Source organism: Drosophila suzukii, chromosome 3, assembly GCF_043229965.1.
Source record: "Drosophila suzukii chromosome 3, CBGP_Dsuzu_IsoJpt1.0, whole genome shotgun sequence".
Classification (NCBI taxonomy): Eukaryota; Metazoa; Arthropoda; class Insecta; order Diptera; family Drosophilidae; genus Drosophila; species Drosophila suzukii.
Genome location: NC_092082.1, coordinates 10,606,331 through 10,739,633, shown reverse-complemented (window position 1 = coordinate 10,739,633; position 133,303 = coordinate 10,606,331). Strand labels below are relative to the sequence as shown.

The window sequence follows — 133,303 nt, the reverse complement described above, 5'->3', positions numbered from 1 at the left end:
TTGATAGTGGTCAGCGATTGTTATGGTCGTTGTCCATATAATCTGATTAAGTGGACTAAGCGGTTCCCGATTGAGTGTTAGCCATACCTCTAGCCATGTTTGCAAACTGAATAGCCTCTCCCTTTAACCTTTATCAAATAATGCTGTCTATATAAATGGGATTGCAAGAGGTTATATTATAAATATTCATTTTAATTCTCTAAAAATGATACAAAATATTTTCCAATAAATTTTAGTGTAATACTCATACATAGAACACATTTTTTCTATGGGAAAAACTACAACAGCTTGAAAGTTTACATATAATTGAATGTAGTACTATAAAGAAATGATAATACAGGGTTGCCTAACATCTTGTTCATCATTAGAACTTTCATTTCATTTGGCACAAACAAATATTATGAAATTCATTTAATATTTCCCGGAACCCGTACTTTAGCAACCTCAAAATTCCCTAAAAATAAATCAGAGTGTGTCATGGTTGTCTAATCTCCTCTACGTTTCGCTATGGTAAACCGCCTACTTAATAGCTGGCAAGTTCGAACAGGTGCCTAAGCTCCGTGGGGCCATGTGAAGCGCCGTCAATCTTATCGGTGTCGCACTGTCGGCGAACTAAAAGCATAAGCCCCCAGACTTTGGCATTCGGGTGCGCGTGCCAGAGGAAAATGCCATTGGATTGGGGGCTGGCTGAGAAGCTGAGGGGCCGAGAAGCTGGGGCCTGACCCATTGCATTGCAAGTGGAAAATTTTCATGGTTTACATCAACGATTCGAGGCCCGCCAATGAGAAGTGTCAACATGTGCTCGTCTGATTAGCACCGCCAAAGTCATCGCGGTTTTGGGGACGTCAAACGTCGGCCAGGTGCCAGTCGCCAGTCGCGGTCCCAGTCCCAGTCGAAGCCCCACTCGGAGGTTTGGCCCCGGGGAATTCACGCCCACTCCCACTCCCAGTCCCAGCCACAGACCCACTCCCGAAACACCCTCTACTCCGCCGGAAATTAGCACTCATCTCCGTAGGCACGCTGGTTTCACGGAGAAAAATGTCGGATAACTTTGTTTATAAGAAAACACTAGGGAACTAAGTAAAAATATTACTAATTCTTAGTTATCTTTAAAAATGTATTCATTTTAGCCATTGCTGAACCTTAAAATATATGATACAATAAAAATTTACATAAGCAAAGCTTATATTTTCTATAGGCATTTTTGAAGAACACCACTACAAAAATCGGCACACTTTATATTATTTAGTTCAAGAGGGATAGCCCTCGATATCTAATGTACCTACTGAATAAATGCTTAGAATTTATTAGGGAGCATTCCATACGGAACTTGGAATATAAAACAGAATAAGTGCTTTATTGCATTTAATTCAGATTGCCAGACTCGATATCAGAATGAAGCGGGGATGATTACAGATTTATTTTATATCCGATTACCATTCATATTATTCCAAGTTACCGAGAGATTATCAAAACCGATACTATTTTTTTCCGTGTTCCTTGTATCCAAATACTTTTAATATTATACCGAGCTAACCGGAGATTACTAAGTGTGATAATATTTTTTTCGGTGTTCCTTGTAGAGTGTGGATTTGTTTTGGTACCTAGGGGGAATCATTTGCCATTCGGCGCGGCTGTTACCAGTTTTCTGTTTTCTGTTATTCTGATATCTGCTATTGTTGTGTTGACTTGGCACATTTTTGTTGTGATTTATTTGCGCGGTGTTTTTTGATTGAAATCACCAAACAACAGAGCATTGACGTTGACGCAACTGTGGGAATATTCCACTGCAGCGTGCGCGGCTGTGTTTGCTTAAAATTGCCCCTCTGCCACCATGATATAAACCACCTCCTCGCCTCCAAAAAATAAAATACCCCTCATTTGCACCGCCCCCACTGGAAAGCACACGCCTTCTGCCCCAAAAAGTGTTAATGGATCAACAGTTTTGTGTTAGTTTTTAATGGGGTGAAGTGGTGAATGGGGGATTCATTTTTTTTGGCAGCCCCACCCCCTTTTCATTTTGCACACCACCCCATCGAAATTGATTGATTGCCCCGCTAATCAGGCGGGCTAAGTGAGCTTTTGTCCCGTGCCCGTCGGTGTGCGGCTCCAAATTTGCACCGACGGTCGTCACTTTTCCGCGAATTGTTTGTTGACTCGACCATTTGGAGCGTGCGAAAGCGGAGACTGTTTGCTGGGATTACTGGACCACTCAGTCGCAGAAGCCTGGTCATATCACGTCTCGTCCCCTGGGATGTACATACATACCCGCTCTTAAACCATCATGGGCATTACGCCATGTGACGCCGATCGCGTTGCTCCAAACGTGACTTCCTTCGCGTTTCGCTTTCATCAATAACGGGTACTTGAACTTCGGCAAATGAGTTGACAATGACATTATCATTAGCAGTTTATTGGGTCGATATATTATATGATATTACATCAATGAATCACCTAAGGGCCGACATTCAAAGGCATATGGTAATCTATTGATAGAGTCATAAACCATAAAGGACTTTGGATCATGTATAGTAAACTCATTAGTTTGTTTATAGAATAATCAACAACTTTTATTTTTATTACTCTTCTAAATGGTACTTTTCCATTAAATGAAGTTAAATATTTTTTTATACCCTCCCCTTTTTTTTTTGGCTATAAATACGTTGCCGATTATCTTTCAAGTGGGTCTCGCTCCTCTTTTTTCAAAAGCATGTGCCGTGACATCGTCCTCAGTTCATTAATTATATCACGAGAGCACGTGGCTTACATTTTCGCAATCAATATCAATTTTGGGAAACGCCAGACCAGACGGGGAAAATCCACCAGCTATTTTGGGGAAACATCCGCTTTGAAGTGGTCCGCCTTAAAAATAGTCATAGTTAAGAGAAGGTTTAACTAACGGCTAGGGGTGCTTAATTCTAACCATCTGCATTAGCGGGTCACTTGAGCTGCCTTCGGGGCATTTAAAAGTTAACGATGGTTAAGTTCAAATGGGGTTCACCGCCACAAGTGCTCGATAAACTGGAGCGCAAGTGAACCAACGGATGAGTAATGGAATTCCCATCATGCAAAGTCCGCAATGTCCGAAGCTGATGGAACCTCTTGATAAGGTGACTTTGACAAATGAAATTATTTGGTGAATGAATGGGGGTACTATAAACCAGTCCGGAAACGAGCTACTGGCTTCGTTTTATTAGATCTATATAAAGGCAGGGGTGTTCGAACCATGTTTTTTTTAGATCATTTAAAGTACAATAAATATCTGGTGAAAATAAGTAGTCCCTCTGTGTTTTTTTAGAAAGATCTCGAAGTTCTGCGTACATCCAGTATTGATAAGATAAACATTCTGTTAAAGCATGAAATCATCCCATTATGACATATTCCCCTCAAGTAACATCAATCTAGTCATGTTCCACCCTCTGAAGCTTAGATTCTTATAATGACTCACAGATTGACCTAAAAATGTGATGAAATTCCACCATTTGGCGTTCAAGTGTCTGTCTGATAGGGGAAAAATGCCGGTGATAGCGATCTGACATTGACATTGCCGTCCAACCTCTACATTTGTAGCCCACTCAATTGGAATTCTTATAAGGGCCTCGGCTGTTCTAGTAGAATACGTATATTGAGCCCGATGACATCGCCAGAGTGCCTGAGCTGTTTTTCGTAGCAAAGATTAATTGGCTAGACCGAGGCACCACTGTCGAATAATTGGGGAAATACCCGATATTAACCTGCCTTGGCCCCTGGGGGATGAGTTTTAGGTGCATATCTAATGTGTGCGAATAAATTGTGACGCATTAGAGAGATAATACACCGATCTGAGGAGCTGACCAGTCCGACGATTTCGGGCAATCAATCAAAATCGAATATAGAATCGGCGGCTGGCCGGAAATGACCCACTCGCCGAGTGCCACGTACTAACTAACGATGTCTCTAAATGCTTATTAGCACTCGAAATTAGCGACTCGCCAAATAAAAAGACGAAAACCCGAAAATATGAAAACCCCTCTATATAAGTATTCGTGTCTCTGTGACGTCGCCGACTTGTGACTGAATTTCGTAGTTCCAGTCTCTTGATGTGGGGTATATATTATATATATAGGTGTATCTGGTAAACTGTAAATCTGGTAAATCATGCAATCGCACAGATACATTAGAGAAGCACGCGCCGTTCAACTGAACGTGTGGCCAATGGATCTCTGGACCTCATATATTTACTAGAGTGTGGAAAGTTTCTGGCTGGATTATTTGGGCTGGAAGTTGACACAGCATGATAATGAATGCAATACCAATCGATTATCACGTCGCTGCCTAACGCAAGGCGGTTAGCGAATTCTTAATGACTAGCACACGGCGTGAAGGATTAGGTTTTTCTCGGGAAGCTATAGGCTAAAGTATAGCTCCAGATTCCGATTCAGACTGAGATTTATAATCCCTGCCTGACAACAGCGGTGATCACGCGACTCGAGCTCTCTCGATGATTATGCAAGTTTTCGCAATGCCAACAGCAAGATGCGTCAGACCGCCAATCTCTAATGTCTGATGTCTGATGTCTGCTGGTTGGCTTAGGGGTAATTAGCACCGCTAAATCACAGACTACTGACCACTGATCACCCTGTCCCCTTGATCACTTGATCACCTTCGCCGGCTCCTCTGTTTTAGCCAGTCCAGTCTGGTCTAGGTGTTAAGTGCGCCGCAGAGCCGTCAATTGCGTCAGGATTGCTGGGATTACCGGTGTAATCCCCTAGGGTCTTAAGCCTTTGGGCGCCTTTTTTGTTAGACAGGATTAGGCAATACTCTCAACTACAGGTACAACAAATAACAAGTTTCATAAGTTTGACCAACTCGGGTGACTGGTTCCATACGGAAACCAAATACGATTGTCTGTGGTCGCGATAAGTTTCTTCTGAAGACCTATCTTGTAACGGAACGGAAATGTAATGGAAGATTACTTTCCTAGAATGCAAAAGGAAAGAGTTCAGGGCGATTTCTTGGAATTAAGGTTGCTTTTATCAGAAAATAATGTAAACGTAATGTTTCGCATTAGTAATATTACAATTCTTTGTAAATAATTAAGCTTATCAGCTTTTCTTTTGTATATAAAAGGTTTAAAAAAACCATACTTAAAAAACATTTTTTATATTACATTTAATACAAAGTTTCCGAAATGTATTTATTGATCTGATACCCTTTTATAATAAAAGTCTTATTCTGATTGTACAAACTTGGTTCTAACCAAATTCAACAGATGAATACTTTGGCAAAATCGAAATGTATATAAATGAAGATATCTGTTTTTCAACCTCCAAGCCCTTGTGAATATAAAAGATAACTTAAAATAAAAAGCTTCATTTGGTAAGGGTTACGAATCCCTTAAAAAATCGTAAAGATATTTGGAAATAGAGACCGCGCGACCCAAGATCATGGGGAATTCTTCGTTTTATCTTATTACCAACCCCATTGCCTTCGACTGGCTCGACAAACATCGAAGCACGCATATTCATAAATATAAATCCCACCCTCAGCATTCTGGGTGTATCGACATAATTTGGCCTTGAGCGGTTCAAGTTCGGCGGCGTCACTCGCACAGAGAAAAACAAAGCGGCGAAATGGAAACAACACAATCGAGCACTCAAACAAAGCTGTTTCGCTTTTGAATATTGAAGCTGCAATCTGGCACCCCCTCAACCCACAAAAAGCAAAAAAAAATAACACCCGCACATTGGATGGGATCGGATCCAGTCACAGTCGCAGTTTTTGGTTCCAGTCCCATTCACAGTCCCCTAAGTTCCGTTCCCAGATAGCGCAGTTCAAAACTGAATTTACTTTGTTTTACTTTTGTTTTTTCTCATTTTATTTCGTTTATTTTTTGTACTGTCAAAGTTCCGGCTGAGCGCCAGACATGGAACCGCACATGCCAGAGCTTCAAGTGATGTTTTTTTGCTGCATACGCTTATGTGTACAATGAACGCGCCTTGTGGGTTGGGTTGGGTTTGGTCGCATTTAGTGACTTTATTGCGCATACGCCGCGTGAGCCATTGGAATTGCTATTTACTGTTTCGTCTCTGGTTGCCTTGTTTTGATCTGCCACTGGCGCACACCCCACAAAAACCCGATCCACGATCCACGATCGGCAACCAAGTGGGTCATTGGACGAGCCAAAATATTGCGCTTGCACGATTATATCGACCTTGGCCGACCTTGAACGTCGTTAAAAACATTGTTAGCTTAGCTCGTTCAATTGCCAATAACAAAATCAAGAGCGGTCGTAAAAGAAAACGTTATTACCAATTGTTTGCGCTGTTGTGATTGGCCCTACAGTTGGTCTAGGGCAATTATAAGAAAGGAATTGGAAATAGTTCCACATAGTTCCATAATACCACACTATCATTAACAATTTTAAATTGGTTTATTTTAGTAGTTTCATGTTCTTTTAAAAAAATATATAATAGTAAGTGTTCCTTAAAAACATTATATTTTCGCTAATAGATCTATTTATTAAAACCATCATATTTTCAACATAATTTAAATAACATATTATCAAAACACCTTGGCAGAAAGGCAAGAAAATGCCTATAAAAATAAATTTAGAACCTATTAAGTGTTGTTTTTAGATCTGCCTTTCTTATTGTCTGAAAAGCATGGTACTAAAGAACCAAAAGGAATGGTGGTATTTATCTTAAAAACAACTTAAGTGACCTCGCATGCTATCCAGAAGACAGATTCTTGGAACCGGTAATATTTAAAAGAATCTCATATTTTTTTAAGACCATCCTAATTTATATTCAATTTAATCATCATGAAACAATCACGCCACTATAATTTGACTACCGAAATATAAGCTCGACTCCATTTGGATATTTCCATATATAATAATAGTAATTAATATGAAGCCAGTGTACGGTCGCAGCCAATTATAAATCAACAAATGATACCCCAACCAGTCGTTAGCTTTCCCCTTGTCTATCTGTCGATATTGTCGCTTTTTTTGTTCTCTGTTGTTGTTATGATTTGGCCTTACTATGCTAGGGCTACTGTATAATTCCCGGCCGCAAAAAAAAAACCGAATAACCGAAAATAAACAAAATATTCAGACAAATAAGCGAACAAACAAGCTGCTTCTAGTTATTTGCGACTGATTTATGGGGAATTCCAGGTGCGTCAGCTCGAGTGGTTCTGTGGGTCGTAACTCTGGCACTGACACCGAATTGGGAGTCCAACTGTCGAAGTCAGTTTCCCCTGAAAAAAATAAAAAATGTTTTATAAAATGTAAATAGCTCGCAAGGTAACAAATAAAGCAAGCACGAGATAAACCCGAAAAAGTCTTGCGGAGGGGGATTAGTATGACTTAGACTTTGTCCTTTAGGGGGTAAATGTTTTCCAGAAAATTATAAAAATAAGTTTATAACTTCTTCTCTTTAATCTTTGTTGCTACAGGCTATCAGCTAGCCTGGACTCTAGCCAAAAATTCTGTTTTGCTTTTTAAAATGCAGCTTTTATAGTTGTTTTATTGTGGTGTGAGTTATGGTGCTAACCTTTATTTCTTTACTTATAAATCTTTTTTTTTTGTCCACCAGCGAAATTCCAAGCAAGGTGACTTTTTCCGCCGTCTGCTTATTTCTGGGTGCGAATTTGAAATGCAAATTTGTTGCCATCGGACTCTAGGCCCCGATCATAAGGCTCACAGATCTTGGCTTATATGCGAGTATGTGGATTTCTAGTATTTTCTGTGCACATAAAAATAAAAGGTATTAATTAACAATAAAAATAACTTGACTGGAGGCACGCTTTGGCGTTATTTCATCGGCCCCGGGGCACAAATGAGTAACAAATGAGACAAAGCTGCCAAAAAATCACAAAAACCTCAAGAAAGCAACCGTCCAATGGGAACAACAATGCCATCGATCTTCAAACCGAAACTCTTTTGTTATTTGTTATATTTTTGGCACTGTTTATTTATTTATAAAGCAGTCACAGTCGCAGTCACATTTGTTTTTCTTATGGGCACAATCAATCTATGGCGCGAAAGCCAAAAATAAATCGATCGCTAAGACTTTACCGCAAACTTAGCGCCTTGGGCTCAGGCGGAGATATCGTGGCCCGACTTTATGACGCAAGTATCACGTCTGGACACTGGATATCCAATAATTAATATCCAGTAGCCAGCTGCCGGTGGAGTTAATCCGACCGATCTGACCGATCCGTTGCTAAAAAGTCGTGAGAAGGGCCACCACTGTTGACAATTCACACCCATGGACCGTCTAGAGCGGAAGATTTTTTGTTGGATTCCTACGCCATGGAAAACTACAGAGAGTTTCTTAGACCCCAGACCCCAATTTGCTATCATTAGATAGACTCGCTCCAGCATATTTACAGGCTTTTACGACTTTTAACACCTGATAACATTTGATTTAGATGTCACAATTAGCAGATGACAAAAATTTCCATATCAGTGTGAATCTCTCTGTCTGGATTGTCAGAAGGTATTTTTGATGTTCGTTCCGCTTCGTCTCAGAGGTTGGCCTATTTTTAGAAAGGCCACGTGCAGCTTGATATCCCATAATGACATTCTAATCATTTTGAATAAGAGGCTAGGAATTGACAGGGCTTTCAGGAGTAACTAACAGAATGGCAAGGTTTAGAAAGAAGTAACTCATTAAATGCATTGAATAAGTATATATACTTACACAAATATTTAGTTTGATTTACAAGCAAAGCATTTCCTGAGATTATTGGTTTAACAATTAGTCAGTAGACCATCACATTCAAATGATTCGTATGAAGTGGCAGAACTTTGATAAGCCTATTAAACAGTTCCGCATAAACAACGCTCCTTATAAGGTCACGCGAATGGGCACTATCGATTGGTAATTGATAGGGTTGTATCGTGGTAATATTTTAATTTTAGCTATCACATTCAGCACCCTCCGTATGGCAACATAGCAAGTATCACCATCCGGAAATGAGTCGAGCCCCGAAAAAACTAAACTTGTATGGTGTCACGCGATTAGATCCGCACTTCGAACGGATATTAGATGGGTGGGTGTCTGATTTGCCAGACGAAATCATGCTGATTGCATGCATCGTACGATCTGTTGGCTGATTCCACCTCGGGTTCCTTGAGTTCCGGCAACCGGCGGCTGACGTCAAAGTCTTTAATCGAAAGTCGAGGCAGTATGACCCACATACAAACATTGAAAGCACAAGTGTTGGCCTAGCCCTTAGTAGCTGACTAAAGTCGGCCCGGGAACCCAGATAAGGCCCCAAAAGAACGCGGATCCCATGCACCGCACCACGTACTCCTTGACGGGGTGTAGAAATACACAGGGAAAAATTGTGTGTTCTTTGAAAGATTACAAATTTTAGGAGTATACGTTTTCTATTAAGGGTTTCTAAAGTAGGGTTTCTTCTCATTTCTTTAATAAACTTTCTACAAAAAACAAAAGGTCTTCGTAATTTAAAAGAACTTAAACGAATAACATCTCTATATGTTCAGAAAACTTGCTTTGGAAAGGGTTTTTTATATAATACTTTATAGATAAGTTTCCTAGCTTTATATATTATAATAGATTTATAGTACCATGTTTCCTTATAAAATATTTGATTGGTTGGTAGAAAATAACCCCTTTCCTTAAATGGTAAAATCTTAAGCAACACATGTTTTTTTTTCAGTGCTTTTGCCGAAGGCGTCTACGTGCGCTGCAGTGCGGAGCACGAGCCGACAGTCGTTAATTTCACCATTCGCCTCCGCGCACAGTGATAAGCCGCCCGCATGGTACAGCACATGTGAGTGAATATTTATATATATATAGTCGTATATGACTGATTGTCTGCCGAGGCCCAAGACGTCGGTCGTCGTAAACAGCTTATCAGGTCGGCGAGGCGATGTGGTTACCCGTCGAAACCGCTGGAACGGCGACCAGATCGAGAACCTGTCACAGACAGGGGCCGAGACACCGGCGGCCACATGCAATAATCACCCGGTGGAGCAAAGTACACCGGCCGACCGACGTCATCGTGGAACGCTGACGCAACGACCTTGTCGAACGGCCCACCTCCCGGCGATCCCACGACCCACCCACCTTGATGACGCCAGCCCAATGTCCAACCTGCCGCCGGTGAGTCATCAGTCGGCAGTGACTCCCATTTGGTTTAATTCGATGACTGGCAATCTTGCGGATCATATAGTGCAGGATGTTGGACGACTTAGCTTTTCTCGGAATCTTGAAATCCCACTGAGCAATGCAGTAAATTTGATGGGGAATGCAAGGCGGAACTGGCTGGGATTACGATTGGACTTTAGTACGGAACTAAGGTGGGCTTACAATATTATTTTCCCAAATAATAACGCCTAGACTATCTATGAACACTATATATTATTCAAAAACATAATAAGTCGTATTAGTCTTTTATACATGGTACCTTAGTAATCCAACTACCATAACGTCAACTTGTTGTTATTATTATTAATATCTTATTGTCCCTTGTCTAGGTTATTTTAAACAAAATCTTACGTGCTTACAATTTTTAAGTATTCAAAAAAGTTAACAGACAGCTATAAGAAACCACCATATCATTAACATACGAATCCTAACCGACTTAAGTGATTTGTTTTTGATGGATTTGAAAGATACAAAATTGAAACATCGCTAAACTTTCAATACCAAGCCTCAGACAAACTGAGAATCAGCTTATCGATCATTAGTTCTCTTTTATTTTTAGAAAAACCCTTCTTTATATAACATGATCATCCGACCCGTTGCCTCTTTCAACAGATTTTGGCCAGACATGCCCTGGGGCCTTATATCTACGGCCAAAACACAGACACCACACACATTGAAAGCCAAGATTTTTTAGATGATGCTTTTTCCAGTCGGGCTAAGGTGGTTATTTTTTACTGTGGCTTTGTCTTTGGCGCCGTCTAGCTCAAAAATGTCTAAAAATGTCATTAATTAGAATTTGCAGCGTGTCAGGTCTGTGCCATCCGTCGTCGCTTGCCTGGCTGTTTGGCATTAAAATGTTATATTCACCAAAAGGCCAAAAAGACCAAAAAGGGGGACCAGACCGCATTGAAATGTTTCTGGAATTCCCCCGCCGCAAAAAAGAAAGCAATCGCCGAGAGTCCGCCACAAGAAAAATTAGCCAACGAGCGCGTGTTTGCCAAAAGCCAAGAGAGTTAAAAATAATCATAAATAAAGGTAGGGAAATAAAGCAAACGGCGTCGAGACGAAAACCAGTCGGAGATGCCGTTGGAGAATCCAGTGTTGGGTCGATGGGGCCAGTGGCTCGGGGTCCGGACGGGCCCCACTCTAAGCCACTGAGCCACTGAACCGCCGAGCCACTCTGAACCACACGCGCCGCGCTTTTGTCATAGCCCGTCATAGTCCACGCGACTGCAGCTGAATTCACACGCTTCATTGTGGCTTATTATTTTTTTATTCCACCTTTTTGATTCCATTTGATTGTATTCCGCTTCGTGGAATTCGCGGCGACATTCCCAGCACACTCCGTATATGGTATATAGTATACACAGACATGTGGATATGGATAATGGCCCACAGTCGGGCTTGTCTATTGGAAACGCGAATCGGGTCTAGTTACCTAGGCGAGATTTGCATCTCAAATGAGGGATCTGCAAATTTGAACACCTCTGGCGATCCAGATTGCGATCAGATCTAGTTTCGCATTTCCATTGTTAATTCACTAACTTTGGAATATTTCAATGGAATTTATTGCGTTATGCCTTTTCATAAAATTGACACTTTTAATGGCAAATTATATTACCAACATAACATAGTTTTGAATTAAAAGGGAATTATAATATAGAATTTTGTAGAAGAAAAATATATCGTAGGGTAGAACCTATACTCATTACTTTTAAAAATGATAACTTTTCATTTCATTTACATATATTAGTTGTATTTATAAGTTGGTGTAAGATTGATGTACAAAATTACCTAATTGATAGTTATTGGTTGCCAATTTATTCATCGATTGTTATCTATAATATTATTTGCAATCTGTTTAATAAGTTTACTAGTGCAAGTTAGGCAGCAGAGTTATCATTCTATTTTATAGAGGTGAATATCCACTGTAGGTAATTGCTACTTTCCGACATTTAATTTGCGGCTGACGTTCTGTCAATTAGCTCAATGGAATGGGCCAGAGCCTGTGTGTGGGCGTTTGATTGATGTTACAAACGCCGCCACCGTGCGATACTCAAATATGATAATGCAGGCGACCCACCAACTCACAAACAGGTGTCACTGGCAGGGGATTGGTATTGCGAATGGAATGGGATCGGAAGGGGATATGGCAGCCAGCCCCTTTGGAAGTCCAGTCGTGCTGGTATTCCCCCCACTGAATTGCCTGCAAAAGCAGATAAAAGGCCCCATAAATCAAGAGTATGTAAATAGTTTAACGCGTGTGTGTTCTACTTTATTTGTTCATTAAAGCTTATGAGCTTTGCTTTTGTTACACAAAAAAATCTATACTCATACTATATATACAAAATTTATTTTAATCAATAAAGGAATATAACCATCTATTTTTAACAGTCCATCATAAATGTTTAGCTATTTTTAAGCATGTTTTAATTTTGTCTCATTATTGAGCATTATTGCAGATCTATTTTTCTGTGTGCTTATAGAGTGAATTAAACTTCGATAAGCAGAAATCGAAACTCGCTTGGGTTCTAAACTCTTGATTTCTTGGAAGAGATCCATCGGAGCTGCGAATCGTGGCACGTTTTGGTAATTATGGCTCAGTGCACACTGACTGCCAAAAGTCCACAACGTCGAGCGTCTTTGTTTACCCTCTTTCAGTGTTTCGCAAACGCGTGCTATGTATGATCTGCGTGTCTCTACAAATCTTAAGTATCAACACTTTTTTTGTTGCTTTTTTGCGAACCAAGTTGTCAAATGGTCAGTGCAGAAGCTTGCGTAAGAAGCCCCTCATTTTTTTTTGGTAGTAGAATTGCTTCCTTCTGCTCTGTATTTTTTTTCGGCTTAAATGAGCGCGTGTAATCGTCACGCTTCGGTCTTTTTTCTTTTGGCATGGTTTTACGTAAAGGTATTATTGAACCCAAAACGTTTAAAAACTCGTGAAATGTGAAGAGGCATTTTCAGTTGGGGATAGCCGTATTATGACGAATTTCCAAGCACTTACCTGCGAATTTCTTTCGCGCATTAAAAATCGAGTTTGTTTTAACAATATGAACACTTGAAATAAGTTTTAAGGTAACCAATTATAGCATTATATTATTCTAAACAGTTATGTGTTCTAATTACTTAACAATTTTTATTCATCGCACTATTACGAGTGCTATTATTTCATTGATTTGTATTTCGTAATATCATCTGTAACGTTAAGGCTTTGTTTATGACATTAGATAATCGAATAGGTAATAGAATATATAATCGTATAAATAAAATTAAAATTGTTATTATACATACAACGTTTTAGTAGTTTAACTTTGACTCAGAACAGAAACTCACACCAAAATTATGCAATGCCACAAGCATTTATAAAGACCAACAAATAGGTCAATAGTCATATATGTTTATGTTATGTTATGTTTCAGGTTTCTGCCTTTGACGCCCGACGTAGGGTGACGCCTCCCTTTTTAATTGCAGATCAGTAACTTCTCAAGTCACAACAAATGAAAGCAAAAGGAAAATAAAAAAAAATGCACAATGTCAACTGAACTGGAATTCCGATCCAAAGTCAATGCAATGCTTATGTAACCCCCATAAAGACACTTTAACCCGCGTATTACGCAAGCGAACCGAAAATAAAGAAAGGGGAGCAAAAATAAAATATTTATGCTGGAAAAGGGAAATGTTTTGGGAGAAATTGCACAACGCTGTGACCTAGTGAGGTGCTCCAATAATAAAGGGTATTATCTCGACACGCGCCAGCTCCATAAAATCTGATTGGGATTTTCTCGCGGCTCGTGCATTTAAATACTTGAGTACTTTTTATTATTTGCTACTAATAAAAAAATGCATAATATCTGTGTTTTTAAATTGTGAAAAGTGTAAAATGTTTTATTACAACTTTACAAAATCAAACATTTATAGATATATTAAAGAAATTTGGAAAAAACATTACAAAATCAAACATTTTTAGATATGTTAAAGAAATTTTGGAACAATGCATTATGTCTTTAATCTTTTAAGACCCCCTATACCTAAGGGATACTTCACTCATCACACTGATAATTCCGGGTAATGCCGAAACAGACTTATCCAGTGTGGTCAGTGGCGACGGCACCAGAAGTTGGGATTACGCCGGAAAACGAGGGGCTATAGCCGGACGATCTGGCATGGCGACAGAGCAAGAGTCATCAACGGGTGGAAAAATAACAAAAGCTCATGAGCAAACAACAAACAACGCGACGACGGAAACGGAGGCCGCTTCGTTGGTGAGGGGAGGGGGAGCTGAGGGGGAGCGGGTGAGCGGAGCGGGCCAGAGCAATGAAACCGCGCTAAGATTGTGCGGCACGTGCCGCTGCCGGCGTCAACGGCAAATGGGGGCCAATGGAGAGCGAGCGAGCTGGCGATAGATTGCCGAGCGTTTTTAAGCGAGCGACGTGCAATTGATCGCGAAAGCGCTTCGCACGCCCCACCACCCATCGCCTCCCCCCGCCAATCACCCCAATCAACAATCGATTGTTCTGCCACCTCCCCCATTTTTTATTTGGAGGAGGTGGGGTAGTGGGTGCCTGGGGGTTAATGGAGCATGATGGCGTTTCCAATTTGAATGCGGAGCCACCGGGCGGTGCACAAATTATCACGAGTTACTCCCACTGGCAAACAGCGGCGATAGCTTCGGCAAACAACGAACATTTGGCAAATGTACTTGGGCTTATATTGAATTATTGCTGGCTAACGTGACAGCTTAAATGTACTCGGCTTGGCACCCTCTTAAAATCATACTCATTTCACTTTATTTAATATACAAATGTTTTTTTTAAATTTTTTAATAACAATAAACTGATTACTGATATTATAATCAAGAAAAAACCAATAAATATCAAAATTCTTTTAGGCTTATCATTTCTAAAAATACCCAAAAACAAGTACTTAATAGCAATGATTTATTTAGAGACTCTTTTATAGATTATTGTTCATAACTCCAAGAAAAACCATAAATTCATAGATATTTAGTAATATAATAATTGTTAATTTTGCTTTTCATATTTTTTAAACAAAACTGACGCCTAGTAATTCATTTAGTTCTATTTCTACAAAACATGTAATATCTAGTATTAAAAGAAAAAAAACTCCCCAATATATGTATTATCATCTAAGTTGAATAGTTATATCTCTGCTTCAGTTAATCTACTTGATTGTAAGCATAAATATGAATGAGAACGTAAATTGGTTGGACAATGTGAATTTAATTAGGTGTTTTAGTATTTTCCGAAATTAATTTAGGCCCCTCGTGAATATCTTAGAGCTCGATGAATACCGCAGAATTAATTGGTCGAAGTTCGCGGCCGAGTGTGTATTCAAAATAGATCGGCCCACCCAAGGAAATACATTCTTGGGTAATTAGAAAGTTCAAATCTATAAAAATGCCTCGGTTAATTTGCAGCTTAGTGAATGGTCAATAGGCTGTTCGCTGGATGATGATATCAGGGGGTTTTCGGGCGGAGTTTTTCAACTTGGAAGCACGCCAAGCCATCGCCATCTCATCACACAGACATATCATGGGCTCTGGCAGTACCGGCTCCAAGTCTAAAGTGCTCGGGCTTTGCTGACGCACGAGATGATTATCAGAGGGCGATGATGTTGGGGGAGGGGGCTGGTCCCCGAGAGAGGGCGGTGATCGGTGATCGGTCCGCCGGCAATCAGCAACACGAGCCACAGCCCCAATTGAGCGTGCTTGCTGCTCGTGCTAGCAACTCGTGCCGACCAGAAAACAACGCCGATCGATCAGTCAGTCGGTCATTTAGTCACTCAGTCATTCAGTCACTCTGTCATTTGATCAGTCGGGCACCGAATTCGTTATGGTAATCATCATTAAAGCGAAACGACGTACTCGTGCCAGACTTGCCTTATTTTAGCCAAAGGTCAAGCGCCCGACTTGGGGTTTCAAAAAAAAAACAGAACCAGGGGATATCTATTGAAAACTAGGGAAAGCATTTCCGTTTAGCAGGAATTAATCAGAGTTACACTGGAAAGACAAGTACCTCCCGTTGATCTTTGGATACATAGCTCGATCTGAATCTCGATCTCTGCCAACCGACAGGTTTCGCTCTCCATCTGACTAATCATCGGGTTCGAGTTCTCGGAACCCGCCACTTAAGATTTGTCACCGGCAACGACTTCCTGAAGACCAGATGCCAAGGGTCTGTTTTGCTGCCTGTTTTCGAGGGCTTCTTACAGAAGGCGGAACTGCCTTGGGGGCTTATCTATCGCCAGACATTAGTGCCACCCGCGGGGCGCATCGAGGTCAACCGCTCAATTGACTTGATAAGCAACTCGAGTGGTGGGGCTCTTAAGTTCTTGGGTCTTGGTCTTAACTTTTGGAATGGGTATGGGGTCGACCATCCAAGAAACCGAGCCAGTACCTATTGGCTTTATGACATTCAACTGCCTAATTAGCGACCGTACTCCAGTTGTTTACTTAGACGCCGCACTAGATGCGATTAGATTAAGTCGAATGCCCTCATGATTGATGGTTTATTTTTAGTAGCTCGCGGATTATTAATATTCATTTATTGTGACTCCTGGACTTCTCGAGTGCCGTGTGTGTAATCAGCGTTGCAGAGTGAGCACTTTTTTGTTTGTTTTTTTAGAATTTATGGCAGACACTTTTCTGCGCCGGACTTTGACACACTTGTGTTCTGTGGGCCTTCGGCTATCTGGGTCTTTGGGTCTACACAGCTGCCGCAGTATTATCGATGAGGGTATCGCCGCCTGGTATCTATTTAGTACTTTTTACTAACTAGAAGCGATTCTAAGTATCTGCGATACCATGTGACCCACCACGTGACTAGCGGCACACAAAGGCGAGTTTTTGTCAAGTGCAACGATCAATTGCAGAAGGTGTAATTAAGGTCGTTGAGGAAGGTTCAATCAGCTGGTCAATGGATGATTGTATAGCCTTAGCTTATTTCGCTCACTACTTTAATAAAACATTTTTATTAATATGGACGGCAATTTAAAACTTTAATGAATTGTCTATGTCAAATACTACCCTCTTTTTTGTAGGTCCTAAATATATTTCTTTATTAGGATGTTATGAAATAGTCAACGTACTTAGTTAGTAGTAACAAAGCACAAACCCTTTTTAGCTGAAGAAGTACAAAAAATATTTAAATAAAATTGTAAAAATATTAACAATTAGGATCATTACTTATGTTTTAGAATAAAAGCTACCTAAAATATGTTGGATTCCTATTTTCTTTTAATAGCAATTTCATTAGTTAGAACAACTTCTCGCTGCAGAACTGGGATCACTTCGGAGTGATTTCATTTCTAGATATATCAAAGCTCTTATCACTAGGGTCTTTATCTGGAAATCCTTCTAGTCGATGACTTCTGCAGACCCAGCTGGTCACCCTATTGACACACCACCCCCGCCCACCTCGAATACCGCTGTTTATCTTTGGCAGTCGAGCCCACTTGAGTGCTAGGGCCGTTCTGTGGCAGCGAGTCAATAACACTTGGGAAATTGACCAAGTCCCCCTAAGTTCTTATCACAAGGAGCGTGACTGTTCCCCCTAGCGACCCCCCCTGTCCGCCGTCTTATCATGAGATCCAAAACCCGTGCTCTCCACGGTTATATATGGTATATTATTTTTGCTTTTTACGAAATGGGGGGGAACGTCAACCGGCCTTATCGGGCGTATACATAGAGATAGGTGAGCATACACGTAAATAGATTATATCTAGGTAGCTGGCAGGGGCATGACTTTTTGCGTGTGCCATGACGAATGCGCCTCATAGCGGACTCTCTACTCTCCGCTAAATAATGCTATTTTTACACCGACAACGACCATATATACCATATATACCGTATGCCGTAGCCGTATACCGTACACCCACCGCCCATCGGGGGGGAAGCAATGAACTGCGAGTTGTTGAAAAAATTTTCCATGAATCGTTGTAGTTTTTGTTTTTTTTTTCTTTCGACCCGGGTCTGTGTTGTTTGCCTGTGCAACATGTATGTACGAATACATAGTCGTAGAGCCGCTTTTATCAATAATTATTTTGTTGTGCTCGCCGCGAGTTGTGTCGAGTGGTTTTTCTTATCACCACCTGACGCCCCGGTGGGAGGTGTTTTGGAGTGAGGGGATTGAGGGGCCCCAGCGTTTCGGGGGCGCTGTGTAACTGGGGTTGGGATGTCGGGCTGGTCGTGTGACACAGACACACAATCACGTAGGCACAGTCGTCTGAGCCCGGGCTGGGCGCTATAATTAGACGGTCTCAGTCAATATTAGACGTGCAAGGCTGGCACGATCGCCCGATCGATGGATTGATTGGAGTATCTACACAGGGGAAAATAACTGTGTTGATCTATAGTAAAGTTCTATTATAGTAAAGTAGTTCCCAAGAAAAATGTTCAAGATCAGGTATTCAAAAGTAATAATATCTCTAGCTTGATCACTACTTAATATATAACCTACTTATCAATATTATTTGGTAAACTAATTGATGTTCTTTTCATTATCGAAATATAAGTATATATTTTATATATTAACATTATAAATATCATAAAATATTACTGGGGTTTACTTTAAAATTATAAAAACCTCTTTAGATTGAAGTATTTAAATTTGGTACATGATAGATATATATGTACAACTTTTAGTGTTTTATTTTTACCAATTTATACACTAAGTACCTTCAACGTTTTAATGATATTGCTAATTGTTATATCCGAGCACGTATATCCATCTAACTGCCGATCGACTGTTGCCATGTAAACCATTACCTAAGCCACTCGACCGATCGACTGATCGCATCCGAAGGGCTTGGCCTATCTGCTAATTGATTGACGCAGTAACTATGGGGCCAAACTTTATGACCAACTGAGGCCGTAGGGGAGTCGTATCTACCATACCCGAACCGATTGTCAAGGGGTCCAAGTCTTATCGGTGGCTCTTCGAGTGGTGGAAAATTTGAGCTCACCTGGTGGCCATTTTCTCCAGGCGGCCAGCAGGTTTCGGCTGTGCCGTGAAATCGATGGGCAAATTAATGCATTGCAGCAGCGGCCATTACTCAAAAATGACTCTATCTATATCCATCCCGTTCGCTCCGAAACTAATTAAAGTTGCAAGGCACTGGCATTGGCATCGGGAGCAGCTGCGGCACTTGGGTGTTAACTTGCTTAACGTGCATCAAGTCGCATGCAATTATGAGATGCAAAAGGGTTCGGTCTTGCAGCCTCTCGACATCCCAGTGCTTCGATTCGCTGCAAATGCAAATCGCAGTTGCCGGGCCCCGACTACCCAAGTAGCCCTTGTCTTGTCTCGATCCCGAGCCTCTGTGTAATTGAACAATTTTCTCCACCGGTCTGAGATCGAGACAAAGGCCCAAGCCCAGGTCCTCTGAGCTGCAGCAATGGCGGTGCAAGTCACAGTGGTTAGGATAACTTGAAAACCTTAACTGATTATCTCCAAGATCTACCAATGAATGTTTGTTACTATTATTTGTAATACCTGAATTCCATTTATCAACAAGGTTATTAATGTAAAAGCTAAAAAAAAGATACCTTTTGATGTCCTTTAAAAAACATATACTTAAAAAGCTCCAAAATATTTCAAATATGTTCAAGTTATTCCAAAGATTTATTTTTATAATTAGTTTAGTGAAGAATATTAGGTACCCATTTATAAATATGAAAAGGGAATTTACTTCTTTTTTTTATTTTCAAGAAACAATTTAGCCTACCCTAACCTTTTGTTGGTTTTTAGTCTTTAATATATACAATAACTGAAAAATGCGAACTTTCTGGTTAAAAAACCCACAGTTGTGCCCAGGGTCGTCTTGAGAGTCGAGTAAGTGGCTGGACTCAGTGTTTATTTGGGTCCAACCGGCTCTCTGGCCAAAAACAACAACAGGAGCCGCCGCACACGACGCTGACAACAACTAAAACAACGGCCAAGATGGTGCAGGGCAAACAAAGGCGTTGGCCATAACAACTCAATACACAAGGCAGGGATCGCTGAGATGGGATCGTTGGGATGAGGATCGCAGGGCGGTGCCGAGATGAGATCCCCAGACTTTAAAAGGGCAACTCATCCGCTGCCAGAGTCTGGCAATGGCAATTTATGTAAATATCCGTACAGCCTTGATTTCCATGTAAATTCAATGGGTACTGGGCCCTGGGATCGGGCAGGTGCGAACTACTTTCAAACTACCGATCGGGGCAATCAGTGGGCAAACAAATGCGAAGTCGTATTTGCCCTACTGTTTGTGCAGTCGGATATGGCAGCTAATTAGCCGGGTGCAGGTTCTAATGCGGCCAGCCGGGCCCACGGTGCGTATGAGTAATGTCACACCCAGTGCTCGCGCGCAAATATTGACAGCGTTTTGCTTTTCGCGCCGACTCGAGTTCAGCGTCGAACGTCAACGACTCTTGAACAAGCCAGCGGATCTGTATCTGTCAGCTCTCCAGGCTTATTTTCCCTACTTTTTCTTTTCTTTTCTTGTTTTTTTTTTTTTTGCACAGGGCAAACAAGAAAGTGACTTGCAAATATTGACAGATCGACCGATATGAAGGGTGCAAACTGAATTTCAATGAAAAGCAAAGCAGCTAGGAAATGCGGGCAATTGGTATACATATAGGCATATAGAATATATTTACCGAAGTAGACTCCACCTTAACCCCACCTGCCCATCTGCTGACGCAAATGCGGCTGTGGCAAATGCGGCTGTGCGAAAATAAAAAACAAAAAACTTCAACGGCAGTAATAATCACAAGGCATTTGATAATGACGCGTGCTGTACGCCGCCCCTTTCTCACCGCCACGCCCCCCGCCACTCTCCGGTTCGTTCCTTTCCTTTGATAAAAGTGTTTAACATTCATTAAGATTATTAATAAAAGGCCGCGCCAGCCAAACGAGTTTCAAATAATTCTTTTCTTTTGTCGCGCTCAATGTATCTTTTGAAAAAGGAATATTTCTTTACCCAGATTTTTTGCATTAATGTATTTCTTTTCACGCGACATTCCCCATAAACCAGAAACTTTTGCTGTCTAATTTTTCAACTGGTTCTCGCTGCCGCATTTTAATATGTGCCAGACATCCACACATATATCCTCATTTTAATTTGAGAATCAGTTTTTTGACAGAGTTTTTTCCCCCTCGAAATATTTTTGGGTGGAGTTGATGAATTAAATTTATGGGGCTCGCTTTGAACTGTTGAATTACGGAATATATGTAGTCTTTAGAAGTGAGATCTTATATATGAGAACAAATATTTTGTGTTTTATTAATCTGCATATAAACAACTTGTATTCTAACGAATTGAATGAGTAAAATCGACAAGAGTTTGGTATTTGTGGCTTAGTAACGATGACTTGGAGAAATTCTTGAGGGGGTTTTTATGTTAGCTTTGTGCAGAAACCCCCATAAAATTCAAATGAGTGGAGTCATTATTTTTCCAAGAGAAAAGCACAGAGAAAATTAATTCCCGCTCAAGTATCAGAAACGTTTAACAATAAAATGTAGGCCAACAAAGTCTGAATCAACTTTGCAAACATGGGAATTTTTCCAGCCAGACTTACAAATATTTTTCGAAGCGCCACAGGAACTTGAATTTTTGGCTTATAAATATGTATGAGACTGGTCTAAAATATGTCTATGTTTTCGAAGAGGAAGCACTACCCAGAATAAACTATTCAGAATCTTCGCCTTATAAATATCGCATGGCTACCCTGGCGGCATAAATATTTGCGAGGAATTAGCATAGAGCAGACGACTAACCCCGACTTGGTGCCAGATGTGGGGACAACGTCGCGAGACTTTTCTAATTCCATTTTAATTGTTGTGATGGTCCATTCGTTTGACGTCAATGGTATTATAGAAACAAATACAGATACCAAACACCAGCAAAAACAACTGTGACAGCCTGATGATCCGAAACTGGTTCGATCTCCACGACTTTTTCAACGGTAGCCGGAGGAATGTCGGAGCTGTCGGTGGAGCCATGAAAGCCGTGACATCTGAGCACGCCGGAGATAATATATTCCTACCATACGATATCTACATATTCGTACTTTCCAGAATTTTCAATCTGTTTATCTATGTGCATCTATGAATCTGCCATCTAAATTCGGAAGAATCGCACTCGATTGGCCCATAGATTTATCTCGGGCAATATTATTTTGCCCTTAAGGAAATTTCCATGGCATTTCAAATTTTATTTGTTTGTTTGTTTCGTTGGATCGCTTGTTGGCTTTGTTCGTTTCGCACAACAAATCAACTGAATTTCGCTTTGTCTATTGATAGCACGAAGCAAAAATACTCTTACTTTGCCAACTAGGAAATTTCCCCAGGTATAAAAACATTATTGTTAAAACAATAACATCAATTTATAGAAATTCATTAACTCAAACTACTATCTCCTGCAAAAAACAGTAATAGCATAACATATGTTGTGCTTGGTTTTTTATTACAAATGACTTATTTAAGATTCGACTTCGGCTAGCAACCCAAAATACGAATTATGATTTTTATTAAAAATGAAAAGAATTGTAAACTTTGATTAGTATTTACTTAAAGTCTTGAAACTAGATAATATATTTCTAAGCTTATCAAGAACCTATATAAATATTTAAAACTCTGTAACAATAGGCCTTTATCTTTTTTATATCTGTAAAGAAGCCAGTATACATCATCGAGAACTTTCTTAAGTACAATTTTTGCTGACGTGTCATATATAATCTGTGAAGAATGAGATTATAGAACTTTAACAAAAAACATATTCAAAGATTAAGCCTAGCGCGATGGGGTAAAAGGCAACCGAAGCCCCCGAATCGAGTGAAATAAGACCCAATAAATCAAAGCACTACGAATTCCATCTGGGCCTCTATCTGGCGGCCCGTCGACCCCTTCCAGGTCAGAGTATTTAGAGCACTTTCGATGGGCCCCCTGTTTTGGGTCTGTTTCCCTGCCTTATCGCCGCGCTGATTGGTCTCTATAAAAAGCCTCGCTGCTGTTGTGCCAGTTTGTTTTCGCCCGACGGCCTTATCGCCGGTGCGTCTATCATTATCAAGCGATGACTGGCCGAGTCCATATACCATACCACACATATGTATTACTTGAACATTTCTTGTTATTGTCACGCGACCTTCAGCGGTATCACGTGTTTCAGGCGATCGCGTCGTGATCACGATCGTCCACACAAAGTCGGCCGAGTTTCGCCTTTGGGGGGGAGTACCAGGAGTACTGGGGAGTGAGGGGTGGCGGTTAGACGCCCCATTGTGGGTGTTAAATCTTTGATAAAGCCAATTTATGACATCAAATGGGTCTCTTTGTGGGTCTGTGTGAGTGTGTTGATTGCTTAGCAACGCGCCGCTGATAATAATGACGTTCGGGAAGATGTGCGTTGAAAATCTTCCGTAGCTTTTTGTTCGAAAACGTGACCGGGGACGGAAGAAAGATCGGGGTGGTTGGAAAGCTTCCATGAGTGTGGAAAAATTTTCGACTCATACACGCCGGGGGCCACTTGTGAAAAGTCGGCTCCATTAACACCCGTTTCCCAGCCCCATCGCCAAACCAACCGACCGACCAACCAACCGACTGACTATCTTCGTGTCATAAAGTGTCCGCACAAATTCTAATTTGTGTCATCGTAAATAGCGTCAAGTTATCAATTAAGCTATTGATTTATGGTTGTCGTAAATCGAAAACAATAACACTCCTGTCCTGGTGTTCCAAGAGTCTGGTTATGACAGCCCCTTAATAGCGTTTCCATTGCCAAATCGTTGGATAGCGGAGATCGGGGTACACGGGCATCCAGGGTTCGGTGGCACCTTCAATTAAGGCTGCCACACCAAATAACCGGGCGTTACGTGCTCTCACTCTGGGGTCGGTTATCCTTAAAGGGTTTTTAATTAAATTTTACAAGTCCCGTGGTGGCAACGGAGGCGGCGGTGTCGGCAGCGTACCTTTTTAATTGAAATGTGTTAAAATTACTTTGAAAGTGTGAAGTCGCTGCACGTTCGCCGGTCTTCAAGGAGGATCTCTCCTCTTCCGCTGTACGTTGTGTTTTTCGCAATTTACGTTGTCAATTTTAACGCCCCGAAATATAAGTTTAAACAACCTCCCCAACTCCCGGGTTCCCTTAGTTTCCATTAACCATTTTTCTGTTTTTCACTTTTCGCTGGGTGTGAAGTGGTGTTGATAACTCTGAGGGTCGCTTAACGGTAAATGGCCTCTTTAATTGTTATTGCTTATGACGTCGGTAGATGGAAGAGGTCCCCTGTATCAGATATAAGGCCTTCGAAACGGTTTTTCTCAAGGTCTCTGATACCGATTGATGTCACTGTTTGTTCATGTCGCTTCTAAGATCGATTAAATCGTATATATATCATAGAAAATACAATCTTATCAGACAAGGAAGATTTTTCAATAGATAACCTCTGACATTGAAATTGTACACAAGGTTGTCATGTGTGTCATCGAAATCCCTTACTCAAGATATAAAAATACTTTTCTTGAGTATAAATAGTATTTTGTATATGTCTTCGCTGTCAAGGCTGTATATTTTTCCGTTTTGTGAATACGTTTATTTTCAACCTCTTATTTATATTTACTGTCTTCACTCCCTTTTATACATTTCTCCCAAAAAATTCCACTCGGCAGTAAACTCCCCTAGACTTTGCTATTTTAGTAAAGCGAACAAACAAATTCGCTGAATGCGTACGGAGGCCAAGACACGACAATAGACTAACAATATCATGCATAAATAAAAAATATATGCATAAAAGTCAAGCCGACAGAATAACCCAAATAAAAACAAGTCACAAACGAGAAAAATGATTACGAAAATTTCCCAAAGTAAAACGCGAAATGGAATATGGAATGCGCGAGTCCAACCAAATGGAGCAATATACTAGTGGGGGAAATTCCGCAATTACTTTGATGCCACGCGCAGCCACGAGGCCGGAATTATCATAGGGAAAAGCTGATATACGATAAACACGGCCATAAAGTCGGCACTATTTGGTAATAGATAAATGCCACCGCCACCAGGTGCTCGATAAACTTGACCCAGTTCTAAGTTTCCAAGCGGCGATAAGACCCAAAGACAGTGGGGGTCATAAATAAAGCAGGCTGAAGGGATCAAAAACTGGGGGGGGGGGGGGAATCGATCGCGTGCAGCCACAGGTCCAGATCCCGATTCAGATCCAGAGGTAGAGGTACATAGCTCCACCTCGGTGGGCCGTCACTTACGTGAGCTTTCGTTTTGAGCCGCAGCTCATTTCCATATTTCGACCAGCTGCATGGACCATGGACCTCCATCCTCGACTCCGGACTCCTGGTCCACTGGTCCTCGTGTGAGGCGACCGCCAACAGTCACGACCCCACAGGGTCTCACAGTGCGGACCCAAGACTACACAGAGAAAAATCAATATCAACGGGGTATTTTCTGTAAAAGGGATAAACAACGATGGTTATTACAGCCCATAAATTGCTTTATTATAGTTAATCAATCATACAGTCATCGGGTTAAATTAATAAAATTATTTTATTGATTTTAGTAATAAATGACAAAACTTTTTATACAGGTCTTTGTTCATATAATTATAATGTAAGCAATACTTAATATTTACTCTTTAGGATTTAAAAAATTATAAATTCTTCTAGATTGCTTAGAATATGAGTAAATTTACAATATGTGTAGCTTAAAATCCCTTAATTAATTTTTTTTTGTACATATATTTTTAAGGAGATCTATATATTTTTAAGGGTTTTATTGTTTCCAGTACATTTAGGGCCCATTCATGTGCCGCATTGTGGCAGTTGCAGTCTGAGGCCGCTCACTCAATTACTATAATTTGCCTGCATGCCCGGCGAGTGGAGAGTAGAGAGTAGACGTCTTCTGGCTACTGATTGAATTTCAAATTGCTCAATTTTTGGGCGCAGATTTGCGGTTGGCCTGCCTTCCAGTCTTTCAGCCTTCCAGCCATCCAACCATCTAGACCCCCCAACTCCAATCGACGGTTGAAGTTCCAGTTGCGGACTCATCGCCAGCGTCGCCGGCAAAAGCGAAATTATGTTATTCCAGCGATAAACTGTTTGTTCCTGCGGCATCCGCATCCGACTCCCAAGACCCCGGGATCCAAATCTGAATGTGAATGGAGGGACCACCATGTGTGTGGCACCACTCGCCATCGAGATCGAGATTTTGGACGCTCTGAGGCGGGTAATTAAACAGGTCCCGAAAAACAAACAAACTGATTCAGTTATCTCCGAGAAAAGGTTTAAGAAATTTTTTATTTGCCCTTAAGATAAAGAGTATTACAACTAAACCAAGATCAGCTTATAATAGTTCCTAACAGGGAATAAATATTTAAAAAATTTTTTGTATGTCCAGTATTCTTATAGATGAACCTCAACGCGCTTTATACAGTGACCAAAACTCGCAATTGTTTTCAAGTCCAATTGAAACGCACCCCCTTTTTCCGGCTTAATTTGTTTATGATGATTGAATGATATTTCCAAAATCTTATCGGAATCTGAGTGGAGAATAATAAAGTCTAAAAGGGGATTTTTTACAGCTAAATTATGATGAAGCGAGCTTTTTGACGCCTTTGAAAAATGTTTGTTTTTTGGTTAATGATATCAAAGCATTAAAGTGCTCACGTACTCGAGATTAAAGGTGAGTAAAGTACGAAATTAGTAGTCACTTTTATAGATGATTTATATAAAAAATCTACCGATGAAATATATCCATAAATTATCACTAAGCCCCCGTTGCATTTCAATAAACGTGTGGAGTAATAAAAGTTTTTTCAGAGCATTAAGGCTTCGGCTCTTCAAAAAGTGCTCTTAATCTTTCCCTGATTCGATTGGGGCGCCGGATGTTATTAATTAATGCCAAAAGGCAGGGTCTGCGATTGCGGCTCTGGGATATCTGGCAGTCGGCGTTATGTGGAATGTATAGTACTTGTTAGAGGCGGCGGCCGCCGAAACTAATCAGCTAACAAGCCGCTCACGCCGCAGCCTCGCCAAAAAACAAAGACGAGGGCCCCGGACTTTATAAAGTTGTTCGTTACGCATGCGCATCGCTTTTTTGCAGCCACTTTTTTTGGGATGTTACTGGCTTTTTCTTAGGTTTTTTTTGTTTTTTTTTTTGCATTTTGGCGACGGCGTCATCTCGTCATCCGCGCGGTTTGTCGGCGATTTTGCTTTGACGCGGTTTTTCCATTCATTTGCATACATTTTCCTTTGCACATGGCAGCCAGACGTGGTCATATCGCCTGGATCCCCGTCAGCAATGTTGCGAAATAACTCTGGACACACGCTCGGGGCCCCAACGGAGGGCCTTTTTGGCCGGAGAGGGTCGGAATCCGGCCCTTTGAAGCCCGCCAAGCTCGTAAATGCCAAACCGCAAGTGCATTTGTAGCGATTTTCACAAGTCGTAGCTAATTTCTGTTGGTTTCTCGCTTGGCTTCGCTCCATTCATTATCATCCGCCGCCGTTTCGGATTCTGCATTTTGGCGGTGGAATATTTCTGCTGTGTGGGAATGACCATCGACTTGGAATGCCGCAACTTTGTTGGGTTTTTGGGGCTCGGGTATCGATACTGTTGAGAAAAAACCAATTGGCAATAATAAAAATTCAAAATCTGAGGAGCAGAAATTGAAACATTAACATGCAGTTCAATCAAGGTAAGTAAACCTCTAAATTGTTGGTTTATGGGCCTTTAATTAACAAAAGTGTGTTATTTATTAATCTTAAAGTTGACAATTGTCTGAACTAGATGGATTTAAATATTTTTGTAGTGCAAAATTTTATTTATAAGAACATTGTATTGCTTATTTTTATATAAGCAAGCTTAAAAATTAACAAACATTTTTACAATTATAATATAACTCTGACAAATCAACACAAGTCTCATTAAACAGCTTAATGACTCTGCATCAAATATATAACAACATAACAAGTAAATAAAAACCATATCTAAACTGTGGACATTTTAACAGGCTCATCAATATTCATTGGTCATACTTCGGGAGAACTGGAGACCTTAAAGCCGAATTAGCCATTGACCACATACACGATCTAGGTGGCACAAGTTTTATGTGTTCCGATTTGGGCGATTTGCGGCTTTGGGCCACCAAATTTGTGGCGCGTACGTCCTTCACGCTTGGCTGTCATTTGGGCACTCGTACTCGCCGGCACTCAGTCGTGGCCAAAACAAACACTCAGGCACTCGGAGCTCGTGTTAAGTGCGGTAAATAAACGAGGCTTACTTGGCTCAGGAATTTCGTTTTTATTACGATGTGGGTATCATGACGCTGGGATGCAATGGGATGGGGTCTAAAACCTAGTCACTGACCACTAAGCCAACGATCTCAGGGTCTTTTACATTTACAGAAATGAATAACATATATGACACGCAAGACTAGAAACGAAACCCTCAAGGGGAAGATAGTCCTACATATAGGTAAGTAAAATAAAAAGTAATACCATGAGTGAGGCAACATTTTTCATTGAGAGATGTCCCGAGAAATTCTAAATATTGAAATAAATTCTGAAAATTGTAGCATACTTTTTGGGGGCAGCTTTACAAACAATCTATTTAAAGAGTTTAAAATTATAAAAGGATACAGAATCCATAATGTTGAAAATTAAGAGTTTTAATGATTATTAGCAAATCAATTATACAGTTCTGCAATCTGCAGTAATGTCAATAAAATATAATGCATAGATCATAAAAATTGTTACCAATATATTGTCATTTAATGTATTACCATTACTGGCACACCCACTTAGAAAATGGGGAGATTGATTAAACCAATTATACAAAAACCTGGCCTTCATCTTTTTCAAAGTTCGCTCAAATTGCCAACCATTTAATAAATTAAAGCTTACAAATTGCAGAACCCCATTCAATCGTTCAAGTGCCTTCAGTTCTCACCGAGGGCAGGTCCCAGAGGTTGAATGATTGATGATAGAGTGCGCTCTCGTCTACGGCTTCATGCTTCTTAGGCGTGCCAAGTCAGTCAGATCGTGTAGCCCGAGATCCATATCATTAGCAACTCCAGCTCAAGCTCTAGCTCCATCTCCATCTCCATCTCCATCTAAACCTCCGTTTCCATTTCCATTTCCAGATCGCGGGTCTTACGTAAGCCCTAGCCGGCAGTCAGTTCGCTTTCAGTGCCGAAAGTACAAGTTAAGTACATACATCGTGCCACTATTAACGCTCCACTGACAGCCGCAAAACACGCATCGGACACATACAAATCGGCAGAATGAAAAATCGACAGCATTAAAAGTGTGAGCGAGTGAGCGAAATGCTAAAACGCTTGCCACCGCTGCAATATTGTGGAAAACTGGGTGGAAAATAGGGAGGGGCAGTCGGGTGAGGTGGGAAATCGGAGTCAGGAACGAAAAGGCAACTAGCGTAGAGGAGCGGCGAGGCAGCGATGCGATTTGATGGATATTAAAATGACCGTAAAAAGGAATTAAGGTCTGTCAGACTTGCCGCTCGCAGCACAGCGAGTTGCAACCGAGTGAATATGCCGTGGCGGCAAATGGCAAACAAAAAAGTCCGAAAGCCCCGATTCAGATGCACAGGCCATATCGAGAAGATTTTTACATATTAACCGAACAAATATGCCATCAGAAGACCCTCGAAAAAAAACTGCATTCGCAGAGTCGGCAAACTTTCAAAAGCATCCCCGCAACGCCAAACAAACAAATCAAGCGCATGCCACTGCGATTTTTTTGGGTGGAATCTGGGGATCCCTCTTTATAGAGCGGGCCTTGAATGAATGCGGGCCTCGCAGACCGCAGAACTTAATTAGTGTCATGTTGCACTCAAGCCGAAACAAACGGAAATCGGCAGGACGCCACTGTCGGATGCCGAAATTCTGAAATGCTGATGCTGCTTCCACACAATTTGTTCAAGTGCCAGAATACCCGTCTTTCAGGGACCAGGGATGGATAGCAATAGTATAATTTATAATCATAACCTTACCAATTATTTTTTTTAATTCACACATAAAATAAACTTCATTTTTATACGCTTATTGTACATAGCTATCCACGTTATAGCAAATTGTTTATCATTACTTTTTTGAAATCAATCAAGTTGTCCCATTTTGACATTCCATTTTATTTGTTAACTTCTTGGTAATCTTGGTAAGCTGAACTTATAATTAGGAAATTAAATAATTTGGATCACTTTGTATATTAAAAATAATTAAAATTGATTACATATCTTCCAGCTTTACCTTCGCAACTTTGTCCGCGCTTAAGAAAATATTTTAAAATTGAACATGAAAATGGTTTAAAATTTTGACCCTCGTTAAGTAGAAACATTTTAATGTAGATTATTCAAGAAATAAACAATACATTCATAGAGGTATCCCACTTCCAAATCGGAATCAAAAAACTCATGTTATGGAGTCTAGAAGTGCAGTTTTTGGTCCCCATTCTGACAGCCATTGGAATTACGGAAAAATTGAACATGAACATGGGTCAAAATTTGGACCCACGTTAAAGATAATAATTATAATGTGGATTATTAGAGAATTCAATTACTAATTCATAGAGGTATCCCACGTCGAAATCTGAATCAAATTACTCAAGTTATGGAGTCTAGTAGTGCAGTTTTGGGTCCCCTTTCTGACAGCATTGGAATTACGGAAAAATCAAACATGAAAATGGGACAAAATTTGGACCCTCGTTAAAGATAATAATTTAAATGTGGATTATTAGAGAATTCAACTACAAATTCATAGAGGTATCCCACGTCGAAATCGGGATCAAATTACTCAAGTTATGGAGTCTAGAAGTGCAGTTTTGGGTCCCCATTCTGACAGCCATTGGAATTACGGAAAAATCGAACATAAAAATGGGTCAAAATTTGGACCCTCGTTAAGGATAATAATTTGAAAGTGGATTATTAGAGAATTCAACTACTAATTCATAGAGGTATCCCACGTCGAAATTGGAACCACATTACTCAAGTTATGGAGTCTAGAAGTGCATTTTTGGGTCCCCTTTCTGACAGCCATTGGAATTACGGAAAAATCGAACATAAAAATGTGTTAAAATTTGGACCCTCGTTAAAAGTAATAATTTGAATGTGGATTATTAAGGAATTTAACTACAAATTCATAGAGGTATTCCACGTTGTAATCGGAATCAAATTACTCAAGTTATGAAGTCTAGAAGTGCAGTTTTGGGTTCCCTTTCTGACAGCCATTGGAATTACGGAAAAATCGAACATGAAAATGGGTTAAAATTTGGACCCTCGTTAAAGATAATAATTTGAATGTGGATTATTAGAGAATTCAACTACTAATTCATAGTGGTATCCCACGTCGAAATTGGAACCACATTACTCAAGTTATGGAGTCTAGAAGTGCATTTTTGGGTCCCCTTTCTGACAGCCATTGGAATTACGGAAAAATCGAACATGAAAATGGGTCAAAATTTGGACCCTCGTTAAAGAAAATAATTTGAATGTGGATTATTAAGGAATTTAACTACAAATTCATAGAGGTATTCCACGTTGAAATCGGAATCAAATTACTCAAGTTATGGAGTCTAGAAGTGCATTTTTGGGTCCCCTTTCTGACAGCCATTGGAATTACGGAAAAATCGAACATGAAAATGGGTCAAAATTGGGACCCTCGTTAAAGATAATAATTTGAATGTGGATTATTAAGGAATTTAACTACAAATTCATAGAGGTATTCCACGTTGAAATCGGAATCAAATTACTCAAGTTATGGAGTCTAGAAGTGCATTTTTGGGTCCCCTTTCTGACAGCCATTGGAATTACGGAAAAATCGAACATAAAAATGTGTTAAAATTTGGACCCTCGTTAAAAGTAATAATTTGAATGTGGATTATTAGAGAATTCAACCACAAATTCATAGAGGTATCCCACGTCGAAATCGGAATCAAATTACTCAAGTTATGAAGTCTAGAAGTGCAGTTTTGGGTCCCCTTTCTGACAGCCATTGGAATTACGGAAAAATCGAACATAAAAATGTGTTAAAATTTGGACCCTCGTTAAAAATAATAATTTGAATGTGGATTATTAAGGAATTTAACTACAAATTCATAGAGGTATTCCACGTTGAAATCGGAATCAAATTACTCAAGTTATAAAGTCTAGAAGTGCAGTTTTGGGTCCCCTTTCTGACAGCCATTGGAATTACGGAAAAATCGAACATGAAAATGGGCTAAAATTTTGACCCTCGTTAAAAATAGTAACTTGAATGTGGATTATTTATTAATTATTTTTTTTTAGGAAATTTTTCATTACGTTTTTGAAATAAAAAATATGCTGTAAGACAAAAATAAATTTTTTTTTGTTATAAAAAAATTATAAATAAAAATGATGTTAGAGCCCTACCCCTCTTGACCATTTCGTGTTGTACTCCTGATACTCTTATCTCGTACCTAATGTGTTGAATTGGAAGTGTATTATAATATTGACAACCCTCATGGGTCCAGTCTCTGACTTAAATGACTTAATCACTTTAAATCCTTTCCAGCCCTGATGGTAATTCAGATCTCTTGCACAACCTCGTGACGTTTAGTTCGTTATTTTGGACCTTTTTCGAGACATCATCGTGGACAATGTCTTGCCGTAGGAATGGAAAGGCCAATTTGACTGATGAGCGACCCACACAGCGCCGCGATGTCGGATGATTATGTGTGAGCCAAGATAGCCATCATCTCGCTCGCTCTTGGCCAACGTGTGAAGTCCATCAATCGTGCACAGTATCTGTATCTGCAAGTGTATCTGTATCTCAGCCTGCGTATCTGTATCTGTATCTGTATCTGGCGTGCGACCTGCTCGGTACCTCATCCCTCTAAGTTACCGCGACCACCTGGGTGGGCATGAGATTCGTTTTCAGTTTTACGTTTGATGTCTTTTCTGCACGGAGAGAAATATTATATAAACATAATATATCATATATCACGAAGTAAAAAAATCAAAACAATTAATTAATATCAAATCAAAATACCTATAGTGTGACTCCGTCTTAAGAAATTCCAGAATTGCGTAGACTTTTTGCTGTCTTAACAAATAATAGACTTTATAGCGCCCCCTTTAGATTTATAGTAATAAGAATAAAATCTGACTTAATGTTACATTTTTGTAATAATTTTTCTCAGTGTACGAGTGAAGAACTCACACGTCGCTGCGGTGGCATTAATCATGCGAATGGCCAAAGGATCTGGGCAACATAAAAAGCGAACCACAGCCCCCAATTAGCCAGCTCCAAGAGGCGATTAGCCAAGGCCTAGGACTCTCGGTGTGTGTGGTCCTTTTTGGGGCAGCAGCTGAAATCGGGATTCTGAAGGTTTGGCCTTAAACTTTTTTTTTTGGCGAGCTTAGTCAATTTCGGCGAATGGCTGTCTATAATTACTGAGGCATTAAGCCCGTTTCCATGGCTTGGTTTTCGGTTGCGCCTCGCTAGCCGGCCTCCTTTATGCTGGGCTGGCTGCCTTGCCCACGCGTGCGCTACCGAATGGAGCACCGCCACCCCCCACCCGGCACCCCTGAACCGCTGCCGCACCACCCCCGCCACACACCCCTCGAGCCACCCGGCACACACGACTAATTTTCCAATTGGAAAATCATGTGCTTTACATATGAAAAGGCCGCTGCGCGTGTCGCTCGGCCAACCATGTGAGTGAGTCGATGTGAATACACTCGAATGTGCGATACGAGTATTCCAGTGAATATACTATACTATATACATTCACGAAAAAACGCAATTATATCGGTCGGTTGCATTTCGATACATTTGGTTGCCTTACGCCGCACACGACTGACCGCGCATGTTTTTTTCGACTGGCGGCACAGCCGAAAAGGGGCCGGAGGTAGGGCTTATAGATCGGAGTCAACACACCGACCAAGCCTCGTTTCAAAACTTAAATTATAGAAAACCAAAAGTGTGACCGCTGCACAAACACAAGTAGAACTTGGGACAGGGGTGTGGAAAGATTTCATGAGAGGGTTCTTAAGGGATATTTGGAATAATACTAATAGGAAGATCGGAAAAAAAGATCAAACGATCTCAGTTCACTATAATCTTATCAATACAACTTAGGTATCATAAAAAAAGATTTTCAAATTTTATAGTGTCAATAAATATTAAAAAAGATTTTAAGAATTATTATACTTTGATCACAAAGTTCCTTTAAAAATCAATTTAAAAATTAAAATTATGTTCTTATCTTTGTGGATTTTTAATACTTTAAAATATTTAACCTTACGAGGTGACATATATTTCTCTTGAAAAATAAAATACATTTATAAATAGTTTCCTAGAACCGATGTAAGCTTATCAATAAAAATCCCCCACTTACAACGCCACTGACCATCCAGCTATTATGTATATTTTAGCCGGCGCTTTGGACAACTGAACGTAGCCTCGTCTTGACTACCCCCTTTCGGCCCTGTTTCAGTGATTAATTTGCCAAAGGCAAAATACTTTGATAGCAGTAGCGTGCCGCAACGCTGAGTCCATGCCATAAGCTCAGTTTTGGCCCAGAACCACCTCAGCACCCCCTTTGGAAGTCCGTCCTTCGCGTTTAAGTGAATTTGTTGCGCATTTGCATTTAGATGATGGAGGCCGCACTTGTTTATGGCCAACACTTGTCTCGTAGAATGTGGTCGGCCACTTTCGATGATGTTGAGTCGGGAGAATAATTAAATGGCAGACTATTATATCACTATCATATATTATAAGTATTTTTGGAAGTCATATTGGATACATTTTTCTGAATAATCCTTTACGCAATTATTTGGTATATAGGCCAGAAATCAATTACTCTGGCGTGCAGGGTTCACCCCTAAGCTTTCAGAAATTCTGGTTCCCTGCCAAAAGTAGCAATTATCCAGCTGCAGCAACTTTCTTTTTCATTGCGGATAATACCAACCTTGAAATGTCTAAATTTACCACACTGGACAGTCCCCCATCGTGCACAAAGTATGGGGGGCAGAACAGAAATTCCTTTAACCACGCTCATTTTGGTAGCACCCCAAACGCCGGCGCAACAAATTATTGCGTTTAAAAATAATTTCCTTTAAAAATAAACTTAATGAAACAGCGCGTGATGTGCAATTGACACGAAGAGCTCCCAAGAGCTGGGATCCCAGGCTTACGGAATGGATATGTACACACAGGGGCAATGCAAACAATTTGCCCCACAGATTCCATCGGCTACTGGCTGCACGCACTGAATCCCAACCTGAAACTAAAACTGAATCTGAATCTGGAGTTTTGAGCTTGAAGCTTGAAACCCGGGGGAATGGGTGAGTCAGTAAACCCATAATTATCCATGAGTTCCCGGCGTCGTGTCATGAGAAAAAACGTTTATGGCACGGCAAAAGCTCCAATTTGCCATGCTGATTTCGCAGCTGCCGCTGGTGGGTCCCCTTCGGATCGGTGGGCATTATAATTAATCAAGAAATGTATGCACAGAAATCAAAAATAATCATCAATGCCTCAATGCCCGAGGTGTGGTGAGAAAGTATTGCAGTTGTTGAAAGCGATTGCCCAGAGCCAGCCAATTCTCGGTGATGACAGCCAACTCCGAGCGTCAAGTGTCCGCCATTATCACCATCATCATCATCATCGGCAACATCCACATCCACATTCACGGCATCGTGATAGCCCAAACAACAAGGCGCAACAATTTGGCATTACATGGAAATTGCACTCGATATTAGCTGAAAGGGAACCCAGACCCAGACCCTTACCCATTCCATCCCATCCGGCAACCCGAACCCGATTCCAAAGATGGGCTGGCTTTGGTTTCGTTGGGCAGGTCCTCTTGTCTCGCACCATTTAATTAGATGCCGCGTCAACAAGGTGCTAAATGGGCTGCCATTATGCTGCTGCCAAAGAGTTGGGCCGCGTGGGCTGGACGGATGCACCACACAGAGAGAAAATATCATTAGGAACCGGGGAACTAAAAAAAGAATTGCAACTTTAAAACAGCCTACTTTATGTAGGAGATCTTTCTCAAGATAGTTTATAAGCCAAATGTGTATAACTAAGATAATGGAAATAAAATTTTCAAAACTCCCTATTGCTTGTAATGTTTTTACGCCTGACCATAATGAATAAAGTACTATAGTAACTTTCACGTTAAAAATGATAATTTATTTATCAGAACAGATAAAACAATACATAATTTGTTTTCAGAAAATGTTTTTTTAATATTTTAAAAAGGAATAAACATTTATACTATTATAAAGTTTTTATAAATTAAACAAGATTTTGAAAAAATATATAATATTTAGGTCCCTAAGGTTTTGTAGCATCTATAAAATTCGTGTAGCTCTCTTATATATCTCAATAAATTTTTAAAGGTAACCCTATGTTCGTATATAACTTATTTGGTGCTCAAGACGATTCTATATAAATCAAGAAGTATCTAACGCATTTCCGCGAGGTTTTCTCTCAGTACACCGAGGCTGCTCCTGTTACCGAAAAAATGAAAGCTAACCGGGCTGCAACCAGCTGTCGGAGGAGCTGCCCCACCCGGGGGCATGCGTTGCTCTCCTTGTTCGATGTGGTCACCTCGTTGACTCGGCTGGCTGTCCATATGTCCCCCTGTCCACCTGTCCGGTTGTCCAGTTGTCCGGCAGTGCTGATTATGCAGAGGTGATAATTGCAGTGTCCGGCGCGTCAAGATTTATTTTTTGAGCTTTAACGATGTGTTAAAATAAATTGCATATGTGGCCGGCGAGCGGCCGCTTGGCACTCTCTCTTCTCGCGCAGTTCTGGCAGCCCGTGAAAACCCACAAAACGTCGCGCCTGTGTACATAAAAATTTAATGGGCGCCTGCTGCATCTTCCGAGGTACATATACCCATAGGTATAACCCATCGGACCTGCCCACCCCACTTTATTGCGCCCCACGATGTAATTGCGAGCGGGGTTATTAAAATATCAGACTGTACTGGGAGGGGGAGGCGTGTGCCCGCCCATAAATCGCATAAAGACTTTCTAAAAATCGCAGATTTATTGCCCAGTCAAGTTCAACTTCATTTATTTTTTGCACATTTTTTTTTTGGTCAACTAACGGTCGGCGATGCGATCGTAATTCAATATACCGCCTCGTCTAACCTCAAAAATGTCTGTCTGCCTTCCAGTGAATTCTGCCTCACCTCTGGCCCAAAAAATATTTCTGAATTTGTGGTAATCGGATCCGTTCGAGGATATCGTATGTATTTTTTGCGACTTGCCTGTTGCGTTTTTCTGCCTAATCAGTCGTGAATAATTTGCAGCTACTGTGTACGCCCCGGCATTTCTCTTGAGGATCGGAGGGGCACTCCTTCCGCTTGGCTAAAGCGTGTCTGCAACATATGGCTCCCTCCGACTCCCTGCAGCCTGTCGTCCACAGCTGTAAAAAGTCTGGCTCTGGCTGCACTTTGCATTTCTCGTACACTTTTTTGCGCCTTCTGTTCTTTTTTCGGGAGTAGCACGTGCTTCAATGCACATGACACCGAATCAGAGTCAGATTTTTGGGACCAGGCGTCTGGACAGGAAGTGGAGGAGTCAGGTGGAGGAGGAGAGAAGTTATGAAAAGTCTTAAAACTATGAAAGTCTTAATTCAATTCTGGGGTTTCTAAAAAATAGATGATGGTACATATATGTATATGTAACTATACCTAAGGAAAACCAATTAGAACGGCAATTGGTTACTTGTAAATGCATTGCTATTACACTTTATGACATCAATTTTAAGGTACTTCTAAATTAGGTCCTTCTATTATAAAAATTTCTCACTATGTATACAAATTTACAGTATAAAGCCAAGGAAATTAGGAGCCAGTTTATTTGGCAGAAGAAAAATATTATTATAATAATATTTACCAATAATTTAAAAACAATTATGTAACCTGTTTTGTTATCAAATAAAAAATATTTCTTCAGAAGTTCTTATCTCGGTGAGCCCCGTAGCTTTGTAAGTAGTATTATGTCTTTATATTTCTCACTCATAATAATTCTTCGGAATCCTAAGCTTCGAATGATTTCAACATAGTAAAGAAAATCCCAAGGAGGAAGTGGGGAACATTCACAATCCAGGGTTAAACCCAGTCACATTCTCCAGATTAGGCAAGCCCATTGAGCACTCATAATGCCCCGACCCGTCTTTGTTTTAATCGCACTTTTCCTCGAAATTCGCAGCTTTGTCCATCATCAATCCGCTGCGAATGCCACCAACGAAGCTGGCCAGTTGACCACGACCACTTCCAACCTCGATGGCAGCTGCCAGCAGAGGATGAGGATGAGGATGGGGACCAGGATCGCGGCCAGGGACATCCGCCCAGCTCACTTCCCCAAAAAATTCGGCAAATCATAAAAGCTCCCGATTCTTAGAAATTAGCCAGCCTAGAAACTCTATCTAGTCAGAGGAGCCGAGGGCAGGCGAGCTCATTGATTTTCGAGGCGGCTTTTTGATCTTCGGCCGGCGGAGCGGATCGATGGATTGATGGACTGCCCAAGCTCATCGACAGCTGCTTCACCTGGTACGCCAAAGGTCTCAAATCGCGAAAAAGGTTTGAAAGCTTGCGCATGCGCCAAACGTTTGCTCAGCGATCTAATGATAATCCCCGTTTCTGGGACAGTTGGCCAAAAACAAGACGTTGCCTGGAACTGGATGGCAACAGCCAAGTAGTTGAAGGCGGGCTGAGTTCGTATAAATCTAAAACAAACACGAGTTCCACCAGCTGTCTAAATACCTTTTCCAGAATATCGTCTTCGACTGTGATCATCACAAAAAATACAGCTGTTGACATGCAAACTTGAAAGACGAGAACTGTAGCTGCTGATTTAAAAGATAACTAAGATCAACTAATTTTAAAGGGCTTTAACTTACGAAATTTAATTTAACTATTTATGAAAAAATTTGTTCGCCACTAACCAAAATTTATATTAACCGCTCATGGGGACTTTTCAAAAAAATCTTTGGCGACAAACGCTGTTAAAGTATTTAAATGCCGAATGGCAAAAAACTGGAAAGTATAAGCGATATGTACTGCTTTCAATGATTCTTAAGATATTGAGTTAAAAGCAGCGGATTTTTTAAAAATAGTATCATCATTAAATTTCAAAATTGAATGTAAAATCTAGCAATATCATTTTACATAGCAATTATTTTTACATTAAAAGATTGGGGCGCCACTTTAATATTTTGTTTGAAAACGGAACTAACCATCTCTAAATATCGACTGCAAGATATCGATAAGATTATCGAGATCTCATCTAAGATTCAAATTTGAATTTGAATGTTGGCGGTATGTGTTTTAAACAGATAAGCAATTTGCAGAAACTTTCTCCATTTACTGAATAAAGTAGTCTGATAAAAATAATGATCTAGCCAAAGTAGGGGTACTTCGTTTGAGGTTTAAAAAAATATTCGTTCTTTTGTATTACAAATCATTTGAAATGAAAATTTTCTTGATAACCCGTATTTTTTATTTTTTAAGCCTTCACTGAACCTGTAAAATCAGTATCAGGGATTATAAATGCACACTTCTTGCTCCGATGTTTTTATAAATCGTTCGATACATGATTCTTATTCAAATACCTACCGACAAATTAACGCTAAAAAGTATAAAAATTTCCATAAGCTAAAATTAAGCGGGAACAATGGAAGGAAGCAAATGGGTAAAGGGTATATAACAATGCACGGATTTATACTCTAACAGCGATATATAGGCATGGCATATATACGATATGGAGGTTTTTAAGCGGTAAAATAAATATCAATATGTTGTCTTGTGTTCCGCATTCGTTCGTTTAGGACTTCAATGTTTTCCCGTTCTGGGGGCTTTGTACCCACTTCATAGCAGACGAGCCAGCCAGTCGGTGAGGGGATTCAGTTCATGATCCTTGGCGGAGGCCTCCACAAACTGGATATTCTGTGCGATGTGTGAGAATTCGAAATCGCGACCAAGCTTGCCCAATGTGATGGGTTTGTTGGCATCGTCGTCGCCAACGGACTGCAGTTTACGGCTCCTGGTATCGCGCACTGTGTGAAGTTCCTTTTCCAGCAGGGTTTTGATGACTTGGGCGCTCTTGGCGGTGGTTAGATCCTGTTTGTTGCAAAGGACTAACACGGAGCAGGGCTGGGTGGCACTGTCTGATAGAATAGTGTAGAGGAAACTAGAAAAAAAAGGAGATTAACATGGGATCCAGGTGATATAAGAACTCAAAACTCACTCAGCCACATCACGGATGTCCTTTTGAGCCGTAACCGAGTCCACCACAAAGACTATGCCCTTGGCACGATGTTTGTATAGCTCCAAGCACTTGTCGCGCACCCTGTAGTGGCCGGGAATGTCCACCAGCCTGACGGATGCGTTGCCCACCTGGTAGTCACCCACATTCTCCTTGATTGATGTAAAAGTGACCGGGAACTTGCCATGGAGCAGCTGCATGAAGATGGCACTCTTGCCGGATTCACTGAGGCCGGTGAGCAGGAAGTCCTTGCGGCCGGTTGAGCGTCTTCGCAGGATCACAAAGATGGCTACGGGTGAAGAGGGATTTCAGGTTTCAGGTGAGACTCCCGGGGACAAAAGGCCAATACCACCACGTGGCGTACTCACCAACTGCAATGAAGCCCAGCAAAAGGGCCACCAAAATGGGACCCGTGTCGATCTCGCCCAGCTTAATTTGCTTCCGCTCCCGGGCATTCTCATTTAGTTTGTCCATTTTAAGCTAACAAAAACACCAAACAATCCGGACGGGAAAATGACACGCATTCATGTACGCCGACCGCTTTACAACACTGTTTCAAAGAGCAGTGCTAGAAAGTCTTTCTAAGCCGCGCAATTTAAAAACACACTTTTGTGAAAATACATATATATCATGTGTTTACGTAGTTTACAAAAAATTGGGCCTTTACATTAGAATGTTAATGCGTGTGATGAAGCCTAGCAAACCATAACAAAGTACATAGTTTCGAGCGCCTTCTAACAGCTAAACTAAATGGAGGGATTAAGTCCAGATTGAATCACGCCCGGCGGTTTTTCACCAGACCATAGATGAGGCGGAATGTCAGATTACAGGAGAAGGCCCAGGCGGGCACTGAAATCGCATTGGCCACGCCGGTGGGAAAGCTGAGCAGGCCGGTGAAAGGGGCCAGGCTAATTCCCTCGTCGATGATCATCACGGGAGTGCCACGATTCCGGATGCTGACTATGACTGTGATCAGCGAGAGCAGCACCTTGGAGCCGTAGAACACGGCGGTGTCGATGCCCATCCGCATTAGGTTCTCCACTCCGCGGGCGGACTTCAGTTTGGCCTCCGCCTCCGTCACTTTGCGCTCGGCGCGCATGATTTTAATAGTCCTGGCGTACTCCCCCGAGTGCTCCGCATTGCGCACCACCTCCAGTTCCTCGCGGGCGGCGTCCACCTCCGTCTGCAACTGCCGTACTTCCCCGGAGTTCCTGGCGCCCCACAATCGTGACACCTTGAGCTGCGGTGCAGGGTAACTTTTAGCAACGGATTTGGCGCTTCCTGGCGGTACTCACGTAGTTCCTTATGAAGTCTGGCAGGATTGTGTTCAGCAGGCTGAGCAGAGCGATGAGGGCAAACAGCGTCATTGATTTAAGTCAGTTTTGTGACCAAGTTGGGGAATTTTGCTACCAGTCTGTGGTTAATCGTGTTAACAATAATAAAAAAACAAATTGAGTGCTGGAAAATGGCTGAGAGAAAGTCAGCTGATTAACTGTGGACAGTGGCGTAGAAGGGATTATGGTTTAATTCCCCAGCGGGGTTTGTACGTTATTATAGTCTCACTGGGTCTTATTAATTGTTAATAGATATTAACTTTTTAATAATATTCGTTTCAATTTAAAGTAAAATAGGCTCTATTACTAGGCTATTTATCCCCTTAAAGAATAGTTCAATATATTTTAGCTACTCCCATGTCTCCACACTGCAAACAAGTTGACAGAGCCACATTGGCCAGTGTTGGGCAACGCCTACAGTTCGCAGCTGTGCCGGCAAAACAAAACACATCTGCTCGAAGTTTCTTGAATTTTCCACGGGTTTTAGGATTCCGCAAGTTACCGATGAGCCACCACGACCATGGAAGATAGAAACGAAGAGGTGAGAGAGTGCCTTATGAAGATAACATAAGTAACCCTGGATTCTCCACAGATTGAACCATGCCGGAGCATCGGGCCACACGAACTGGACGTGGTGAAGAGCCAGGCGGTGATAAAGTTGTCACCCGTGCAGCTGCCTGCCCACTTTAAGCGGCTGGAGTGCAACACAAACCTAAATCTGCCGCCCCTCAACTGGCTGACCACCTCGCACAGCAGTCATGGATTGCATCAGGCCCTGTACCAGAGTGCCGGATTTGCCAGTTTCCGACTGGGCCAGATGTTTCCCGACTGCGTGGGCGAGGTGGATGTGGTCAGTGATGCCGAGAACATCAAGCAGCTGCTGAAGCTGCCCTACAGCGCCCAGAGTGCCATCAGCATGGTGGTGCACAAGGTTGGCAACACGCTGCTTCTGGACGAGTTTGATATACAGAAGTATCTGCTGCGAAAGGCTGACGACGATTGGAAGTGGCTAAGATCCTTCATCCTGGAGCACATCCTGACCTACGGCGACACACAGCACAACTACTGCCTGAAGGAGCGTTCCCGCGAGGCCCTGCAAACCAAGAATCTGCTGTCAAAGTTTCTGTATCATAGTCTCAAACAGACTGGCGAAGAGTTGGACTACGATGCGCCTATTACACCCACTCAGTTGTCCAGCAGGCAACAGGGACTACCCATCACTGGTCCAGTTCTTCCAGAACCCAAGATAGAGGAGAATGTGCCGGATCCGAAGTCCAGCCATGCCTTCAATAGGAACGTGGTCTGGACCTTTGAGGATATACGCATGCTCATTGGCACAGATATGCCAATTTTTGGAGGCCCCAACAGGCCGTGCATCAGCCTGCGCTTGAGGGATGCTGCCCAGCCCATAAACGTGCTTACTGGTATCGATTATTGGTTGGACAACCTCATGTGCAATGTTCCCGAGGTGGTGATGTGCTATCATCTGGACGGCATTGTGCAGAAGTACGAGATCATCAAGACTGAGGACCTGCCATACCTCGAAAACTCACAATTCTCGCCTCAGGTGGTTCGCAACGTGGCCCAGAACATTTTGGCTTTTCTCAAGGCCAATGCCACCAAGGCAGGTCACACCTACTGGCTGTTTAAGGGTCGCAACGATGACGTAGTCAAGTTGTATGATCTTACTACTTTATGCCAGAGTCAGGCAGCTGAGAAGTCAGAAGGTGATCCTCCCCAGCAGCAGGTCAATCCCTTTACCGTCCCGGTGGGAATGCTGCTCTATTCTGTCGCTCGAAACATGAAAAACACACTGCCGCACATCAGTCCAAAAGCAGCGGGCAACATTCGGGCCCTGCTAGACAACTGCATTAAGCTACTGCCCAAGGAGCAATATCCCCAGATCGTTAGTTCCTCGCACTATATACTCTCGGATCTTCATGTGCCCGCTGGCATAGATCCCAAGGCGCCCAAGTTTGAGGAAGTGGACTCCGACGATCAATCGCTCTATGACGACGATGAAGAAGAGGACGAAGAGGACTACGAAGATGATATCCTGGACTATCCAAGCGAGAAGAGCTACCAAAGCAGCGAGCAGGGCGGTGGCAGGGCCAATGTGGCTGTGCGTCATATTTGTGATGCTCTCAGAGACTTTAAATCCCATGCCAAGAAGGCCAAGCCGGCTCCACTCTTAGCCACAACTGCTGAGCGGTGTAGCATCTCTTTGGAGCACATCAGTGCTGGTCTCTCTTGCCTACAATACTTCAACGGAAGTCAGGAGGAGAAGCTCAAGGAGTCGGAAACGAATGCCAAACAGGAAGAAAAGCAACGCATCCTGCATGAAGAGCAGAATCCCAATATGGCCAAACCTTTTAATGCCATCCCACTGCCCTATGAGCAGCTTAAACTTAGTCAGCAGCCGGCGCAGGTTGTGAAGAAGCCGAACTCCAAGGCCAAACGGAGCAAGTCCAAGGAACTAGCTACCACTGTTAAGTCAAAGTCCGCAAATGCCAGCAATCGGCAGATGAGTGCCAAGTTCAACACACAGAACTTTGGCTCCTGGAACGTACACTTAAAGCTTCTGCTGCTGGAGAAGGCCTGCTTGACATTTGCAACTCTAGCGGAGCACTATTATGAATCCCGCAGCTATGGGTCCACGTTGCGCTCTATCGAGCTGGCCTGCCGATGCCAACAGGTGCTCAACAAGTACATGGCCAATGTGGTTTCTCAGCACAGTTGTTTGCTAGGCCGGGCTGGTGACTGCCTCTTCCAGATGTCAAAGCATTGGGCAGCCATTGAAGAGTATGTACAGCAGTACGAGGAGCAGGATGCATCGATGGGCGTTATTGGCGAAGAGTTGGCCCAGGAGTTGGAAGGAGAGGAGGAGGAACTGCCCTCCTTGGCACCCGCCAATAACTTGGAGCAGGTGATGCTGCACAGCTGCAAGTGCTACGAACAGGCATTGGAATATGCCCAGAAAGCAGAGAGCAATGAACTACTTCGGCGTTTGGGAAATGTGCGAAACGAGTTGGGACTCAAGTATATGTACTGGGCTCAAGGTAGGAAGCCGTACTGCACTGTTAAGAACATCAATAAATTAATCTTGAATGCTTATTCCAGAGGAATACAGCGAGTTGATAAAGAAGAAGTATGACACCAAGGTTGCTGGAGATGCACAAGCAGACGACAGCCCAAGTGCAGATCCTTCCGAGCCGCTGTATGTCAAACTCACAGTCAATTCTTACGATTGCCTGCGACGGGGCATAGAAGCCTTCACTGCCGTAGAAGATAATGTTAACCTGGCTTTTCTATATTGCAATATGGGTCGGTTTATGCGACTGCGCGCCCATCTTACCATGCCCAATGAAAGGTAAACAGTGCATTCACATCCTTTATTATGTACTTAATATGGATATTTTTTATTCAGCGCCATTACCTTAGACAGCCAAAAGGCCTTTTATAGCGAGGCATTCAACTATTACGAGAAGGCCAAAGACTGCTTGGATACTCGTAAAGCGAATGCCGAACTGTGGGACCTTGTCCACTGGGAACTATCCACTGCCACTTTTACGTTAGCCAAACAACTTCAGGACTACAGTGCAGCAGACAAATCAAGCCTGGTTGATGCCTCCAAGGAGGTGCTGGAATTGCTTCAGAAATCTTTGCGACTTTGCGATGTGGAGCACGCTGGAGCCCGCCAAGTACTCTACAGTTTTCGATCAGGACTGATACACAAAAGGTTGGATAAGGATATGGGCTTCAAAACAATCTATATTAATAATTCTTGAGTTTTCCAGGATTGCCTCCTTCCATTACTCGCAGCTGCGTTCAATCGGCTGTTGTGATTTTTCTCAGCTGCCCAAGTCTACTTTACAACTTTGCAAGTATCACTATGAGAAGGCTACGCAAATATTAGAGGGTCTCAAGGAAGTGGGTGACCTGCTGACAGTGCAGCTGGAGCGGATTTCCCTGCACGAATTTCTGGCTGAACGTGAGTTGGCAAAGATAAGAATGATGAACTTTGGATACTTATATTTTCCCTATTTTCCCACAGTTTCCACCCACACTGCTCAGAAGATCAAGCAAATGCAAGCGGCTTTGGAAATTTGTTTACAGTGTCAACTCATATTTGCCCACGTCATCGATACTAACAGTGGCCAAGTGGCCGATGACGAATTCGCCGGCCATTTGACGCTTTTTGAGAGCCGTTTGCAAAACGCTCTGAAGACGCTTACGAAGCTCACGCTGACCGGCAAGGATCCCAAACAGTTGTCAAAGCTGTACAAGCGCATGTATATGGAAACCTTGACTGGGAAACATGGTCTAGGGGCCCAGCAATCGCCGACAGCTTGCTTAAAGCATTTGCACATGCTGCTCGCCCGGCTGCGGGCCATGTGCGACACCCAGCTGGCTCGCGACTAGCCGTACGTGTCTTCTGATAGGTTTAACCCCAGAACCCACAACCGTTCGAATTGTATGCATTGCTCTTCGCTTGTTTATTGATGTCTCATCTTAACCCCGCCGCCCGCAGCCGCATTCATCGCTGTCCAAGTGATCTGCTCCCATCTGCACAGCAGCCAGTACCAGCAGCACAGCCAAGTTCAGGATCTGCAGACAGATGTAAACGTTAATGTAGCCATCGCGATGAACCCATAATCAGCATATCTCACCTTGCAGCACAGACTACTCATTTTGTAAGCGTTTGGAGCCAGTGTTTCTGAGCTGGTCTTCGGCAGCTCGGCTCTTATAAAGTCTGAGGGCCCTGGCCCAAACGTGTCGTTTATCTAGATTAGACTCAGTTAAATATCTTGTTCAACAAGCTAGCTATATCGGACTTGTGATGGATGTTCAGATCCGTCAATCTTGGCTTGAGGTTTCAGCCAACTCACTTTTGCATTACATGGCGAATGCTGTTACTATTTAATATTTATCGTGTCGTTTGCTAGTTTCAGTTCCCAGTCTTATAATAACATTTTTACTTAAATCCTAAGAGCAAAGCAACTAGCTTAAAGACCAATAAAGCAATCTTAAAGAGAAAATGCATCCGGAGAAAGATCGTTTTCATTCGTCTTCTGGCTGCTGGGGCCCTGAGCCTGTCCTACATCTAAATAATTCATTATTCATTATAAATCGTTTGCGCCCGCCCATAAGCCATTCACAATTTGTGTAGCGTAGCGCCACTTGAATATTATTAAAAGCTTAGCGCGGCAATTTGAAAAGTCGAACGGTTAAGTGTTTATAATTTTATTGTAATTTTATCTCAATTTTTTTTGCTTTTGTATATAAATTCTACCAACGCAGCAGAAAGTACAGGCCATTGCCTTGGGTTCAGTGTGTCACTGAAAATCGGTGTCAAGCTCTTGGCACCGTGGGGCAAATTGGCTCGAATGGTGGTCGAAACTATGTGGATATGGAGCACGAAGAGTCATGCTCTGGGAATCTTACGTAATGGGGTCTCGTCTCCGGTAGACGATGGCGTAAGCACAGACGCCTGCTATCTGGACCGGGGGCCGAATTGAGAGCCAGCTTTTTGGCCAGAGTGGATTTGTGCCTAGCTGCACGTCTCCGGCGGCGTCTCCAGATTGCCGGACAAAGAGCCGAGACCTGGAGCTGCGTCTCCGGGAACGGGAACCCCGAGAGCCAAAACTTGCATCATATTCGTCACGTAAGCGTTTGCCGTCTGCCTGGATCTGGTATAAAAACAAAACAGTTCGCCAGAATAAGACATTAGTTACCTTCGCACCGATCAACTAACCAACTCAGCCTCAGAATGATGAAGTTCATGGTGAGTTATTATTTCTAATAATGTTTCTATCAAATGAGTAGAACATTCCGTTTTATCCTGGAGATATAATATCATTAAACTTTAAAACTAATTAATATTTTTCTTTGATCCCTTAGTGCATCTGCCTCTGCGCCATCGCCGCTGTGTCGGCCAACTCCTATGGACGTCCCCGTGGTGGATACGGTGGCGCCCCAGTGGGTGGCTATGCCTACCAGGTGCAGCCCGCTCTGACCGTTAAGGCCATCGTTCCCTCGTACGGCGGTGGATATGGCGCACCCCAGGGAGGATATGGAGGTGCCTACGAGGCGGCTCCCCTGGCCCCGGCCTATAGCGGTGCTGATGTTGGACCTTCGTACTCCGGCTCCGGCTACGGTGGTGCCCCGCCAGTCGATGCCCAAGCCATTGCCCTGGCCAAGCTCGCCCTGGCCGCGCCCAGTGCCGGAGGTCCTCTGCTCTGGAAGGAGGCTCCCCGCCACGTCCAGCCCGTGTACCCACCCGTCAGCCACGCACCCCAGGAGTACGGACGCAGCGAGAAGGTCAGGGGCGGTTCCGCAGCGGCTGCTGCCAGTTCCGTGGCTGCCGGCCAGAAGGCTTACAAGAGGCCCAGCTACTAAGTCGCAAAACCATGAACAGTGAATCAGAAACCTACCTATCCATAAGGAACTAGGCCATAATAATAAACGGCAAACATCGAGACTTAAATTTTTTAGTGTATTTTTACTCTTAATGGGGCTTGAACTTGTGGTCAAGAGCTTGGCTCTGCAAATCTTAGTTGAATCGGCACTGACTTAAGTTTTATGCAATGCCATATGATACTTTGAGCCAGCAAAAATTTATTGGTCTGCGAATTAAATGAAAAAGTCGGCATCAGACTTGATGAAAGTTTTGCTTTAAGATTGAAGTGGAAAAACTACTTTAATAGAACCCATATAACGCTTATAATATAGTGAATACATTTTTAATTAAGGTACGTACACTTTTGTGTTTGCCTTAAGATTTGACGAATATTAAAATAATAACAACTAATAATGGTTAAACTCGTACGCTTATTGTAATGGTTATATTCAAAATTAGTTGGTTAGGTCTTAATTTGTTTTTATAATAGTTTATAATAGGCCTGTTAAAATATTTTTAAGGGAAACCCGGTTTAAACCAGTTCTAGAAGAATTCGAGTCACAATTTTCCGGGCACATCCGCCCCGTAAGCCATTACCCCCAAGAACGTGAAAAACAGAAGTTTCATTACAACAAATTTTGGAGAATATTTAAAATGGACGCGTTCGTGGGTCCCAATTGAGAGAGTCGCGTTTTTGTGGAACTATCAAGACCCAAACTCAACTCAAGTCCGGTTAAATGGCACATCGCGTAACCAAGCGATGTTATAATGGCCAGACAACGAGTATATGGAAGTACATAAATCAAATGTGAGTATATTCCAAGCCGGGGTAGTTATGAAATATGGCTTCTGGACTGAAACAGAGCAATTTGTGTATATAGGTCACGTAAATATCCAGGCTAATTTTTGTGTATAAAAGCGGGGCTTTCTGGTCAGTAAATCATAGTTTGATTGATTACCCCAAACCAACAAAACTAAGCACTCACCATGAAGTACCTGGTAAGTTGTGGGAACCCATCCAAAGGAAGTGGCAGCCAGCTAATCCTTGGGATTTCTCCATTCTTCCCCTAGATCGTCTTTGTTACCTTCGCCCTGTTCGCCTACATCAACGCTAGCCCAGTGTACGGCAACCGAGGAGGATATGGTGGTGCCTATGGTGGAATTCCGCGAGTCGTCTACGAGGAGGTTCCCTCTTACGCTCCCCGTGGATACGGCAGCTATCCTCGCAGCCTGGTATCGGAGGGTAATGGTGGCAGTGCCGCCGCTGCCGCCGCCGCCGCCGCCGCTGCTGTGAATCCCGGAAGCTACCGCCAGTACGCCGTTCCCTCCTACGAGATCGACGGTGGACGCGGCATCGAGTTGGGACGTGGCTACGGACGCGTAGGATACTAATTCCCGCTTCCCCGGCACCGAATCGAACTATCGACCCCTTGCTGAAAGTCTCGAGTGGCTGTCCCAGCGAAACTCTGAGAATCGACCAATAAAAACAACCTGAACGCAATGGAAAATATCGAACCAAAATCCATGCTGTCTTTTTTATTGTGACATACTTTTTAGCGCAGTGGGGCTAAAGACTGTGTTGGGGTAATATTATACCAGACACCTGAGCTGAGCTTTGAAGTCGGGTTGAAACAATAATATTAAAATGGATAACTCTCTTAGGCAATTCAACTATTGAAAACAAGTTGTGACTTGAGCCCAAGTAATGGATATGTTTTGTAATGTTCTATAATTGTAATTGGAAATATTACTTTTAATATCGTCAAAGTAATAATACAATATTTAAGGAAAAATTAAGATACACTTTAAATTAAATTTTTTAGTAAAAGACCTTTTAAAGGTATAATATCTTTAAAGGTACGCTTCGTTTGTGAGAATATTATTTCATGCATAAGTTAAGATCAATTATAAAAAGCAATACTTTTTGAAAGGCACGTTGGATCAACCCGCTATCCCCCTAAACCGTCTGCGTTTACTCACGCACCCATAATCCAGCATTATTTTCGGTTCCCGTTGGACCATCAGCATCTGCCACCCCCAACGAAGGTCGACCGCCGAATGTCGGTGATACGAACAACCTGCTCAAGCCCAAGCGAGTTGAGCGTGGAGCCCCGATATCTGGCTAGGAAAAGCTAGAAATCCACAGAAAGTTCCCCAACAAGCTGGCCGAGAAGAGACGGCGAAGCCAGCTCTTGAGCCGTGATAAATTTCTGGGCGAGATCACGTTTCGAGTGCAACAATATTTTTGCTTATATAAAGAAGTGTGCTTGGCCATTTAATATGTTAATTCTGCCAACTGTGCCAAAACCCATACATCATAGCCATGAACAAGTTTGCTGTAAGTATTGATGGTGTCCCTGAAGAGTGTTTCCATTTCCACATCCATTTTCCGAACCAAGGCTAATTGCGGAATATTCCTTATTTTTTAGACTTTCGCAGTCATCTTCTGCGCCTGCATCGTGGGCAGCTGTTATGCCAGCTACGGTGGCCAGCAGAGCTACGTACCCCGAAGCTCCTATGGTCAGGATAGCCCCGCTGTGTCGGTTGCCAGTTCGTCGGCTGCTGCCGGTAGCCAGGGTCAGCAGAGGGGTTATGAGCGCCCCGTGGAGATTATTGCCGGACCCCGTGCCAGCTATGCCCCCGAGATCCTGCGTCCCGTCCAGATAAGCGGAGGATATGGTGGAGAGCGTCGTGCATACGGCAATGGTGGAAACTACCGTCGCGCTGGCTATGGACCCCGCTGGACCGTCCAGCCCGCCGGAGCCACACTCCTCTATCCCGGCCAGAACAACTACAAGGCCTACGTTTCGCCCCCGGAGTACAGCAAGGTGATCCTGCCCATCCGCCCTGCCGCTCCCGTGGCCAAGCTCTTCATCCCCGAGAACCAGTATGGCAACCAGTACGGCAGCCAGTACGCTGCTCCTGCACCCCGCAGCAGCGGCTACTAGGCGCATACTTGATCTTGAGCCTGCCAACCGGGCGGATACTTGATCTCCGCCTGATCAGTGTACATAATAAACCAGAGGAAAGAAAATCATAATATTTTTGACTTGTTTTTTGGGGCGAATTAGTTCTTATATCTAAAGAAAACAAATTTTCGGCAGCTGCAGCAGCTGTTCAGAGCGGTTGGTGGAAAAAATTCATTTGATTGCAGCTCCCATCGGGAATGTGTTTGAGTGGCTTGGCGGAAACGTGCTCCGGATTTGCTTGCCCCGGATTTGCACTCGCAAATCACTCACCCCAATGGCAGAACCATAAACATTCAATTACCTATTGTGCCAGTCAGTCAATAATCTTGTGGCTGGAAAGCGCCACAGTTGAGTTCGCCGATTCGATTTTCTTGCTGGTAAGCAAACACATCTGCTGAGTTGTTTGCGGCCGAACTCTTGGCCAAGAGCTTCAATGCTGCTGGCCATCGCTTGACATTCGAGTCGAGCGGTGAATCACGGCAAGAATTCTTGGCCCGAGTGCGGCACAGTTCTTGGGAAAAGTTTGCATTAAAATTGGATCACTGGGTAGCGGCGTTTTAAAGAAGAATATTTCGATGGAAATTGCTTATCAAGAAAAAAAGAAATTTCAAAGCAAGTTTAACCTATTTTACAAATTAATTGTATTCTTATTAGAAATCACAGAAATTTAATAATTAAATTATAATTAACTTTCTAATTTTATGGTTAGTTTGTTTTACTTATCTGGTAAAAATATAATGTTGTAATATTTAGTTAGACTAAAAGACTTATAACAATCTACTTGTTACTATTAAAGAACTTTATTTAATTAAATATATATATATTCAAATGGAAAAATGATCTTACCTCAAATTGCAAACGTTACCAAATATTGTTTCCAACTATAGTTCTGAGTAAATATCAATATACATTTTACGCTAAATAAGAAATGATATATGGGTAGGTGTTTTATATTTAATTAAGTACATGGAAATTCTGGTTGTTAGGATGTGCCCGTATCCTGAACAATATAAGCCTTTATAATCCCTTCAAAGAACTGAGATCTTGATTCATAGCCCACTAAGAACCATCTTTAACCCAGGTAACGAATGAATTTCGTACAGCCCAGCGACTTGGCCCTTTCAGGTTCCGGTTCATGTTCATTGATCACTGGCTTAACCCCATTCGGCCCGATTTCCGATGCGTGCATGGGCCGGATCGCAATGGAGTACGGCCAAAGCCCCGATACCGCACACACCAGAAGCGAACGGAGCGTGCCGAGCAGGGGGAAGTTGCTATCAATGGAGCAGCTTCTCGGGGTTCCCGGGGCTCTTGGGGTCTCTTGCACCACCGCAATTTGGCGCGCAATTTCAATGAGCATAGAAATTGGAGACGATCCCGGGGCCTTATCGCCCTGGGAGAGAGACGGAGGGGTTGGGAGATGCTGGCGCTGGTGGCCCCCCGAAAGTGACTGGTCATCGAGCTGGTTTGGTCACGTCTGGTGAGCTCACAAATCGCGGAGCAGCTCAAATGGTGTTGCTATAAAAGCAATTTGGACACACGCTCTGGTTAATTAGTTTTCGAAACGGTCCGTTCCTCGCACCACTGCCAAATACCCAAAATGTCCGCCACTCTGCGCCTTCTCTGCCTGATGGCCTGCTGCGTTGCTTTGACCGTTGCCAATCGGCCACAATACGGTGGATCCGGATACGGATCTCCCAGCTACGTAGATGTGGTCAAGGCAGCCGAGACCGCCGAGGCCCAGGCCTCCGCCCTGACCAACGCCGCCGGAGCAGCTGCATCTGCTGCCAAGCTGAACGGTGCCGACTGGAATGCCCTCAACCAATATGGATGGGAGCAGGGCAGGCCGCTTCTGGTTAAGCCCGTCGGACAGCCTCTGGAGAACCTCTACGCCGCCGCCCTGCCACCGCGCTCTTTCGTGGCCGAGATCGATCCAGGTGGGTTAATACCTGATCACTTATGGGGGTTTTAAATGGATTACATTGGTTTCCTAACATCAAAATGAAAAATCCATAAAATAACCCTATTAAATTAGTTAGATCATAAAATTACATCATAATACCTTAGATAACCCATACTTACTGTTCCCTATATCTCTACGTTTCAGTCTTCAAGAAGAGCCACTACGGCGGAGCTTACGGCGAAAAGGCGCTTCTGAACACGGAATCCAAATTGGGTGTGGTTGCCATCTAAGGGCTTGGATTGTATAGCTCCAAAACTTTTGGACCAAAAGTCTTAATAAATAGTGATAGCTTAAAGCGAAATACACGGTTGAAAATTCATTTTATTGGTTGGGAAACCAGTGTTTGGGCTGAAGAGGAAAGTATAATAATTCTGAATATAAATCATGGAGTTTATGACACGAGCTTGATATTAAATGATCGTTTTTGATGCGAAAACCTGATAGTATAAATGAAGAACAGTATTCTTATTTCAAAGAAAAATACTCATTTACCAACTTATAACAGCTTAGTGAACTTAATCATTTCCGACATCTCTTTTAATCCCATCTGGAAATCTAATTTCTCATTTAATCCCTGTTACGCAGCTCACTCCCCATTAGTAAAATTGATCTTCACTTATAATTTCTTATTTGTTATTATTATGAATAGAATTTCATTTTTATTGCAAGATACAAAGTAAAAAATGTGAAATTTGCTCAGTTTTGTTGATGTTGATTTAATGTAAAATTCAAATTCGTTACGAGCACACAGAAATTTACCTACTAAACATAAAGTGAACTAAAAACAAATAGTAGAAGCGGTTGTAACTCGGTTAACTCGATGCTGCGGTGGCGTGCTTAGTGGGATCTTGGTGACGATTATCATTTCCATTTCGTGTTTTGGTATTATATTAATTTTCAAATGGGCTCCATCAAACGTTATTGTTCAGCCAACTCTCTTGTTCTCTCTCTTCTCTACGCATAAGTATATCGTATGTGGTATATATCTCTATCGCTAGCAAAACTCTGCCAAGTTTTCGTTGATTTGTTTTTATTTTGTTTTTAGGTATTTCAGGTTCATTATTTTAATTAAATTACATGAACTTCAAAATAGTATTATTATTATAAAGATAGGATGTGTAGTGTTATGTATTTATAGTGTGTAGCCTATACGAGCCCCCGCCGAAGTCCACTGGGTTCTTGATCGCTGCCACGGCGTTGGGGATTGACAAAAAAATTTAAATTATAAAAACTTTCTCACGCAATTCTCGTTCTGTTCCTGCACTCTGAACTCTCCACCTGATGATCTTCTTCGGTTCGGTTCCGTTCGGTTTGGTTTGGTTCGCGTTTGATAATGAAATGATATCGGTGCGGAGCGTTGCGTGGCGCTCTATTCGGTGATCGTCCTTGTGGTCTCCTGGATGTACACCTGGGATCCGGGCACCGTCGAGGTGGTCACGAACGTGCGGTGCTTGGCGCGGATGATGTTCAGGCTGGACTCGGCGGTATCGGCACGGTCCTCGGCAGCCTCCAGCTCGCGCTGGAAGCGGCGCACACGGGTGGTGGTCTGCTGGGAAACACCCTCCTGCTCGGACAGCTGGCGGCGGTAGATGTTAATCTTGGCAGTGGACTTGTCCAGCGCATCCTGCAGCAGGATGATGTTCTTCTGGTCCTCCTCGCACTGGACGATGACCTCCTTGACGGTGCGCTCCTTCTTGCGCAGGATCTTGATGGTCTCGGCGTGGCGGCGCTTCTCCTCCTCCAGCTCCAACTCCAGATCGCGGATGCGGGCCTCCAGCTTGCTGATGATGCGCTTGCTGCCGGCAACGGCGTTCAGCTCGACCTCCTCCAAGCGGATGGACAAGTTCTGGAGGAGGGATTAGGGATAAGGTTATGTAGATTCAATGTATTATAATCATAAATATTAATCAGTAATGGTTTAAAAAAAAAGTATTACACAAAATAATATATTACAGACACTGTAACTTAGAGGAACGATACCATTGTCTATTATTATCATTATAATTTTTCCTAAGAAATTTAAGCCACAAAATAATATATTGGGGATAGTACCATTGAATAATACATTGTCTTAAATTTGATCTTTAATATAAGAGAAATCTGAACCCCCTCAAATCAAGATTGTTAAAGGTTTCTGTTTTACACCTGATAATAAAGATGATACCATGATCTCTACCCCTTGTTATATCAAAAATTAACGAATGTCTCTAACTTTGAGTAACGTTATTATCTTAACATTGATCTTGATGATAGTCATTATAGTCTCCCAATGGATTTTTCGGATGATTTGTTAATAATATATTATGGTCTAATGATAACTTATTTTCTTAAAATCTGATCCCATCTCTGACTGTGTAGACTGATAATAATTTTAACTGATAACTAAAATACTGATAATAATGATAGTCCCTTAATCTTTTTTTCTTCTAAAACCAAAAACCCACCTTGACTTCGACTTCCAAGGACTTCTTGATGGTCTCCAGCTTAACGATGCGCTCCTGCTCCTCATGCACCTGCTCGACGACGTGCTTGAGCTCCACCGACACCTTCTGGTAGCGCTCGTCGCTGATGCGCAGCTCCTTGGACACCTCCTCGTAGTCGGAGGCCACCACAGAGAGCTCCTGCTCCAGCTTGGACTTGATGGAGACGAGGTTGACGTTGACGGTGGTCAGCTCGTTGATGCGGGAGGCGGCCTCCTCGTACTGGAGCTCCACGGTGCGCTTGGCACGGTTGGCGCTGTCCAGGTGGGAGCGGACCTCCTCCAGCTCTCCATTCAGACCGGCCAGACGACGCTGGGCGACGGCGTACTGGTCCAAAGTGGCCTGCAGCTGGCGCTGGACATCCTCGTAGTGGGCCTGCAGTTCGGTCAGCTGCAGAGACTGCTTCTTGATCACCTTCTGCAGATCGATGTTGGTCTTGTTGGCCACATCCAGGGACATCTCCAGCTCGGTGATCTGGATCTGCAGCTTCTTCTTGATGCGGGTCACCTCGGTCTTCAGCCGGGTCTCCGCCTCGATGACGCGGGCATTGAGCTGCTCGATCTCGATCGAGGTCTGCTTGCTAAAGGTTCATAGATTGACATTAGAATTCGGGTTAGAATTATCCCAATAGAGCGGTTATTGATATCAAGAAGTAGCCCCTTTAGAAAAGCACCAGTTTACCTCTCAATGACCCTCCGATGTTTCGCTTTGCTGGCTCTATTTTTGGCCCCAATGGCTGACCCACAATTTGCGCATTTTTCGCACCACTCAGCACCACTCAACCACTCAACTCAGGTGCTCTGGCATTGTCAAAAATGTTTCATTGTTTCGCTGGCCGCTGCATTCGCGAATTTCTGTGTATTTTTACGCATGATAAAGACATCGAACTTGTCACAAATAGCTTGGGTTTACATGCCAAACTATTTCGCGAAAAGAGTTCCTTTTCCCCTCCCTTAAATTTTATTTTGTTTTTGGGGTAAGTGCATCATGCGTCTATTCTTGGGCGTAGGTGCTTTTGATGCCAACTAAATTTGAGAAGTGTTTGTATTTCTGATACCCTACCTGATTCACTTTCTAATTTCATTCTAAGAACAGGTAACATTTTTTTTTAATTACTGACTATGTAGTTATATTTTGGTTCGGTAATTATAGCAGCAGTATAACTCAGTACAGCATATTTACTGCATTGTACTGAATTTTTTAAGTAACCCTATCATAATAAATTTATAAATCTTATAATGTATATTTTACCTTTTGAGAAATTACATTATATATTTTTTAAATGACTATCGGAACTTTTCTGCCCAGTAATATCATAAAAAAATGCTAACGAGATTGACATTTTTAGCCAAAATATTCTAAATCCGATGATCTTTTAGTTAAGTTGAATACTATGTTTTCTTAGAAAAGCCCATGTGTTGGTTACTTAATCTGAAAATCGTGTGTGTGCTCATCGCTGTCGCTTTGCCAAGGTATTTGGTATGTCTTAGCTAGAAAACTTAAGTATTCCCATTTAGATTTTAATTTTTCCCTGCCATTGTTTTCAATGTTTACGCAAAAATATTCGCTGGGTCTTATGTTGTTTTTTTTCGCCGCCTTTTCTTCTGATTGTTTTTGCTGTCATGCGCATCAGTTTTCTTCGGATGAAAATAAAATGAATTTCGAACTTGAAGGACAAACCCACAACAATAGTTGGTCTGACCATCTACGCGCAAATCGGATTGACAGCCTCAAAATTCCTGAGGTGGGGGTGCGAAATATGATAGGTTGCGTTAAAAGTCGCTATTTCAAGGGAAAGTGAAGAATAAATTAGGTGTTGGACTACCTGGACTTTAAGCTATACTATTAAAGGAAATATAACAAAATCTATTGTTAAGTACTATCACTTTCACTAAGATGGAGCAAAAAGTAACTCTGTCTCAGACTTCTGGGATTAATAAAGCTCAGAATTCCTAATTTTTCTATACCTTACAAAAAGATCTAAAATTTTTCTTCAGAAACCTCCTACAAAGTTTATAATTAATTGCCGAATTGCTGGCGATTTTCTGCAATTAGCCGTGGTCAAATATGCCGCGCATAATTCCGCATAAATAATTTACAGAAGACTGCCCAACAGACACAATAAAAGAAGCGGCCAACATAGTGAAACAAAACAAGACCGCAGTTCGCGAAAACTCTTGAAACAAAAATACATTTTGTGCCAGACGAGGAAAGACAAATAGACAAATTGAAATGGCAAATTGCTGGGTCGGGGGAGGAGACTCTAGGATGCGCAGACAAAAAATTGAGCTGCAATTCAAAAATGTTCGCATTTATTCAAATTGCCCGGATGGGAACGGAACTACACAGAGAAACAGAACGATCCACTTGATATGATCTGAATATGGATCTTTAATATTATCGAGATGAAAATATTGATGCACTTTGTATCTTTAAATAAAAAACTCTTTGGTGAAATAAAATATTACCAAAAATATGAAATTTCAAAAATCATATATTTGATTTTCAAAAGGATTTCCTATCTCGTTTGGTACTTTTTAAAACCAAGTGATAAACACATTAGGTCGTCATAAAATATTAAAAAGTTCCTCTGTTTGAAATCTAATATATCGAATGAAGATGAAAGCGAAGGGGGAATTGGGACAGGCATTGGGATAGGGTTAGGGACCTCCGACCTAGTGCTGCCAATACACGTAGGTATAGTCCTTGAGCTTGGGATGGGTGCGCATGACCTTGCGACAGATCCAGCACTTATCCTCTATACCGCACCTGCTATCCGCGTAGAACTCGACCGTCCGCTGATTAAGGGTCGACAGCTGGCGCTTCACATTGTGGAGCGATGAGGAGACACGGTGGTCCAGTTTGTCCACCAGCCGGTCGTCCATTAGCTCGATGTGGAGCGCATGGGCGCGCAATTGCCCATCGAGGGGGGAGGAGGATCGCGAACGGGCCCGCGAAACGGCCCGACTCGAACGGACAAGGGTTTGGGAGATATAGTCCTCCTCCTCCTTCTTGGCCGTCTTGATGTTCCTCTCGGATTCGGAGAGCAGCGCCTGGGCAATGGCACTGGCGGACTTGCCGCGAATCGAGCGCTTAAAATCGTCCGACATTTGATCGACCTCGTTATCCAATTCAATCTTACGGATGCGCTGCAATATCTTTAGGGTGTCGCGTTTGATCAGATCCTCGAGCTCCTCCTGACGGCGGCGGCGGCGCTGGCGCGATCTTTCGACAACTGTGTCCGGTTCAAGGTGCTTGGCCACTCGCGTTGCGTCGACCAACTTTTGTACACTGAACGGCGAGCGTTTCTGGGCCCGAAAGCTAAGCAATATCTCGTCGGCCCGAGCGGCGCAGGTGCGCGACAAACGGACGATCTCGTCGGCGTTATATTGTCGCACCGCATTCGAGGGGCGGTACTGCTTGAGGCCCCTTTCGCTGACCCACGGCAGGTGGGGTTTCTTCACCTCCAGACCCTTGGCCTTGGCATCCAGATAGTCCAGCATGGGCTGGTAGAAGTTCATGGTGTACCCATAGTTATCCTCATAGGTGGTGGTCGCCGGACGAAAGCGGGAGGGTCTTTGTTTTAGGGCTAAAGCCATGATTCTTCGGGACTAGGAAGGGTATTTTTCAGGGGTGGGGGGAGGTGTATGGTCTTCTAATGGGTATGTGGTGACTTTTCTTAAGAGTACTCTAATTAAAGCTACAACTGTGGCCGCCTCTGTGTCGCCTTGTCGCCTCGGTAGCCTATGTAGCCTCTGTAGCTTCGGGTCTCTTGGGTTCTCCTCGGTTGGCAGCAGTAGCAGTTGCTGCTGCTTTGCAAATAATTCTTTTTTTTCAAATTTGTCGAAAATCTATAAAAAGATTGCATTTCGTTCGTTCAGCTGTTGGCATCGGGCAAGGTATGAGCATAATGACGACAATAACATCATCATTATCATCATCATTTGTTGGCAGTCAATGTGCGGCTATGATTGATTCATTTTGGCAAGGAGCTCAGAGACAATGTCATAATAGCCAGGCATTTTATGCAATAGTCGTGGAAGATACAAAAGATCTAGGGAAAGTTATCAACAAAAGAGCTCAAAAGATCTATGAAGGAAATTGGAGGTTTACTTTAATTTAAAATACAATCTTAGGATGGCTTGTGATTTATCTCATCAATTCTTATAAAATTTTTCAAAATATATTAAATTGAAATAACAATCGTACAAGATAATCCATAGTTCAATGATCACTGTAGAAATGCTTACTCACTTCTATCGAGTGCCAAAAACATTTCACAATATCACTGAATCACAGGAAAAGTCTTTAAAACTTGATTTTATTCGAGATTAGTTTAAAGACAACAGTAATTATAGCACTAATTTTAAGAAACCAAATATCATAAATCTTTGCCAGATCTTAGATCTTTTCAATCACTACCAAGCACTGACCACCAACTGGAATTATATATCTTATCATGCCGCAAACGTACCTCTTGCTCAAGAGCCACTCTTGAAGTCGAAAGTTTCCTCAATGAGATCTTTCGGTTTTCAATAACGAACCCACTTTGATTGTGTAATAGCAGCAACTGCGCAATTTTCTGCGGGAAATTCAATAGGGTTTTTATAAGAAATCCATATAATTTCGAAAACCATATGAAAGGAAACCCACTTCTCGAGCTGAGCCTGTGAACCTTCTGTGGGGACAGGATCTTTCGCCTGGCTTCTGAATAGAAAACTAATGCCGTTGCTTTGTGTGCGACTAAAGAACTCGAACTGATTGCTAATTGCTAAATGGGTCAGTTCACTATCAATTGTGTTGGCAGTGAAAAGCGATTGCGAATCAATCGAATGATTTCCCCTGAGGGCCTTGAGGGGTGTTTATTTCTTTTGGGGACTTCCGCTTTGGCAGGGGAAGCGACAACTTATCGATGGACCTTCGTCTGTTGTCGCTGTCAATTGAGAGGCAGGGGCGTGGGGCTACTTCCAAATGATAGGGGTTTACTGATCATTCACTTACCGAATGGCCTCAATCTCCTCATCCTTCTCAGCCAGACGACGCTCGGCGTCGTGGCGGTACTGGTTGAAGTCGGCGGCCAGGCGCTGACCACGCTGCTCCTCAGCCTTGCGGCCCTGGAAAAAATATAAAAAAATATATTTTAGTTTTGGGAAGAAATTGAAAGGATTTTCTTCGGAACTTACAGCCTCGGCTTCCTTGTAGGCAGCGGTAAGCTCATCACGCTCGTTCTCCAGACGACGCAGCTCCAATTCCAGCTCGTGCAGGCGGCGGTTCAGTTCGTTAATGGCACCCTTGGCCTCATGGAGATCATCTGGGGGTTTTGAGATTAATACAGATTTATAAGTATTGTAAAGATAATATTAACGTTTTTAGTATTTCAAGGACCAATTTTTCAATTTCATGGTAAGGTTCTAGTTTGCTATATTTTAAAGAATGTTAACCTGAAGTTAAATTGTTCGGAAAGACAAATCCACTTTGTCATTAGGGTGGTTTACACGATTCATTCGGATAAAACCTAACATGATATTGAGAAACTAATTTTTTACGAAGCAACAATTTAACCCAATTACAAAAGGATAACCTGGCATTGAGAAATCGGCCTTTAGTACATTTAGAGTGCCTCAACAAATAGGATCAGTTAACCCACCTCCCAGTTTCTTGTTCTCGCGGACCAGCTGGTTGTTGTTGTCCTTGACCTTGTCCAGTTCGTGGACGGTGCGGACGAGGTCGGCGTGCTTGTTCTTCAGGTCGCGCTGGCTGGTCTCGTACAGGATGATGGTCTCATCCAGACGGCTCTTCAGCTCCACATTGTGCTTCTCGAGGGTGTTGACCGACTTGGTCAGCTCCCGGCAGCTGTTGTTGGACTTCTCCAGATCGATGATGAGTACCTCAACCTCGCTGGCCAGGCGCGTCTTCATCTTCTCCAGATTGTTGACCTTGACGATGAGGGACTCGATGTGCTCCTCCAGCTCGGTGATGCGCACCTGGTACTTGCGACGGATCTCCTCGACCTCCTCGGCGCGGGCGGCCACCTCGGCGCTCCACTTGTTCTGCCAAGAGGCGGCATCGGCATTGGCCTTGACCAACTGACGTTCCAAGTCGATGCGGGCCTCGGACTCCTCCTCGAGTTGACTACGAATCGAGTCCAATTCGATCTCAACCTGATGCAGGGAGGATTCGAGCAGCGAGCGACGACGGTCCTCGTCCTCCAAGCGGCGACGGGCATCCTCCAGCTGGGAGATAACCTGGCTCTTGGAGAATGAGACCGTGTCGAGCTGGACCTTCAGATCTTGGACGTCCTTGGTCAGTTCAATGTTCTCCTGCGAGAGGCGGGATCGGTGGGAGCTGATGTCGATCACGGTGCGGTTGAGCTCCTCGATCTTCACGTTCAGCTCGGAGATCGAGACCTCCAGCTTGGAGATGTGCTTCTCGGACACGATCTTCTCCTTGTTGTAGGACTCGATCTGGGAGAGCAGCTCGTAGACTTCGGTCTGGAATTTAGCCTTGTCCTTCTCGGCTCTGCAAGCATTCGTTTAAAGAGAGGTGGAGAGGTTTCTCCAGTTTAGTTTTTGGGGGTCTTTGATCAAGTTCCCGATACTTAGGCATGGTTTTGTGAGATCGGCCGGGCTGTGAATCGCTAGCAAGCTTGGGTGGATCTGCGAGCTTTCGGCCACCGTTCGAAGGTCTATCGATCGATGGTCGAAAGCTCAGCAGGCCAAGGGTTAATATCATGTTTGGTCTGCCTGGAAGCAAGCTTGAGAATCGATTGGTAAAATAATAATAGTGCATAGGCTGATGCGCAAATAAAGGATATGTAATGAGAATCAATCTAATCATAGGAAGGTTTCGATAGAACCGATAGATAATATGTGTTAAATCGATATAATCGATAAATACGGTAACTTTTGCGTTTAAAGGAATACAACATTTAATTCATAAAAATAGGATTGAAAATGTTAGCGTTTATGATAAATATTATTGTAACATATGATCATGCTAAGAAAAAGAAAATCCTATCTGATCGACAAGTACTTTTGACCTGAGTTCCAGAATAGATCAGATAAATCCCATTACATATCGCTTTGATCATTGATCGAATTTTCCATGTGCAATCCGTGGCATTTGCCAACTTTTCCACCTGTCGGGGGCCAAAATCGGTGCAACCGACCTTTTCCACCCACCAGCTGAAAAGCCAGAAAACGTATCGGATTTCCATAATACTCGATGGGTCGGAGCGGGACAGCAACAAAAACAATCAACACATTTTGTATATGATTCAATCAAAGACATATTTGGGTTGGGGCGTTGGTGCGAGCGAGAGGCAGCGATGCAGGGAGTCGGTGGGAGCGGAACGGCAACACAGCAACAAAGAGCCTCTCTGCTCAAGAATGTGGATGAAAATTTCAAAATTTCTATAAATAAATTTCCGCTCAGAAAGAAAATATGGTATGGGTGGGCATAACATATGGAAGAAAGTTTCGCCAACGAGAGCTTTTCGGGCAAAGCTTTTTTCGAGAGAGCGGGATAGCTGCTTGATCTTCCGACCATCTTTGTCTTGAAACGGAAGTGCGCAAACTCGGGCGCACCTATCTTAAAGGTGGAAATGGAAATCTTATGGATTGCCTAGGATCCTAAGTTTGAACTTGATTTAAGAGATCGATGGCTTAGAAACATAGTGGGTTTTGAATACTACATAAATAATCCTACCTACGCGAGTAGATCTTCTAGGATAGCCTTGAATTGGCAGTGATTTCAACATTCCTGGGAATTTATTTTTGGAAATCGCTCGATTCGATTTGGAAATATGAGAGGCGGCCAGCAACCGAAAGTTTCTCGAATTTTGCCTATACGTATTGCTTTTCGGCCACAATTTGTGTCAATAGAACTTGCAAGCCATGCAGGTTTATGTTTTCTTTTAATTTTTTTTTTTATTTTTTCGGTCTGCCATTTCGCATGTCATGGCATTTTGATGAATTGTTTATGATCTGCTTCGATTTCTTTGGTTTTTGGGTCAGCGGGGCAGCGCAAGGTTAGCCGTTGTATTGTTGTGTTACTGCACGAAATCTTGAGACATTGAAATGTCCGCGGGCGCCAGCTGACGCCACTTGATCATCATCATTGGGGGTAAATATGACATGACAGCTCGGGATGGAGATGTTTATGTTTTGGATATGATTTCTGGGTCAATGGTTTGGGGGCGTGGATGTTGGTATGCCTACCTAGCCTTGTTTTTCGTTAGGATTTCAACCTGTTCCTGGAAATCCGTGATAATTTCGTTGTGCTTTTTCTTCAAAAGCAAAGTGGTCTCCTCCGACTCAAGATGAACATCCTCAAGCAGCTTGCGCAGCTTCAGCAGCTCAGCGTCGCGCTTGCGGTTGGCTTCAAACTGGGGATTGGTAGATAATATATATATGCATGGTTATATCTCTAAGATACCACATAGTACTCACTTGATGTTCAGCACCACCCTCGGCCTCCTCAAGACGCTCGGACATCTGGATGACCTGAACGCTGAGATCGGCTTTCTCGCGCTCAATCTGGAATTTTCATAGAAAAAATCCAACATTAGTTAAAAATTCGCTTAGGGACTTTTGTATGTTCTTAAACAAACTATAAATAACCTGCGCTAGCTATGCTTTGTGGCTACTCAAACAGCCCATAATAAAAATTATAAATCACATTAATCAGTCAAAAATAATTATGCACATGCAACACCTAAAATAACAATGGCATCTTGCCAAGAAATCTTCCACGCAGAGGTGTAGCCATAGTCCGATTGCATCCACGATATATGCGTATATATCTTTTGTGGGCGGCCGCACACGGCTTTCCTATATTGCATTTCCAAAAAGGCATTCGAACATTTTTTCGCTCGATCAGAAACATTTTTTGTTCGGTCTTTCGGAATCTAAACATTTGCGAATTCGCCTTTTGTCGACGACCTCGTTTTTGGGCAATTTTGGGAATTGCAATTAAATGGTATTTTATGATATCTATGTGCTAGATTTCTGGTATTTGACGATGTCAGAAGAAATCGAACTGAAATACCTTTGCGTGTTTTTTTCGAGGATATATTTGCTTGATAAATCTGTTTTAAATCTCCTCCCCAAAAATATTTTAAAACATTTATGTTTATCATAATACCTAGGCGAACATGTGTTTGTCTATTCATTTGGCATAACAAAAAGTTGCCTATTGCCACAAAGGCCACGTAAGTACGGCCGTAAATCCATTTGCGCCATATGTATCTTGTAGATACATGTTTTTTTGCCGCCTATATGCATATGTGGATATGTAGAAAATGTGCCAGGCGGTGTGTGAAGGCTTTTAATGTGCATGAAAATTATTTAATTTTCCCACAGACACACACAGCCACAGGTCCACAGATAAATGGGAAGATTTCCCCCAGTGAGCGAGCGAATTTTCCCTCGCCGAGAGTTTCCTCTCTGCCACTGATGATGATGGCTTTTCGGCTTGGCTACTTTATTTTCCTTTCTTCTCTGCTCATATTTTTTGGTTGTTTTCAAGTTAATCATTCGCTTCTCTGTATTGAATGTCGTGCGCTAATTTTAGCCATTTTGTTCCATATATCGAGTGTGAGTGTGTGTTGGGGGGCGTATCTGTGTGCGAGTGCGTGCTAATCCATAAGGCAAAAGTAATTAAATGGTATTTCCAACAAAATATAAAGAACATTCTTGGCCAGCCCATTCCATTCCGGCAAGAGCTCTCCGCATTTTCTAAATTTGTAACGCCCCAAGATCGCCAAGAGGATCGCGCTGAATGAAGTGCACTTTCGGCCTGCGAATTTCCCACTTTTCTTGGGCTTTTCACTCTGTCTTTGCGGCGGCCGCTGTCTTTGCAAAGTCAGGCGAAAAATCATTTATCAATGCTCCGCGAGAAGAAAAAAAAGTACGGCTAGCGAAAGCGATTGAAGTTCAATGCACATCATTATCATTTACTTTCACACTTTCGGAACTTTGCGAAGGGTAGTTTATTCTTAGACTTGCATTTGTTTGCTGCCTTTTCTATTGGTTCTATCGGTTCTGCTACTTCTGTCTATTTTGATTTTATTTTGGTTTTCCACATATTTTTGCTGTTTTTAGGGTGACATTTGCGAAGCCAGGAAAGTGAAAATTGTTTTCCCTGGCGCTTTGACGTCCATTGCGTCTCAAGGAATGCAGGTTGATCTTTTCTTACTTCCTCAGATATGTCATATCTGCTAAGCTAATTTCATCAGAAAAATAAAATTCTTAAATTTATTGCAAAACAAATCTTAATTATATAGATCTATTTATATTATATATAGGATCTGATTCACTTAAAGGGTTTCATTTTGGAAGAAAAAATCTAAGAAAAATCTAATCTAAATCAAATTCTAAGATGTAACAATATATAAAACTTTATATATAGGTAAATTTAATGGATTACTCACCCTTTGACGCAACTCACGTTCAACTTCAAGATCATCTTGGAGCAAACGGATCTTGTCCTGCAAGAAAATGGTGGATACATATTTATTTAGTGTACTCTTTTAGGGGCTCATTATTTCATATTATTTGATTGAGATTTTCATTAAAACACTATTAGCACAGCATTGATTTCTTCACAAATTTTTCTTCGATGTTTTCGTATATATGTGTATCGCTCGGAGGTGGCCATTACATAATTTTTAGCAATGCATATGTATATACAGACACGTATAGATACATATAGACATCTAGAATTTTGCTTCACCGAATTTCTATATTTCCACACACAAGAACGCGGCGAGAACTTAACACACCAATATATATCTACGGTATATATGTGCATTTGATATAGAGTGTAGATGAATTTTTCGGGTTTTTTAGTTTGTTTTTCTTATTTTTTCTTGATTATTTTTGATTCTTTTTCAGTCTCTACACAGACACCGAAATAAGAGAGAGAAATTCTCGTAGTTTTTTGAAGAAATTTGGCGCACACGCATTTCGTTCGTATATTCCCTGGTCGGAATTCCAACGGCTTGAGAGGTTAGAAATGGGCGGTACTACTAGAGTGGGACTTGAATCCAGCGATTCCCGACTCCTATACCGACTCCCTTCACCGATCCCGATCCGAATCCTTACCTCCAAGCGGGAGAGCGAGCTCAGGTCCTGGATGTATTCGATGTTCACATCGGCGCCACCGGGTCCGGTGGACGTGGCCCGGTAGGAGTATTTCGAGGAGCGGACAGCCTGCGATGACGACATGTTGCTAGGTCAGATTTTCGATTCTGGTACTGTAAATTAGTTTGCGATCGGTTCGCGTATCTAATATTATGATTTGTATTTCCTCTCAAGCGAAAATCTCTACAGCACCGCACGCAGTTTTGTAGTTGTCACCGAGTCACCGAGAAAATTCGTAATAAACGTCGGAGTAAGGCTGGTGATCTACTGAACAAGAGATCCCGTTGTCGTTCGAATAAAGAGTATTTCGTTGGTTTGGCCGCTGGTCGCTGGTGAATTCGTCTATTTCAACGATTTCTTCGGCTCCCTTCGGCGATATTCGTGTGTGCCATCGGCTCTCCTCCGATCCGAGTGGGATATATCTCGAGATATATAGATATATCCACCCGGTGAGTGGGACTTCGAGTGACTTTTCACGCGGACCGTGTTGTTGTGTTAATTGCTCAGTTGTGTGGAAAATTCTTTGATTTTTCATTTTGGCCGCCGCTTGTGTGAACGCATTTTCACGCTAGTTTGGCTAAGAGCTTGCCCCCTACGAAAATAAACTCAAAAACACGAAGTACGCCAGCTTTTCTTTTCTTTTGCTTACCTGTAATTAGCCTGTGTCATTTGTGCGTTTCATTTTGTGTATCTAGCGTCTGGCCAAAATGTATCTACACATAAATTTTCCCGATTCTCCCTCGTACATATATGTCATGTTGAAATATTTGGCAACTTCTGCAGATCATAAGGTTCATAATTTATATTTATTGGCTAATTTTGTTGGTTCAGGGGCCTCGGCAATATCTTTTTGTTTGCTTGTACTGTACTGCCAAATCTGTGTTCCAGCGCGTAGCCCCTTGATAATGGGGTGTATTATTCCCCCAATTTTAGAACTTTAGGGGCCGAACCTACTAACTCCTATGATAACGTCCAAATAACGTGACATGGTATAGGAACCATTTTTTAGTTATACTAGCTAACTTAAAATGTTGGTATTTGCTTTTATTCGAAAACCAAAATCATTTAAGGGTAACCCATATTCATTTTATTAGGATGCAAAGATGATAACCTTTTCAAACTTATTTTAAAATAATATATCTTTTTTGTGGTGTTCGGCGAATAAATGTTGGCTTTGCTATTTCTCTGATTGATTTTATATTTGTTGAATAACATTGAACAGAGCTGTATGCAATCCCTAGCCAATTATAGGGCCCACAGATATATGCTATGCAGATCTCGATGGCATTACAACATTTTTAAGCCTGCTGAAAAATCATAAAAGTGTCAAAAATTTCTATGATATGCTTTTAAAATTATTCGCTAACAGCCAATTAGGATTACAGCAATGTTTTCTAAAAATACTTGACTTTTGGCATCGAAACGTGTATTTCGCCAGCATAAATAAATAAGCGTAGAGAGCGAAAAAAAAGTGTACGAAATAAACAAAAATATACAATTTTGAGTGAATCCTTGGCCATGTGGACAAAAGTCTGCTCAACCACAGACAATGCGTTGTCATCTAACAATTGTTGTTCAATGGTCACGTAGATGACTGTCTAAGAATACATATATTTTGGCAACTGACGAGATGCTCCATGTGCCCATAGTAAATGTATATTTTGTAAATAAGTTTGTTACATTTAGAGTGGGATTTTGGCTCAGTTGTCCAAAGGAGCCAAAGCTTTTTGAGTGAAAATTTTCGTTTTCGAGCGGTCTCCTCCACCTGTGCTCCACACACAAACACACTCGCCTCACTATACTTAAAAATGATTTTTCGCTTATTTTTAGCAACCGAATTTCATGTTATTTCTGCCTTTCTTTTCGGCTTGCTCATAATCGTGTTCATTTTCCACACACATTTCACCTGAGGCTAACACACACACACATCCAGAGGTCTAGATGGGCTAACCATCCTTATATATAAGAGCAGTTTTTTGCTCCGTTCGCATCGGTATCTTGTAGATACTTAGCTCTGCCTGGCCATAACTTTATTTATTTTATGCATCCACCCATACAATGTTGCCGCTACTCTCTGAACATATATATATATAAGTGCGCGCCAGGCAGCCGTAGAATAATATTTAACATTTTGTGTGTTTGCCACATTTTGGAATGTGTAATAATTTAAAAATAACCTGGCGAATATGTAGCAAGCCGTTCGCCGATAAATAAGTCGGACAAAAATAGAACCAAGCCAGACAACGACACCTTTAGTCAAGTCAAAAAAAAACCCCCATTCTCATCACGATTTGGGTTCGGAATGGGCAAATCTCCGCTGATGCCTGCTTGCCAGGTGTCTGTGTGAGTTTTCCGGCCCATTGCCCATCATTTTACAGCTGCACTGAGGTCAGTGATGGGGACAGGATCCCAGTTCCCAGTTCCCCCAACCCCATTGCCATTCCCACTCTGAATCCCATTTTTCCTACCTCCACCTCAAGACAGAAATCACTCAGCGTCCGTTGGGTGTCTTCTGTTTCTTTCATGTTTCGTGTGCCAGCTATACAAAATTAGGTCAAAATTGTTATGATCACAGATACACACGCACACATCGCGGGGCCCGCTGCTATGCAGTTATATATAGATCGACTTCAGCTTTATAGAGTGTGTGCGCCTACTTGACGAGCAGCCACTTTCTGCAAGATACTCCTCTTTGGCCTTTCCCAGGAGTGGAGTGGCTGCCGGATGGGCTCAAGTGGGCGCCATCGGCGGCTCCAACTTCTAGGTGGGTGGTGGTGAAAATTCCCAGCCATCACTGGTCATAAATAGATCCCTAATGCATTCGAAGCGAAAGAACAAAGGCAGTTCCCTGGAAAAGCGACCACTTTGCTTCCCGGTTCTGGGGTTTTCGCGAATTTTCCACTTTCCTTCTCGCCACTTGGCGTTGACAACTTCCAATCATCTGGCTGATGAATCACAAACGCTGCCCTCATAATGTCAATAGCCATTGTATGACCAGTGGAAATGTGCCGTTGACAAATCTGGGATTTTGCATGTCCCGATCCCGATGGCACCCACTATCCGTTGGCCTTATAGCCATATAGCTTCGACATCGGGCTGTGACGTGGCGCACATATCTGACTCATTCGGATGAAAAATACGGCAAACATGCTAAGATATATTCTGTACAAGATATATGGGCTGGTGGGTGCACGAAGGCGTGAAATATTCTATAATATTCAGAGCCGATCTAGAGCAAGAGTTGTGCTCAAAAAGGTATAATGAATTGCTTGTACAATATCAATATTAACTAAATAAATAAAAACACCGCTCTCCTTGAGTTATACAGAAGAATTTCAGGAAGAACGTAATCTGTTTATGAATAGATTCTGCATTTATAAATAGACAGCCAAAATAAAACTACTACTACCAATACTTAAGACTATATTATTGTATCCACACGTTTACTCTTTCCCTTGCATGTTGATCTTACCAACGAAATGGGCTGTTGACAGATATATTCCATGGCAGAGTTTCATTAACGTGTCAGCCTAATAAAACGGTGATTTTATGGCCATCAGTACAACTTCATAAACAATAATATTTTTAAAAATATTTTATACCTTTCTAAAGTTAAATAATTTCCCTGCGCCTTAAAGAGTATTTAATATTCGCTGGTCAAGTTTTTTTATTTTTGTCTTACCGATTAATCATCAAAAATATTTGCAGATCGTGATGCTAAATGCAATAGAAATTTAATTATTGTCGCCGGTGAAAAAATTACATTTGACGTTTTTAATTAAATTTAAATGTTTGTGTGAGTTTTGCGCTAAATATTTGTCGTGTTTAATGTAAATGATCTTAACAGCGTTGTCATCGGACATTTGTATATATGGATTCTTAATGAATAAGTATACATAATGAACAGATATATGTATATACACATATATTTCCGGAATTATTTTTGATTGTTTACAAGTTTCTGATTCAGGGGTATTTTATTTAGTTTTGTTATGAATAAAAGTCATTGAAAGCTGGATTATTATTATGAGGTGAAGGATGCAGAGTAAACCGTTGACACCACCACCGCCCCGTATGATCTGGGGATAGGCAAAATGTTTTTGACCAAAGTCGATATCCAAACTATTCAAATAAAAGGTATCACTTATAAATGACCAAGCCCAAGAATGGCTTCTCTACACTTACAAAAACCTAGGAGCGGTTGGAGATCTGTAGCGTTCCAGTTCGGTACCATCTTTGCTGCTTTTGGAGGTGCTGCGTTCTGCACGGGTCTCAGATTCCTAGATCTACAATGATGTGCAAAATTATAAAATTAGTTAACTTTTTAAGTAAGATGGAATCAAATTCAAAAACTCACCGTGGCTCTGAAATGATGTTGTCTATCTTCATATCAGTTTTTCTAAGCTAACTTTAACACCATATATCTTTTTTCTTCTTTTTTTTATATTATCCATTCTCGTTCTTATCTGTTCCTACACTTTTATCAAGCTCAAAAATGCCATATTTTTGAATCAAGGCGCCATTTGTTCTTCCACTTTGAGAATATGAGTCATATTTTTCCTAGTCTGGTAACACCAACCTCGACTTTCTCTTTCGGTCTGGCAACGCTTGATTCTTTTAATTTCTGACAAATTTTAAAATATGGTTTGTGTCTTTACTATATCAGCATAGAACAGAGCTGCTGTAACAGAGCCCTGTTGTTAGCAGACTCTTTAAGCGGGGACAACTTCCCTTAAAGCCAAAGGCTCATTCATAGATGGCGGCTTAACATAAGCTCAACATATAGGAGGCGCCATTCTATTTTGTAACGTAAGTCTATGTAGATATTTTGTATTTTATAAGAGCAGTAAATAGTATGGACACAAACCATATTTTAAAATTTCTCAAAGAATCACTGAAATGTTAAGATGTATCAAAATCTAACAGCACTGTTAAAATGTATCAAAATCTAACAGAAATGTTAAGATTTTGCTTAAGAACGAGAATGGATAAAAAAAATAGGAATAAAAAAAGGGGGAGATGGTCGCAACAATTTTAAAAGGATAAATGGAAAATTTGATTCGCAAAACAGGACCCAATCTTAGGCAATTTGAAATAGTTAAGGACACCTAATTAATCGATACCATTACAACATAACAAAACTGTTTTTATTCAAACTATGTAGATATTTAAATTAAACCAAGGTTTTTCAGTTCAAAAAGAACTCAATGAGGTTGGTCAGCCGACGCATGCTGACGTAGTTGACCAGGACAGCGTACGCATAGCAGGTATAGATGTAGGCCCACCATTGGAAGTGGTAGGGTTCCTTGGATCCTCCTCCTCCTCGAAGACGTCCGAAGGACATGTAACCATTTCCCTGGAGGATGTGGGCGTGGTGCCGCTCGCTGAGAAGGCGGCGGAATACCGCTCCGCTCAGGTAGACGACGGTCAGCAGGAGAATGAGGCGTCGGAGGTGCACCAGCACAAGGGCCATTGTTATGATTTTCGGCGATCTGCAGAAGTCAACTTAATTTTTAATCACTAATTAAACAACATTAATGCGCCCACACCCTAGGTACTTTCCCTGGTGATCCCGATTTCACAATTAAATATTTACTCCAGCTCTTTTCAATTTATTTTCGCAATAAGCGATCTTTTTGCGTTCCACCTTGTCGTTTTGTTTTCGTCGCATTTTTCGCTTGTCTCTGTGGTGGATTTATATATAGAAATTGGGAAGATATTTTAGCTGGCAACACTTGCCAAAAGTTTTGTAAACTATTTTTGAAAAGGTGTATCTAAAGAGCTTTTTTCTAATTGGCGGGTGAAAATTTTAAATTTGTTTGGATTAGTTTGAATTTGTTTTGCAACAAATTCCAAGCAATTCTTATAGACATTGTCAGTGCTTGCCAAATCGAATTATAAACCACTTCAAATGAAGCAAGAAAAGGCTCTTCAGCTAGCTATCGGCGCTTCTGACATAAGCTACCTCTAAGTACTACGATAAAAAATATCAACAAAAATCAACAGGCTGCATCCGAATAAGATAGATCGGATCAGGGGCGGACTTATAAAGGGGGTTTTAAGAAAAGATACTTGAAAAGAAATATTTTTTTTTTAAATTTAGTTATTTAAGTTTGGCAGGTATTTAATAATTGCTTACAGCATATCTATTTAATAATATAAAACTCCTCTTAGCCATTGCCCCTGCCTCTGCGTATACGCAATGCGTATACGTAATATTCCCATGAAAGAACCATAGAGAAATACTTGAGACCCAGACACACACTTCTAGCAACAGCTCCATGCAAGGCAACCTTGAAACGGCGATCAAATCCTCAGTCCACTGGGCTATGAGCAGCCCAAACAACAATACATCCCCCACATATTTGACGGAAAAAAGCAAACAAATCCGCTTGAAGATTGCAACACGCAGTGAGGTTGGTTAAGAACAACAGCAAAAGGCCGCGGCAAAATACAATATTTAAATTAAATATTAGCACACCAAAACGGAGCAGATCGCTGCCTGGAAAATGGGGAAAATGTGAGAAGAATGTGTGGCAATAGCCATCCATCTACAGTCGAGCGGAAAATGAGATGTAAATAAAAAAGAAAATTAACAAAAGCATAAACCAAAATCTATTAACTGCAAATAGGAGCTTTTTGTATTTAGCTGTGACATGGCAACTTAAATCTGAAGAAGTCAAAATATGTTTAATGTACCATGGCCATATAAATATAAACACATTTTTATATATACTTTTATGAACTGGCTAAGCAAACCACCTGTGAAAACTAAATTCCAAGAGAGCAATATGTTAAAAAGAAGGCGTTTGATAATTAGCTAAAAAAATGTTTATCTAGGTTAAAACGTAATGAAGAACACATTTAAAAATATTCCAACGATAACAATTAATTTTATAATGTTTGCTGTAAGCATTAGCATCTTTTATCTGGGGAGCTACTTCATGGGACCTTTCCCCCAAAAGTCTCTGACCACAAATCAATTTTCTCGGCTTTTATTGTATTTAATGTGCACGCAAACAAATCGCATCTGCTCGAAGCGCCGCCCCCATCCCAGATCCCTGATCCCCGGGTCCCGGGATTCCCCCCAATTTCGAATGCCTCCCCCTAGTAACATCACCTCTGTTCGTTTTATTGACTAGAGTTTGCATCTTTTCATTGCATAATCTGTCGCTGAGGGCACGCCCCCAAAACGGCCGCAGACACACTCGTAAATTACAATTTGAAAATTGTACGAAATGATTGAAAGGCCCAGAGATCGGCCACTGGGATGCGGATGAAGATGGAGCAGCGTTCGGCGAAGAGATCGCATCCCATAGGAGCCCTGGGCAAGCACTAAGAAAAAATCGTATTATCAAATGAATACTGTAACATTTTATCTTATAGAATAAATTCAATAATATAACTTCCTTCTTGACATTAAAAATATACATATATGCTTAAAAGACTGCCTTACTGTTTATGGTATGGGTACCATTTATAAGATCTTTTCATTGGTAAGGATGGATATTTTTTTAAATGGTTTAAAATTGAATTGCTTTTGCTTTCACTAGTATTTCCATATTTTTTTCTCTGCAGATGAGTGGCGTGGGGCAGCATGATTGACCGACTGCGTGGTGCACCTCGCCGTTGCTCCCGGGGATTGCCGGGTCTGACTTTTATGGCTGTCGGTGTATTTCTTTTTATTGCCTGCCCAAAATCCGTTTCTAGTTTTCCACCGCCGTTCCTCTTGATTTGTTTGCATTCGGCATTTGGTTTTTGGGGTTTCGGGTTTTTCAGTTTTCAGTTTTTTCTGGGTTGCGTTGGCGTCTCTGCCGGCAGCACGCACTGGGAAAATATTTGTGGAAAGCATGCGAAATGCACGCCTGTTGAGGATCTTTTATATTTTTTAATGCAGCGCTGAAAGCTATTTGTATCTGTCGGTCAGATTGGGTTAAGACGCCGCCCCTGCGTGTCTTTCGTCAAAGTGTCGAGCCACTTTGCCGGGGGCTATTAGCCCATTGAAGCCGATGCCTTTGGCTATTTTCCTCTCCCTTTTTTTTCCCTGGTAATTTAGTATCTCTATCTGATTTATGGCGCAGGCAGCGCTAGCATTCCATTTCCCTCGCATGCTTTTTGGCATTTTGCGCATATTTAGTTTAAATGTTTTTACTAAAGCCAACGAGTGCCAGTTTTATTTCGTATTTAGACGTCATCTTTTTAGCCGCACGTTTCCGGTGACTGCCGGCAGCAGTGGCAACTGCAAAAGTGGCACAAAGATTTTTATTTTTAAAACCAGAACAAATATGCGATATGTGACGTTGTCTTCTGCATGATATCTGTGATAGTTTCCTCGGGTATTCTGTGATACACAAATGAACCAAATAATGCCTGGGGGCAGAGGGTAAGTAAGTTGGTAAGTAAGGGGAATCCATGCTATTAGGGAAAATAAATCAGGGGAATAAAGAAAAATTAATGAATATAAAAAGAATGGAGCAAGTTCTGAAAAATATTTCAAGTATACTATGAATCATTGATGTAATATTATAAAATAACTACGGTAATAACCGATTATAATATATTATTACTGACTAATTTATTACAACAGTAAAATAAAATTTGATAAAACAAAATAAATTCAATTTTTAATATATTTTGTAAAAAGCTTAAGTTAATCAAAATTCTTAAAGAGTAATAAATATCCCCCTAAACTCAAAGTTTCTTGGACTACTTTTACAGACTATTAACTTTTCATTTCACCAACCATCTAGTGTATGCACTCAAATCGGCACATAAATCTAGCCAAACATTGTCTGAGGGAATTTATATGTTTAGTTGAGCCAAATTGTAATTTTCCCTTTTCTTCGTAGTGAAAAGTATAATCTGAGGGGACACCTCATCAGGTTGTAGACCCCCGTCAACTGTTGGCCTCCCTTTCGCTGTCTTTCATTCATGGGAACATGACAGACTGCATCTGTATCTGTAGGTGACAATTATCGTTTGCATCATACATACTTTTTTAAGTCTTTTTCTGGATACCCCAATACATGTTCCCTCCCCTTCCATTCCGCGCCCACTCATCGATTAGTCACCAATGACAAAAATATTTCAATTAAATTATTCGACTAAAAATAGAGGGAAATAACATATCTGAGATGGAATGAAGCAGCCCAAATAGATGCAAAATACTTTCGAGTTGCATTTTATGAGCATTACAAGAATTTTTACGCATTTCCTTACATTGCGGTAGTTGAAATCAAGAAGCTGGCACATATAGCCAGCCGGCTGGCCGATTTCTGTCAGATATATGCGGACCAGATACACACGGGAATGGGAAAAGATGATTCGATGATGGGACGTAAAGTTAAATGCTCTTTGTTACGATTAATATTTTCTTTGTCTGTGAAAATTACATTTAGTGTACATTATATTTAAAATTATGTTCCGCCTTAAAGATCTTTTGACAAATGCTAAATTTGTAATAGGTAAGCTTGCTACTTTGCTCTCTGAAGAATTCATTTTTCAGTATTCATTAATTTTAAAATTACAAGAGACTCACTATTTATAAAACATAATCATTAGATAGTTTATTTTCTGTCCAAATGAAAGCTAGTCACAAAATATAAAGCTGTCCGCTCAAGGGAGAGATTGTCCGTTCAAGAGAGAGTTTACCAAATTCGTTTGGCAAATTGGGCGACAATCTTTCAAGGCAGTCAATTTTGATTTTTTTTTAAGTAGTATACCCTTTTTAAGGGTATGTTGAGAACTTTTATTTATTTCTCTATTGCAATTTACAAACGCAGCGATCGCTTACGGAGGAGAGCCGGCAGAATCTCCGAGAGCTTCTTCAGCGATTCTCTCGCTTGCCGAAAATACACGCACAGCAAAAGTCAGAGAGAGAGGCGGAGACTTTCCACCGCTCAGCTTTTCACGCAATTCAGTGCGAGGAAAATCTCGGCACGAAAATATTTTCACAGCGGCCAGACAGTTTTCCTTTGACAACGCGCCGAGTCGCACACGATTTTCTTCTCGGCCCCGATTCGATTTTCCTGTGGGGCTACCAAAAAATCGAGAACTGAAAACAAAAATCGCGTTTGCATGCGACAAAATCTTTCAGCGAGTGTGTGAATGTTGCTAAATTTATAAATAACAGCTTAAGTTGTGCCTGCTCCCAAAGTAAATTGAAATAAAAGCAAAAGTGATGCGTCCGCCGTCGTGAGGAAAACGTAGATGGAAAATGGGAAAATAGGAAAATAAGAAAAATATCAACGCATAAATAAAGCGCCGCGTTCGCGTCCGATTCTGTCGCATTTGCCGGCTGCATTCCCAAATAGATCGGGGCGCTATACTATACTATATAGCACTCACTGCAGTATACTACATATATATTCCCATTCCCAACCTGGCCGGTGCGTGCCGGTGGATTATGTAAAGTGGCACACGGCCGATCCCGATCTCGGAATATCGCCGAGCGCGAAAAAACAAAGGGAACGGAATGAAAGTTTACCAAAGAAATGAATAAAATGAAAATAAAATAGGGGAATACAGAGAGTGTCGTTGAGGATCCGTAGAAATTTGTCGCACGCGCGCGATTTCAGTAAGTGCATCTAATTTATTTTGCATCTATTGCAATTGAGAGGCGTTCGCCGAGTGCATCCGCCAGATACGTTTTCGTAATTGTCGTCAGTGGTTCGAGTTGCTCCGTTTCGATCTCGCGCGATTCTCTGCCGGATTGGATTACCCAGCCAGGCCCAAAATAAATTATACCTACGTGCGATTTTTGAAGGGACCACAACACATTGTGACCGAATTTTGAATCTACGTTCTACGAGGACCGCTTGCCAAAAGCAACGTAATGTCGTCCTACCGCAGTTATGTAAGTACTAGTTAATGCAGCGCCAACTATCCGTATCTGTATCTACTCACGTACTCGTACTATATAGTGTGTATCTCGATCTGTGTATCTTCGCTCTGTGTCTTTTCGCAATTCTTCGCATCCACGGATTTTGTTTATTTCTAATTTGTTGCCTTACCTCATGTACGAGTATTTGGCAGATACATATACATACATATACACAATATTAGATGGCAAATAAAATGTATCTGAAAGTTTGCTCTCGTTTGGGCGAGCTCCAGTTCCATTGATAAACAATTCCAATACAAATTTGCTCATTCTCTGGTTTTTGGTCTGGATTTTCGCTTAGTTGATTGTTCTAGTTTCCTATCCATACAAAGTGCTCAAATTATGGTTGAGGTGTGGCTACTGAATGAACGAATGGTTAAGTGTTTGAATAGCCAACAAATGCATGAATAAATGGCATTTATTTTGGTAAAGCAGGCTAAATGGCGAATTTTAAACGTATTTAATTTGATTTATGTTAGTACTTGCGTATGCACAATTGTTAAAGTATTTTTGTTTGAGATATTTGACAAATTTTATAGCATATTTCATGATTGCTACTGAATATTGGCAGTCAGTTCTTAAGATGTGTATCTTTTGATTGATTTATTATTTTTATCAGTCTAATTTAAATAGGGGTTTTTTCGTTGGTTTTTTTCCGAGGTTGCATGATAATTTATAACAACTTAATATCCAGCTTATAATCCCAATACAACCAACTAATTTTGGTTGTCATCCCCCTTCTTTTGATCGCTTTTCACCTAATCTCCTTCGTGTTCAACTCATTATATCCTTTTGTTCCCAGACATCAAGTTTATGACTTTAGCCTGACTTCTGACTCATTGGGCATAAATCAATTAAATATTTTTCGGGTCTCAGAATCAAATAAACTGATCAATTTATGGCCGGCAAACAAGAAGTTTTTACCCCTCCCCACAACTTTTTCCACTGCATCTTCGCCCGAGTCATTTCTCCAATTATATTTAGAATGTTTCTAAAAATGTTGAGAGTAAAGCAAAATGATTTCTGTTTCTTTCACGTTGACGCAGTCTTTGCTTTCTCGTTGGAGTTGGTACTTTATTGAGGATTTTTATGGCCAGGAGGAAGTTGTAAATATTTATGACACGCATAAAGTTGAAAGTTCTTCGGTGAGAGCAGCGGAGCACGCACCACCTAATTAATTAACAAAGTGTGAATATTCATGCAATTTGTTTCAAACCCAGAAAGTGGGGGATGGTATCGGGGGATCGGAAACAGGGTTGGAAAAAAAGGATCAAGCTAATATTTTATGAAAATAAATGTTGTTTCGTTATAAAAAAAACATTCAAATATTACTTGAGTAGAAGTGCAGCCTTGGGTTCCGATTCTGAATTACGGAACATCGAACATGTAAATGAGTTTAAAATTTGATTCTCGTTAAAAATAATAATTTGAATATGGATTATTAAAAACTTCGACTTCAAAATCATAGAGGTATCCCACGTCGAAATCGGAATAAAATTACTCAAGTTATGGAATCTAGAAGTGCAGTTTTGGGTCCCCATTCTGACAGCCATTGGAATTACGGTAAAATCGAACATGAAAATGGGCTAAAATTTGGACCCTTGTAAAAAATAATAATTTGAATGTGGTTTATTAGACAATTCAACCACAAATGCATAGAGGTATCCCACGTCGAAATCGGAATCAAATTACGCGAGTTAAGGAATCTAGAAGTGCAGTTTTGGGTCCCCATTCTGACAACCATTGGAATTACGGAAAAATCGAACATGAAAATGGGCTAAAATTTAGACCCTCGTTAAAAATAATAATTTGAATGTGGATTATTAGAGAATTCAACCACAAATTTATATAGGTATCCCACGTCGAAATCGGAATCAAATTACTCAAGTTATGGATTCTAGAAGTGCAGTTTTAGGTCCCCATTCTGACAGCCATTGGAATTACGGAAAATCGAACATGAAAATGGGCTAAAATTTAGACCCTCGTTAAAATTAATAATTTAAATGTGGATTATTAGAGAATTCAACCACAAATTCGTAGAGGTATCCCACGTCGAAATCGGAATCAAATTACTCAAATTATGGATTCTAGAAGTGCAGCTTTGGGTCACCATTCTGACAACCTTTGGAATTACGGAAAAATCGAACATGAAAAAGGGCTATAATTTGGACCCTCGTTAAAAATATTAATTTGAATGTGGATTATTAGAGAATTCAACCACAAATTCATAGAGGTATCCCTCGTCGAAATCGGAATCAAATTACTCAAGTTATGGAATCTAGAAGTGCAGTTTTGGGTCCCCATTCTGACAACCATTGGAGTTACGGAAAAATCGAACATGAAAATGGGCTAAAATTTAGACCCTCGTTAAAATTAATAATTTGAATGTGGATTATTAGAGAATTCAACCACAAATTCGTAGAGGTATCCCACGTCGAAATCGGAATCAAATTACTCAAGTTATGGATTCTAGAAGTGCAGCTTTGGGTCACCATTCTGACAACCTTTGGAATTACGGAAAAATCGAACATGAAAAAGGGCTAAAATTTGGACCCTCGTTAAAAATATTAATTTGAATGTGGATTATTAGAGAATTCAACCACAAATTCATAGAGGTATCCCACGTCGAAATCGGAATCAAATTACTCAAGTTATGGAATCTAGAAGTGCAGTTTTGGGTCCCCATTCTGACAACCATTGGAATTACGGAAAAATCGAACATGAAAATGGCTTAAAATTTTGACCATCGTTAAATATACAAATTTTAATAAAGATTTTTAAAGAATTTAACCACAAACTTATAGAGGTATCCCACGTCTAAATCAGGATTAAATAACTGAAGCTATGGAATTTAGAAGTGCAGTTTTGATGCAGTTTTCAGAAAAGTGTTGGAGTTTAACCATGGAGTTTAAATGCATTTAGAGCTTGCAGCCAAATAAATGTGATTCTGTTATTACTTACGATCAAGTTTTTTTTGAATCACTTATCAAAGCATATCCAAATTTTTGTAGTGTAGCAGAAAGGAAGGCGGTGCTAGGCGCTTCTCAAAAGGTTTCGAGATCAGGATTTTTTATTCAAGTTATCTGAGTCTGAGATTATCCACCCACAGTCACTCAACAACCATACAACAAACCCAACTGCCATCCAACAGCCACCCACACTCACACTTACACGGAAAGGATATTTTTGATAAAAAAACTAAGAATGCCGCGGCGTCGTCGTCCCCGTTGCAAGGTGAATCCCTCAATAGCGATAAGGAAGAAGAACCAGGAAAACACTGCCAATCGTCCGAAAGTGGAGCCGCCACGCCCACCGCCCCCTCCGGAACCGCCCAGCGAAGAGCCGCCGGAAATTGCCTCCACTTCGAGCATAGATTCTGGAATTGAGTCCGAATACAAACTCTTTCCGGAACTCTACGATCGTCAGCCGCCGGTGCCCACGTTTTCCGATATTTTTGGTCAACCATCCTACGGATTGGTGTTGCAGGGACCGGATTCGTCCACTTCTCCCAGAACGTCACATGCGGCAGGAATTCGTAGTACAGCTGATGGAAAATTTACCAATATTCCGCCGACCATGCTGAGTGATCGGTTTGGGATGATAGGACTCCTGTCTGCCATGAGAAGTACTCACACGGATCCGGGAGCCACGCAACTGGTCTTCGGCGAGGATCTGACCACCTACGGACTGGATTTGACCGCCCAGGGGGATATCTATGTGCATTTCAACGGACCTCTTACCCGCGAACCTCCCGACAGGAACTCCATGAGCTGTGCCCTCGAGCTGGGGATGCGGGCCATGCGGGATGCGATAGACAAGTATCCGGCCAAGGCTCCAAGTTGGGATCCCTTCGTGCCGGAAACCCATGACCTGGGTCTTGTGGCTGGCCTTGGACATGATGGCAGCTTGATATCCGAACCGGATAGAAAAACGGAACCACAGAACACAACTGATCAATCTGAAGATCCGAAAGCAAATCAAGGAATAGACCACGAAAGCTAACGAAATACAAATCGACGCCGGGTATAAGAAGGACTAGACCAAGTAGGTTAGCAGCTTGGCAGTTGGTTAGGTCCTTGAAGACTTGGTAAAATTGTTTATATTCGTGAATTAGTAGCCCTTCCATATGAGAACACGTTTGGCTTTAAATATAGAATCGGCTTAGGAGTATAAGTGGTTTTTGCTTGGGAAAAAGGGGCGCTCCAGTTGGCCAGTTCAGTGAATATTTATATATGTAGATGCAAAATAAGATAGTTAAAAAGTGTTTTCGTTTCTAGTATAATACAATTAATTTGTTTTTTCAAAGTTGATAGTTTAAAATTAAATTTTTAACTTTTTCTAAAATAAATATAATAATAATAAATAATAATAATAAATAGGCCCTTGATTTGGCTTAAAACTTTGTTATGTACTGTATTTTTAGGTTTTGTACATGCCTTTTTTGTTTTCCAACGTAAATGTGAACCGTTGATTTTTTTACATTTTAGTTTGGCGTACGGATTTTCGACAAATTTTACAGAGCAAACTAGAGAAACATTTAAAAATAAATCATTAGTCTGGCACGCGAATATTCAGTCGCCACTTTAAATCATCTGGGGTCACAGTCTAAATACTCTGTGAGTGGATGGCTCTCCTGGCCGTGCTTTATGGGCCGTGGCTACTGACAGACAGGCGCATTACAGCGCATCCTGCTTCGGATCCCCCCGATCCTCCTGATCCCCAGTCCCTGTACTATCCTAATTGAGACGGCATAATAACGCTGTCAGAAGTGCAGCACTTTTCTGGAAACGGCGGCGAACAAAGTACACATGGCGACTCCGTTCCAGAGAAGATCCATAGACCCATCCACACGATCATCCAGTCTCCTCCGGCTGAGTGTCTCCGTTTGCTTGTTTTGCACATTGTTGGCTATTTGTGTGTTTGGCATTCCATTTCACTGAGCGAAAACAATTAGCCGAGACTGTCTGTCTTTCTTCCGCACTCCCTCTCGCTCGCTCGCCAATTCTTCACATTGGGCGGGCGCTGGGAAATGTAATAATATTATTTTTTATTCCCGGATAGTTGTCATTTGCCGGGATTGGCGCCACTTGGAACAGGCCGTAGTTTAAGTGTTTTACATAGAGAAATTTCTCGAGGGGATTTTTAAGAGGAAATTCCACAACAATCATTTGAGTTCATAAAAGGTTAACTAAATGTTTAGTTATTTCAGAAGTTGTACTATTAAATTACTTTTTAATATTTAATGGTATATTAAAAGCGATTTCTTACCTATATATTTTACTATATATTCATAATATTAAAAACATAATCTTTAACATTATTTAAGGTCGATAGGTATACAAATGCTGGGTTCAACAGCATTTCATCTGTTCACTCAAGATAATTTGCAATAATTAGCCGAAATCGTTGGTGTTGCCAAAAATCTTTAAAACGGCGACACGAATTTTGCAACGTTAAATGGGTGTCGGATCTGCACAGATATAGTGGGTAAAGCCGTCAACCCACAGCCCCCCACGAACCACCCTGCGGTCCTCAATTGAGATAGGGCAAAGTGGTCGGGGCCCCCGCAATTTTCATTATAGCCGAGGGAAACTCAACGTGTCTCGATGGACGAGGGCAATCGTCTAATGCGCTGCGGCCGAGATTAGAAGGCAGATGTTGAAATAATCGAAATGAATCTGTTTACACGTCCAAATTAATTGAAAAGCGCGTGCAGCAGCGCCATTTAATTGAAAATGAAATAGACGCAGCAGCAGAAATCCCAAACCGAATCAGAGTAAAAATGCAATGGGCGAGTTCAAAGAGGCAGCGGTCCCAACCACAAATAGTCCATCGGGGAATCGGGGGCCCTGGGATTCTTTGGCATCCGATGGTGATGGTGATGTTGATGCTGCTGATGTGCTGAGGCTGCCGATGATGTTCCTCTGCGGCTGGCGATGACGATGATGAAATGCGTGCGAATAATTGTCGAGTGCACAGCCCATTGAGAAAATTCCCCTGGAAAATGGAGAAGGTGGTGGTGGTGGTGCACCAGGAGGGTGGTGGTGCACCAGGAGGGAAGGGGGTCAATGTGGGGCAGCACTTTGTTTTCGTCTTGTTTTGCTGGAGTCAATTGCCTTCGGACTCTTAGAGCGCCAATCAATCAAAGCCATGTGATTGCCCATCAGTTTCAATTTCTTTTGAATGAGTGCATGCAGATCTTGCCAGAAACCCCACGGATCACAATGAGCTATAAAGAAATCACTCACTCACTATTTGTTGGTGGAAATCACTGAGAGAATGAGTTTTAGTTTCAGATAAATTTAGATTTGCACAATCATCGATATCATTCATTTAAGAAATATGTTGGGGCCTATTTTAAAAGAAGGGAACCCCACTTTTCTGATGTATATTTAAATTTTTCAAAAAAATATTTGCTTTTCTGTTTTTTTAGACACCCTGGAAAACGAGCTTGGGAAGTTCCTATAAGCCTGGCAGCGCTTCGGTGCGTATCTCTAATATTTTACCAATTAACTGTCTAATTTTAATCTTTTACTTTTAGTACGGCACTTCTGGAGACTCCACATCGCGCTACACATCACTGGCCACTCCAAGCTCCTACAGACCCTCGTTTTCTGGAGGAACGTACCGCCTTAAAAGGGATCCACCACCACCAGCGACCACAACTACATCGACCGGCTATGTAAGTCGCTATGCAAAGACAGAACCCAAGGAAGCAGCTCCGACTGAGAGGAGCAGTCCCGTGAAGAGGTATACAGGTACTACTACAAGTTCCCTGGGAAAGTATGGACGATCTCGAGATCCCAGTCCGGTGGCCTTGGAGCACACAAATCGCAACAAATCCCGCGACCCGAGTCCTGTGATCGATAGCACCAGGAGTAAACTGGGATCCACATACCGTGGAGGTAACACCACCACCTCCAGTTCATCCTCCTCGGCCACCAGAAACGCCTACAACAGTCGCTATGGAGCGGCTTCTCGGATATCGGGAAATGGAAGTGCCCTATCATACTTGACCACCAGTGATTTTCATGCCAGAACTGCCAGCAGGGCCAAGGCCAGCAGGGAAAGGGAGAAGGAAAAGGAGAAGGAAAAGGAGGAGGAGGAGAAGCCCAAGGAAGTCTCCAATAGCAAGGATAAATCTCCAGAGAAAGCGGTAGAAAAACAACCAGCAAACGATGACGAAGCCAATGAATCTTTCATCACCATTTCCGTGGTGACCAGAGCCACTTCACCCACTCTGCCGGGCAGCACCACTGTTCAGAGAACCCGTCGCATTGATCCAGCTAAGACCATAGAGAAGACCATCCAAAGATCTACAAAGAGACGTGAGACAACAGACCAGGAGATTCAGTCAGATCGATTGGATGATTCCACACGATATCTTCGCTATAGCGCAGGCAGCAGCATTAGCTCGACTTATAGTCCGCATAGGGATAGGATAAGCAGTCTACGGTACAGTGCCAGTCCTTTGAACAGTTCAGGATCTGGAAAGTCCAGTTCAATGGGTGAGGGAAAACAGATTCAGGCAATCCCAGAGGTTGTATCTCCAGCTAGGACCAATGGCTCTGTGAGTTCAGCAAAATCATCAGAAGCTTTATCCCCGCCAAGGTCAAATGGATCTGTGGGTTCGGGGAAATCAAATGAGGCCCTATCTCCAGCCAGAAGTAATGGGTCTCCTAACTCATCGTCAAAGTCTCCAGAAGCCGTATCCCCGCCTAGAACAAATGGATCCTCCTCAAAGTCCACGAAGTCCAAGCTTTCACCACCAAAGGCAATACGCTTAAACTCCAGGCAATCTTCAGTGGAAAATCTGGTCAACAAACCACCTGCACCACCTAGCAAGGCGGACTCACCCACCAAGACCTGCAGTTCCAGTTCGGGAAGTTCGGCGGTCAAATGGCCCAATAAGGATTTCCGCAAGTCCTCTCTAAATGTGGGTCCTACGGATAGGCCTCGAAAATCCCGAACTCCCAGCAGTGGTGGAGAATCCGAGGATCTGCCCAATGGCAGTAGCCTAGAAAGATCTCCAAGTGCTGGGTCCGAGGGAAGTCTAGCCTCTGCTTCCTCGAAGAAATCCACCAAATTAAGCAATGGCAAGGTGCCAGGAAGTCCAAAGCCAAAGAGTCACAAATCCTGCAGTGAAACCACCACTGGCAATTCATCCTCGACCACTGCCTCCGCTTCGGACAGCGAGCAGCGGGTCAAAACTGTGAAAAAGCAGGCCAAAAAGAAGAGCACCAAAGAAGGCGGTGCAGGCAAGGTCGTCGCCGCCGCCCACAAGCCAAATAGCACCACTGAATCACCCTCCGCCGAGGTTGAAGTGGTGCCAGCGACACAGACAAGACTGAAGAAGCTATCGGCGGTATCGAATTTTTTCGCCAGCCGTCAGCAAGACGCAAATAACGAGCCGATCTTCCTCGAAAGCTCAGAGAGCTCGGGCGAACCGGAGGCTCTTTCGCTGCCCGTGATCTCGGGCATATCGGCCATCTCGAAGATCTCGAAAATCTCGGGGATCAGTCTGACTACAGATTTGCGAACGAACGAACCGCGAACGACGCCATCGAGCGAAGCGAAACCCTCACCCCCAACGAATTCCCAGAGTTCGAGCACACGGTGTCCACGAGAAAGCTCTACGGGAACGGGAACGGGAACCAGGTTACCCACCAGCACGGTTAGCACTACACAGGACACGAGTCTTACCACCACCACCGCCAGTTTAACCACCTCCGAGCAGGACGATCCCAGTTGGTGGCAGGATACCAGCTTGCAGATAAACACGGCCTCTGCTTTGGATCAAAATAATCGAGGAGAGATGCCTCCTTATAGGTTAAGACACATTGATTCTGGGGAGGAGCAGGCCTGGTGGCTGCGACAGGATGAGAACGGCGATGATGATGACACTTTAGCGGAGGAGACCCTTAATACCCTAGATGACGATGCCCAGGAGCCGAGCAAGGCCACCTGGTGGAGTCAGGAGGATCAGGAGGACTCCAGCAGTCAGGTGAAGCTGATGCCCAGGAGCAGGATAACGCCAGAGAAGGATGCCTGGTGGCTGCAGGAGGAAGAGGAGGCTCAGGAATCTCCCAGGGAGAATGGCGATCTTAACAACAACAATAGTGAACCCCATGTGGAGGTGACCCTAAGATTACCCTCGCATGGCAGCCAACGGAGCTCGAAGGGTAGTGCTTCCAAAAGTGGAGCTAATTCCAAGAGTGGTGGCTCCAATCCCTGGTGGCTATCCGGACCCGCTAGAAAGATGTTCAATGTACAGCGCGTGGAGTCCGGCGAAAGAGCCTGGTGGCAGGACGAGGCACCCGAGGAGCCACCTCCGCAGGAAAAAGAGAACGAACCACCGCCAGTGAAGCCACCCACTCCTCCACCGCGAATCATCAAGCATTGGGAGTCCGGGGAGCGAGCCTGGTGGCTGCAGGAGGATACGGAGAGCACTAAGCCTCCACCTCAGCAGCCCAGCAGTGATGATGAGGAGCAGCCAGGTGTGGTCTCCAGGGATGAAGTGGATCTGCGACTGGCACCACCACCCACACTGGCATCCCAGGAGCTGAGCACCTCCTTCAATTTCAATGCCTACTCCGAGCGTCCACCGCCCCTGGGTCAGTGTGCCAGTCCCGTGCGCTGCCCCTCGCCCTATGACAACATTCCAAGGTCGCAAGTGCAGGAGCCACCACCCCAACAACAACCCACTCCCACTTTGACCACCCTGCAGCCACGATTCTCACCGCAAAATCGGCGGGCCGGCGAAAAGCTCTTCATCTCGCGGCATCAAAACATCGACGAGTTACTGGGAGGGGCTTGTCGTCCCCTCAGTCCGCTCTTCTACGGGAACTCCAATCCCACCGAGGCTGAGTTGACCCCCTTGGCCAGCAAGAACATGTTCCTGCTCGAGGAGGTGACCCCCGACCAGGTGCGGATTCACGACAGCACTGCCCAACTACCGGTCATCCAACGAATGCAACGGTGAGTTCGGATATAGTTTTTTTTAGTCCCTATGAGTTCGGATGTGTTTTTTTTATATATCCTGATATATAATAGTCAAGGTTAATTCAAGTCGGATTTATTAATAACGCATAAAAGGTTATTTATTATCAATTTTTTTTAAGAATCTAGGAATTTGTTTACTCGTGCTATATTTTACCTTTAACTAAATATCTTTTTAATAATCGTATAAGCTTAAGTGCTTAAAATATTTGTTATGATCTTAAAAAATGCTCAGGAAACAGTTTTTTAGTAAATAGGAAAACCTAAATGTCAATGTATCTATAGTATTTTTGTCAACTTACAAGGTTAATAGTAAATAGATACTAATTCCTTCAGGTGAAATTTTTTGGCACCCACCTCTGAGAGGAATACTTAGATATAGGAAAACTCATCACAGATATAAGTTCGGGAAAATAATGACGAAGAAAAAGCTTTCAGAGAGAGCTTTTCCGTTTGTTGTGTGGTGAATTTGCTCAACATGTGGTTGTTAATCTCTGTCTTTTGATCTTGCAGCGATGTCGAGTGGTTGGAGAATGGTAGCAGCTTTTACGAGCCACCCAAACAACAACATCAACATCAACAGCAACAACGCAGGGTAAGTGTCCAACCACCCAACCACCAGCCCCTTGGAATCCCCCAATTTCAGAATAGACTGCAAGCGTTTTGGCAGCCTGCCCGACTTGTTGCGTTATATCGACTGCCGCCCACACTTTAGTTTATTTATACCGATACCCTCTGTTGGAGGAGTACATATTCCATAGGGCATTTTAGTACTCCAGGCATTACGTATTTTATTGACTGCCCTAAACATAATCATGTTAAATTATCCAAAACTTACGATTAATATAAGGAGTATATATATTTTATTGGACTTACTTAAATATTATAAATTGATAATGAAGATAGGATTATAATACTTTCCGAGCTATGTATAGGTTCTCATTCTGATTATGTTTTGACAACTCACAAAACTTTCTCTGAAAGCTACACCTTCATTTCCTATAGGAAATATATTCCCAAGATTTAATTACTCAGCGACCTCGCTTATCGGCAGATGTATTGATAAGGCCGAAGGACCCACTCCCCTCGTACCTTTCACTTATCGCAGAACTTTTGACACTCACCGCCCCGTATCGCTTACCTGCAGCTGGGCGTTCGATTTAAAGACCTGGAATGACAAAGGGCCAACCAGGGCGAGCCGAGGTGCGCACCCACACTTAATTGTGTGCGGTGGTGCGGTGGTGCAGTGGTGCAGTTATCACCTCCGGCATCGCCAGCCAGATTCGGTCTTGAGTGACAGCCCTCAAGTGGCTGTGGCAGTCGAGGGGTCGCCGGTCTGTGACTCAGCCGCGGTTCGCAGGCTCTGTGGTATTCTGAAAATAAGAAAAATCACAAACAATAAGAACTCTGTAAGCAAGTAGTCGACTAAGCGATACCTATAGTTGGTAAATTTTTAAGTGCATACGAAAAAAAATGTTACTGTTTAACTTTTGTTTCACTTAAGATCCCAAAAATACCATATGAAACATGCTTAATAAACCAATCTCCTCCAATTTAATATTATTTTGACTTAGGTAATCTTAAGTTAAAAGTGCCTATTAGAGGAATCATAGCCTGCAGTTCCCTTGATAATCATTTATTGGTTTAAAGTGCTACCCCTAGACTTCATATACCTCTGTAATACCATTGAAAACCGAGTGTAAATGCAAATACAACAAAGTGCAGCGACGTCAGAACAAAATGCGGAACAGTAAAGAGAATAAAAACATGAGCACACAAATTTTATCTTAATTACATTCAGACTGCGGTTTTGGGGCTTCCTTCCCCGGATTCGGATGGCGGATCCAGATCCAGAGTCGCGCTCCAGTTTGATGGCCAACAAAATAACAACACATATTAACACCAACAAGGTCTGGGGAACGAGAACAACTCTCGGCTAAATGGGTCATAATGCAATTAACATGGACATAAAGCCAAATCAAGGCGGAAAGAAGTCGCTGCCAGAGTGATAACTGTAAAAATATATTCGAGCGAGGGGCAAATTTCGATTGCAAATATTTGTTTATTCATCTCGCTCCTTATGTACAGAATACATTAAAGCAATTGTTGACTTTGTGCTGCCAAATGTGGTCATAAAAAGCGTTGCCGAACATTAAAAATCGAAAGTCCATTCAACTCGCCATAAAAAATTGCCTACGGAGATTCCCTAGAAAAGCTCTGTGTTCTCACCTCTGAACCCAAATGAGTCGCGAACCAAAAATAGCAAATGGCAATGATGCGTGAAACCAAAGCAAAAGCACAAGCAGAAATTACCCAAATTACATTATAAGAGACATTTAGTTTCATTTATCGCAGCTGCGAAAAAATAAACAAATGAACACATCAAAAACATTGCGACGATCTGCGGATGACTCAGGTTTACGAAGACCCCCTTCTCCTACGGATGCTGTCTTGGTTTTTTTTCAAGGCGATTGTGGTGTTTTCAACCAGAGACAACTATATTATCAGTTCTTGTACTGTTTTTATGGGGCTTACTCACTTTTAAAGCTTGAACCGTCGTTTGATAATGAGGGGGTATTGTCTAAGCGACTGGCGGGTTTTATGGGACTTGGGAAAATCCGGAGTTGTGGAGTTAGATAAAATGGGTAGGGTTTTGTTTTCGGGGAACCGAATTACCTATGTATTGTGTGATACAAATGTATTCTATCAATACCCAATCTTAAAATTTAAGAAAAAATTTTAAAAAGTACTTATAAAAGTACTTAATCACGATATGATCTCTCTAAATGTGTCTAATTAGGTATAATGTTGAGTAAAATATTTCAATAAACAATTTGCTGAGATATTTACTACTTTGATTCCTTGGCATAACCATTGGCATTTCCCACTATCGACTTGCAATTAAGTACCACGATTAGTAGGCCACCTCCCCCACCGGTTTTCCTCCCTAGGCACTTGTAAATCTGCTGCCTGCACCCAAAATTCATTGCCCGTAATCGAAACCTTGCAACCACACACCCACCGCCAAAAGTCAGCGCCCATCGAGCAGCGGGAGAGCTGCAGTGCCTGCATAAAGCCCGGCTAATGATAGGCTAACGCTCCATCAACGATAACGCCAAATTGTGGCACACGCGCTGCCCGCCGAGCTATTTTTAGGACGCATGGGGAGCACTTGCAAGTTGCATTGCGCACTGCGAGAAAAAGCCTTAAAAGAATTAAAGAAAATTAAATACCACTCAAAAATGTTGTTAAAGTACTTCTTATCCTAAACTCATTTTAACAGGACCATTTTCTCTACATCCTCTTGATAAAATGTATAGTGATTAGAAAAACATCTTCCTAACTTTCTTGAAACATTTTATTTTATTTTTCTCAAAGGAATGTTGTTTTATGTAGTTACACATTGTTTTTTGTAGTGCATGTTCAATTAGAGAGGCAAACACCTAGTACCCACAATGTTGCAGACACTTACCTGACCACACTCACACACGCGTTAAACACGCTGAAAACACGCCAAACTCACCACGCTCGCAACCTGCCCCAAGTTCCTTACGTCTTGGCGTCTTACGAGTTCCATACGTAAAACACCATACGAGATATAGTAAGATAAACCACGGTGGGCTTCATCTCGTATTTGGTTGGTAAAATAGAAATATTAAAAAAAATATATGTTTTCATCTTTTTTAATGTGGCTCCTTTCAACCACGTCAGAAGGATAGGGACCGGTAAAAATATTATTCTAACTTGGGTATGTCCTTGTATACATTTTTTTCCACTTTTACTGATGGTACTTGGGAAATTAAACTTGACAACCAGTTTTCTCATTTATGAATCCCTTGAATATATCTTTCTCTATTGTTTACCTTTAAAACCGTGTTCATATGGTTTTCAAATATTTTCATCCGCCCTGTTGTCCAGAAGCAATGTTGGTTCTGTGTTGGCCATTTTAGGGGAAGTGTCTGAACTAAGTAACATTGTACTAAAAAAATTAAAGTGTATTGTTTTCAAATACCCTGTGCAGCCCACTGTGCCTAGTCTTTTTGTACCTGAGAGTCTAGTCTTACGTAGTGGTCGCTCTCTCTCTTACGCGGTCTCTCCCTCTCTCTCTCTCTCGACCGCTTCTTCTTGCACTTTTGGCGCTGCCTTCTACTTGCTCCAACGTCTTTTTTGAGGCTTTTCAGTTGCCCTGCGAACGCGCTCAAGTTCAGTCGCTTTTTGGATTTGAAAAACCACCGGTGGAGTGGAGATACAAAACAAACTTCGCTCAGCTGCGCGCGCCGCGTTCCCCTGTGTTTGTGTTGTTGTTGTTGTGGGCAACGCTTATAATATATTTAAACTGCCTCAGTTGCTACAACAATCGGTAATTGGAAATGCTAAACAAAACCCCAGTGATTAGGCCAAACGAAAACGAAACGGCGATAATTGTGCGAAACGAATTGTGAAAGAGGCGGAAACATCGTTAATAATAAGCAGCCAACTAGCCCACATATGATTGCAATTTGCCTTAAAGATTATTGATTTTCGGCGAGTCACTGTGTCAGTGTCAATGGACAACATAATCCGATAGATTCGTCTTAATTGGGGCTCCACTGTGGGCGCCACTTCACAGCGGAGCTCGAAACACGGCTCTTTGGTTCAGTGTCAAAAGTTCTTCAGTTCGGGAAACAGCTGTCTCACCATACAATATATAGTATTGGTTCCATCTCGTTCTGTCTTGAACTTCCTTTGGTTTACTGGATAGGGACAACACCAACTCACACCTATTGAGGATCTGTCCCTGCGAGCAAGAAGAAGAGGCAGGCACATAGCAAATAGTGGTAGTAAAAATTGAAATATACAAAAAATACGAAAAAAAAGAGAGATACCAAGAGAGAGAGGGAAGCGCAAAGCCCAAAACCGGAATTGTGCAAATAAATCTCGATATAAGTCGAGGTCCCAGGCTTCTTTCTTCTGCTTTGGTTCGTTTTCCGCAAGGAAGCAAATCTACGGCGAAGATTTTGGCAAATTACGAGCTGGGAAATATTGTTTATTTTCGACCATTAACGGAAATTGCCCCCAAAGGCGATAAATGATCGTGCTTTCTTTTTCTTTCTCCATAAGTACTCTCCATAAGTACCCCGGCATTAGTAAATGCATTGCCATCTGTCACCTGGTAACCCACAAATTATTGACAGCAAATTAGTTTCATTGTAGTGCTCCACATACCAGACCCTCGACTGCCGCTCAATTAGACCTGATTGCATTATATTACACTACACTCTATATACACACTCGTAGAATCAGGCACATGACCAACTCAACTTTAACTAACCCAGCCAGCACTAAAACATACTCTAGTTCTTCTCCTTCAACGTCTGCTCTTCTGCTGTTTAGCATTTATTTGCTTTTTAATATGCAAATAAAGAATGCTATGGAATTTATTATGGCGAAACAGAATAAGTTAATTCAGTTAGCTCTATCTTCTGTGCAAAAAAAAAAAACGCTGAAATAAAATAAAAGAGCAGCTGTGCGAGGGGGTCGGCGGGGGTGAGCAAACCCCATTTCAACGCGGTTAGTGCGCTAAGTACGAAGTACAACACAAGAGCTTATATTTAGTTATAGACACAAGCATGGCAAATTACAGTCTATTGTGAAATTCTGTGGACTGATTTGGCAAAGAGACGTGCGAAAATTCGCAATGGGAAGATGGGAATTTAGAACAAAGATTAGATGTAAGATCATTTTAGTAATTGTGTTTAGTTTTCTTAAGGTAAAAATGGTGTTGTGACTTCCATTATAATATTTTTAGCAATATTGTAGCACCTTCAGTAGTATTTTTATTAAAAACATGTCTTTATTCTTATGTATTATGAACGATTCCTACTAATTCTATTTATTAAAGGCAGTTTTTATAAATAATACCAGTTTTATTATAAATATCTCCACTTTGCACTTCGTTACATTAAAAAAACTGAACCAATTATCGTATCTATTGTTCCAAAAGTGGTAGTTTCTTGCCAAAAAAACCGGTGGCATACTTGACGCACCCACTGTGCCGGGACCGTCGTAAACGTAGTTACGATTTTAATTATCTGCCGGCGTAATCTGCCAGCTCCGACGTCGACCGCCTGTTGACGTGCCAACCGCGAGACACTTCAGATTTTAGCCAGGGTTTTTCTACTCCATCTTCGGCGACTTTTCACTCTTTGCTCTGGTTTTTTTTAGCTTCTTCGCGCTGCATTCGCTAATCCAATTTTTTTAATTGTGCTGCCGCAAGAAGAAGAGAGCGAACACCATCCAGCACTTAGTCTTAAAGACAGCAACAAAAAAAAAACCATCTTAAGCAGCAGGAAAAGCCCGCCATCATACCTACATATATATATCTCACTGTCTTCCGTCTGCCTTCCTGCCATTTCTTGGGTTTATTTTTTCAAGCATTTCGCTTAGTTTATGCGTTATCTTTTAGCGCTTATCTGGCTACCGAGTTGAAGTCGTTGGCTGACTATGCAAAGTCAAGGTGAACTCAGGTGTGTTTTTCTCTTTCTTTCTCGGGGAGGGGGGGTTGGGCATCTAATTCGCCTTAACCACTGACAGCTAATTATAATTCTCAACTTAATGCCAAATTAAGTCGAGTGACGAACCGCGATTATATGATCTGTAATCGGCTTTGGCCGACAGCCATCGTTTAATTGCGTGGGAAATTCGTCTTTGGGCTTATGTAAAACTCCTATTCGACTATTATCTGGCTGTTGAAAAACTCATTCAGCTCATTAACTAACAATCAAGTTTGCAGACAAAGCGCATTAGTGAGTAATTCCCTCTTTTTTTGGCATTTTAACCCTCCATTGTACATACGAATATTTGTGATAGATGTGTGTTGTTTTGTTGGCCGATAAAACGTTGGCCAAACAACGAAAGTGTTGCTGGTGCTGCAACCGCACCCCGAAAAATGGTAAAAAGTGTTGCTTGGCTGTCGGTTTCTTTGGCTCTTGCTAAATGCTATATGCTATTGAGGTCAGTTGCTTAGTACACGCCACCAAAAGCACTCGCTAAACACACAGGCCTCCGCAGTTACATGCACATCAGCCTGGAAAATAAATAACCCATTAGCACGAAGGTCCGAGCTAAACTAAACTTTATTGATTTATTTGCCACCCTGCCTCGGTTTTTCTTCTCACTTTCATTGACATAGATTTAGCATGTATATTCTTTGAAAAGCTAGTGTTCTCTAGCATTGACATATTGCACTACAAAATATTTGCAGTCAAACTTGGCTGATGGCTCGTTTTTGGGTCAAGGGCTGCAAAAATTTCATGTTATATGAATTTTTTTTGCTTGGTCTAAGAACATAAATAATTCTAAGAAGCAACTAAAGTATGGAGAAGAGTGAAAAATGATTAAAGACCTATTACTAACACAGTGTTTACAAAGTATTAGTCTCGGGAATTTGAAATAACAAATGAAAAACCATATAACAAACCTTGTAAATAATAGAAATGTGAAATTAAGTAAAAAATGGCAAATAATATTATTTATCAAATCAAATTAAAATATTTAGAGTTGTTTTATGACTTATAATATTATCTCTCTTCCATAAATCACAGCCTTACATTTTTTAATAATTTGAGAAGTGAAAACTAGTGACTTTCCTATCGCTAGATACCATCAAACCTTCTCTTTCCATTATAAAAGCTGTCAGTTTCAGTTGCACTAAACAAACATTCCGATGTAAATCAAACACTTTATTTTCCCTTTTACTTTGAAGACCCAACTCAATTAGTTTTCGCCCCCGTACCATTTGTCCAGCTCTAATGAAGTGATAACTTTTCGTTGGGCGGGCTTATCAACGAAGTTCAACAAATTTTCAGTGATTTTTATCACAGGCTCTAACCTCTTCTCAACGGCTTTGAATGGTGCCCATAAAATCCAATACTCGGTTTCGGTTGGTGCACCCGTGTTGCATGGCACCCAAAGGGTTCATAAAATGCAAAGTGGTTTGATTGTGCGATCATAAAAAAGTTTATGGCAAGAAAAACGTCTATAAAAGCAATTAACAGAAACAAGCTGGACTCGTGTAAAGTCGTATTTTCTGCCTCTGGAGCACGGGTCTTTTGCAAGGGATCGTTTTGCCTTGAATTGATTTGCTTTGGCTTGAGGTTGCGGGGAAACAATTTGCGGTTTTGTACCTCGCAGAATGTTTATAAATAAAAAAGTGATTACAGCATCGCGTTCAGGTTATTGGGAAATATAACGACCTTGATTGTGATTGTGTTGTAAGTTGAAGAAGGCGGACCTCAGCTCTTTATACATTTCTTCCAATCAATACTATAATAAGGCGGCATTTGAAATTGCATTTCGAATCAATCAACCTCAACTTGACCTTGCCCCGTCGCCACAAACCCCATAATTTAACACTCAAACTAAGTTGGGGTCTGGAATGGCATGGCTGGCACTCCCCCGAATCGCAAGATAACCGAAAAACCATCATCAATTTATCAAGCGTGTGCAACATTTAAACGGGATGGTTGCATGAAATCTGCATAAAATTAATACGGGGCTTGTTGATTTTTCACTCCTCCTTTTCGATAAATTTATATTCGCCTGCAACGTGAGTCGTCAATGTGATTTATGCTGGAAAATGCAAGGCTCTTCGTCTCTTTTTTTTGTACCTGTCTTGGCAGATGCAATCGGCAAACAAATGAAAAAAAAACCCAAAATAAAAAATATATACGTATGTTCAAATACAAAAATTTGTGTGTAAGCAATTTATCATGGCTAAAGTGAAAACACGTCCGAAGACGAAGAAGAAGATGCCGAGATAAAGCGCATTGTTTATTAGACTATAAAATGATGGCTGAGACTCGGCTTGGCGTCGCTCATTAGGCCGAGAAATTATAAAAAAATCAAATAAAAGCCGGAGCTGTCGCTTTAATAATGTTATTCAAATGGGATGAGCTGTTGAGTGAAAAGAGCTCATAAAGAAAATTGGGCATAAGCCATGACTAAACACGTTGGGCACACAGCCTCGGCTATTTACTTTCCATTCATCATCAGCTGGGCAGAACATCAGGGCAAACATCCGTCGCACGGGGCGTATGATTAACGTTTCAGTGGGTCTTTTGGTTTTGTCATAGCATAAATCTCTGGAGCAGGGTTTTCAATTCCCCTAACCCTATCTGATCAAAATAAATTAATTAGACCATCTTACGAAACCAACCGAAATTCTTTTAACATTCCAATGCATCAGTTTTAGCTGGTGTTAAGTCAAATGTTATATCGAAAAATTCCAAATATTCATGTTGTTGGAGTCAACATAAAAATAACATAGAAATATCGAATTTTTTTTAGTGTTGACCTAAATTCGAGCAAAAAATTGTCGCAGCTGAGAGCAGAAGATGCCGAAACTGGGCCACTTACACTGTCTATCCCTCCATTCCTCTCTCCCTTTTGGCCAAAAAGTATTTTAACTTTATTATTATAATGATTGTTGCTGCCATTTGTTGTCATTTGCATTGCATAACCATCAAAATCGTGGCCAAGTTATTTCGCTGCACTCAAAATATTAGTCACGCACTCACACAGACCAGCAAATTAGTAGAGCAAATGAAAATCCACATAAAAGATATATGTATAAGCGATCTATCTGTATAAATATATCTAAAGAGTATTGTGTGTATTTCAGTCTGCAGATATTTTGTAAGAATTCATGTCGCCTGCATTTCAAAAATAACCGCAAGATGGAAATGGACCTGTGAACCGGGCCACATCGTTATATGACACATGCTAGTGTAAAGGGAACCCCGATAAGGGTGATCTATCAAAGTGACAAAATGTTCAACACGAAGATTCTGTCATTTCTTATGTCAGATCTCAGGGAAAACTCACGTTCGAGATGCATTCCTTTCAGGTAGATCAGAAGATGCCTTTGATAGCGCGTAATTTGGGGTAAGAGAGATCTCGAAACGACTTTCCCACGTAACACATAAAACACTTATCTGACCAAATGAGGCATATAAATTACAGAACAACTCACATTACATTCGTAGGAATGAGGCTTTTATCTTGGGCAGTTATCTGAAGTTTACCATTGTATTAGGCTCAATGCTAATTTCTAAGATGTTTTCGACTGAACCCCCATAGTAAGTATTAACTAGAGATATAATCGCAAGTGTTATATGTACAGGAGGCATGTCCAATTAATAAAATATAGCTTTCAACAAAGGAATTCATTTATTTAAATCTGATAATCCCAGAAATTAATTTTAAAATGTTCAAGCCTGTGAGAATGTTTTTCTAAATGATTCTTGTCTGACCCCTTTCGATAAATTTTATTCTGACACTTTCATCTTCTTTTCTTTTGTGCAGTATACATACATAATTTAAATTTCTTGTGTTTATTTTCTTTAAATCACTTTCCTCCGTTCGAATGGCTACCGTTTCGATGCATTTTCCATGCACACTCGAGCTGGGAGAATAGACCACTTCTGACTTGACCCCAATCCCAGCTTTTTTCCCAACTCTTTGCCACGGGCAATTAACATATTGACACTTACGAATGGCACGGCTCCAGATGGTAAGCTGGGAATTTTCCAAATGAACACGCCGCCAGTGATTTCCTGGTCTTAGTAGTGTCGCCTCGCCATTTCCGTTCTGTGGGTCTTATGACAATTACAGGCGTCCAAAGGCGATTTGCTGGCATTGTTATAATTAACTGTGAAGAACCACCTTCCATAATGAGTTGGCATTCTTTCGACTTCGTCTTCAGCCGGGCATCCGTTGCATACGAAATAAGTTGGGGTTCTGGCCAATGTCCAACCTAAGAATTCAATAAATCAAGCGCACACGCACATTGTACCGCGGTATGCACGTGAGCCTGTCTTCCACCGATCTATGGTATTTGGGATTGGGTAACCGTACCCCCCGATCTTGGGCTCGTTCTGGCTGTCCGTCTTTCTTTTCGTCCCTCCTAATGTGTTCCAGTGTTTTCCTCAAACATTTAACCGTTTCAAGCACAAACGTGACACAATTTTCTGTCTCTGTGCGGTTCAAACTTGTTTGGGGTCCTATTACACTGGCCTACAAGTTTCTAGAAATTTTAAAAAAATTGCACATTGTATCTGATTTAAGGTACATGTTACATGAACTTAATGTTTAGAGAATCTCTTATAGTTTGGAGGTTCTTATTATATCCCCAAAGATGATACTTTCCTTTTGAACTTACAAAATATTTTTATTGAAAATAAATTGGCTTTTAAAATAGTAAAAATAAGTCTTAGTCTTTATAAGTATTTGAAAATATAATATTATTCTGATCGGGTTTCGTGTTGATCAGTGTTTAGTTCAGGTCTGAAGTTCCAGTTTCAAATCCATTCCCAGTTTCAGTCCCTGTGCCCAGGCCAATCATCGTTGTTTGCCGTGTTTTTTTTATTGGCAGCTGAAATTATTTTTAAATGCAGCCGCTTAACAATTTTATGTGTTGCAGTCTGTTAGCCAGTCCGCCTGTCAGTCATTCAGTCATTCAGTCAAGAGGTCAAACAACTTTTCTGATGATTGCCGGGGAACCCCAACCCTTTTCCCCCTCCTTCCACAAAAGCCACGCTCAAATTATTTGTTTACTTGCTCTGGGGTCTTGGAAAACGCATTTGGATTCGTTTTCTCCAGCACTCCGTTCCTACCGTGACAAATCGTCTTGGAATGTGGAACTGTTTCCATAAGCCCATACTAGTAGCATGGGTATATATATATATTCCTTTATTTTCTTGAATTTGTGTGGCCAAATATTTGCTGTTCAGCGAGGCATAGCCACAGCCAAAGTGGGAAGCTTTTTCAGCTGGTTTCCTCTTTTTTTGCGCATTCTGCGAACCCATTGAACCTATCCGGGTTTATGTCTTTATTAAGTAAGCGATAAGTATCGCAAATGCCTGTTTGATACGTACTTCAGTGGTGACCGAAACAAGCAATCGGATTGTTCAGTTCGTTGTTGACTATCTGATAAGTTCGAAACGCTAAAAGTACAAGCTCACTTAATTAATTTGTTTGACTTCTAGTGAACTTGAACTCGATCAAGTGTCATGTGTAAAATATCTAGATGGTTGTGAAATATTTAAGTGAGTAAAATAATAGGTTTGGAGATTATAAAACGAATTCATTTTAAGTGATACGCATGTCTAACTAAATTTCTTTTTTAAGCGTTTCATATAACATCATAGAGTATCATTAGAGTATCATGTTAAAATAAATGAGTGAGTGAAATAATTTATTAAATTCGTTGAAAATGGAAATATTCGAGTTTTTTGGCTCTTAGTCAGACCAGTTCAATTAGTTTTAATTAGGAAGTCAATTTAGTGGTTCGGTTTAAAAGTGGAGATATATGTAAAGGTGATAAAACTAATAATATATTTTAAGATCGAGGCAGCTTAAAAGTTATTGGGATTGGGGTGTTTTCAAAAATTATATAATATAATCAAATAATATTGATAAATGAAGCTCCTCAAAAAAAATGTATCTTAACTTCCTTAAAGACCTGAACTGCATCAATGTCAATGCTCCTTTGGGATCATCGTGATCATCTGGCGATATTTAGTGGATCATGGGGAAATTGCCGTGGGTACGACTACTGCACAGTAGCTGTCAATTAACCGTCTTTGGGAAATTGTTAAGTTATTAGCCATCGTGGTAAGGAAAATTTGCATAATTGATGGCATAAAAAGTGAAGAAGCAGCGGCTCCTCGAGCGATTGCAACATGGGTATGGGTGATCGGGGGAATTCGAGGGGATGGTGGTGGGGGTGCAGCCAGTAAACGACCACAAGGCAGTAAAAAGTGAAAGTTCATTTAAGCAAGTCAAGGCGAGTAGAGCCAAGAAAAGAGCCAAAAAAAAAGTAAAGAGGAGACCAGCAGCGCCAGCTTAAAAGAGTTTCCTTGAGCCAGCGGGCGGGTTTCATTACCTGCCAGTTGTTACTGTAGCTGACTTTTGTTGCCTGTTTTTTTTTGTTGGGGGTGCCGCTGCTGCCAAATTGCGCGACTGACTGCAGCATTTGCATAAATTATTTACACTTTAATATGGCCAACATTGGCCGTCCGGGGCGCCATTGTCGTAATTTGTAACTAAATATGCCGCTGTTTGCCAACCAACCAGCCAGCATTTACAATGGCTCTTAGTTTTTCCATAATATTTATTTAATTTCATTAAATTTCTGCACGTCGCCGACAATGAGGAAGCCATAGACGAGCTGTGTATAAACGATTTTCGCTGATGGACGTTTAACTTTTTGACTTGGTTTGAAACCCTTTTTTGGCCAACAGGAATACGTTTTGTATGCGTGAAAGTAAAATCTTTTCTCTTGCGGCCGCAACTTCATTTTCAGTTTCAAAAACGAAACCAAAAGGCAGCCTACCACTTGACTTTCGCATGTTGAGAACAAGTTGTTGCCGGTTTGATGGTCTTATGGGTAGTTTGGTTTGGTTTTTCTGTTTTTATCTCCGCCTTTTGCCGGTTCTTTCCTGTATTTTGGCACACCTGCCTGCTGTTGATGCGAAAAAGGAAGCCTGGCAAGGTCCAGTCCCCTGGCTTTCAATTAAACCCTAACTCTTTGTTGGTAACTTCCTTTCTGGAACCCTTGGCCCAGCCCCGAAGCCCACCTGAAAACACCTCGGTTGAACGCTTAATGACTCGACTTTATTTCATCTCACATTCCGTAGAATCGGGCATTCGAACCCCGGTCTTTGGAACAGCTGTTTGCGTTTACACAATATTCTGGCCTTTTGTTTTCCCTTTGTTAACCGCTTTTATTAGCCTTTTTATGGCTTTCGTTTTGTGTTTTTTATTTTTTGTTTTTTGTATTCACTTGGAATTGCCGTTCGCCGTTGCTTCGCAATGAATTATTGCAATTAAGCGCGTTTTTTGTGGCTTTTTAAAAGCCGCCACTTTTGGCATCTGTGAAAAATGTGTTGAGTTAGTTGCTAAAATACTAAATAATTACATGTTGTATGGTACAAATTGCAAAGTAACTTATTGCCAAATGGTAGCCCCCGAGAATCTGTTAAGTGAAAAATGATCGGAATGGTATTTATTAATTGGTCGAGGGGCAAAGGAAACCTTAAAGATGAAATAGAATTAGGTACTATCTTAAGTGGCTAGCCCTCTAACATTTTCTAAAAGTCCGACGATTATACAATTAGCCTTTTCCCCTATTACAAAAATTACTATATTTTTTCGTATTTAAAAGATTGTAAAAACTGAAGTTTATCTAATGAGTAAGCTATGAATTCAACTAATTGCAAGTTAATTGTTTTTCTCTTCCGCGCACTCATTAAATACTTTCTAAAATGCGACCATCTCATCTTGTTTCAACCCATTTCCCAACGCTCTTTGGACCTCCGACGAGTTCAATGTCAGTCAGTGTGCGACAAGTGTTTGAGCCGAGTCTTCAAGACCAAGTCCAAGTCCAAGTCCGACTTCAAGAGCAACTCCGGCGGCAAACGGAGTCCATTTGAGTCACGTTATGAACAATTATGCGGTGCTTTCAGCGGTTTGGGGGGGAGAACCACGGACTTTGGCTACCGGCCACTCGAGAACCTCGTTAACAGACCCTCCCGACCATAAACATAGACCACAGAAACCCCTGCTCTCTTGCATATTTGCATAAACAGCGCACATAACGTCTGACATTTAGCGGTACCTCGGGAAATAGACATAGCGGGCCCAAGACTTCACCTTCTTGATATTTCTGGCTTGATTTCGTTTCGATTTGAGGCAGTGCCCTGCATGCTGATTTGGTTTTCGTATTAACTGACATTGAATTGAAAGTTACACAACAATCCCAAGCCAAAACAGCCATCATAACCAAGGCTTGTTTTCTGTCGTCCAACCAGAAATCCAAAGACAAATATTTACACAAATGAAGAGAAAAGCGGGCGATACAATCCGGTTCGGTATAGCAATTATGCTATCGCTATCTTTTTGGGGGGCGGGGGAAAGGGGAATGGTAGACCAGTGGGCGTGGCATGCCAACAATTTGCAATATTTAGCATAAAATTGCGCAACATGCGTGTGTACAATTATGCAACAATTTTTTTTTTCATCCGCTGTGGGGCTTGGCCCAAAGAGCCATAAAAATCAAAATTAAGGCAAATTGCAAGCAAACGAAAAGCAAAACAAATCAAAAATCCAATCCAACATGCAAAAAATCCATTTCAGTTTTTGGCTCAAGTGAAAATGTAAATAAATAATAAAGAGAGAAAATCGCGCAAAGTAAATAGACCCGAATTAAGTAAGACAAATGTGCAAAAGTGATTGAAAGCCGCGTCCAAAATGATTGTGAAAATGGAGCCAGACGAGCTGATCACGTTCCGTGTGCAGTATCTGGTGGATAGCGATCCGCTCTCGGCCTGCACCGCCTTCCCGATCCCGGTGCGGGCGCCCACCTACGCCTTCGCCACCACCATGCCGCTGGCCAATCAGCTGGGCACCATCCTGCGGCTGCTCAATGCACCCCAAAGCGTAAGATATACCATCTATACACTAACAAAAAATGGGGTATTTTAAATGGCAATTTGAATTATAAAAAAATTTTTAGATTAGGTTTATATATTACGATCATCACCGTGTTTTTATCCCCTTTATTCCCTCAACCATCCCCTCGCAACTCTAAATACTAATATTTTATATTATTAAAATTAGGAACCTTACAGTCGGATACAAAATATTTTATTTTTTTAATTCATTATACCATCCCCTCTTATTTTTTAAGAAATACAGAATCTTACAGTAGGATTATTTCTTATTAAACACTATATTTTTCCTGCTTACTTTCCTACTTATCCCGTAAGACAATGTATCTTCCACTCTTGACTTTTCGTATTAACCGGTCAACCAAATAACGTTTTAACCCCTTTCTTTTTCGGTATTAACTGGTTTAGCTTATCTTTTGGCAGCTTATCACTGACTAAATCTTTCAACCGAAAAAAAATCGTTTGTTTTGCAGAATTAGCCAAGCCATACGCATACAAATATGAAAAGGCATTAACTCTTTTACTGCGCATTTACCAGATACTTTTTGTATACATTAAAAAGTGGATAGCACTACTATCGCGATCAAGACTTGAATTTAGGTAGCTTATATGTTCTCCAAAGATTTTGAAGGTTTTGCGAAATTAAAAATGTATTTTTATGCCATGACGACAACTTTTTGGCAATCAGCAAACTACTGATACAACTTTGATTAGCTCAAACCGCTAACAGTTGGCTAAAAAAGTATGTTAACTGGCACTTTGTATTGATAAATTATTAATATAAGTAGGAGCAGTTCTTTTTCTACTTTGTATAATATTAAATGTTTCCACTATTAAAATTCGCTTAAAGCGCTTTTATACATTTTAATGCTATAATGCTAAACCGAAAGCAGAATTTAAATTTCACATATTTCACTGAGGTTTTTGCGGCTCAACACAATAATTTGCATAGCGTGTTTAGACGCATTTATCGTTCTATATCGCTTCCACATTTCCAGCAAAATAAACCAATAAAAGAATCACAAATCGTTCAACACGAGCAAAAATGAGCCATTCCCCAGGCAAAAAACACGAAAAAGTAAACAGAATCCACAATTGATTTATTTGAGAAAATTTCGCATAAAAGCCAAAGATTAAACTTTTGCCACAAAACTGAGAGGAAAAAGAACCAAAAATTGGTCAAAGGGGTTGGCAAGGGCAGGAAATAAGTCAATTGAAACGGAATAAGTTTTATTTGCGGCCGGCTGAGTGAGCGTTGAGTTGGAAAAGCCACAAGTAAAACAAATAGATGGAAAGTTTTTGGAAATCGGCAAAAATGGTAATTGGTCAATAATATAGGGGAAAAGTTTCCAGGAAATTAAAGCAAAGTGTTTAGCATGTTCTTGGCTGTGCTATATACTAGATAGTACTTTTACAATATTTTATTGTGTGCCAAGCGATTTGAACAAATGATGCATTGCAAGGCAATGAACCTTCTTCTCTTTACACTCGGAGAATCCAGCCAGAAGACAATGGCAGATGCAGCTCGGAACCGGAGGCTCTGGGATCTGACGAGGGCTTGGCTTCGGTGGGCTTAGCTGGGATCTGGCTCCACTCGATCCACTGGGGGAAGAGCTGGCCCCGGGGCCGGGCTAACTTATTGCTATCGCACAATCTGTGGCAACTAATAGGAAGTTGGAGCGAAGAACTGCATCTACTCGGGGCGCATTGTGAAAGCCAGGGCCAGCTAGTCGGCTAGCCGGCTAGTCAGCTAGCCAGCAATTATCTAAGCCTGCCATTGTTTGGGCCTGACTTTGACTAATTTGCAAAAAGGCAAAGAGCCACTAAGGAGCATCGAACAGCCCCATTCCCTGGCTGTCCTGTCATCTGTCATCCAGTCGGGAGTGGAAAGTAGGCAGTCGGGAGTTGGGAGTCGGTGGAGCCGCAAGGATACGTAAATCTTGACAAGCGGCGGCAATAAATTCTAATGAGCAAATCGCAAAAGGAAGTTCTCTACCCGGCTAACCCAGACCAGGATGTTGTCGTCGAGGCCAGATTTATGTGGCAGGCAGTTGCAGATGTGGCAGGCCGGAGGACCCAGAACAAACCAGTGGCAGCTGTAAATGCCATTTGTCCAATTAGTCAGCGAACAGAACTGGACTGCTGCCCCCCCTGCAACTTGTTAAATTTAGCGCATTACAATAGATTCATAAATTTTCGCCGCGCCGATCACTAATCTCCAATGCCAATCGTCGACGTCTTCGATGACATCAGACATCAGGCCAGTGAGCCAAACAGATTGAAAAGCAACCAAGTTAAAAATATAAATAATCATTGCCGGCCAATAAAACGATGTGAGACTCAATGAGTTTTTATGGCTCTATGGGGTATATCAGTTATGACAAAAATAAGTCACCCAAAATATGGTTTTTATAAGGTTTAGGTCACCTTAGTTTCAGTTCCTAAAATATGATATCTGATATCAAAAGACCATAGTCTATTGCTTAGAAAAATAATTTAAAATTGTATATTTTAAAGGCAGAGCATATACCATTCGACAATCCACAAGAAAGCTTAACTTTACTTTGTTTTGATTTCCATTTGAATGTTATTCTTTATGCCAATTATTTTTGTAGCTTTGCTTTTGCTTGGGGCAGCTCAGCAAAATAAAAATAAAAAACACAATTCTCATTGAATTAGATAAGCATATAGGGTGAACTTCCAATCAATTGAAACCAAACAAAGGCAGATAAAAGTATTTAGAAAAAAGCTGAAGTGAAAAGCCACAGCAATCAAATTGAAACGCTCTTGTGGTTCAGCAAATAATTGTAACAAAAAACTAATTTAATTAATTGTAGTAATCGTTTTGTGGAGGGCATTGCGTCACTTACATGTGTCATTCACACGACCGGACAATGTTTAAATTCAAAGCCAATCAAATTAGTTTAGGTCAGCTTATCCGCTTGACTGAGCCAGGAAATTTTCCACTATCCATTTTGCAATTTACCCACGTTGATCAAATATTTGAGCCAAGTTGACACTTACGCATCTCTGGCTATTTGCAAATATAATTCGCACAAGACGTCCTCTCTTCTTTGAAGTTTTTAAGTTCAATTAGCAGAGCCGTCCATCAGATTTTGCGGTCAGCTGAGGGTCAATCAACTTTGATTGATGTGAAAGCAAGAGTGTTAGTCACCTAAATAAGCACAAATAAACAAGGTCAGGCGTTTATGGGTCTATTTTGAATTATTTTTAGATTGTTAGCGACCCCTGATCCTATCAACTAAATGACACGTTGATCATTTTTTAAATAGTTATAAACTTTGGTAGATATATATAGTAAAAAATGTGTCAGGCAGTCATTATTGATTATAAATTACCTTCATTATTATATATACGTTTTATATATTTAACTGGCCAATCCAATTTAAATTCCTGTGTAGTTTGACTCCCCTTTTGGTTGTGAAAATGTGATTAATTAATGAAAATTAATTTGGAATTTGTCATGTCCATCAATATTTTATTTCAACGACATTTAGCCAGCTGTCAATAATTTGAAAATGTTTATTTCTTCTCCCCACCAAATTTGATTTTTCGCTAGATTTTGTTTTGCTTTTTTACATTTTCTCCTCGTCGAATTTTATGCTCGTCGCCTTAACTGTGTCAATAGCCACATTTATGTGTTTGGCAAAAATCACTTTGATTAAAAATCTTGTCATGCTTCAGTCAAAGAAAAAAATCAAAAAAGCCACCGATACCAAATTTGCATAGAGCTGTGAATGAATGAATGAATACGAGTGTGAGCCACGAGGAGAAATATAAATAAATCATAAAAGTGAGCCGGAATGGATTTAGTTTTGGCCAATGTTTGCTTTGATTTTAATTGCCCGTTGGCTTACATAAAGAGGCGGTTTATAAATACCGACTAAGCACGCATTTAACACATAATTTGAATGTGATTTTTCAGTTTTGTTTACCCAAATGACGGACCAACTTGGTCTAGAAAGTTTTTCCCTGCCTAAATGCTGAATCAACATGCGGAAGTTTTGACCCAAGGCGAATTTGGCACGGAAAGTCGAGAGCTCTCTTTTTGATAAGAAATCGTGACTCGCTAGACAGCGTGGTACTTTGGAAAATATTTATTATTTAGTGTCGGCGAGTCATTTACCTAGGAAATCTTGAAATGGTTTTGTCGTCATCGCTCGTGTTTATTCAGTGCAATGCAGTAAAAAATTAATCAGATAGATGATGTCGTTGAAGTGTTTATAGAAAAGTTATTTAATAGTTCTAAGAAGAGTCACTGACCAATGCCCGGTCAATAATTTAATTTAGCAAATGTTCTTGGCTGGCAGGAATCCCTCAGGACATGTGAGAAGTTTATTTTTTAAGGGTGTGTCTTGGGCAGAAGCCAGACATAAGGTACTTACCAAACCCAACCCACAACTAGCTTTTTCTGCTAATGTTGGGGCGTGTCCAATGGGGCGTATGTGTAATCCTCCACCCGGATGACGGACAGTATTTCTCCTTTTCTCCATCGTTTTGTTTACATTTTTTCACACATTAAGCAAGCGACCGTCGACACAGATAATTCCATGTTGTCCGGTAATTGTTCTGTAAATGCAGAAATAATTACTTTCAATGCGCCAATAAAACAAAAACAACGTCTGCGACCGCCGTCAATCAGCGCATTTGTGCACACGCAGCAGGAGCTTGATCAATCAGCGACTGGAAAACGGAAAACTGAAGTCTGCAGTCTACAGTCTGCAGTTTTCAGTCTGAAAGCCGAAAACCGAAAGCAGAGAAAAGTAGGTGACCAGCCGGCGACGACGCGTCATCTTGGTCTTGGCCAGCAATCAACCGGCGGCCCCAATGTGCGCCTAAACGAAATCGTCTGCGGACTTTCAATGCAGCGTCCGTCACTGCACACTGAGAAAAACGAAGGGAGCAGTTTTGTAGCATTAAAGTATCACAATCTAATTTGATTATTCATATTTAGCTTTTTATTAAAACACAGTATCCTGCTTATTTTGAAACTGTTGTCACCTTAAAAGATCGAATTTCTATTCCTGAAAATTTAAGGTTGACTTTTCTTTTTATAAAACATTTTCTTTTATGGACCTATTTCCCGACTTAAAGTACATATGTTTTAAAATGGTTCAATATAATATTTATATTGTTTAGATATTATAAAGCTTCCCACAATTTTATTATTTTTTAAAATTATAGAGAAAAGATATTAGGCTAAGAGCGAGTTATGTTAATAATTTTTTATTATAGGTCATAAAAAAATATTTTTTAAAAAATAGAACATTTTAAATATAACCACCAATTAATTGTTTCCCATAACATTGCCGAATCCCTTTTCTTTAAACTGTTATAAAACACATTACAATTTCTTTGAGTGCACCAAAACGTTCTATCATCAACCTCCCAACTGCAACTGCAGCTCAAGCTCAAGCTCAGACTCCATCGCCATCTCCAGCTCTATCAGCTTCTTTCTCTTTTCTTGAGCCAAGACCATAAACAACTTTTACTGCGTAGTGCGGTAGTGGCGAGATCGGCGTTGCCATTTACTTTTAGCCAGACTTTAATTATAATTGCCAGCGAAACTAAGCCTCTTCTCTTCCCCCTTCCCTCTTGCAGATCGATGATGCAGCCATCCAGGTGTACAAGGATGGCGACTACGGAGCCTACCTGGATCTGGAATCATCGCTGGCCGAGCAGAGCGAGGAAATCGAGGGACTCAACGTCAGGTTAGTGTGCCGGAGATAACGATTTGGGGGGGATCACCTCCAACGCCAACACCAGACACCAAAAACGCCGGCTAATGAGCTTGGACAGAAAAGAATTGTCAGCCCACACGGGGCTGGGGCACACCTGGTGCACTTCACCCACTCGCAAACATTTGTCACGGGATTTCACTTTTGCAACTCAGGCTGGTGCTGCTGCTTACCTTGAACCCAATTTCCTATTTTCGGGAACGCTGTTGACATTTTGGCTATTTTAAAGCTATTCCGGGATATTGATAGTATTCAATGCGGTTTGATTAGGGAAAAAACTAGCTTTCCCGACGCGACTTTGTCCTCGTTTAAGAAACTGTTTTTAAAAATGTTAACACCACTTGGTATCCATAAGATTATTATTAAAAATCAAAATATTTCAAAAAAATTTACAATTTTTTAACTTAACGGCTTGATTAAAGCAGGTCTTGCATTTTTAAAGAAAAATTTTAAGCTTTAGCCCAAATTATCTCTTGATTCGCCTATTACTTTAGAAACATATTTGAAAGATTATCCTTTAAAGATATAACAAAATTCAAAAATGTTTTTATGAGTAAGCACCTAAAGTAATTTAAATATTTATGAGGTTTTTAAGCAAAAGTGAAAGACTTTGATATTATTAATTATAATCGATTAAGATGTGGAGTTTGAAGCTTGATTAAGCCACTCCTTGCAATCTCTAGTTGGCCGAGGCGATCAGGAAACTCCGAGTCAGTCGATCCACTCTGGGTTATTGGGGCAGCCGATCGTGGGCTGCTGTGTCAGCCTTTCACCGAAATGCAACATATTACACATACGCCATGGCGGTCCGCCTGCATCGGCATCTCAACATCTTGGCATCGTATCGCCATCTCCGCTCGCTAATAAAGTTATTTGGCCGGGCCATAAGAAACTGTCGCTATCTGTGGCACAGGAAACCGAGTTGGCTATCTGCCTACCTGGCTGGTTACCTGCTTAGCCGCCTGCCACTCTGGCCGGCACTCACCGGGTTTTTGAAGACATTTGCATGCCACGACATTGCTACGTGCAACTTGTTGCCGCCGCAGTCTGCAGTTAATTTGCATTTAATCCGCGCACAGCCGCAGAAAAAGAAAACCAGAGACAAAATAAAAACGCTCGCCACGTCACTTTTGAGTCGTCGTTGTCGTAGCTCTGCAGTTGTTATATTTACATTTTTTGTGCTCTTTACTCATAACTGGCATGCATGTTATTTATGTATAAGTACATCTAAAAATACCCCTTAGATGAGTGGTGTTATTGGGGACTTTAAAAAAATTGGTCTAGAATCCAGTAATATTCCAACGAAATTCTTATATGAACGTTTTTGGGGACTTTTAGAAGTATGATCTAAAATCCAGAAACATTACATGAGAACAATAATAGTTTGATTACCAAGCAGTGGCTTTCAAAATTTTTCTAAAAATATAAATATAGGTCTAATATAAAATGTATTTAATTGAAATAAGACCTTTAAGAATATTATATAGCTTATATAATAATGATATGGCCTTAGGTTGAGGAAAATGACTATTTTTGGTTGACATTCGTTACAGTAAGGGTTTTAAAAGTAACTCTTAGTCGTTTCTAGTTCTCGTTTCTCCACTTCTTAGTTTTTATTTATTTTTCGCGGCCAGGAACGTGATGTCATGGCATGGGAAGGCGCTAAGGCAGCTCCACAAAACTTGGGGCACAAAGAAAAATGATGTACGCGACGGGGCACAAGTGTCAAAGTGAGGGGAGCAACAAAGATGGCCATACAAACCAGGTTCAAAGTCAATGTTCTGGAGTTGCTTAACCCTGGGCTGGCGAAATGGATGGATTTCTGGTCTATTTCTGACTTTCACTTCTTCATCTGCACCGCATCCATGATCATCAGTCATCAGTGGGGCGGGCTTGGAGTGGATCGGCCATCTAAGCCGTAAGTGCAGTCTTTGAAATTATAACGTAAATGTCGCCGCGTCTGCGCAAATTGCCGCCACTTTGCGGCGCACAATCGTCCCCACTCTATTTACGAGTGGTATGGCGCCAAAGGCAGTGGAGTGTTTTCCTTCTAGCCAGAATGGCCAGAATGGGAACTGGTAACTGGTAACTGGCAACTGGGAACCTGGCCCAGTCCGATGGCCACTAATCATGCTTATCGCATTAGTCATGGCAGCGCAAGCTCGCATGCAAATCATGCGCTTCAATTCGCATCAGAATTCCGCAGAAGGTGCCCGTCAATCTGCAGAAAGGGAGAGACACGAGTTGCGTTACCAACACAGGTGTGTCTTGGACACTCGCGGCTCAGACACTCACCTCTTGTCTATAAAGAATATATGGTATATGGTATGCGAGCCCAATGTCGGACTGCCTGACTGCCAGCCGCCCCATAGTCCATTTTCAATTATCTGCGTCGTTTGTTATTACTTTTATTATGACCAGCTGGGAACGGGGTGAGGCACCAGCGGGTAATCAATGTTCTTAGCTGGTCAATGAACCGGGCTTGGACTTGCTCGGGAGTCGGGGCGGGAGGTGCCAGCTCCCCATTGTGCCCTAATCTTTGTGTTTTGGCACTTTAGGTGGGGAAAAGTGGTTCACAGCACGGCGTTTATTATCTTCAATTTTATAGGAGTGTGAAGAGAGAAAAGCTCTTACTACTAAAAGGTCTTTAAACATGTTGTTGAGAAGAATTCGTTAATATTTAAATTACAATGAAATTTTTATAAAAATTTAAATATTATTTGACATGGTGAATATTTTCGATATTTAAATGTACAAATAGTGTAACATCTTATCCAAATATATGTGGTTTTAAGGTTTTTAGCAGCACCAAAGTACATATTATTTTTTGTAATCCTTCGGAATGGGAACAAACTGTACACTGTCAAATAAATAATATAATTATTTTTCTTTTTAACCCACAGCCGCAAGAACTCCCTGGTGGTGCGAACGCAGTTAAATGTGCGCGTGCACGCAATTATTGGTAAGAGAATGAAAATCATATTGCGCATACGCCCCGTGCAACCGACTAATTTTGAACTTGCAGAGAAACTGCTGTCCGCGGAGGGCAGTGACCTGCGGCGGGCCCTCTTCTCGCTGAAGCAGGTGTTCCAGGAGGATAAGGATCTGGTGCACGCCTTCGTGGCCCTCGGCGGCCTCAATTGTCTGGTGCGCGTGGGCAATTGTGCGGATCAAAACTATCAGAATTACATTCTGAGGGCTCTCGGTCAGGTGAGTCCTACATCAATCTATCCATAGATGGATTGCAATCATGCATTGCGAACCCTTGGCTAATTATGTCATTGGATGCGGCGGCAGGTCATGCTCTATGTGGACGGAATGAATGGCGTGATGAAGCATGAGCCGACGATGCAGTGGCTCTACTCGCTGATTGCCTCCAATTACCGATCCGTGGTGAAGACCGCCCTCAAGCTGTTGCTGGTCTTCGTGGAGTACGCCGAGTCCAACTGCTATGTGCTGGTCAGTGCAATTCACGCAGTGGACGCTTCCCAGGGCACTCTGCCCTGGTCGAATATAATGAGGTAGAGTCTACTTTTGGGATGGCTGAAAGAAGCTTTAGAAATATTATTAGAGATGTGCAGACGCAAAATATATTTTAATCCCTTTCATCAGACTGCTTAAGGACTATGATAATGCCGATGCCGAGCTGGTCATCTATGCCACTTCGCTGATCAACAAAACCCTGGCGGGCCTTAACGATCAGGACAGTTTCTACGATGAGAGCGATCTTCTAGAGCAGCAGGGCATGGAGACTGTGATCCAGCGATATATGTCCAAGCCAGGCACCGATTTGGATCTGCTCGATCAACTGCAGCTCTACGAGGCTGTGCTGAAGTGAGCTCACCAAATATTTAAATTATAATTTGAGATTACTTAAATATTTTATTATTTAGGTTTGAGGATGGTGAGTCGGATGGCCAGCGCCTACCGCAGAATTCAATGCGTAAGACGCAGCGCTATCGTCCGGGAACTAACACCACCGAAAGACGAAAATCTCGTCGCCACAGCACGGATAATAGCCCCGCCCCCCTCACAAAGGTCCTGCCCACCACTGTCCTCCGGATGACCCCCACCCAAGCCACCGTGGACGAGGACAGTTCGGGTTCCACCAACTCTACGGAATTCAGCGGAGGACTGTTCAATGAAAAGAAACGTAAGTGCTCAGATCGGAAACTCAGTAATTAAGTTAAAGGAAGTCAAAAATATATAACTTTTAATTACAACTTTTCTGTTTACCAAAGACCTAACCTTTCCGTAATCCTTTTCAGCTCGCGATGGAGCAGGCGTGACCCCGGGACTTCGGAGAAGAAGAGAGCGGGCGGAGCGGCACAAAAGCTTCCTGAAGGAGCAACAGGAGGCGGCGGCCAACGGGATCTTTGCCGCCCTGGAGCAGCGGGAAGGACTGGGTAAGTTGTGGAACAAAATCCCTAACCAAAACAAGCTGCTTTTGACTTGAGCGACTAACTAACTTGTGATTCTCTCTCCCACCGAAACGCTAATCACTGTGTGTATTATTGTCCCGCTGTTCACCCGCTGATCATGCTAACCACAACCAAAAAACAAAATACCATTCATGCCATAAACAGGGCAAATTGTAACCGCCATACCCGCCACCATCCAAGTTGGCGACAGTCCGCCCGAGTCGCTGCAACACGAGTTGCCGCCGTGCAACAACATCAGTGGCATCGGCAACCTTAGCAACATTAGCAACAACAATGTGAGCAACCTCAGCTGCAATGACACGCCCAACAACAGTCTCCTGCTGATGAGTCCTAGCAAACAATTGCTCACCGGCAGCCACAGCATCTCTATTATAAACAACAGCTTCGATAAGGCGAGCAACAATAACCAGAGCGAGTTCCTAACGAAGAAGAACCTATTTCGGGAACGCAATTCAACTGTGATCAATGGTATTATGAAGAATATCCAGCAAACCGATAGTGCCTATAAGAAGTACGAGAATGAGGCGAATCGGCTGAACAACTACTACAGTCAGTCGCCGAAGCATCAGATCCATCAGAACCATCAGATCAATCAGATCCATCAGCCCATTCAGCCCACGCCGGAGGTGCTTTTGAGTCCCAAGAAAACGCTGAATGCCTCTGGGTTTGACTTTACGCCCGCTCCCCTGAGTTCCACCCCGGTTAAATGTGATGTCCAGCCGGAGGCGGAGCCACTGCGTCCGGTTGGGAAACCAGAGACAGCCCCACCACCGCCTCCTCCACCACCACCGCCGCCACCACCGCCTCCCGGGTGGTGGCACGCCCCCATCTACAACAGCCCGCCAGCTGCAGCTCCTCCAGCTCGAACCTTAACCAATACTAACCCAGAGCTGCTGCCGCATCCTGTGGATCCTTCAGGTGGGTCTCGATCTCAACCTTAACCTTAACCCCCATCTGTCTCACCTGTGTGTTGCATACTTGCGAGCGCCGCCAAAACATCCTCATTGCATTGCGCACCTGCCGCTGCATACTTTCGAGGGCTGAGAACTTATAGATAGGGGCTTAACTTTATGATCGTTCTATATGTCACAGATATGGACAGTGAGGATAAGCAGCTGCTGCTGCAGCTGAAGCGGGATCACACCGTCAAGGATCTCACCCAGAAGCTGAGCAACCTGCCTATGAGTCCCACGCAGGATCCCGCGAATCGAGCCCTCGTTGGCGACATGTCCGGCCTCATCTCGAAGGCCAAAGAAGGTCTGGCCAAGAGCAAGAGCAAGGGAGAGATATCCAGGTGAGATCAATTGTAAAAAATGTATGATCAAATATGAAACAGGGGAAGTTTCTATAGTCTGACTTACATTTTTGTAGCTCGCATAATGCTTAGCCAATAGTTTCTTTCTTTAATAATGCTTAGCTTAGGATCATATAACTCAAACAACTCAATTTTATATGATAGCATATAATAAATCAATTAACCCTATAGGTATTGACAATGCTTTACAATATCCACGAAAGTACCAATCAATCTTTATAAGAAGTTCAAGAACCTTTGGCTTAAGTGCCCTAATATCAGATTAGATCAATTGATTGTTACTGACTTTTAATAACTTTCAAGCTCTTTACTTACTAGATTACAAGTAAACGATAGGGTTTCCTAGAATCATCGTTTTCTTTAAAGGGTTTATGACTAAGATTTACGAGAATATATGGCGCCAATAGCTAAAGATAAGAGTTCGGACTAAGCCACATACGATTAGCGGTGTCATGCTTTCTGGTCATTTAATAGGAAGTGGCCCAGGGCTTTCAACCATAATCCCAAAACCAATAAGATAGAACAAATATCATTTAAAAAGACAATCGTTTAGTTCACAGGTGGTCAAGATTTATTAGGGTATGGCACAGAGTCGTTACCGATAGCTTATCCGTAGATGGGGTTGTACTTCTCGTACAGGGCGATGTAGGCGGCCTTGGCGTCATCGACGGACACTCCCTTGCGGCTCAGCCAGGCATCGTACTTGGCAGCTCCCTCGGCATCGGCGGGCTTCTCGATGGTGATGTCGCCCTCGTGGATCTGCTTGTACAGACCGTAGAACTCCAGGTACACCTCCGTTGGGGGCTTCTTGCTGAAGGCCTTGGTCTTCTCGAGGATTGCGTTGAACTGCAGATTACAGGGAAAGTTAGAGAGATTGTTCTATATCCAGATCCTAACGACCATCAACTTACATCAGCCATGTTGCTTGGGTTATGCTTGACAAATGTGACTTGTCCCTCTCAGTGCACCGCCTTTATACTGGCCGGAAATCGGGGAATTATAGTGAACAACACTTATCTGTGTTTTAGAAATCGATAACAGTTACCAATGCAGGCCGAGTCCATTGTGCAAACTTGCTAGATTAGATTTATGTGGGAGTTTCATAAGAGTTCAGGTTTTTGCCCAGTCTGCAAAGAGCCCCAAAATTCATGGTCTTATCACTGTCATCGTACGCTGCTTTCTCGGATCTCTAGAAAGTTGTGTGCCCCACCCCTTGTCGCCTGATTTCTGATTTCTTATCGTACCTATACATTGTATATAGTGCTGCTAGGCGTGAGTCTGTCAAAGATAAGGTCGGACTAATCATTTATGGGACCCCTTAAGACGTTGTTGATATGGAGAAAGAAAGAATGATAAAAGCTATAGTAGCGATGACATAAACTTTTTATGATTTTCAGATCTTCTAGTGTAGATCAGGAGCTGAAGAAGTCTGAGCCCAAGAAGTCGGAGAACGAACTTCACTGGGAGGAGCTGGTAAGGAATATGACCAGGCCTTTGAATCTCTGCGATTTGGACTTTACGGATCTGAGGGATGATGACGAGAAGGATGTGTTGGCACCTCGAAGTCTGGGTGCTGGCATACCCCCTCCTCCACCACCCCAGGGAGGGGCCATTGCCCCACCGCCCATGATGCCCCCCAGCTTGGCACCTCCGCCCATGTATGGATATGGTGGCAGTCTTACCAACAGTGTTAACTCGCTGAATGGATCCATAAATGGGGAACTGGTCAATGGGAATAACACCATCAAAAAGAACAAGAAGACGGTTAGTTAGGATCATACCATATCATATCATATGTTATTGTTACATTTTTGATCAATCTACAGGTCAAGCTCTTCTGGAAGGAAGTGCGCGAGGACATGATACCGCAGGTGGTGGGCAAAACGATTTGGGACGAGTTGCCCGATGCCAATGTCGACACCCAGAAGCTCGAACATCTCTTTGAGTCCCGAGCCAAAGACTTGATGACCAAGGTTCGTATCTTGACCATACCCTATATACCCCTTATTTCCCCCAATTGGTCAAAGGTTCTCGAAATTCAACGACTCTAGACGATAAGTGTGATTAAATTAGTCATAGGCTCTTCTATAAGTGTATGTTGCGTTAACAAAATGCGAATGATTTTTGTATTCTTCTTTCCCCTCTATTTATGGATATCTTATATAATTCTTAATACCTAAATGTCGAACGGTCTGTTTGCGGATATATCTACATAAATGTTGTGCTAAACTCAAAACCAATATGCAAATAATTCTCAAATATTCAAATGTTTTCCAATGTCTCTAGGAGGTGAGTGCCAATCGAAATGTTTTTAAATTTGTTTGTCTCTTTGTCTCTCTATTACTTTCTATATTTATATATATATCTCACCATAACTCACGATCTGTTGCCCATATTGTTTTGCGTTTTGGTGTTGGTTATTATCACTATTTCTCTACACTTTTTCACACCCACAACGTACACTCGAAGAAACGTTCAGAACAGCACAGAAACTCCTTTCCAATTCCGCACTTTGCACTTTGCACACTCCACACTCTCGTTTTTTCTCTTTGCACCACTGTGTTTTTATCTCTGACCGATCGCCGCCTGATCGAAAGGTATTAACTTTCACTCGCTGACCTTGCAGAAACAACAAGAGCTGAACAAGAGCAAAGAGATCATCGTGCTCGACCACAAGCGCTCCAATGCCATCAACATTGCGATCACCAAGCTGCCTCCTCCGAGGGCCATCAAGACGGCCATCCTCAAGATGGACGCCACTGTGGTCACGCGGGAGGGGATCGACAAGCTGCTAAATATGCTGCCCACCGACGAAGAGAGGGGCAAGATCCAGGAGGCCCAGCTGTCCAATCCGGAGTTGCCCCTGGGCAGTGCCGAGCAGTTCCTGCTGACCCTGGCCTCCATTTCGGAGCTGGAGGCGCGCCTGAAGCTCTGGGCCTTCCGTCTAGACTTTGACAACAGCGAGGTATAGCTATCAATCTAGAAAATAATTCTATAAATATTTATCTTTCCCTATGAACCCACAGAAAGAGATTGCGGAACCCCTGATGGACCTCAAGCAAGGCATTGAGATCCTTCGTCAGAACCGCACCTTCCGCAGCATCCTCTCCACGCTGCTGTCCGTGGGCATCTTCCTGAATGGAGCTCCCGTCAAGGGATTCCAGATCGAGTATCTGGCGAAGGTGCCAGAGGTCAAGGACACGGTGCACAAGCACTCGCTGCTGCACCACCTCTGTCACATGGTCATGGAGTCAAGCAGCGATACTAGTGATCTCTACTCCGAGATTGGACCCATCACACGAGCCTCCAAGGCGGACTTCACGGATTTGGCCCACAATCTCAATCAGTTGGAGGCGGAGTGTAAGGCTTGTTGGGATCGTCTGAAACTGATTGCCAAACACGATTGCCCACAGCCGTTGAAGCAAAAACTGGTGGATTTCCTGGCCGATTGTGCGGAACGCATCATTATCCTGCAGATCGTCCATCGGCGGGTGATGAACCGCTACCGGAAGTTCCTTCTGTGGCTCGGGATGCCGCAGCACAGTGTGGCGGAGTCGAGGCCCAATGAGTTCAGCAGGACCCTCTCCGAATTCGCCCTGGAGTACCGCACCACCCGGGAACGGGTGCTCCAGCAGCTGGAGAAGAAGGCCAACCACCGCGAGCGGAACAAGACGCGTGGCAAGCTGATCATCGACATGGCCAAGTTCAAGACCAAAGATGACGTGGCCGATGACGAGCTGAAGTGAGTTTGAGTTTGAGTTTGAGTACTGTGTTCTTATCATAACACTTGAAAAGATCTATCTACTAAAATTAAGCAGGAAAGCTTGTCGCTGTTGAAGTGACCCGAATTTCCGGGAATAGTATGTGATATTATGTGGTTATAAATGTTCATAAAATGATTTACAATTGTATGATAAGAAGTTGTTTATCAGGGCTGTAAAGGGTTCCGCAGTCTTTTGGCCTTAAAAATATAATTTGAACATTTCGAGTATTATGATAATACATAATATGATAGGAATGACGAATATATTTGTAGTCAAAAGTTTATCTATGATATTTAGAATAATTTAATTTATAATTTTAGAAAACTGCTGGACACATCCAGTGCCGACCAGGCCGATGGCACTCTAACTTGGCGAAGAAGACGGGCGGAGCAGCTCCGTTCGCCGATTGCCCGCCAGAGTGAGGAGCAGTTCACCGACGGGGATGATGAGATCTTGGAATCCCTGGTTAAAACCGCCACCAAGGCCCCCGGAACAAGGACAACGCCCAGGGAACGGAAGCGGACGCGACATGCGGATCGCAAATCATGTAAGTTGACCGCTTTCACAAGTCACACAATCCAGATCCACGTCCAAAACTCCGACAGTGAGAATACGTTTTAATGAAAAGGTGTTGGTCTATATCTTTTCGAATCACAAACAGCGCGCTATGTCTATAACCTCTAGCTGGATACTCCCAACCAGAAACAAACTACACCACCAGCAATTCCAATGAGAAACTATATATATTTATAACTCCCACACAAAATTCCAAATTCACACAAAATTCTCTGCAGTTTTGTCGCCCCATTTACAACATAATATTCCCAATTTCGCAGCTTTTTTATCCCCTTAGTTTTGCCAAGCTTACGAATCTGTTGCCTTTATTGGGTTTTAATTTTTTCCATTTCGTTCTTTTACCATTAACGCACCAATCCAACAAACCAATAAAAAAAATCAAATAAAACCGAACCCAACAAATCTGAAATATTGACTATCGAAGTGAAGCGCAGCCGCACGCGCGAAGGATTCACAGTTGAAAGAGCACCATCGCCGTAGAAACCGTTACTGTTAACCGAATCCGTAACCGTTACCAAAAGAACAGCCAACTGTTTTTTAGGTTTTACCTTTTTTGGTTAGTGAATTGAATTGTGTTGAGTTTTACACCGTTTTCTTACTTTCTTTCCTTGTTTAAATCCTTTGGCTGAAACTTGTATTCAGCTTTGTTTTTGAACTCTTGTATTTTGTTCTATATATGACCTGGTTAAACAACCAATTTGTAAATATGAAATGCATTTGCATGTGGCTTAACGGTTTTTCAAAAATACAGGCAACTAACCCGCATGCCCTATAAACCTAACATTGAATGACAGCCTACGCCTAACTAAATCCAATTATATAATATTTTTATCTGTATCAATAATATTTTGTATCAATGTTTTACAGTACGTCGCACGCTGAAAAACGGTCTGACCGAGGAGGAGAAACAGCATGTGGCTGCCTTAATACAAACCTATTAGGACTAGCAGATTACTATCGTAGATACCCGCATCACATCCGAGATACTCCCATCCCCAGTGACGTCACAAGTCGGGCACTACGCGCACAGACTGAAATTGGCGATCTCAGGCGAGCAAGCGAACCCAGAAAACCCTCTTTATAACGACAACGTGCGCATCATCAGTACTTGTTTTATCTTATTTTTTTTTGCCACGGCAGCAATGAGTATCAACTGCAACTGCAACGAAAATGTCCTTAAACAAAAGCGTTTTTCATCGTGTTTTTCTGTTATTTAATTTTTTGTTTTTGCTTCAGCTAAGTATTATTAATTAAACGTAATTCAATAAACCTGTATTAGTAGTTGGAAACGATTTTAAGAAATTTCGATGTCCCTAGCCACGTCATTAAAATTTGTACCAAAATACGACACGAATTGTGCTTTCTAAATTAAATTAAATCTTAAAGTTATGTCTAACTTAATTACGAAAATCAATAAATAAAACATATTTATTACATACAAAAAGAGTGCGCGTTTTTCTTGCGACTTTTGCAGCGCCGATCACAATTTCCCAGCGATTTTAGTCGCGCGGTTCATGTCTTGGGTGTTTTTGGTTAAAGAGTATTGCATACTTTGTGGATGTCCGCTAAAAACCATTTGTGCATGGCTGCTGAACATAATCAAGGCAAAAGCCCCGATTGTCTATATCATTGGGCGCCTCTACTCCATCCGTGTGGAAATACAGCCGGAAAGGACGAACGCTGGCTGTAAGGATATTTTTCAAAGTATTAAACAATGCCAGGGACTCCAAATAATAATACATTAAACACCAAATAAAACCTTATATCATTGAACCAATTGTATAATAATTGTTAAATTGATGGATAGTAATGATTCATTTTACATGTCTGCAAAGTTTTTAAATATTGCTTTAAATATATACAAATATATTTTTAAAGCAGTATTTTATATAAGGTTTATATTACAGTTTCCAGGACTGAAACTTATCAATTCGTTTCAAAAATTGATACATTTTTTGATCTTAGCAAAAATGATTATTTTTAAAATTAAACCTTGATGCTTAAATATTATTTTTTATAGTACATCACTATTTTAAAAAGTTTTATCAAGTTTTGAAAAAGTGTTTTGATTGGGGGATATTATAATGATTAAACGGGAAATTTAGCAGTCTTTCAAGGAAACGAGTTTTAACTTATCTATAGCAATTTAGAGTTAAATGAACTTAGCTTGATACTTACACTGCACTGTTTTGGCCAGCATGCCAGCTTCTGCGCTGAAGGTCCCCCCACAAACGCGATCCTCGCATCCTGGCAGCGGAGGAATTCTGTCCGCCGACCTTATACACCCAATCAGCAGCCAATCGCTGACACAACCGTTGGGATTGGGCGGCATTGAACCGCCACCACCCACCATAGTGGGCACCGGATTGTTAGAATTTCCCGAGAGGGTAAACGCCCTTGATCGGTTGTTCTCCAGATCCGGACAGGCGTTGTACTGAATTCCGCAGAAGTTGCGCTCGTTCCGGATGCAGATGCTGTAGTCCTGGTTGGACAGCTGCCTTCCACCAATCGTGTTGTAGTTGAAGCTGCGCACGCGCCCACTGATAGCCGTGTAGTACTGCAGGCAGCCCTGATCCGCGCGACTGATGCTGCCGCAGTGGATCTGGGTGACGCGGATGCGCCACAGACGTGGGAAACTGGCGCTGGTGATGACCGATAAAACAATCGGGTTGCTCTGGCCAAGACCCGCGTCAATGTACACTGCGAAAACAGAAGGTTGGCATTGAGAAGCCAGACGCTACGCATTTGTTTACCCTGATAATCGTAAAGTGTGTGGTCATTGGGTTTAGTAGTTGTACACTTGTTTTGGGGGTGCTAGTTTGTATTAAACATAAGTAAATATTTTTGGCTGTGAATTAAAGCATGTGCACGAATTTTACAAGGTCTTGTAGCTTTAAAAACTTTCTTTACTTCATTTAAATAAACTTCGATTAATTAAAATGTCTACGTAAAAATTACATATGGAAGTCATTAAGAGCTATAGGTATAAAATTTAAATGACTTTGTTTTTAATTGCTATGACTATGGGGCTTATATAATAATATTAAGCCACAAATAAACGGGAAATTATTTCTTGATAACTGCAAAACTGATAAATTTAATATTTTAATAAGAAATTTATAAAGAAAATTCGAATTCTATTGAAATCGTACTTTAAAGGGAAATATAAATTATAAAGAATTTTAAAAATCGGTTCACATCAGCTGATTTATTTATCACAACTACTTTCTCTTAATAGTTATAGAAATATCTCATTTGCATAACCTTATTAATATATCTTGGTAAACTCACTGTGATCTCCCGTCGAACTGCCACAAATGGTGGGCGTGGGACTGCCGCCGGATATCAGCAGCTGATCCTGGTTGCACAGGTGATTGGCTGCCTCTGGAGGTGCTATCGAAAACATATCCAAGTCCAGACGCAGCTGGCAAATATCCGGATGGAGTTTTTGGACAGTTACCTGACAGCTTCCGGTGCCATCGTAGACATCCGGATGATTGGGATTCACAAAGTAGGTGGAGTTCTCGCGTATCACACCGCCGCAGGTCTGAAGAACTGAACGAGTGGATTAGGTAAAACATTTCCCCCTGCTGCCCACACTCAGGTGAGAACTCACAGATGCAGCAGACGCCATAGCCACCGCCACAGGGACCAGCTGGAATGCCATTCCTCAGCACACAGTCCTTGCTGGGAATGCAATTTCCCTGTTCGCCCGAGGGCGCTGAACAGCTGCCAGGACCGATGGGAACCAGGGCAAAGATGGGCAAAACTGGTAAGGAATTACACGAAATTTAATTTAATTTTTTTTTGTTGGTGACACTGCTTAAAGTTCTGCGGAACCCACATTTGGACTCCCGCCAACGGGGAGTGGGAGTTAGCCACTTGCTGCCGAAGAGCATGTCCCGCCAACTGTTCGAGGGCGTTTGTTTGTGCACCTTACAGGTGGCCAGGACCAAAAGGCAGGCGACCACAGTGAGTTGCAGGTGCAACATGGTTAATAATAATCCACTGGAAAATCGCAGATCGGTTGTCGGCAGATCCGCTCGCGTTGATTTGTGACTTTGTTATGAAAGCCAGCGATGGCGGGGGCAACAATTTATTTCTTTCGGCGCGACAAAAAGTTTAATGACCGCAATTTGTTCAACGCTTTTCGCTTTTTAGTTTTAGTCAAACCCAGCTGAGTTTAGCTGAATATTAATTACAATAACAAAACGCAACAGTCACAACAATTAGATGCGCCACAATCACCGAAATGCCGGGGGCTTTTCGATGGTTTGGATGGCTTTGGATGGTTTTGGATGGCTTCCATGGGAGGTGGTCCCATCTCTGTGCTCTCGCTTTTCACTGTTTGTTTCCTGTTGCGAATTTGTTTTCCACACCTTTGGGCGCCCAATTAAATGTGGAGCAACTCCACAGCAGTCCAAAAATCGGAGCATGAAAGTGCAGAACAATTTGTTTACGGCTTCAAAGCTATTATAAGCAAATGTTATTGTATATAACAATTTTACACCACTTTGACGTCATTGCTTCATATGTTTAATTTGATTACGCATTGCGGAACCCCAACGCAACTGGGTCAATGTCAATTAAATTGCTTAATTCAATTAGATAATATTTTAAATAAATGAACGTATTTTTACTGACTTACCTCACAGCTTGTTTTTCTGTTTTGTGGCTAAGGAACTGACCTTCGCAACAGAATTTGCGATGCTTTTGTCCCTGACAACCCGAGATGGCCAAAACAATGATAAGCTTTTAGCTGAGGGGTGGTAAAAGTGGTTTATGGTAGGAATTCTTGAGAATTATTTTGGATTTTTATTAAGTTATTTACAAATAATAAATAAGACTTATGCATAACATAACTTTAAAGGCCAATAAAAAAGTTTATAATTTTCGTGAAATATTTAAAATGTGAATATTTACATTTGTATTACGGCTGCTTTCTGATCCTTCAGTTTGCCACACCATAGCTCTAAATGACTCAAAAAATTTAACTAAATTAAATTAAATTTTAAAAGATTTCTATAAAATAAAATATTAGCGTGAGCCAAACTACTTAGTAAAATATGTACATATGTACTTAAATGCTGCAGATAAGAATTTAAAGATAAGAAAAATAATACGTTATCCCAACTCTTTGACTTCTACAAATGCTCAGTTATTTTTTGAAGGAAAACATATTTTATTAGTTGGAACTAACTAAAAAACCACTTTTTTGTTACATTTTAAATTATAAAAATCAGTATTTATTTAGAAGATACATTTTTTAAGAACAAGTGAAAGCCTATTATGCTAGAGGAGTTGTCCTGTCGCATTCAATAGAATCTCCCGCCTCGCAGAGGTCCACGCAGTATTTGCCAGAGTTGATCGAGCAGATCTTGTTGTCCTTGCAGTAGGTGACCTGGCTCAGCAGACTGGTGCCATTGCACTGCTGGAAGGTGGTGCGGCTGGTGCAGACGAACATGGTGGTGCCATCGCAGCTGGGGCAGGATCCATCCGCAGCGGTGTCCGAGCAGGAGGCATCGTACAAACCCTCGTCCATGCAGATGATGCTCAGGTTGGTGCACACCTGTCCAGTGGGACACTGTGCCACCTGGTTGGGAGCCACATTGTCGCCACAGAACCTGTAGTGCGTTTCATTCAGGCAGGCCACATTGTTCGTCTGGCAGCTATCGCACACTCCTAGGACCACAACTGCCATGGAGCTTAGGGCCGCAAAGAGGAACTAAGAATGGAAAATGGCTATTAAGATTTGTCTCCAAACGAATTCCACATGGCTTACCAGATTTCTCAGGATCTGGGATTGTTGCATTATGCTGTTTTTGACTGTGGCTAACTGACTAACTAAAACAACCAGCCAGTACTTGCCTTTTATAAGAACAGACAGCAGATAGCTTTAGCTATTTACACTCAGGATTAGGAATGCTAAAAGGCTAAAAATATATGATACTATTTGTAAAGAGTGACTCCCGTGCTACTCGAAGATTACCTTACTAGGAAGAGTAGCTTTATGGCCACGCTCGGCATTGAAAGATAAATGTTATGGCCCCGAGACCATCGTAAAGATATGACCCCATCCCGGGGTTTATAAAGCTGGGAGGTAGTTCCTTTTGGGAATTAATCGTAGACCTAAAATGAAAGTGTTCATGCTGATCGTAGTGCTGGTGGCTCTTTTGAGTCCAACTATTGTAAATGCCTCATGTGGAACGTGCACGGATTCGCACAGTTGCATCGGAGAATCGGTCTTCCAGATATGCTACGATGGTAAGATGTCATATTTCAACTTTGAAGATCTGAAAACTAATGGATAGTGCTCATCAGGTGTCCGGGATCAGACCGTTAACTATACTTGTCCTGATGATAGACCCATTTGCACGGTGTATGATATTATTTGCCTGGCTAATGGAACGGATACTCAACGTGCCTGTGGGGATGTCTCGAGCTGCGATGTTTGCACCGCAACCGCCAACTTTGCCTGTACTTCTCTGACTACATTTGCTGTTTGCAATAATGGAGTAGTCTCCGGAAACGATCTCTCATGTGCCAGCGATTATGTCTGCAGTGTGGCAGGTGCCGCCAGCGGAAGTCCTTGTATTTCCCGATGCAATTCGACTGAATCAGATATCTGCGATCGGGTTTTGGAAACCGATGATGTTGTGAGCACCACTGCTTCAACTGGAACTACTGCAAGTTCTACTTCCGCGGTAACCACTGAGTCTTCTACTACTGCTAGTGATAACTCCACTGGGTCTTCTTCCGTAACTTCCTCGGAAACCTCATCGGATACCACTACGGAGAGCACAGTTACTACCGAAAGCACTGGAACCACTCCAGTCTTCAACGAAATCGTCTATTGCCAAGGAATCAGCTCAACGGGACGCTATCCCATAACCAATGATACAGTTTGTACCAGGTGAATACCAAATTCATCCTCATCTTTATAGCTTCAAATACTAATTGCTTCTGATTATTCCAGCTATATCTACTGTGTTCAGAGGAGTGGCAACTGGACGGGATTGCTCTACAATTGCACCGCGCAGAAACCTTATTTCGATGCTGATATCTACAACTGTAATACTGTTAAGCCAGCATATGCGGGATGTACCAATTTAGTCTAAATCAATGTTATATACTATTTTTTATTACTAATACCACGTTTTAATTTAATAAAAGAAATAAAAACTCGGACCAATATTTTAAGAACAATAATAGTTAGATTTATTTTTAAACTTCAAAGTACAATAGTTATTTCTGTGTATAACTAAATATGATTTACACTTCTAAAGGTGACTCCCTGTCGCACTGAATGCCGGTCCTTAGCGCTTCACAGCGGTCCACACAGAAATTCTTACCACTTATGGCACAGTAGGTATTATCCTTACACTTGTTTACTTGGCTGGTGATTTTATCTCCGTTGCACATTTGAAAGGTAGTGCGGCTGGTGCAGACGAAGATGGCAATTCCATCGCAGGAGGGGCAAGTTACGTCGGCATCCGAAGGGCAGGAAGGTGCTGTCGATCCTCTGGGCATGCAGATCTTCTGGAGACCGGTGCAGATCTGGCCATCGGGACACGACATCACCTGATTTGGAGCAACACTTTCCATGCATAGACTAAAGTGGGTCTCATTCAAACACTTTACATTCGTTGATTGACACTGATCGCATGATGTCTTACCAAGGACGAAAACTACCGCGGAGGATGCAATCACAATGAAACACTATGGAAAAACTTTTAATTAAAAATGGATCCTTTTGGACTGGGAAAGTAAGTTACCAAACTTCTCAGGAACCAAAAGTACTTCATAATGGAGGCTCTGACAATTTTAAACACACTAACTACGATAACTATCATGCGCCTTTTTAAGTAAGTGCATTATGCAAATAGTTGCCGTGGCTTTTATGGGGTCATATTACTAAATATATGACCATAATTATGCAGTATCTGCTAAGTGCACTAAATGACATCACACTTTTTCCTCTAAAATATAATGGTATATTTGATTGTGAAAAAAATAGTTGTGTTCCTGAAAGCGACAGAAGCAGTTCATTTCAGAAGCTCAATTTAAAGTCTTTTAACTCCACGCGGTCATTAACCTGGGGAAAAATATTTATTTAATTAGCAGATATTTTTTGTTCATTTATGCCCTAACAGCAAATCGCAATATTAAGATTCAAAGAAATATTAACCTATTAGTAAGAACTTTCTTTGCGCGAGCCGTTTCACCTATTTAGAGCCTGGTAATTAAGAGGTTTTCAACTTTTGCTCACTGTCCGCACCCACATATCAATCAGAACCACTAGAAACATTCCCATCATAAGAATCATGAGAGCACATAAAACCGCAATCATGTGGAAAGCCAAGGCAAATAAAACAATTAGCAGAGAAAAGTAAAGAGTAGATAAACATTGGAGACTAGACATAGCAGACCAGACAAATGGCTATAATAAGCCAGCTTTTAGTACCACTAGAACCTTGACAGTGAGCAGAAGCAGTTCGGGAAACCAAATATGTCGGACGTGAAGGAAAATTTAGTCAAAGGACTAGTGGTGGTAATAAAATTTAACGCAGTTTTATTATCAAATATAGTCAAAGAAAATTCTCCCAGGTGGTTCTGGCATTTATGGTGGTTCAAACCGTTTCCGATTGCAATGTCTGTCAATCAAATCAAGTGGCCTGTGTCAACTCCTCATCCTTTTATTTATGTTTTGGAGGTAAGTTTGAGAATAGACCTTTTGAAATATTAAAAATCCTTCCCTGATGATCCCTCAGATGAAACCCCTCATCGTGATCAGCTGTACCATTGCCTAGATGGCTTCGACTGCACCAATCTCACTGCGATTTGTGTTCAAAAGAGCAGCCAACGTCCTCCAAGTTGCGGGGATACCTCGCAATGTGGCCAATGCAATGCCAATCGGAATTATCTATTCGCCTGCCAGAGTCGTGGAATTTTCCAGATGTGCTATGGGGCCACCAGACCCACGGGAAAATTCGGCTACTGCCCCTCAGGAACCGTTTGCGATGCCACCAGCACTTCGATCTGTGTTCCCGAGGTCGAGGGTCAAACCCTGACTTGTGATTTAAATGATGAGCTGGTAGACACCACCACGGCAGCACCAGTAACCACCACTGAAAGCACCACTAACAGCACCACTGGAAGCACCACTAACAGCACCACTGGAAGCACCACTGGAAGCACCACTGAGAGCACCAGTGAAACCACAGTAGTCAGTAGTACCACTGAATCAACCACAACAGTGAGCCCTCTTACTACAGATCAGATGTGCACGCAGAAAAATGCCACTGGGCTTTTCACCATCATACCCGAGGATCCCTATTGTCAGCGGTGCGTAAAATGCGTACAATTTTCCACATTACTCGTTATATCTTAAACCTTATCTTTACAGCTACATTAGTTGCTATTTTAAGAGCAACGTTCTTATCAAATCAGCTGAATACAACTGTCCTTCGGATTCCTATTTCGTTTCCGAGACTCAGAGTTGCGCCTACGACAATCCAGGCAACTGTCTTTTAAGCTGAACTCCCCTGTATTAATAAATTTTTAAATACTCTTTAGTAAAAGATGTATATTTTAATCTAGAGCAACTCCCTTGAGGGTTAAACTGGCCACGGTGGTGGAGCAGGTTGATGGTATAGTGGTGACGCAGGTCTTGGCGGCACTGTCGTAGTAGAGGCTTCCGGGACAGGTGTACAAACTGCCGTACCAGGAGCCACCGTTTAGGAAACATTCGATGTACTGGTGACACGTGGTGCTGACAACCGTACCCACCGGATAGTATCCCGCGGATTGCATCGCCTGGCAATATGCCTGTGGATTACTTGTCGTGGGAGCAACAGTCGTCGTGGCTGGGGTGGGGGCGCTGGTAGAGCAGGTGGACGGGATGCTGACCACACACATCGAGGAGGAACTGTTGAAGTACATGGATCCCGGGCAGGTATAGGTCTCTCCCACCCAACTTCCGCTGACCAGGGTGCAGTAGATGTACTGGCGACAGGTCGTATCCGTGTTATAGCCAACCGCATATCTTCCCTGCGACTGAACTGCCGCACAGTAAGTGGCTGCGTCGCTCGTGGAAGGTGTCGCTGCCGTGGTGGAGGTGGTGGTGCTGCTGGTCGTGGTGGTTGTGTCATCGGCATAGGAACAGGTCGCCATCACCTGGTGGGATGTGCATAGTTATTATTTATTTTTAAGCTAAGAAAAAATATTATATTCCGTCTCTGAACTTAAGCAAAGACCTTTAAAAAGGTTATTTAATTTGTTTTTATGTGTCTATGAAATGTCTATACTATGAAATCCTGATAAATATCTTGAACTTGCACATAAGTAAAGTAAAGTTAAGTTAAGTTAAAGCCAGATTAAATGTGTTTGCTTAAAAACACACATATATTCATCATCACAATAATTTATGTGAACTGCTTCTTTAAGAAAATGTTATACCAACTAAACAAAGTGCTTTCCTTACATCAGGCAATGGTTTTGATATCTAAGTGAATATAATTTCTTGATAGTTTAATTTCCTTTCTGACGTGTCATAGCTTCCTGATGCACCTGCTCCCTTTTAAACATCCGCCTTCCCCACGGAGGACACAAGACCAAAACTTTGAGAAAAGGCAAACTTACCCCATCCGCTGGCAGACCGCATATCTGGGTGTCGTTGATGTTGCACACATAGCCGGAGGCACAGGTTCCGATCGAGTCCTGGACGGAGTCGGTGCCCAGGCAGAGGGCGAAGCTCTGGGTTCCGGTGCAGGCGAAAGTGTTTGTGGCATCGCACTTGTTGCACTCCTGGCAGTCCGCCGACTGGCTGCTGGATGCCTCCTCCTGGCAGAGCACCCCGCTCGATCCGCTGACGCAGACATAGCCGCTGGGGCAGTCGGCGGGCGTGGCCGTGGACAGGACGTCCACCTGGCAGGCCTGCATCTGGGTCGAGGAGTAGCAGGTCAGGTTGTTGACGGTGTTGCAGACGTTGCAGGTGCCGCGGGTCGAGGACACCAGACAGCCGACGAGAAGGAGCACCGGGATAAGTGGCAAACAAATACGGTTGGTCGACATTTCTGGCTCCAATTGTTTTTCAACTGATGTCTGTGGCTAGCAGACAGAGGGCTTAAATAGAGCGCCGTTTTTTTGGCAGCTATTTTCAGAGCATGCAGACTGCTCTTAATCCGCTAAAACCTTGGGGCTACTGCCCCAATTTAGATAAGCTCATAGGGTTTTTATGGGGGTTGAAAAGGTTAGCATACTTTTCGGCGCCTGTCAATTTCCCAGTGATGGGAGAAAAATAAAAAGTCAACCCATTTAGTTGAATTGTTCTTTAATTCAGGACGTCTTTAAATTTAAGGTATTTAAATAAGGAATTATTTTAATGTAATTATTATTTTTGCATCATAAATCATAAGTATTTTTATAATTTCCTAAAAATATATTTAATTTGTTCATTATAAATTCTAAAAAAAACACCTAAGAATCTTACAACTTTTCAATGGCAATGAAAAAAAGATGTGACTACTTATTTTGTTATACAAATAGCTTAATCTTAACTCGCTTTCTGGATAAGGTTGATACTTAAAGTTGCATCTAGATTGTTCATAGTTCCAGTTGCTCTCGAAGATGCTGCGCCAGCTAATCTGCTTGGGAATTTTGCTGGCCATCCTAGTGGTATTTGGCCAATCCGAGTGCAATGTCTGCTCTATGGAAAGTAAAGCAGCCTGCGTTTCGAACAATCAGTACCAAAACTGCACGGCGGATAATATTCCGAGTGGACCAATCTACACCTGCCCAAATAATACCAACTGTACTGGATCGACGGGGGGCTGCACTTCTAATCCGGCTTTAGTCTCCTGCAATGATTGCAACAAGTGTGATGGGACGAACGTATACGTCTGTACAGGTCCCAGCACTTACGGGCTTTGCGATGGTTTTAATATAGTTGCAAACATCGTGTACCCCTGTTTGACTGGGGAGGTGTGTGTTGCCGACTTCGGGAGCCGTTGTGCACCCTCCTTTAATGGTACAGGAGCCACTTGTTCTTATTATAATGCAACCAATGTAATCGGGGACCTTTGCACTCTGAAAGCTACTACAGGTCGCTATCCACATCCTAATGATTCCAGCTGCCTCAGGTGAGTTATTTAATCACTTTTTATTTCATTTTTCAAACATTTCTTACTTTAGATATATATATTGCTTCCGTAAGAACTCAACCTGGACTGGAAATACCTGGCCGTGCCCTTCATCAAAACCTTATTTTAGTGAAATCTCTTTTACTTGCGTCAAGACGAAACCATCGACTTGTGCATAAATTATTTCCCGAGAGAGAAAGAGAACATTTCTTTGATCAATAAAATTCTGTTTGGTTTTCTTTTTTTATTTTATCAAAATAAGAAATGCATCTTCAGTTATCATTTCGATTTGACCCTGTGAATCATCTAAAAACACATGATAAATGTTTGAGTGGCAGGTAATTAAAAGGTAATGACTAGATAAAAACTACAGTTGTATGAACCAAAGTCAAATATTCAGTTAGTTTAAAACAAAACAGCTCGGAATAAAAAAAGACTCTCGTTTCAAAGAACGTTAAAAAAAATATGTACCCCAAATCATTAATAAAATTTTTAAAAACATGCCTGCTTTTTTGTTTATTATAAATGGTCTATCAATTCTAAAAGGCATTCTAAAATATAATATGTCTCTATATTCATTCGACAAATCGACCTAAATTCGCATGCGAGCTTTTAATCCCCTTGCAGTTATAACTCTGTGTTGGAAGTTCTAGTTTCTGCCAGAGATAAGATAGCTACGAGAGCATAAAGACACCTACGTGACACCAATAGCTCCAGTTTCTGATAAAGATGCTGCGCTTTCTGATCTTGCTGACAACCGGAGTTCTGGTCGGAATCTATATTCTCGGTACCCAGGCGGACTGCAATGTGTGTTCCTCCGAGAGCAATGTGGCCTGTGTTTCAAATACTTCCTTTCAATTTTGCTCGACAAGCGCACTGCCTTTTGGCCCAGTTTACACCTGTCCCACGGGATATTATTGTACTGCAAATGAGGTTACTTGTAATACAAATGTTGCCCTTAGAGCCTGTGTGGGTTGTGGCACCTGTAACAGTAATAACTCCTTTGCCTGCCTCACTGCAAGGACATTTGCCTTGTGCCTGGGGACAACCACCCCCTCCCAGATCGTAGGAAGTTGTGGATTGAGTTACGTTTGCGATTACAACAATCCGAATATTTGCGGCAATGTATCGCTGGGGTCCCAGGCCACTTGTCCGGGAGATACTACTGGAACTGGATTGGATCCTACAGGAATGACACCCACCACCTACTGTTCCCTCGTCCAGCAGCGCGGAAGATTTCCCTATGGCATTGATCTTAACACCACCTGTAGGCAGTAAGTACTTTTTGTTATCTATACACTTTTTACAACTTTGTAATACATTTTTAATTTTTAGATACATATATTGTTTCCTGAATGCCACTAATTGGAGGGGAGGTCTCTACTACTGTCCTGGGCAAACATATTTCGATAGCTCAACGATGTACTGTGGCACCGAAGTGCCGGCCAGATGCACTTATGGAGTAGCCACTTTGACACTCAGTAGTCCATAGATATTGTGACATTTAACATGAATAGTCAAATTAATCTTAACAGCCTTGTTCTAATTTAATGTAACAGAAAATAGTTCCAAGTCAAATTAAATGAATACATTAACAACCTTTTCTTATGGGACAATTTACATTTATCACTCAATTTATTTAAATTGAAAGCCGATTATGGGCAATAGAAAAGTTCAGCCTTACTTAAAATTTTCACTTTAATATATGTAGGAGGTCTCAGCCTTACTTAACTTTAATTGCTTTTAAATAGGCCCTAATTTCAAGAGATTGTCAAACAGATTAATTTAGATATTGCACTTGGATAAGATAAACCAGACCTGATAAGTTTGCTTCCAGGGATTCTTTTAATTCAGTGTCATTTAAAAATGCTCAGTTTACTGATCTTTCTGGGAATTGTAGTCCTCGGCTGCCAAGCGGACTGCAATGTGTGCTCGGCGTCCTCTGGAGTGGCCTGTGGGTCACTGAGAGAGTTCCGATTCTGTTCCTCCGCAGCCGTACCCATTGGATCTGTGTTCTCCTGTCCCAAGGGATACTACTGTACGGCCAACTCCATTACTTGTAGCAAAAATTCAACATTTGCCGCATGTACAGGATGCAATAGATGTAGTTTAGACCATCGATTTGCCTGTACTAGTCGAAATACTTATTCCTTGTGCCTGGAAAACGAAACGCCAATTTCATCGATTTGCGGGACTTGTTTTGGGGATTACGTTT

At 41.9% G+C, this 133,303-nt stretch overlaps 22 protein-coding genes and 3 long non-coding RNA genes across 34 annotated transcripts; 13 read left to right on the top strand and 12 right to left on the bottom strand.

The window, feature by feature from the left end:
• Positions 1-6,471: 6,471 nt before the first annotated feature.
• LOC136116959 (uncharacterized) lies at positions 6,472-8,622 on the bottom strand. Its single transcript, XR_010654092.2, has 3 exons — positions 7,867-8,622; positions 7,539-7,730; positions 6,472-7,242 (listed from the first exon to the last, which is right to left on the bottom strand). It is a non-coding gene; the product is annotated as an uncharacterized lncRNA (long non-coding RNA).
• Positions 8,623-9,623: 1,001 nt separating this feature from the next.
• Positions 9,624-12,509, top strand: LOC139353061 (uncharacterized). 2 transcript variants are annotated; one of them, XM_070996256.1, is made up of 2 exons: positions 9,624-10,318; positions 12,101-12,509. In XM_070996256.1, exons 1-2 carry the CDS (start codon positions 9,822-9,824, stop codon positions 12,102-12,104), a joined length of 501 nt encoding a protein of 166 aa, XP_070852357.1. In that variant the 5' UTR covers positions 9,624-9,821; the 3' UTR covers positions 12,105-12,509. The 2 variants fall into 2 exon arrangements, with proteins under 2 accessions (XP_070852357.1, XP_070852358.1); XM_070996257.1 differs by lacking the exon at positions 12,101-12,509 and having other exon boundaries at positions 9,632-10,121; positions 10,197-10,415.
• A 27,133-nt stretch (positions 12,510-39,642) lies between these two features.
• Positions 39,643-40,968, bottom strand: SrpRbeta (signal recognition particle receptor beta). Its single transcript, XM_017079005.4, has 3 exons — positions 40,799-40,968; positions 40,413-40,719; positions 39,643-40,355 (listed from the first exon to the last, which is right to left on the bottom strand). The coding sequence occupies exons 1-3, from the start codon at positions 40,902-40,904 to the stop codon at positions 40,034-40,036; spliced, it is 735 nt and encodes a 244-aa protein (XP_016934494.2). The 5' UTR covers positions 40,905-40,968; the 3' UTR covers positions 39,643-40,033.
• Positions 40,969-41,037: 69 nt separating this feature from the next.
• LOC108013256 (guided entry of tail-anchored proteins factor 1) lies at positions 41,038-41,886 on the bottom strand. Its single transcript, XM_017079006.4, has 2 exons — positions 41,726-41,886; positions 41,038-41,670 (listed from the first exon to the last, which is right to left on the bottom strand). The coding sequence occupies exons 1-2, from the start codon at positions 41,795-41,797 to the stop codon at positions 41,206-41,208; spliced, it is 537 nt and encodes a 178-aa protein (XP_016934495.1). The 5' UTR covers positions 41,798-41,886; the 3' UTR covers positions 41,038-41,205.
• Positions 41,887-42,147: 261 nt separating this feature from the next.
• Positions 42,148-46,817, top strand: LOC108013254 (erythroid differentiation-related factor 1). The gene is made up of 6 exons (XM_017079004.4): positions 42,148-42,305; positions 42,357-44,823; positions 44,885-45,134; positions 45,192-45,503; positions 45,562-45,755; positions 45,819-46,817. Exons 1-6 carry the CDS (start codon positions 42,285-42,287, stop codon positions 46,184-46,186), a joined length of 3,612 nt encoding a protein of 1,203 aa, XP_016934493.2. The 5' UTR covers positions 42,148-42,284; the 3' UTR covers positions 46,187-46,817.
• LOC108013258 (uncharacterized) lies at positions 46,237-46,575 on the bottom strand. The gene is made up of 2 exons (XM_017079009.4): positions 46,435-46,575; positions 46,237-46,372 (listed from the first exon to the last, which is right to left on the bottom strand). Exons 1-2 carry the CDS (start codon positions 46,453-46,455, stop codon positions 46,277-46,279), a joined length of 117 nt encoding a protein of 38 aa, XP_016934498.1. The 5' UTR covers positions 46,456-46,575; the 3' UTR covers positions 46,237-46,276.
• A 572-nt stretch (positions 46,818-47,389) lies between the features above and the next one.
• On the top strand, positions 47,390-48,251 carry Cp18 (Chorion protein 18). Its single transcript, XM_017079008.4, has 2 exons — positions 47,390-47,549; positions 47,666-48,251. The coding sequence occupies exons 1-2, from the start codon at positions 47,535-47,537 to the stop codon at positions 48,161-48,163; spliced, it is 513 nt and encodes a 170-aa protein (XP_016934497.2). The 5' UTR covers positions 47,390-47,534; the 3' UTR covers positions 48,164-48,251.
• Positions 48,252-49,021: 770 nt separating this feature from the next.
• On the top strand, positions 49,022-49,685 carry Cp15 (Chorion protein 15). Its single transcript, XM_017078104.4, has 2 exons — positions 49,022-49,163; positions 49,236-49,685. The coding sequence occupies exons 1-2, from the start codon at positions 49,152-49,154 to the stop codon at positions 49,554-49,556; spliced, it is 333 nt and encodes a 110-aa protein (XP_016933593.2). The 5' UTR covers positions 49,022-49,151; the 3' UTR covers positions 49,557-49,685.
• Positions 49,686-50,343: 658 nt separating this feature from the next.
• Cp19 (Chorion protein 19) lies at positions 50,344-51,204 on the top strand. Its single transcript, XM_017078075.4, has 2 exons — positions 50,344-50,502; positions 50,594-51,204. Exons 1-2 carry the CDS (start codon positions 50,488-50,490, stop codon positions 51,110-51,112), a joined length of 534 nt encoding a protein of 177 aa, XP_016933564.2. The 5' UTR covers positions 50,344-50,487; the 3' UTR covers positions 51,113-51,204.
• A 1,472-nt stretch (positions 51,205-52,676) lies between these two features.
• Cp16 (Chorion protein 16) lies at positions 52,677-53,397 on the top strand. Its single transcript, XM_017078091.4, has 2 exons — positions 52,677-53,070; positions 53,241-53,397. Exons 1-2 carry the CDS (start codon positions 52,734-52,736, stop codon positions 53,324-53,326), a joined length of 423 nt encoding a protein of 140 aa, XP_016933580.2. The 5' UTR covers positions 52,677-52,733; the 3' UTR covers positions 53,327-53,397.
• Positions 53,398-53,787: 390 nt separating this feature from the next.
• Prm (Paramyosin) lies at positions 53,788-66,956 on the bottom strand. Of its 2 annotated transcripts, XM_017078841.4 has the most exons (9): positions 66,682-66,956; positions 66,009-66,065; positions 64,027-64,113; positions 63,796-63,962; positions 61,224-62,095; positions 60,760-60,887; positions 60,578-60,690; positions 55,541-56,156; positions 53,788-54,942 (listed from the first exon to the last, which is right to left on the bottom strand). In XM_017078841.4, the coding sequence occupies exons 1-9, from the start codon at positions 66,802-66,804 to the stop codon at positions 54,466-54,468; spliced, it is 2,640 nt and encodes an 879-aa protein (XP_016934330.2). In that variant the 5' UTR covers positions 66,805-66,956; the 3' UTR covers positions 53,788-54,465. The 2 variants fall into 2 exon arrangements, with proteins under 2 accessions (XP_016934330.2, XP_016934331.1); XM_017078842.4 differs by lacking the exons at positions 60,578-60,690; positions 60,760-60,887; positions 61,224-62,095; ... (2 more) ...; positions 66,009-66,065; positions 66,682-66,956 and adding an exon at positions 58,346-59,175.
• Positions 59,381-66,952, top strand: LOC139352906 (uncharacterized). Its single transcript, XR_011603951.1, has 2 exons — positions 59,381-59,475; positions 66,472-66,952. It is a non-coding gene; the product is annotated as an uncharacterized lncRNA (long non-coding RNA).
• A 72-nt stretch (positions 66,957-67,028) lies between the features above and the next one.
• On the bottom strand, positions 67,029-68,779 carry LOC136116880 (uncharacterized). Its single transcript, XR_010653962.2, has 3 exons — positions 68,627-68,779; positions 67,370-67,497; positions 67,029-67,312 (listed from the first exon to the last, which is right to left on the bottom strand). It is a non-coding gene; the product is annotated as an uncharacterized lncRNA (long non-coding RNA).
• Positions 68,780-71,832: 3,053 nt separating this feature from the next.
• On the bottom strand, positions 71,833-72,423 carry LOC108012750 (uncharacterized). Its single transcript, XM_017078183.4, has 2 exons — positions 72,268-72,423; positions 71,833-72,212 (listed from the first exon to the last, which is right to left on the bottom strand). Exon 2 carries the CDS (start codon positions 72,191-72,193, stop codon positions 71,909-71,911), a length of 285 nt encoding a protein of 94 aa, XP_016933672.2. The 5' UTR covers positions 72,194-72,212; positions 72,268-72,423; the 3' UTR covers positions 71,833-71,908.
• A 4,917-nt stretch (positions 72,424-77,340) lies between these two features.
• Positions 77,341-120,337, top strand: Fhos (Formin homology 2 domain containing). 8 transcript variants are annotated; one of them, XR_010653959.2, is made up of 20 exons: positions 77,362-77,575; positions 84,036-84,086; positions 84,144-87,580; positions 88,115-88,196; positions 108,715-108,824; positions 111,755-111,813; positions 111,877-112,061; positions 112,149-112,372; positions 112,464-112,685; positions 112,745-113,004; positions 113,120-113,257; positions 113,438-114,211; positions 114,386-114,587; positions 116,006-116,372; positions 116,435-116,581; positions 117,235-117,573; positions 117,635-118,350; positions 118,693-118,919; positions 119,373-119,504; positions 119,816-120,302. XR_010653959.2 is itself a non-coding variant. In XM_070995605.1 (19 exons), the coding sequence occupies exons 1-19, from the start codon at positions 77,555-77,557 to the stop codon at positions 119,054-119,056; spliced, it is 7,620 nt and encodes a 2,539-aa protein (XP_070851706.1). In that variant the 5' UTR covers positions 77,341-77,554; the 3' UTR covers positions 119,057-119,357. The 8 variants fall into 8 exon arrangements, 6 of the variants coding, with proteins under 6 accessions (XP_070851706.1, XP_070851707.1, XP_016934151.2 ...); XM_070995605.1 differs by lacking the exons at positions 119,373-119,504; positions 119,816-120,302 and adding an exon at positions 119,001-119,357 and having other exon boundaries at positions 77,341-77,575; positions 116,435-116,582; positions 117,233-117,573; XM_070995606.1 differs by lacking the exons at positions 119,373-119,504; positions 119,816-120,302 and adding an exon at positions 119,034-119,357 and having other exon boundaries at positions 77,343-77,575; positions 116,435-116,582; positions 117,233-117,573.
• LOC108013053 (uncharacterized) lies at positions 80,581-81,775 on the top strand. The gene is made up of 2 exons (XM_065864475.2): positions 80,581-80,653; positions 80,712-81,775. The coding sequence occupies exon 2, from the start codon at positions 80,807-80,809 to the stop codon at positions 81,602-81,604; it is 798 nt and encodes a 265-aa protein (XP_065720547.2). The 5' UTR covers positions 80,581-80,653; positions 80,712-80,806; the 3' UTR covers positions 81,605-81,775.
• Positions 115,157-115,671, bottom strand: Acbp5 (Acyl-CoA binding protein 5). Its single transcript, XM_017078671.4, has 2 exons — positions 115,520-115,671; positions 115,157-115,454 (listed from the first exon to the last, which is right to left on the bottom strand). Exons 1-2 carry the CDS (start codon positions 115,526-115,528, stop codon positions 115,215-115,217), a joined length of 249 nt encoding a protein of 82 aa, XP_016934160.1. The 5' UTR covers positions 115,529-115,671; the 3' UTR covers positions 115,157-115,214.
• Positions 119,815-123,082, bottom strand: LOC108012808 (uncharacterized). The gene is made up of 5 exons (XM_017078246.4): positions 122,793-123,082; positions 122,565-122,717; positions 122,240-122,503; positions 121,127-121,648; positions 119,815-120,632 (listed from the first exon to the last, which is right to left on the bottom strand). Exons 1-5 carry the CDS (start codon positions 122,938-122,940, stop codon positions 120,514-120,516), a joined length of 1,206 nt encoding a protein of 401 aa, XP_016933735.2. The 5' UTR covers positions 122,941-123,082; the 3' UTR covers positions 119,815-120,513.
• A 1,117-nt stretch (positions 123,083-124,199) lies between these two features.
• On the bottom strand, positions 124,200-124,881 carry LOC108012711 (uncharacterized). Its single transcript, XM_017078140.4, has 2 exons — positions 124,731-124,881; positions 124,200-124,673 (listed from the first exon to the last, which is right to left on the bottom strand). Exons 1-2 carry the CDS (start codon positions 124,758-124,760, stop codon positions 124,236-124,238), a joined length of 468 nt encoding a protein of 155 aa, XP_016933629.2. The 5' UTR covers positions 124,761-124,881; the 3' UTR covers positions 124,200-124,235.
• A 173-nt stretch (positions 124,882-125,054) lies between these two features.
• Positions 125,055-126,134, top strand: LOC108012562 (uncharacterized). The gene is made up of 3 exons (XM_017077977.4): positions 125,055-125,212; positions 125,270-125,861; positions 125,925-126,134. Exons 1-3 carry the CDS (start codon positions 125,083-125,085, stop codon positions 126,064-126,066), a joined length of 864 nt encoding a protein of 287 aa, XP_016933466.2. The 5' UTR covers positions 125,055-125,082; the 3' UTR covers positions 126,067-126,134.
• An 8-nt stretch (positions 126,135-126,142) lies between these two features.
• LOC108012563 (uncharacterized) lies at positions 126,143-126,845 on the bottom strand. The gene is made up of 2 exons (XM_017077978.4): positions 126,724-126,845; positions 126,143-126,667 (listed from the first exon to the last, which is right to left on the bottom strand). The coding sequence occupies exons 1-2, from the start codon at positions 126,799-126,801 to the stop codon at positions 126,221-126,223; spliced, it is 525 nt and encodes a 174-aa protein (XP_016933467.4). The 5' UTR covers positions 126,802-126,845; the 3' UTR covers positions 126,143-126,220.
• A 162-nt stretch (positions 126,846-127,007) lies between these two features.
• On the top strand, positions 127,008-128,544 carry LOC108012604 (uncharacterized). Its single transcript, XM_017078024.4, has 4 exons — positions 127,008-127,499; positions 127,556-127,661; positions 127,720-128,293; positions 128,355-128,544. The coding sequence occupies exons 1-4, from the start codon at positions 127,458-127,460 to the stop codon at positions 128,485-128,487; spliced, it is 855 nt and encodes a 284-aa protein (XP_016933513.2). The 5' UTR covers positions 127,008-127,457; the 3' UTR covers positions 128,488-128,544.
• Positions 128,540-130,066, bottom strand: LOC108012603 (prion-like-(Q/N-rich) domain-bearing protein 25). The gene is made up of 2 exons (XM_017078023.4): positions 129,590-130,066; positions 128,540-129,124 (listed from the first exon to the last, which is right to left on the bottom strand). Exons 1-2 carry the CDS (start codon positions 130,019-130,021, stop codon positions 128,540-128,542), a joined length of 1,017 nt encoding a protein of 338 aa, XP_016933512.2. The 5' UTR covers positions 130,022-130,066.
• A 490-nt stretch (positions 130,067-130,556) lies between these two features.
• On the top strand, positions 130,557-131,376 carry LOC108012674 (uncharacterized). The gene is made up of 2 exons (XM_017078101.4): positions 130,557-131,088; positions 131,141-131,376. Exons 1-2 carry the CDS (start codon positions 130,577-130,579, stop codon positions 131,265-131,267), a joined length of 639 nt encoding a protein of 212 aa, XP_016933590.2. The 5' UTR covers positions 130,557-130,576; the 3' UTR covers positions 131,268-131,376.
• A 337-nt stretch (positions 131,377-131,713) lies between these two features.
• On the top strand, positions 131,714-132,708 carry LOC108012244 (uncharacterized). Its single transcript, XM_017077542.4, has 2 exons — positions 131,714-132,362; positions 132,424-132,708. The coding sequence occupies exons 1-2, from the start codon at positions 131,818-131,820 to the stop codon at positions 132,578-132,580; spliced, it is 702 nt and encodes a 233-aa protein (XP_016933031.2). The 5' UTR covers positions 131,714-131,817; the 3' UTR covers positions 132,581-132,708.
• The last annotated feature ends 595 nt before the right edge of the window (positions 132,709-133,303 follow it).

What these genes read in the sequence shown, in the direction of transcription:
- LOC108012674 (XM_017078101.4), top strand. Translation starts at nt 130,577, where the DNA reads ATGCTGCGCCAGCTAATCTGCTTGGGAATTTTGCTGGCCATCCTAGTG. An exon ending in AATGATTCCAGCTGCCTCAG is followed by an intron (nt 131,089 to 131,140) that starts GTGAGTTATTTA and finishes TTCTTACTTTAG; the next exon opens with ATATATATATTGCTTCCGTA.
- LOC139353061 (XM_070996256.1), top strand. Translation starts at nt 9,822, where the DNA reads ATGACTGATTGTCTGCCGAGGCCCAAGACGTCGGTCGTCGTAAACAGC.
- LOC108013258 (XM_017079009.4), bottom strand. Translation starts at nt 46,455, where the DNA reads ATGAGTAGTCTGTGCTGCAAG. An exon ending in TGAGTAGTCTGTGCTGCAAG is followed by an intron (nt 46,373 to 46,434) that starts GTGAGATATGCT and finishes ATCTGTCTGCAG; the next exon opens with ATCCTGAACTTGGCTGTGCT.
- SrpRbeta (XM_017079005.4), bottom strand. Translation starts at nt 40,904, where the DNA reads ATGGACAAACTAAATGAGAATGCCCGGGAGCGGAAGCAAATTAAGCTG. An exon ending in GCTGGGCTTCATTGCAGTTG is followed by an intron (nt 40,720 to 40,798) that starts GTGAGTACGCCA and finishes CTTCACCCGTAG; the next exon opens with CCATCTTTGTGATCCTGCGA. An exon ending in GACATCCGTGATGTGGCTGA is followed by an intron (nt 40,356 to 40,412) that starts GTGAGTTTTGAG and finishes TTTTTTTTCTAG; the next exon opens with TTTCCTCTACACTATTCTAT.
- LOC108012603 (XM_017078023.4), bottom strand. Translation starts at nt 130,021, where the DNA reads ATGTCGACCAACCGTATTTGTTTGCCACTTATCCCGGTGCTCCTTCTC. An exon ending in GCGGTCTGCCAGCGGATGGG is followed by an intron (nt 129,125 to 129,589) that starts GTAAGTTTGCCT and finishes ACATCCCACCAG; the next exon opens with GTGATGGCGACCTGTTCCTA.
- LOC108012562 (XM_017077977.4), top strand. Translation starts at nt 125,083, where the DNA reads ATGAAAGTGTTCATGCTGATCGTAGTGCTGGTGGCTCTTTTGAGTCCA. An exon ending in CTTCCAGATATGCTACGATG is followed by an intron (nt 125,213 to 125,269) that starts GTAAGATGTCAT and finishes AGTGCTCATCAG; the next exon opens with GTGTCCGGGATCAGACCGTT. An exon ending in AATGATACAGTTTGTACCAG is followed by an intron (nt 125,862 to 125,924) that starts GTGAATACCAAA and finishes TGATTATTCCAG; the next exon opens with CTATATCTACTGTGTTCAGA.
- LOC108012244 (XM_017077542.4), top strand. Translation starts at nt 131,818, where the DNA reads ATGCTGCGCTTTCTGATCTTGCTGACAACCGGAGTTCTGGTCGGAATC. An exon ending in CTTAACACCACCTGTAGGCA is followed by an intron (nt 132,363 to 132,423) that starts GTAAGTACTTTT and finishes TTTAATTTTTAG; the next exon opens with ATACATATATTGTTTCCTGA.
- LOC108012808 (XM_017078246.4), bottom strand. Translation starts at nt 122,940, where the DNA reads ATGTTGCACCTGCAACTCACTGTGGTCGCCTGCCTTTTGGTCCTGGCC. An exon ending in CCGTTGGCGGGAGTCCAAAT is followed by an intron (nt 122,718 to 122,792) that starts GTGGGTTCCGCA and finishes ATTCCTTACCAG; the next exon opens with TTTTGCCCATCTTTGCCCTG. An exon ending in CTATGGCGTCTGCTGCATCT is followed by an intron (nt 122,504 to 122,564) that starts GTGAGTTCTCAC and finishes CCACTCGTTCAG; the next exon opens with TTCTTCAGACCTGCGGCGGT.
- LOC108012563 (XM_017077978.4), bottom strand. Translation starts at nt 126,801, where the DNA reads ATGATAGTTATCGTAGTTAGTGTGTTTAAAATTGTCAGAGCCTCCATT. An exon ending in TTTGGTTCCTGAGAAGTTTG is followed by an intron (nt 126,668 to 126,723) that starts GTAACTTACTTT and finishes GTTTTTCCATAG; the next exon opens with TGTTTCATTGTGATTGCATC.
- LOC108012604 (XM_017078024.4), top strand. Translation starts at nt 127,458, where the DNA reads ATGTCGGACGTGAAGGAAAATTTAGTCAAAGGACTAGTGGTG. An exon ending in TAGTCAAAGGACTAGTGGTG is followed by an intron (nt 127,500 to 127,555) that starts GTAATAAAATTT and finishes AAATTCTCCCAG; the next exon opens with GTGGTTCTGGCATTTATGGT. An exon ending in CTTTTATTTATGTTTTGGAG is followed by an intron (nt 127,662 to 127,719) that starts GTAAGTTTGAGA and finishes ATGATCCCTCAG; the next exon opens with ATGAAACCCCTCATCGTGAT.
- LOC108013254 (XM_017079004.4), top strand. Translation starts at nt 42,285, where the DNA reads ATGGAAGATAGAAACGAAGAG. An exon ending in TCAGGACTGATACACAAAAG is followed by an intron (nt 45,504 to 45,561) that starts GTTGGATAAGGA and finishes TGAGTTTTCCAG; the next exon opens with GATTGCCTCCTTCCATTACT. An exon ending in GCACGAATTTCTGGCTGAAC is followed by an intron (nt 45,756 to 45,818) that starts GTGAGTTGGCAA and finishes ATTTTCCCACAG; the next exon opens with TTTCCACCCACACTGCTCAG.
- LOC108013053 (XM_065864475.2), top strand. Translation starts at nt 80,807, where the DNA reads ATGCCGCGGCGTCGTCGTCCCCGTTGCAAGGTGAATCCCTCAATAGCG.
- Fhos (XM_017078662.4), top strand. Translation starts at nt 77,555, where the DNA reads ATGTCGTCCTACCGCAGTTAT. An exon ending in ATAAGCCTGGCAGCGCTTCG is followed by an intron (nt 84,087 to 84,143) that starts GTGCGTATCTCT and finishes TTTTACTTTTAG; the next exon opens with TACGGCACTTCTGGAGACTC. An exon ending in TTCTGAGGGCTCTCGGTCAG is followed by an intron (nt 112,062 to 112,148) that starts GTGAGTCCTACA and finishes ATGCGGCGGCAG; the next exon opens with GTCATGCTCTATGTGGACGG.
- LOC108012750 (XM_017078183.4), bottom strand. Translation starts at nt 72,193, where the DNA reads ATGGCCCTTGTGCTGGTGCACCTCCGACGCCTCATTCTCCTGCTGACC.
- LOC108013256 (XM_017079006.4), bottom strand. Translation starts at nt 41,797, where the DNA reads ATGACGCTGTTTGCCCTCATCGCTCTGCTCAGCCTGCTGAACACAATC. An exon ending in CAGACTTCATAAGGAACTAC is followed by an intron (nt 41,671 to 41,725) that starts GTGAGTACCGCC and finishes CCTGCACCGCAG; the next exon opens with CTCAAGGTGTCACGATTGTG.
- Cp16 (XM_017078091.4), top strand. Translation starts at nt 52,734, where the DNA reads ATGTCCGCCACTCTGCGCCTTCTCTGCCTGATGGCCTGCTGCGTTGCT. An exon ending in CGTGGCCGAGATCGATCCAG is followed by an intron (nt 53,071 to 53,240) that starts GTGGGTTAATAC and finishes TCTACGTTTCAG; the next exon opens with TCTTCAAGAAGAGCCACTAC.
- LOC108012711 (XM_017078140.4), bottom strand. Translation starts at nt 124,760, where the DNA reads ATGCAACAATCCCAGATCCTGAGAAATCTG. An exon ending in CCCAGATCCTGAGAAATCTG is followed by an intron (nt 124,674 to 124,730) that starts GTAAGCCATGTG and finishes TTCCATTCTTAG; the next exon opens with TTCCTCTTTGCGGCCCTAAG.
- Prm (XM_017078841.4), bottom strand. Translation starts at nt 66,804, where the DNA reads ATGTCGTCATCGCAGGCTGTCCGCTCCTCGAAATACTCCTACCGGGCC. An exon ending in AACGTGAGTTGCGTCAAAGG is followed by an intron (nt 64,114 to 66,008) that starts GTGAGTAATCCA and finishes TGAAAATTCCAG; the next exon opens with ATTGAGCGCGAGAAAGCCGA. An exon ending in AGGGTGGTGCTGAACATCAA is followed by an intron (nt 63,963 to 64,026) that starts GTGAGTACTATG and finishes ACCAATCCCCAG; the next exon opens with TTTGAAGCCAACCGCAAGCG.